Source organism: Zingiber officinale, chromosome 11B (assembly GCF_018446385.1).
Source record: "Zingiber officinale cultivar Zhangliang chromosome 11B, Zo_v1.1, whole genome shotgun sequence".
NCBI classification, from domain to species: domain Eukaryota; kingdom Viridiplantae; phylum Streptophyta; class Magnoliopsida; order Zingiberales; family Zingiberaceae; genus Zingiber; species Zingiber officinale.
The window spans coordinates 6,694,531-6,838,709 of NC_056007.1; the positions used below are offsets into that span (position 1 = coordinate 6,694,531).

At 38.3% G+C, this 144,179-nt stretch overlaps 1 protein-coding gene across 3 annotated transcripts; it reads left to right on the forward strand.

Annotated features, from left to right (window-relative positions):
• The first annotated feature begins 35,907 nt into the window (after window positions 1-35,907).
• On the forward strand, window positions 35,908-38,437 carry LOC122033453. Of its 3 annotated transcripts, none has more exons than XM_042592470.1 (4): window positions 35,908-36,139; window positions 36,233-36,873; window positions 36,953-37,068; window positions 38,201-38,437. In XM_042592470.1, exons 1-3 carry the CDS (start codon window positions 36,049-36,051, stop codon window positions 37,040-37,042), a joined length of 822 nt encoding a protein of 273 aa, XP_042448404.1. In that variant the 5' UTR covers window positions 35,908-36,048; the 3' UTR covers window positions 37,043-37,068; window positions 38,201-38,437. The 3 variants fall into 3 exon arrangements, with proteins under 3 accessions (XP_042448404.1, XP_042448406.1, XP_042448407.1); XM_042592472.1 differs by having other exon boundaries at window positions 36,953-37,048; XM_042592473.1 differs by lacking the exon at window positions 38,201-38,437 and adding an exon at window positions 37,793-38,029 and having other exon boundaries at window positions 36,953-37,048.
• The last annotated feature ends 105,742 nt before the right edge of the window (window positions 38,438-144,179 follow it).

The following is a 144,179-nucleotide window of genomic DNA, read 5'->3' on the forward strand; positions in this document are numbered from 1 at the left end:
AATTATTTAAAAATTAATTTCAAAATTATTTAAAAATTAATTTCAAAATTATTTAAAAATCTTTTCAAAATTAATTTCAAAATTATTTAAAAATTATTTTCAAAATTATTTAAAAAACTTTTCAAAATTATTTAAAAATCTTTTCAAAATCAATTTCAAAATTATTTAATTATCTTTTCAAAATCAATTTCAAAATTATTTAAAAATCTTTTCAAATTCACTTTCAAAATTATTTAATTATCTTTTCAAAATCAATTTCAAAATTATTTAAAAGTCTTTTCAAATTCACTTTCAAAATTATTTAAAAATCTTTTCAAATTCACTTTCAAAATTATTTAAAAATCTTTTCAAAATTATTTTCAAAATTATTTAAAAATCTTTTCAAAATCAATTTCAAAATCATTTAAAAATCTTTTCAAAATCAGTTTCAAAATTATTTAAAAATCTTTTCAAAAATTAATTTCAAAATAATTTCAAAATCTTTTCAAAATTAATTTCGAAATCTTTTCACAAATTAATTTCAAAATTATTTCAAAATCTTTACAAAACTAAATTTCAAAATCTTTTCAAAATTTCAAAATTATTTCAAAATCTTTTCAAAAACTTAATCCTCTGAAAAAATACTTGAAAAACTTATTCAAAATCTTTTGAAAAATACTTGAAAAACTTTTTCAAAATCCTTTGAAAAAAATTTGAAAAACTAGTTTCAAAATCCTTTGAAAAATACTTGAAAAACTTTTTCAAAATCCTTTGAAAAATATTTGAAAAACTAGTTTCAAAATCCTTTGAAAAATAGTTGAAAAACTTTTTCAAAATTTTTTGAAAAATATTTGAAAAACTAGTTTCAAAATCCTTTTAAAAATACTTGAAAAACTAGTTTCAAAATCCTTTGAAAAATACTTGAAAAACTTTTTCAAAATCCTTTGAAAAATATTTGAAAAACTAGTTTCAAAATCTTTTGAAAAATACTTGAAAAACTTTTTCAAAATCCTTTGAAAAATATTTGAAAAACTAGTTTCAAAATCCTTTGAAAAATACTTAAAAAACTTTTTCAAAATCCTTTGAAAAATATTTGAAAAACTAGTTTCAAAATCCTTAGAAAAATACTTGAAAAACTAATTTCAAAATCCTTTGAAAAAATACTTGGAAACTTATTTCAAAATCCTTTGAAAAATACTTGAAAACTTATTTCAAAATCCTTTGAAAAATATTTGAAAAAACTTATTTCAAAATCCTTTGAAAAATATTTGAAAAACTTATTTCAAAATCCTTTGAAAAATATTTGGAAAACTAATTTCAAAATCCTTTGCTCCCCTAAATTTACTAGACTTACAAAAACATGGAATTAGCCCTGAAGGAAATGGAAATTTGAAGTTTGAGCATGCTCATACTTTAGGGCTCTGATACCTTAACAAAACAATCTGGATAACTTAAAATCTATTTAACCTCATGCTTGGACTTAAAGACCAGCTAAAATAAATAACCTAAATTAAACATTTAGTCACTCCCTCTTTGTCCAAAAAAAAAAGAGAAAGAAAAAATAACAAATTCTTACTCCTATCTTTTCAAACATTTAAACTGAACCTACATTCTCAAAATTCATTGTTTGCAAAAGGCTTAGCTAAAGTGACTCATATCGCAACCTTCAAACTTTCTCAAACTTAGCCACCTTATAAATTTTAACTCTAAATGCTAAAATACTTTTCTAAGTTAAAAAGTATTAAAAAGCATATTTCTTTACTTGCAAAATTTAACTCATGGCTTTCAAAAGACTTTTGCTAAGTAAATTGAGACTTCAAATTTCTTTACAAACAATTTGGCTCCAAAATTTAAAAAAAAAAAATCTAGCTAAGTTTTTCTAACTTTAGTTAGGTATGTCTTTCTAAAAACAACCAAGTCTCAAAAGTGGCTAAAGGCATCATTCGAAATCATCCATATATTAGCCTTTTAAACTTAGGTGAAAAATATTTCGTTTAACTAAGTTTCACAAGCCTTCTTCTACCTTCTCTCAAAAAAGATTGTTTTCTTAAAATCTTAAAACTTGCTTTCAACTGATTTTTGATATATGGTAAAGGGGGAGAGTAGAAGAAAATTCAAAGAATTAAAGAATTCAAAGAATTAAAGAAAATTAAAAGAAATTCAAATTTTAAAAAGTGAGCTTTTATTAAGGGGGAGTCTTTATATAAAGGGGGAGCTCTGCACTTAATTTAGCTCTGCACTTAACGATAATTATGCTTATATTTTCATGCTTATCTTTTAATGGCATTATTTTCTTAACTTTGAATTTTTGTTGCCATAATCAAAAAGGGGGAGATTGTTGGTGCAGGAAGCATCCGACGATCGAACCTAAATTTTGATAATGGCAAAGGGATTCAAAGTTAAGATTCTCTGTTATCTAACATGTTGAATGAGTATTTCAGGAAAGTCCTAACTGCGGTTAGGCAGGTGAAAACCCTAGGGGTTGGTAACCCTAGGTCCTAGGGGGTGGTAACCCTAGGTGGAGAAAAGTCCTAGTTGCGGTTAGGCAAAGGGAAAACCCTAGGGGGTGGTAACCCTAGGTCATAGGGGATGGTAACCCTATGCGGAAAGTCTTGGCATGTCGATGGCTTCAGGCAAAAGTCCTAGGGGGTGGTAACCCTAGGTGGAAAGTCCTGGTGTCGCAAACCAGGTGAAAGACTGGACTAGCCGGGGAAGCGGATGTCCAGCAGAAAGTCCGGAAGCATCGAGTGCTGAGCAAAAGTCCAGTCGATCTGGAGGATCGACTGGCAACAGGTAAATCTCCTGAGTGGAGTAGGTGAGGACGTGTTCCCCGTAGAGGGAACAGTAGGCGTCGGGTCGACCTAGGATTTCCGGTCGGAAACCCGAAGTCAGACTCGGACAGTCCGGAGACTGTCTATACTTCATTTATCATGTTTATTGTGCTAACTTTGTGTTGCAGGATATTGTTTGGGACTAACGTATCTTGCAGGTGCAAAGGAGCAACCTAAAAGCCTCTGATGAACAGTGTCCGAGGCGCCTCCATGGAGCTTGGAGGTGCCTCGGGTGCAAAAGCTGAGCTGGCTGCGAAAGTTCATCGAAGGCGCCTTGAAGGGAGTATAAGGCGCCTTGGAAGGCGCCTTGAGCAGGGTATAAGGCGCCTCCAAGGGATGAAGTTCGACCAGTTCAGATCTGATCCACACGGAAGACTAGGCAGCATGGAGGCGCCTTGAACAACCTTCAAGGCGCCTTGAACACCCTTTATAAGGGGGTTTCGACCAGCATCTCAATGGATCAAGTTCTGAGCTTTCCTTCTTCAACGTGCTGCTAACAAAGTCATTCCGAAGTGCTGTTGCAACATTCCGACGACCCGGAGCTTCGTTTTTCTCTTCTTTAAGTTGTCGGTACAAAGTTATTCTAATTGCTGTTACATTTTGTAATCTGTAATTCTTATCGAGCTTATAGTTGTTGCCCACCGGAAGCGATCAAGGATCGCGGGCCTTCAAGTAGGAGTCGCCTTAGGCTCCGAACGAAGTAAATTCCTTTGTGTCTTTGTGTTTATTTTATTCCGCTGCATTTTAATTACTCCGATAGTTTTCCGATAATCGAACAAATAGCCACGAGCGCTATTCACCCCCCCCCCCCTCTAGCACGTCTCGATCCAACAGGATTAACACCCGATCAGTTGAAATGTCTGCCCAAGTTATAAGACGACCAGGCATCCACGAAGGGGCCAAACACTTAACAGGTTACTTAATCATATAGGGTGAAATGTCTAAGGGTCCTGGACGGGACCAATAGACCTTTAAGCACCACATTGCACGCTGATAACATGTTCATTTACACAACAGTTACACAACATCTTAAAGAAATTTCAAATTCAAAGTCACGGAGAGATTTAAAACCTTACATCATCATTCAAAATGGAGGAAGATAGTTACAAGGGGACACAGACTATTTAAAAGTAGGGAAGGCTTTGTCAGGGAGCTCGTTGAGGAGACGGGTCTGGTCCAAGAAGTTTTTAGGAGGAGTCGACCAGAGCAAACCTTTCTCTTGCAGCTACAATAAAGCCCCTGCGCCACCATAACAAAGCATCTGGCCGATGAGGTGACCTATCTTAGCTCCAAAATCTTTGGAATCTAGGAAGGAGGTCTTGTGAGATACTAAACGAGAGTCCTCACCCGCCTGGCAATCCTTCAGCTCTTCCCTGGCCTTATCTGTGTCAGCCCGTGCCTTAGCCAACTCTTGGCGAACAACCACTATCTCTTCCTTGGCCACTGAGAGCTCCTCCTGCACATACTTGAGGGTAGCCTGAGCTGCATCCAATTTCTTGTGAAGGGCGGCCTCCCGATTGATGTTGATAACCAGATCTGCCATTTTAGCCTCTAGGTCTATCCGTAGGGAGGCATTTGCCTTTTGGAGATCCTGTAGTTGGAAGGAGAGGTTGGTATCCTCTATGTCCCTTGCCTCCCAGTCGGCCAGGATTTAAACTCGCCTCATACCCTCAGATATAAGCTTGGACTCACTGGTCTCCACGGCAGTCTCCAGGGACTTTACCTTATCATACTCGACACAAGCTAGGCCCTGGGCAGTTCGAGTCCTCAGATGTGGTCAGGTCAAAAGCATGACCCACGGTCAAAGGGGATGCCATCTCCTGAATTCAAGTCCTCAAAGACTCATTCTCCCGATGAAGACCAGCTACGTACTGGGAGAGGCTCAGCCCTATGACGTAGGTCTGTAAAGAGTACAGGTAGGATTAGCAGTATTCCAAGGACATGAAGGGGAAGCAGATAAAACTTACCAACACTAGTCGTTGGGAGAACTGGTTGGCCAAGTCTAGTTGGGGTATTCCAAAATTTGGTCGGTAGTACTCTTCTATGAATCAGCCAGGGCACCATGAAGTTGCACCTGATCGTAGTTGGGAGAAGTGCTGGAGGAAGGGATTGGACCCAACACTTGGAGGGATGGCAATTGAAATGAACAAGTGAAGGCATTCCATCCTTTGAGACGCTCCTTGGGGCGAGAAGAGGGAGCAGGAGCCGAAGGTGGTTGCTGGCTCAAGGATGGAGGAGCAGAGGGCATAGAAGTCTTGGTCTGGCCTTCTTATCGGGAGGTTGTCTACTCCTAGACTGGGATAGGGATAGGAGAGGAGACAACAACCTCCAACGTAGTTGGAGTGCTTACCCGAGGGGAGTTTTGGCCTTAGAGGATGCTCGCGACATAGGAGGCCACTAGGGAGAAGATTGGACTGCTGGAGTAATACGTCGTCTCTTGCGTTGAAGGTGCAAGCACTGCTTGGGAGCCAAAGAGGAATCCTTCTCATTGGCAGTTGCCTTGATAGGAAGCGATTAATCTTCGGGGGCCTCAGGGTCACCCGACTGTTGAGAGGAGGCCCCTGTTGAGGCGCTGGCCTGGGGAACCTCCTGGGCAGACATAATCTTTCTGCCTCGCTTCCACAGGATTTCTCTAGGCATCGTGGAGGAGTTGAGGGTAAAGGCTCAGAACATGACGACTTCTGCATGCAAAAGAAAGTACCTCAGTTAGTGAAGATATGAAAGGAGAGTTGGGTAATCTTACCAAAAGGTGCACTCAAAGGCGTCTGGATGGGGCTCAGCCGAAAGTGCACAACACACTCTCCTGTAGCAAAGAAGAGAGTCAAAGTTATACTCCATCCAATTTCTCAGAAGCCCTGAAATAGTCGGGCCGGTGCTGATAGCCACTCGACTCAAAAGGAGAGGGAAGATTGGGACGTTATTCAACAGGCCAAGTCACAAACTTAGGCAACTAGACATAGAAAAAATGGGACTTCCAGCCTTTATTGGAAGAAGGCATACCCTCAAAAAATTTATACTCGGTCCTAGATTACACCATGAAGATACCCGGATCCGATCGTTTAAGGGAATAGAAATGGTGGAAAAGTTGAGGAGTCAAACAAATCTCATACAAGCGACACAGAATTTGTTAGAGTGTATACTAAAAGCCTAGCTTTTGTAAATATTAATTTTGAAATAAAGAATCACTTTTGGTCAAGAATATCTACATTTATGTTAAGTGTAGTTGTTCAATTCATTTATATCATAGATAACATGATGTGTGGTGTCACACACAGAAGATCATGTTATCAGTTCTTTATAAATTATAAACAGTTGCTCACGACTAAGATGGAAAGGAACAAACCGTTCGAATAGTCGTAGTGTGACTAGGTATTAGTTTATCTTGACTAATAAATTACACTAGTACACTCTAAGTGTATTGAGTAGAACCATTGAAGGTAAGTTCTTTTTATACTGACTTAATAAAAGAACGAGACCTTAGTTATTATGGAAGTGTGTGCTCTTAATCCTAATATAATAACAAGTACATATATTTAGTATTTATTTTTTTGACTTATCAAAGTGTGAGATTTAGCTCGATAAATCAATAGGCCCGATAAGTTGGGAAATGATATTACTTATAGTGTGTGTTGTTGATTATAGAAGGAAACTGTGTCCTAGTTATCTAGGTTGAGAATGTCCCCAAGAGGAGCTCATAAGGATTGTCATGTTATACCCTGCAAGTGGACTTAGTCCGACATGACAATGAAGTTGAGTGGTACTACTCTCGGAGCTAGATGTTAATTAAATGAGTTGTCAATAACTCATTAAATTAATGGACATTCGATATCTTAAACACAGGGAGACTAACACACTCATGATAAGAAGGAGCCCATAATGTAATTTGGGATTGGTGCGGTAGTACAATAATAACTCTCTAGTGGAATGAGTTATTATTGATGAATTTAAGTTGTGTGTTTAGGGCGAACACGGGATACTTGAGCTCATCGGAAGGCCAAAATCAATTTCTCCTCTAGGTCTCTGTCGTAGCCTCATTAATGCCTCATATCCACCTATGAAAAGCTCATCTTGGTGTCCAAGAAGGGGGTCGGCCCAAGGCTTGGTGACCAAGCCAAGGGGCCAGCCACCATCTTCTCTAAAGGGGTCGGCCACAAGTTTAATAAAGGGGGTCGGCCACATAATTCAAAATAGGAGGGGTGTTTTGAATTTTTAAAATCTTCTTTTTGTAGATATCTACAAGTTTTAAAAGAGATATTTTAAAATTATAAAATTTTCCTTATTTGAATTAGGTCACATGTTTTAAAAGAAAGTTTAAAAGTTTTAAAACTTTCCTTTTTAAACCATCCTCATGGTTTTAGAAAAAAAGGAAGGGAGTTTTAAATTTGAAACTTTCTATTTTTGTAATCATGTTAAAAAAAAAAATTAAAAAAAAGTTTTAAATTTTAAAACTTGGTTTTAATTTTTAAAACTTTCTTTTTTTAATATCCACATTAGGAAATTAAAAGAGAACTTGTAAAATTTTATAAGAGCATTCCTTCTTTGCTTATAAATTTTTACAAAATTATTTTTCCTTCCTCTTAGAGCTGGCCACCCTTGCTTGGTGCCCAAGTAAGGGGTCGGCCAATCAATTAAACCAATCAAAGATTGATGATTGAATCAATCAAGAGGAAAGAAAAGGAAAAATAAAAGGGGAAAAGGAAAAACAAGAGGAAGATTTAAATTTTTGTAAAAGTCTTTCCTTATTTGCCTTGGGCAAGTAATATAAAAGAAGGGGAGGGGAGGCCTCATGAGACATCAATTCTTATTCTCATGTTGGAGCTCTTCATTGTGGTCGGCCCCTCTCTTCTTTCTTTTCCCCTTGCTCTCTTTTGTTCCTTGGTGGTGGTGGTGGCCGAATACTAGAGAAGGAGGAGGAGCTTTGGGTGGTGTTCATCTTGGAGGATCGTCGCCCACACGACGTCCAAGAGGAGGCGAGGAATACGGCAAAAGATCTCGAGGTTATTAACATACAAAGAAGAGGTATAACTAGTAATTATTTTCCGCATCATACTAGTTCTTCTTTGTTAGAATTCCAAACACAAGAGGCATATGATTCTAGAGTTTCGGATTTGTTTCGAAGTTGTGTTTTTTTTGTTTTTCGAATTTGTGATTCGATTGTTCTTTTTGGTTAAACCTAATGTTATTATAGGAAATTAAATATTTAATTTCGTTAAGAGGTTTTGTCGAGGCAGTGGTGGATGCTCCCATACCCAAGAAGGTCTTGTGCCTCGCCATGTTTGTCCTGGGAACCGATTTCCAAAATAGATATTTAATTGAATTTGTAACATAGGTTGATTTAGATCAATAGTGTTAAGTTCTGATTGCGATCCAAGTCTAAACCATTAAGAACAGATAAGTTAAATTTGGAATCAATAATGTTAAGTTCCGTTTGCGATTCCTAATTTAATTTCTAAAGAATACAATAGGTTGTTTAGGAAAGGTTTGACACTTGTACAAAATTTTTGTACAATGGAACTGGTACAATCTTCCTAGGACCAACCAATAGAATTATCATTCCACACATGGCATCGAAGGCATTAGGTGCGAACTAGGATAAGGGGATACCAAAATACTGACTCAAAGAGGAAAAGAAGGAAGGGATAGAAAAGTAGAGACTACCAAGAAGCTGGTCTTTGAAGAAGGTCATGAAGCCAATGGGAGGAGGACAAGGATGGTCGTCGGGTCCCAAAAGGCGAAGCTTGTATGCTTTAGAAAGCTTCAAGCTAGATTGTACCGACCTAATGTCATTCCTATCAAAATCAAAATGAAAATACGCATACCACGATACTACCATTTCTCCGGCCACCATCGAATCTAAAAACGAAGGAGCAGAAGATGAGGGAGGAGAAGCACTTACAAAGAAGATGCACGAAGGGGAAAGTGAGCAGAAACAAGTAGAGAAGGAAAGGTTGAAGGAAGACAAAACGCCGATGAGCAACTGTGGGAGGATTTTAGGGTTTTTAAACTAAACCCCTTAAGGAACATGGGGATTTGAGCTGGACAATCAAAACAGCGAGGCACACGATTGTAGTCAGATCAAGGGAGAGAAGTGTCATCGGGTCGTGTGTAGAAAGTGTGCGTCAGACATCATATCAAGGGAATTTCGTGGGGCACATGCCAGCTTCCTATGAAGTGGCATTTTATGATGGAAAGGACAAGGAAATCAAAGAGTCGATATGGGAACAGTGGCACCATGCCTCAGTGGTACCATGCCTCGAGGACTGAAAATTCGATGCGACTAGCTCAAAAAATAAAGTAGGAGGCAACAAGAAGTGTTGATCAAAATTTGGCACCTTATCCCAACCTCAGAATCATAGTAAGATTTAAATTTAACTAATGTCTTATGTAATACGCTTCATGGTCATAGGTGGATTGGGCTAAGTCCACGGGCGCATTTCCTTCAATCCCCAATGACCTCTCAGTCGAGATTTCAAACTCTCGCCCCAGTGTGAGTTATAAGTGAACATGTTCTCACGCTCAACGACCTCTCAGTCATGATTCAAGACTCTCGCCCCAGCATGAGTTATAAGTGAGCATGCTCTCACGACAAACGACCTCTCAGTCAAGATTCCAAACTCTCGCCCTAGCTGAGTTATAAGTGAGCATGTTCTCACCACCAACAACCTCTCTGTCAGGAGTTCAGACTCTCGCCCCAACATGAGTTGTAAGTGAGTATGCTCTCACAACCAACAGCCTCTCGGTCGGTATTTCAGACTCTCACCCCAAGGCGAGTTATAAGTGAGCATGCTCTCATGACCAACGACCTCTCGGTCAGGATTCTAGACTCTCGCCCCAGCGTAAGTTATAAGTGAGCATGCTCTCATGACCAACGGCCTCTCGGTTCGTATTCCAGACTCTCGCTCCAGCGCAAGTTATAAATTAGCATGCTCTCACGCCCAACGACCTCTCGGTCGGGATTCCATACTCTCGCCCTAGCGCGAGTTATAAGTGAGTATTCTCTCACAACCAGCGACCTCTCAATCGAGATTCCAGACTCTTGCCCCAGCGAGAGTTATAAGTGAGCATGCTCTCATAACCATTGACCTCTTGGTCGGGATTCTAGAGTCTCGCCCCAGCGTGAGTTATAAGTGAGCATGCTCTCATGACCAACAGCCTCTCAGTTGGTATTCCAAACTCTCACCCCGGCGTAAGTTATAAGTGAGCATGCTCTCATAACCAATGACCTCTCGGTTAAGATTCCAGACACTCGCCCCAGTACGAGTTATAAGTGAGCATACTCTCACACTCAACGGCCTCTCGGTCGTGATTCTAGACTCTCGCCCTAGCATGTGTTATAGGTGAGTATGCTCTCATGACCAACGACCTCTCAATCGGGATTCCAGACTCTCGCCCCAGCGTGAGTTATAAGTAAGCATGCTCTCACGACCAACAACTTCTCTGTCGCTCTGTCGGGATTCCAGACTCTCACCCCAGCATGAGTTATAAGTAAGCATGCTTTCACGACCAATGACCTCCCGGTCGATATTCCAGACTCTCGCCCCAGCACAAATTATAAGTGAGCATACTCTCACAACCAACGACCTCTAGATCAGGATTCCAGACTCTTGTCTCAGTGCGAGTTATAAGTGAGCATGCTCTCACGACCAAAGGCCTCTCGGTCGGTATTCCAGACTCTCACCCCAGCGTGAGTTATAAATAAGCATGCTCTCATGCCTAACGACCTCTCGATCGGGTTTCCAGACTCTCGCACCAGCGCGAGTTATAAGTAGCATGCTCTCACAACCAACGACCTCTCGTTCGGGATTCCAGACTCTCATCCCAGCGCAAGTTATAAGTGATCATGCTCTCACAACCAACGACCTCTCGATCGGGATTCTAGACTCTCGTCCCAACGTGATTTATAAGTGAGCATGCTCTCATGACCAACGGCCTCTCGGTCGGGATTCCAAACTCTCGCCCCAGCACGAGTTATAAGTGATCATGCTCTCACGCTCAATGGCCTCTCGGTTGGGATTCTAGACTCTCGCCCCAGCATGAGTTATAAGTGAGTATGCTCTCACGACCAACGGCCTCTTAGTCAGTATTCCAGACTCTCGCCCCAGCGCGAGTTATAAGTGAACATGCTCTCACTCCCAACAACCTCTCGGTCGGGATTTCAGACTCTCACCTCAGCACGAGTTATAAGTAAGCATACTCTCACGACTAATGACCTCCCGGACGGCCTTCCGAATTATCGCCTCAATTCAAGCGCCAATGGCACCTGGTCAATAGATGTACGGGAGTCGCCATGCAGAAGGAGTTACCGTCTTCGTACTCGCGGAGGATTGAGCCTTTGTTGAGATAATCAACTATACCCTAGTCCCCTATTTACCGAAGGAAGCAACAAAGAGACTAGGATCTAGTCAGTCGGGCTTGGACCTCCTTCAATTAGACTTGGAGGGGAGGCTTGTGATACGGCATATAAGGGCCTCGAAGGGACGTGGCAGTCGGAAGTCAAAAGGATGTGGTAGTCAGAAGTCAAGGGGATGTGGCAATTAATAGTCAAGAGGGCGTGGCAGTCAAAAGTCAAGGAAAGAGGGTGGTTAGACCGCCCCGCCTCACCTGCTACATAACTCTCAGTCTGTCACTAGCAGGTTGGGTACCAGATCTGAGACATAAGATCAAGTAGTTCCTGGCCTATCTCTGACCGATCAGTTCTTACCAGCCTAGGCTTTTTATGGTTCAGCTCACATAGTTCAGCTCATCTTCCTCATCAAATTCCCCAGCACAATAGCTCGGTAGTCTCCCGAGCGGTCCATAACTACACATGAGCAGTTACAGACAGCGCTAGATGACAACAGTGTCAGAGAATCGCAACCGCCTATCAGAGAATAACTGTCATCAGCCAGGTAATATTCCAGTGGTCGACCATTCCCTGAGAATAGAACCTCCTTTCAACCAATGAGAGGGCACCACGTGTCCTCCATCACCCGATAGGCCCTGACATCCGACATTCTCTAACATCGATCAAGCTCGAGAGGTACGCATTGTGATATAAAAAAGGAGATCCTTTCACTTGAGCAGGTACGCACACATTTACACTCGTCTTCTACAATTCTTTTTTCCTTCGTACTCTGTTCTAGGAAAAAAGTATCTGACTTGAGCGTCGAAAGGCCTACATCGGGGACTTTTTCCTTGGTTTCTATCCTCTAACGTTCCATGTGCTTATTTGAGTGTGCACAGAGCCTAAATACTTCCGATGTTGTCACCACTGTCCTTGAGTTCCACGTGGGGGTCCATTTTCCGGTGCACATACGCTAGGTGTGTCCAAGTCGTTTCTCCTTCAACATCGATGTCATCTTAGCCGACCTTCATCTGACTCAGATTCTAGACAAGATCAATCGTAAATAATTTTCTTAAACCTATTGATTCAGAAAAATATTAGGAAAGAAATTAAGAAAGAAAAATCTAACAACAACTAAATAATTGTTTATATAGAATTCAAGCCCTAAAATGAAAAGGAAAAAAATGAAAAAAAATCGTATCAGAATTTTTAAACGGACTTAAAATCTAAAATATAAAAGTGAAAAATAACTCTAAGAAAATTACAATCTTTGGATACTAAAATTTTAAGGATAAATCATCAAATTCTCCTGCATTCTGGTAAAGTAGCTCATACACTATACACTGGGTGAAGGTACTTGAACCCAGATATCCAAGGGCATCCGGTTAGCACAATTGCTCAAGCTCAATATAGATGTACAAACTACGTACTGCGATATTTATACATACATAGAGAAGAAACTTAACATTAATATTTATTGTCGATCGAACAGACGACGATACATGGTAGGGCAAAACATTCCATCACAAAATAAAAATAACAAATACGTACGATACACTAATTTTCGGCCTTTAATATTTTACAATAGCCATTATTAATATAATACTGTATAAGATGGACAATCATCAATGACAACTTGCCCTGATCTCTCTAAGGACAATTATCAACGACAGGATGAAGACGTAATCCACGTTCGGATTCACTGTCACCTCCAGTTTGTCCCTTGCAAAACATGCATTTTTGGGATGCATCTACAACATCGATTAATTATATATGAAACAAAGAAAATTAAATAGGGAAAGAAGTGAAAATTAAATCTCTAATTTATGTATTTTTGTACATGCTCACTTGTGCTATGATTTCATCGGATTCGCCAATGCAAATGGTGAGAACTGTTGTGTTGTCCAGTCTTGTTAAATAAATACGATCCTCAGGCCTGGAATAAGAAGTTAAGTCAACGTGTATTTTAAAAATAAAAAGGAGAAAATCAATGGCGGTTCGTCTTATTTTATTGTTCGTGTACTGCATTAAGACAGCCGGAGTTGATTGCAGCTTCTCGGAAACTTCTGGCTGCATAATGGTGGAGATAGATTAAAGAGAAGACGGATAATTTTAAATATTTTTGCAGATTAATGTAAACTTTTTTGTTATTTGTTTCAAATTCGGCATAAAAAAAACTTTCCTTCTCTTCCCCAACTACCGAATTAGTTGACCTTTTGTTGCCGGCGAGTTTGTGCCCTGATGATCCGATCTGACATCAACCGATGAGTTGACCAAGGGCAGTCAATGGTCATTGGTGGGGACTTTGATTGACTTCTGCTGACTCAGCTTTCGCCTCCCGGTGAGGTCAGGTCGGCTTTTGATGAAGTCGGCTGCTAGTGAGATTGACCTTCAAAGAGATCGGCCTTCGGCGAGGCCTGCTTATGGGGAGAATTGATTGATTTTAAGTCCTTTTGTGGATTAATTTATAGCTTTTTCTAGTTGTTTCAATTTGGGCATAAACAAATTTTCCTGATCTCCTCCGACCCTACTGAATTAGATACCTTTTGTTGCTCTCACGAATATAACCGAGTTAATATTTAGATAATAAAATTATTTTATTGGACAAGAGTCAATGTTTATGGGATTTATTCTTCCAAGGATTATACATTCTCCCATCTAAAAGATTGTTTGGTACCATAATTTATTTTTCATCATCTCGCTATAGGACACTTAGGGGAGCTAAATCAATTTTTTTATTATTATTATTCATTAGATGACTTTTGCTACGACTAAATCGTAGCCAACGGCTTCAACTACAAGTCTTACTGTCCACGACTTTACGCGAGCACAAATGGGCTCAGCCGCCTGGGCACTTATACTCTTTATATTGTTAAAGATATTATAAGTGTATGAAGGGGAGCATTGGCGTAACGATAAAATTATTGCTTTATGATCAAAAGGTTATGGGTTCGAATCTTGGAACAGCCTCTTGTAAAAAATAGAATAAGACTGCATACAATGGGATCCTTCCTCGGGACCCCCGCATAACGGGAGCTTCGTGCACCGAGCTACCACGGATGCCCACTCTTAAAGCAGTTGAAGAATAGATTGACTAAGTTTTAATGTACGAGAGCTCTATCATTAGTGCTTGCTTCCAGGGTTATGATACAATGGAAAGATGTTAAATTATCATCTAGATATCCGTTGTTTGATCTAGACATGCTCTATTAACTTAGTGACCTTTGAAATATTTATTTCTGTTAGGATTTTGAACTTTGATCCTCTTATTCACTCCTCTAAAGAATTTACAACTGTAATATACCCTATGCTAATAAGATTTTAAAATATGATATACCCTTCAAATATTTGATAAAATTTATCGTGCCCTTTGTTAGTGTAAGTCCTAAAAAGTCAATCAAGAATTGATTGACTTAGGACATATTATATCATATTTAATTAATAAAAGACAAAGGTTATGATTATTATATTTACTTCATATTTGTGTCAGATGAATAAGTATAATAATGTTATAAGATAGTAGACTCTAGTCTATAACATATCAATTTGTTGAATTAATAGTGAAAGGTTGTAGCTATATATAGAACACTACTCTAAATTATTCCTAGTCAGACACTAAAATACAAGGATAATATTAATGCGTTGAGACTAACACATAGATCAATTGATGACTTAATCTCACAAGTCATAGATATAAGATATCAAATTACACATGGATATATATTAGAGAATATGTATTGAATTTACGACTCGCCATAAGAATGTCTCATGGATTCTTATATAAGTATCATAAACATTCTCATAGTGACTATTGATATGAATAGTCTTTAGACTTGAAGTCACTACGGTTCCTAAGGAGTTGTGTACTTTGGTATTGGTAAATATCACATGTAACAAGGTAGATTATAAAGTCGATTACTGGATATACAATAATTTATACAGAAGGATGTGAGTGATTAGATGTGATATATCCCTTCCATATGATAAAAGTGATATCTGTGGGTTCATTGATTAAGTAAGACTACTAAAATATATGCTCATGCTCAAATGAATTAATATGAGATTTTGAGCTCATTTGGTTGAGTATATTTGGAGATCAAGAAACACAAAGATTGATAAGAGAATGATACAGTCTATGTCTCACTGATTAATCTAGATATCGAGGATAAAAAAAATCAAGTCATATAATATAATAGACACAGAAAGGTTAGGTCAGATCTCAATATTCTCGTCACTTGAGTAGCAATGATACATTGCTAAATGTCACTCATTTTTTATATGTCTAAAATGTTGTTATAGATATATCGCCAACATTATGAGAACATATTGGGTCACACACAAAGAATATGTTTATTTGAAAATAAGTTTTTTTTAGTTTGACTAAAATATGATGAACTATTGGGTTATTATTGAATTAAGTCTAATCCGGAATTAGACTTATTGGGTTAGACTTAAATAAATCCAACTATTAGATTGAGTTTAATTCGAATTAGATTCATTGAGTTAGATCAATTGAATTCACTCATTAAAGAAGAATAACGATGATTAATTTGCAGATCAAAAGACAAAAAAACCTTTGGTATTCTTTGAATGAGTACAAAATTAAAGGATTTTTTTTATGACTTTTGAGGATTCATTCTAGTTTTCTTCTTCTTACCTGGGCCGAAACTTCCTTGAGTTGTTGCTAGCATAACAAAGGTTGTTTCTTCTCCAAGTAGTGAGTTCGTGAGACGAACAGAAAACGTATTCGTGTAGATATCGAAGAGGCGTGAATATTCTGATTGTACTGATATCTGCATCCAAATCAAAGTTATTACCGAAAGTTTTGTTCAAATAACAAAGATAACCCAACTATATGATTCGCATGAATTTTTTGCTATGTTATATATTATTTGATGCATAACATCCCTGCACCCTTAACCTGTGGTAAAACAAGTTATATAATATCAACTTATATTAAAATTACAATTTACAGATCTGATTAATTATCTGTGTAGTTAACGAAATCCAGCCAATAAAATACATGCAAATAGATTTTAAACGTGTGCACCTAAGAGGGCATGCCCATGCGGTATGCCCATGCGGAAATGTTGACCGCTAACTGCCAATGGGCGCCATCCAAGTGCGCTCGCGGGCGTGCAGCAGATCAGTCCCCTTCCTTTTGTTTTTGTGTAATTAAGTTAATCCATGAACCATCTTCCTTGATTCCTCCCTCTGCATCTTCAGTTGCATGTAGAAGTTCCCAATGAATGCTTCACTCTTGGCAAACAATTCTTCCTTGCTCAGCTCTTCCTTTGAGTGGCACCGCTTCAATCTCCGCGGTCTTGGTGCAACTTTCATAATCTCCTCCTCACAAGTCTGTTTAGGAATGCCAATCACTTCCTTAGCTATAAGCTCACTAGTCGGAGTATGCTCCGCGATGTTCAATGTTTTCATGCTGTCATGAGGCCTAGAGATGGCCTCAAGGAAGCCAGCCTCCATGCCGAGGGCAACGATAAGGATGTTGAGGAGCAAGTAGAGATAGAAGGATCTGAAAGACGACGATATGAAAGGGATGAACATGAATAGGAGGAGGAAAACAAGTCCCTTTGCTACTTGAGACTTGGGCAACTTCTCCATTAATGCGTAGTGGTAATGTAACATGGATCAAAGTGGCACGTATTTATAGAGTAAGGGGCTAGAAATGATCCATAAACAATTGCTTATTAATTGTTAAAGAAGACAAAGATCAATAAAGGTCGTCAAGGAACCCCGGGACTTGAGTACAATGGTAAGCGGTGGGATGAGTCGCTTAAGTATCAATAATTTAAATCTTATCCAAGACACATTACCTTGGATGAATTCAAATTATTTATGACATTGGGGCTATCAATCAGAATCCATCTAATATTTTTTAATTTATTCTAACGGCCGTTAAAAAATTTCTGTACAATCGGATTGATCATTTTCAAGATTAATTAGATCACAAAAGTTGGATAATTGTATTAAAAAATAATAATTATAAAGCTCGTTGAGGATCTTTCACTATTGTTTTTAAGGGATACATCAAAGACAACACAACATGCATTGTTGGGCACAGTGGAAACATTAATGTTTTGGAATCTTATACTTTGCTCACCACTTCTTGTCATGGGATAAGATCTCTTCTTCTTTACTATGATCTTAACTCCATTTCTCATAGAATATTGAACCCTTTACTCTAATGGTAAAAGTATGACTTCTTGTGAAGAATTAAGGCATTTTTTCAAGCACAAAATTAAAAGTATACTTTCAATTATCTATATTACCAAAAGAGTATTTTTTTTTTCGCAGCAATGGTGTAGCGATAGGATAACTTCTTAATTTTTCAAACATCTAAGGATTGAATCTAAATTTTGATGAATTAACAATTTCGATGAATTAATGAATGAATTTATTTTAATGACAGTTGACCTAATAATTCTAACTGATACTTTCCGATTTATCTATAGTATTCCTCTTTTAAATATTATTAAAATTACATTGCATTAGTTGATGTCCGAAATGACTCTTTATGCTCCACTTTAGAGTAGTTTAGTCAAACTGCTCCAAGATGATATCGTTTTTGACAAAATTAATGATCCAAGGTAAAGTAATTTTAGTCAAAACTATTCTAAAATGATGCATTTTTTATATCAAAATTACTTTAAGGTGGTTCAATTTTAGTTACTAAAAGTGGTACAATTTTGATCAAATTAATAGTTCTCTTGTCGAGTAAATTTGAATCATAACTTATAAACACTTAAAGACCGACCTTCAAAATATTCATTTATATTGAAATTCAAATTATGATCTTCTTATGTGCTCTCTCAAGCATTTTACCACTACACTATACTCGTAGAGTTGGTCAAGGTTGCTTTTATAATAGATCATTAAGAGGTACGAGTGCCCCCACGAGTTGACACAAATGATCCCTTAATAGGTATTTGCTCTCATGGATCTTAGGATCAATTCCAACAGATGTACAATACACCATTGGGTATGACCTCCCTCATGACAATGACTGTTGTGTTCAAGTTAAAATACCCCTCATGATTTATCTGTCTGTATCTTTTTATAAGATTGATGGCCATTTGAGATGAACTATATCACGTTATTAATTACTCCACAAAGATGTACAAGTGAATATTATTTTGATAATTTTTTAAAGAAAAGTGCCGTTTTAACTAAATAAATAATTAGGTTAGGGTTCGCTTTTAATTTCCTGCCATATATATTTTTTCTCCTACCAGCAAAGTGCAGCTGAAACGAATATTTTAAAAGGATAAGAGATAAGGTATATTGTATATCTTCATGGATTGATCTACCTTTCCACATGCATGTGCATTAAGAGGCTGTCAAGAACGCAAGACGAATCCATGGGGAAAGGAAAGAAAGCTCAAGATTGCCAGAAAGAGAGGTGCTTGATAGTGAAACAAAAGTGGAAGACCTTTACCGTCTCCAGCTGCTTCTATTTACTAAGATAAGCTTTAGTCAATGCGGGGTAAGGAGAAATATCCGATCACATTTTACAAGAGACTATTTTCAATATTCAAAAAGTGTGTTCCTAAAAACATTGACTTAAACTAAGAACTCAGGGAGTTAAGTTGCAGAACAGATTCGTTCTCTCTCTATTGAGGCAGGTTGTTCATTGCGAATTGAACAATGTCTCCGAACATTATCACTAGATAGAGGCAAAGAATTGTTTATAAGTTGCGCTCGCACACAAGTCAATTAAGTTTAAAACAATTCAAGCCTTAGTTTTGTAGCCCCCTTGCAAGAGCAAGGGCAAGCACTAGAGAGAATCTCTCGTCCAATCATATCTACAATGTTTTTAAATTGTGATTCAATATAAATCAACATTATTACTATAAAACTTTTGATGTTAGCTAGTCATTCATATTGGAGCTAATGTTATTCATTTTTCATTTACTTTTCTAGCAATTTGAAAAGATTATAGAACATCACGACGAATCCTCATGTAGTAGTAATGCAAGTGAAGACAATACTCCATCCACACTTTCCTCCCATGCCTTAGCTTTGATATTGAAGAAATCGGTTTTTTGTGATGATGAAGTTGAGCAACATGCAGTCTAAGGTATTTTACACGAAAAATGCTTAAGGGTGACGGATTTCACCTTTGTAGTATTTTACACGAAGAAAAAGAGTCAATGTACAATTTCAAATACTAATGAAGGAAAATTCAAGAAAGAGGACGAATTCGAAACGTCAAAAAGGAAAGCCTTTCAAATGTCTTTTGAATTTCTTAATTATTCATTCGATGATCACACAAATGATCGATCGAACAAGAAGACGAACGTGATGAAAATGAACATTACAAATAGAGAAAAAGCATCATCTTCAAAATTCTTCAATTTTTTGTGTTAATACAAGTATCCAAGCCTTTACAACCCAACAATTCCACCTTGCACAGTCACTCCATCAATTAATAACCTTGTTGCATGCCCTAGCAGCCTAGCTAGGTATTAAATCGGCATGCTATGTGAATTCATCAAATATCTTACTGCTATACATAGAACCGTTAATTTGAGTTGGACTGTCTCGTCAAATAATTAAGCTAATTGAGTTGAAATTTTATCAACCCATTTAAAAATGGGTCTAGGTGAGTTGGCCTACCTAGGTTCATAACCCATGTGGGTCGGCCTGCAACAGGCTGGCCCATGGATTGACGAAAAAAAATCTCTAAACTTAAAACTAAAATGGAATGTTTTTTGGCATACTAGAGTAGTCACTAGATTTAACTCTTGTACATGCATTATCATCATATTTTGTTGTATTATGTCCTTTTTGTTGGGGTTTAAGGGTTTGTGGTTTTGTTGTGTGGTCACCACCAATTTTTGCTTGTGCTTTGCTATGTGATCATCACCTATTCTTAGTATACCAGAGTTGTCTATGTGTCATTGGCCCTTCTTTTTGTTGACTAGTGATCGCTCGTCTATTTTCTCACACAACTCAACCTCATTCAAATCCTAATCTTCGACAAATACTGGTGTTTTTGTAAGTCTTGGTTATGCCAAGGTTGATTTTGCAAGGAGATACATGGACACATTACAAATTGGAGGTTATTTTTGTTAGGACCAAAAGTACTCATGGTTTTATTTTTGGACTCTACTCAAAAAGTCTCATACTAATAGAGATATATTTCCCTTATAAGTCCATGATCCCTTGCATGTGTTTTCAATGTGTGACTTGGTTTGAAATTGATACGGTGATAAAAGGAACCCCTACCAATGGGTCAAAGTAGAAGAAAAGCAGTGGACGTGGAGGTCAAGGCTAGAGCAATCAAAGGCCCCCGCCCAGGAAACAGACAAATTGAGCTGAGCGATGCGTTGTTTGTCCAGCGGGGTGTGACCACTCGGTCAACCCCAGCCATGTACGAATGGTCGTTCTAAGAAAGCTCGCGAGTAAGGCTGATAGCCAAGTAGCAACTCCCCCGAACCACCACTCCGAGCGGGAAGCATGTCCGATCATACAAAGGGTAGCCCTTCAACAACAGTATAGCTGAACGGAAGACAGGACAATAGTTCTATGTGTTATGGCCAGATGACGACTACTAGGCCGAAAAGCGGTCGATCGACTACATGTGGACCTACGGACTATCTCATCATATCCTTTTGGGAGTTTGTACCGCTGACGACAGAGCATATCCAGTGGGTAAATTGTACTTTAGAAGCTTTCAGGTTGTCACATCAGAAAGTTGCATTGCTGCTTAAGAAATGGTGTCAGGGACACTTTTTAACATGTCTTTTCCTAGGATGCCTAGGGAAATATGCCTACGCTTTGAGATGCGTGCTCGAACACTACAGTGACACTAGAAAAGAAGATTCCCATCTACAGGTGAAGATATGCGGAACTTAGTTTTCTACACGCTCTTGCTATAGTTCTTCATTTTGCTACTCACCGAAAACTGACTTAGCATCGAAGGGTCATCGCTGGGAACCCCTTCCCGGCTCGGCACTAATGATTTTGCATCGCAGGCTTACGTGTTCACTTCGTCAACTTTCCAGCCACATCCCCAATTTGCCATCATCTTCATTTTCAGACAAGATCAGAAACCATTGCAAGTCCGATGAAATAAAAGAAAAGAGACTTCAGCTCGAAGAAAAATTAAATAATCTGAGTAGAAGTAAAAAAAAGATGTTGGAGGTCGGCCATATACACGAAGTATAATTTTTGAGCTGGCTGGCTAATGTGGTGCTAGTTTCCAATCCAGGTAATAAATGGCGGGTCTACATTGACTTTTGAAACTTGAACAAGGCTTGCCCGAAGGACTAATACCTGCTGTCGTGAATTGATCAGGTGGTGGACTCGACGGCGGGCTGCGAACTGATTTGCATGTTAGATGCATATCAGGGCTACCACCAGGTCCTACTCGCCAGAGAAGATCAGGAGAAGGTCAGTTTTATCACGGCCGAGGGGACCTTCTACTATAATGTGACGCCGTTTGGATTGAAGAACACAGGAGCTACCTATCATAGGCTAATGAATAAGGTATTCCAAGGGCAGATCTGCTGGAACATGGAGGTATATATCGATGATATTCTGATAAAATCCCTCCGAGCTACTGATCTCTATACAGATATCGAGGAGACATATCATACGCTAAGGAGGTATGGAATCAAGCTCAATCCAAACAAATGCTTGTTCAGGGCAAGGAGTGGACACTTCCTCGGTTACATTGTGATCGAGCGGGGAATCGAGATGAATCCAAGCTAAGTGAAGACGCTCCAAGACATGCCCCCTCCTCGCAACCTCAAGGAGGCTTAGTGGCTAACTAGGAAGATCATAGCATTATCAAGGTTCATCTTCAAATCATCCGACCGGAGCCACCGGTTCTTTAAGGTTATGCATCGAGCTATAAAATTTCAATAGGACGCTGAGTGCGATAAAATGCTGGAGGAGCTTAAGAGTTATCAAGCCTCCTTACATGTATTGGCAAAGCTCATCGCTAGCGAACCTCTCTGGATGTACCTATCGTCCATAGAGAAGGCGGTTGGCTCAATGTTGGTACGATAGAACAACACTAAACAACAGTTGATGTACTTTTTTAGTCATATATTAAAAGATGTCAAATGTCGCTACACTTGTCTCGAAAAGTTGGTGTACAAGCTAGTTCTCACCGCTCAGAGGTTACGTCAATACTTTTTGTCGCATCCTATAATTGTACTAACCAACAGTGCTCTAGGGCGGGTTCTTCTCAACCCTAAAGCGTCCGGTCGGCTCATCAAGTGGACCACGGAGCTAAGTAAATTTGACATACAGTACCAGCACCGATCAGCAATCAAGGCACAAGCCTTGGCCGATTTTGTGACGAAGGTACAGAATGTCAAGCAGGAGGCAACCTAGAAAATATATGTGGATGGATCGTCCACCATCCAGGGCAGCAAGTGGGCATAGTTATGATATCATCAAGTGCAGATCGAATGTAGCTATCCTTTCAACTGGACTATCGGGCCACGAACAACGAGGCAGAGTACGAAGCGTTGATGTCGGGATACAAGTGGCTTGACACGTAGGAGCCACTCGAGTCCTTATCCACTCTGACTCTCAATTGGCGGCACAGTAGTTGTCGGGGACTTTAAAAATAAACAATGTCAGGCTAAGGTTATACGTTGAGGCATTTGAAAAGTTGAAGGTCGGATTCTAATAGGTAATTATCCAAAAAAAAAAAATCCCCTGAGTGGAGAATCAGTACGCAGACGAGCTGGCAAAATTAGCAAGTTCCTTAACCCCTGTAGGGTTGGATCGACCAATTGAGCAGGTATTGTTGGTGGCTCATATCGAGAGACCGGTTGAAGGAGGGACTTCAAATGACTGGAGGACGTCTTTGATCGAGTTCCTTCGATCAAGCAATACGCCAGCCGACCCAGAGCAGGTTCAATTATTCAAGAAGACAGTCGGGCGATTCACACTAAATGGAGATCACCTCTACAAAAGGGTCTTCTTGAGGCCACTACTCAAGTGTGTCAGAACAAAAGACATCTAGTATATTTTACAAGAAGTTTACCAAAACTCTTGCGGCGGTCATCCGGGTGGTCGTTCGTTGGCGAGAAAAATTCTACTGGCAGAGTACTTCTGGCCTACCTTACAGGCAGATGTTGCTCGAATAGTGTCCACCTGCCTCTCTTGTCAAAAGTACCAGAACATACCACACCGAACAACTGAAGAACCGAAGGCATCCATCGTGTCATGTTCGTTCGACCAATAGGGCATAGACATTGTGGGACCTTTCCCCATGGCGACCGACTAGAGAAAATTTCTACTTGTGGAGGTGGACTATTTTTCCAAATGGGTAGAATTTGAACCTCTCACCAAGATAACCGAGCAGATCGTTATCAAATTTTTGTGGCATAATATTGTGTGTTGGTTCGATGTCCCTCATAAACTAGTCTATGACAATGGAAGATAATTTCAAGGACGGAGGCTTAGAGAGTGGTGTGCCAACTATGGTATTACACATGCCTTCACATCAGTGCCTTACCCCCAAAGCAATGGACAAGCGAAAGTCACTAACAAAGAAATTCTCCTAGGGCTCCGGGTTTAGTGCTCGGCTAGACCATATGGAAGGAAGCTGAATGGACGAGCTGCCAAGTGTGTTATGGTCTTATCGCATGACTCCTCGAGAAGCCACTAGCATTACTCCATTCCACTTGGTGTACTGAGGAGAAGTAGTGGTGCTAGTCGAGGTTGGCATAGAGTCTGATCAGCGACAACTGTACGACAAAGATAATCCCGATCGGCGACTTATGGAGTTAGATCTGATAGACAAAATAAGAGATAAAACTATTGTCTAGCTGATGGCGAATCGACAGAGGATGAAGTAAAATTACAACAGGCAAGTTATCTCCAGATCATTCCAGGTTAAAACCATTTATTCTATGAATGCAGGAAGGTTCAAACAAAGATTTCCTAAGTGTCAAAGACTCACGAGCCATTCGGTCGTGTTATAAGTGAGCATAGCTCTCATGCCAAGTATTAAAGACTCTCGATCTGATCAGGCAAGTTATAAACGAGCATGCTCTCGCACCTCAAGAATATTTGCCATAGGGTTCAAAACGAGCGTGTCAGACTCATAAGTTGTTTAGTCACGTTATAAGCGAGCGTGGCTTTCACGTTAAGTGTCAAAGACTCTTGATTTGCTCTTGCAGCTCAGTCGTGCCCTCAACATGATCTGGGCTGCAAGAAATGACAAGAAATTAGTTAGATTCAAGGACGGCAGGAAGAAAAAGGGCGTACCTAAGGGAGGGGCAGCCGCATCCGAATAGGACTTAACCTAAACACATACATGACCCCCTCTAATAACAGCCGGTGTATGTGATATTTCTGACCAACCAAGCTTGCGGCTGCTTAGAGGTAGTCCAAACGGACTCAATATCGGTCGACCGGAGGAGACTTCACCAGCTATATCTACCAGTCGGTTGGGAATTCGGGCCGAACGGGGAGGCATACGTAGAAGTAATGCTCCTTCTAGTGCTTATTGGAGGAAGACATTTTATCGAAGTAGACTGTGCCCACTCAGGCTTGAAACAGAAAGGTGCCCAACTCGAATAGTTTGTGGTAGTAGAAATAATGAAACACACAGGGTATCAAAAGAATGTCGTGCAGGCAGAATAGTATGACTACCCCGCACAACAGTCTAAAGGAGTTGGGCATTAATTGATATAAAGAAATATAAAAATATTTACAAACTTTGGAGAAAAAAGGGTGAATGAGAAATCACAGGCTGGCTAGAAACTGATCCTTAAAAAAGGGCAAAAAACTATCGAGAGGTGTATGAGGATGGGCGTAGGCAGGCGGGATGACAATCTGATAACCCTCGGGGAAACGATATGTTAGCTGCATCTGGTCGACCTCGTCGCTGTTGAACTTAGATTCGATGAAGGTATACCAGAGGCTGGGGACGACTGGGGGAGGATGAGGAGATTCAGCCATAGAGCAAAGAAAGGGAAGGAAAGCAAGGATTCAATGAGAAGAGAGGGCTTACTGCAAAAGAAAATCGCCGGTGGAGAAGAAGAGAAGATGACGGTGAGTGTGAGGAAGACAATAGGGCAAAAAGAAATGGATGAGAGCTTAAAAACCTGGAGAGCGGCTAGTCTGAGCCGTTCGGGCTTTAGAAAATGGTCATTCATCACAATCGTTAAATTCAAAAAGGTAGTCATCACATCAAGCACAAACAACCATCTATCACATCACACAGGCGGTGGTATACAGAGGTGACGCGTGGCATTTTGTTACAAGTGGCATTAATGATAAGGCAGAAAGCATGATTATAGGGTATGGCCAAGTGTGTTTGCCATTAATGGGAGAAGATTTGAATGACTCTTGAGAAATTATAGTGACATCAACAGTAATTAAAAGGGATTATAGTCAAAGCAGAGATCAACACCAAGTTTAAAAATTGGCTAAGTGTTGATAGAGCCGAATGACGGCTATAAAACCGTTGGAGATCGTCATCAGTAGCGAACATCGGCTATAAAACCGTTGGAGGTCATCATCAACAACCGAATGACGGCTATAAAATTGTTGGAGGTTATCATTAGCAGCCGAATGATGACTATACAACCATTGGAGATCGTCATTAGCAGCCGAACGATGACTATAAAATAATTGGAGGTCATCATTAGCAGTCGAACAACGACTATAAAATCATTGGAGGTCATCATCAGCAGTTGAGTGGTGACTATAAAATCATTAGAAGTCATCATCAGTAGTCAAACGACGGCTATAAAACCGTTGGAGTCATCATCAGCAGCCGAATGACTATAAAATGGTTGGAAGTTGTCATCAGTAGCTGAACATCGGCTATAAACCCTTGAGTCAAAAAAATATCGAAAGTCGAACGGTAGCTATAAACCCTAGAACACCCGGACAAGGAGAAAAGAGTTCCTGAATATACTAATCGTTCAGTCAGTCAGACTTGTAGCCTCCTTCGACTAAATTTGAGGAAAAAGCTTATGATACGGTGATAAATGGGGGCCCTACCAGCGGGTCAAAATAGAAGAAAAGCAACGGATGTGGAGGTAAAGGCCAGAATAGTTAAAGTCCCCAGCTCAGGAAACAGACAAATTGAGCTGAGCGACGCGTCTTTTGTCTGGTCGGGCGTGACCACTAAGTCGGTCCAAACTGTGTCTGAATGGGCGCTCTAGGAAATCTCGCGAGTAAAGCTGATAGTCAAGTAGCAACTCCCCTGGACCGCCACCTCGAACAAGAGGCATGTCCGGTCTGACAAAGGGCAGCCTTCCGACAATAGTACAGCCGAACGAAAGACAGGACAATAGTTCTATTCATTACGATCAGAAGGGGACTACTCGGCTGAACAGTGACCCGTCGGCTACATGTAAACCTATGGAATATCTCATCATATCCTTTTAGAAGTTTGTGCCGCTGACAGTGGAGCATGTCTAGCAAACAAATCGTACTTTAGAAACTTCTAGGTGTAACATCAGAAAGTTGCATAACTACTTAAGGAATGATGTTGTAAACACTTTTTGACGTGTCTTTTCCTAGGATGCCTAGGGAAATATTCTTATGCTTTGAGATGCTTACACGAACATTATAGTGACACTATAAAAGGAGGTTCTCATCTACAAGCGAAGGTATGCACAATTTCATTTTCTACACGCTCTTGCTAAAGTTCTCCATTTTTCTACTCATCGGAGACTGACTTGAGCGTCAGAGAGTCATCGTCGGGAACCCCTTTTCGACCTGGTACTAACGACTTTGCGTTTCAGGCTTGCATGGAGTCTTCGCTTCGTAAACTTTCTAACCACATCCCCAGTTTACCATCATCTCAGTTTTCGAACAAGATCATAAACCATTGCATGTCAACAATCCCCCCTCAAACAAAGGATTGCCCCTCAAGCTTATTCGCTTGATGTCATCTAATTCTTGACCCACCAGGACTTTACTGTCCCTCGGTCCAACTGGCCTATTAGAATTTCCTTGACCCTCAGTCCAACCAACTTACTAGGTCTTCCTTGCCCAGCTGCAACTAGGACTTTTCTGCTTAATGTCTGGTCATCTTGATCCAAACATGGAAGCCCCCACTTTCTTCGTTAAAGGTCAATATTCCACCCACATGGCTCAAATGGACTATGACTCTTGTGCACGATCGCCAATTAGTTCTTCTAATAGTCTGATCTTTGATACCATGATATAATATTATCCACTTTAGGTCTAAATCCTCATGATTTTATTTTTGGGCTATATCTATAATCATTTGTATATATTTTCAATATGAGACTTTATTTACAACCATTACAACTCAATAATTTTTTACAATAAAAACTAATCGATCAAATACTATTTTGATCTATCTAATTGTCCCATCAATTCACCTAAACAAAGGAATATGTGGAATATTTAGATGATCCACCGTCTCATTGATACAATGATACATTTGTCTACTTAAGTCAAGCAAAAGATTGTTAAAGTTGGAAGCTAATAACACAACGATACAATGATACATTTATTTTGTAGAAGCAGTAATATTGTTAAAATTTTTAGCAAACACTTTAGGAACTCAAATTTCAGTAATAAATTTCAAAATTCAAGAACCGGTGTGAGTTTTTATCACTCAAAGTAAAAGCATTTATACACTGATGATAAACTTTGTTCCTATCATCATTGTGCTCTTTGATTTTTTGAGGATAATTTTTAATTTTTGATATATAGCTTTATATATATATATATAGTCCGTCTGAAAGAGTGTCAAGGGCACTCAAGGGGTGAAAAATCCAGATTAGACATTTAATTTTACTTAATTGAAAATGTTAAAGATTAGTATAAAATTATCACGAGTAGAATTAGTTTCATATCCTACTTTCGCCCTTGTAGTTTTACATTTTCTACTTTGATCCTTCAAATGCTAATCTCATACCGTAAAGTCTGAATATAAAAAAGGGTGGGTGCTATCCACACCCCAACATTTACAAAACACACCCTAATTTTTCTGTAAAATGCGACACCTAAATATAATCTTAAAGAAATTTTTAGAAATTTTTAGAAATCTTCTGAGAATTTTTCGAAACTCGTATGATGAGTTTAAGGGGAGCAATTATTGAGTCACGAAAAAACCTATTTAAACTACCCATTTAAACGAGGAAAAGTTTTATTTTTTCTGTTTCCTTTTCCTTTTCTTTTTCTTCCCCCATCGCCGAACCCCTCACCCAGCCGCCCCTTTTCTTCCTTCCCCGATCTCTTCGGCTTCCCCATCAACGGCACAACTTCGCGTCGTTTTCTCTTCTCCACAAACAAAAGCCAGAGGACAAGGGGAATCCGGACACTTCAGTGTTTTCCCCTTCCTCTCGACTCTGCCCCGACTCTTCTCTCCCGATGGCACCACACAATTTCAGGCCACCTATGCTCTCGGCCCCCCATCGTGTTGATCAGCGGACACTGGGCATTGACGCTGACGGATCTTCCCTCGCACTACTGCCCCTTCTCCTTCCTTAGTGACCATCTCTGTGGCTACGTCGTGCCCTAGATTTGATCCACTGCAAGGGTTGCGCCGATCATCACTGGAGCAACCGAGTTTCCGCTATTGGTTGGTCCTAGGAAGATCGTACCGGTTCCATTGTACAAAAATTTTGTACAAGTGTCGAATCTTTCATAAACAACCTATTGTGTTCTTTAGAAGTTAAATTAGGAATCGCAAACGTAATTTAACATTATTGGTTCCAAATTTAACTTATCTATTCTTAATAGTTTAGATTTGGATCGCAAACGGAACTTAACACTATTGATCCAAATCAACCTATGTTATAAATTCAATTAAATATTAATTTCTAAAATTGGCTTCCAATACTACATGGCGAGGCACATGGCCTTCTTGGGTATGGGAGCATCCACCATCGCCTAGACAAAGCCTTTTAAGGAAAGCTAATATTTAATTTCCTTATATAACTCTAGGTTTAATCAAAAAGAACAATCGAATCACAAATTCGAAAAAATAAAAAGAAAACACAAACTCGAATTATAATTCGAAAAACTAAAATCTAATGTCTCTTGTGTTTGAAATTCTAATAAAGAAAAATAATTAGCATGATGCGGAAGAAAATTACTAGTTATACCTTTTTTTTGTATGCTAATAACCTCGAGATCTTCTGCCGTATTCCTCGCCTGGCCTTGGACGTTGTGTGGGCAACGATCCTCCAAGATGAACATCACCCAAAGAACTTCTCCTCCTTCTCTAAGTTTCGGCCATCACCACCACCAAGAAGCAAAAGAGAGTAAAGGGAAAAGAGAGAGAGAGAGGGCCGACCACAAGAGGATCACCAACAAGAGAATAAGAATTGTTATCTCATGAGGCCTCCTCTCCCCTTCTTTTATATTACTTGCTCAAGGCAAATAAGGAAAAACTTTTTACAAAAAATAAAATTTTCCTCTTGTTTTTCCTTTTCCCCTCTTATTTTTCATTTTTTTTCCTCTTGATTGAATCAATCATCAAACATTGATTGGATGATGATTTAATTTTGCCCGACCCCTTGCTTGGGCACCAAGCAAGGGTGGCCGGCCACATCATCAAGGAGAGAAATTATTTTTATAAAATTTTACAAAAGAAGAAATTCTCTTATAAAATTTTACAAGCTCTCTTTCCTATTGTGGATGTTAAAAAAAGAAAGTTTTAAAAGTTAAAACTAAGTTTTAAAAGTTAAAACTAAGTTTTAAAAGTTAAAACTAAGTTTTAAAAGTTAAAACTAAGTTTTAAAATTTAAAACTTCTCTTCTAAAATTTTCTTTTTTAACATGATTACAAAAATAGAAAATTTTAATTTTAAAACTTCTCTTCCTTTTTTCTAAAAACCATGAGGATGGTTAAAAAAGGAAAGTTTTAAAACTTTTAAACTTTCTATTAAACCATGTGGCCTAATTCAAATAAGGAAAGTTTTATATTTTAAAAACTTTCTTTTAAAACTTGTAGTTTTCTACAAAGAGAATATTTTAAAAATTCAAAACACCCCTCCTTATTTGACATATTATGGTCGACCCCTCTTTGCTTGGACACCAAGCAAAGGGCTAGCCCCTTTGTGAAGGAGATTGGCTGACCCCTTTGGGTTGGTCACCAAGCCATGGGCCAGCCTCTTCTTGGACACCAAGAAGGCCTTTATATGAGTGTACTTGAGGCTTTAATGAGACTACGACAGGGACCTAGAGGAGAAATTAGTTTTGGCCTTCCGATGAGCTTGAGTATCCCGTGTTCGCCCCAAACACACAACTCAAGTTCATCACTAATAGCTCATTCCACTAGAGAGTTATTATTGTACTACCGCACTAATCCCAAATTACATTATAGGCTCCTTCTTATCATGAGTGTGTTAGTCTCCCTGTGTTTAAGATAACGAATGCCCACTAATTAAGTAAGTTACTGACAACTCACTTAATTAATATCTAGCTCCAAGAGTAGTACCACTCAACCTCATTGTCATGTCGGACTAAGTCCACCTGCAGGGTTTAACATGACAATCCTTATGAGCTCCTCTTGGGGACATTCTCAACCTAGATTACTAGGGCACAGTTTCCTTTTATAATCAACGACACACACTATAAGTAATATCATTTCCCAACTTATCGGACCTATTGATTTATCAAGTTAAATTTCACCCTTTGATAAGTTAAAGAAATAAATACTAAATATATATGCTTGTTATTATATTAGGATTAAGAGCACACACTTTCATAATAACTAAGGTTTAGTTCTTTTATTAAGTCAGTATAAAAAGAACTTACCTAAAATGGTCCTACTCAATACACTTAGAGTATACTAGTGTAATTTATTAGTCAAGATAAACTAATACCAAATTACACTACGACTATTCCAATGGTTTGTTCCTTTTCATCTTAGTCGTGAGCAACTGTTTATAATTTATAGAGAACTGATAACATGATCTTTTGCGTGTGATACCACACACTATATTATCTACAATATAAATTAATTGAACAACTACACTTAACAAATAAAATGTAGACATTTGACCAATGTGATTCTTTTATTTCAAAAATAAATGTTTACAAAAGCTAGGCTTTTAGTATACACTCTAACATCCGCCTCCTCTGCCATAGTTTTGATTCGCCGATCCTCCCTTCTCTCCATGCTGCCATCAACCACCATGTCGACGCCTGATCACCGTTGAGCACCATCTGACAGACAACTTGTCGGCACTCGTTCCTGATCCAGTCGACTGTTGTCGATCTACAGATGCTAGCATTTTCAAGCACGAGCAAAGGAGGATGTGTACTCTATCCAATTTTTGTGAGGAGGATCACTATCAGAGCATTGTTTCCTTTGTGGAATCAAAGAGGAGAACACAAACTCCTCATAGCTACAGATATATTTCGGGGTAAGGTTGCTAAATTTAATTTTTCCTTTAGAGTACAAGGCAGTTTCTGTTGTGGATCATATTGGAGTGTAGGAACCATACTAAATGTTGATTTGGGGAATGACTAATGCAGAAGGCAGCGACTTCACTTGGTCTCGACCACCATCACCGGCAGTGGGTTGCTCCGACCGTTGAGTAGAGCAATGGAATTGGGTAAGTTTTGGTGTTGAGGTAAGAAGTAGAGGAATTGTTTCATTGTTGTAGAGTATACAGATTTGAAGCTAGGAAAGGTTAGGGATGAACTGTACTCGAATTTATGTAAGCTTAGGTTGATTATGTATAGATTTTGATCAAATTGAATAGTGGAAGGGTTAGGGTTAATGGAGCTAACCCTAATTAACTTGTGAGTTATATTTAGTTAGGGATTAAGTAATGGATTTAATCTAAGCTTCAGATTAGACTTGATTATGTAGCTAGCCGAGATATAATGAAAGAATTAGGGTTCCTGGTAAATAAGCATTTGGTTTAACTGATTTTGATATATATATGTGGGAGTAGCTAAATTAAATGTGTTGTTACAGGACTCTGATTTGCGACGAGCTGCTTTACATGGGGTTTCTTTTGGCACTCGCTATTTTTGAGGCGGGTACCTTGACTTATCTTTTAGATATTGTCATTTGATATGCATAGTAAATTTTAATGAGTAGTAATAATTATGCTATATCTGCATCGGTATGTCATTGTTTGATTCCTTCAGCATGCTTATTTATTACCTGTTTTGCATCCATGACCCTCTTGATTATTTATGCTCATAGAGATAGTGACATACCATGCCTTATGATATACCAGACTAGACATTTACCATATCTGATACGTGTACCTAGATCTTCTTATTTGAGCCATTTATTTTTAGTACATGTTTTATGGAGGTAGATATGGTCAAGATTTTCATACTTAGTGTCATGCACCAACTCGCATGATTGCATGCTGAGCGATTGTCGGCTCTATTATTGTTGAGCACATCGCCAGTTACATGGATCTACAGACACAACCACTCATGGGTTAGTGATTTTTATTCAGGAAGGGTGTGTTGCAGCAGGTTGCTCTGTCAGTGCTCCGCTGGTCCACTCATGGGTAGCGTGACGCAGTGTGGTAGCAAGACAGGGATCCCTCCTCTGGACTATCTCAGGGAGATGAGAGTATTGAGCTCCCCCACTTATGATTTGGGATAGGAGGATATATGTACTTCGACAGCATCCTTTCCACTCGGTTACTCAGTAGCAGTGATGGCAAGTGCATAGTTGTCACAGCCCTACCCACTCGGTCTCACCATCATGTGTGAGATGCTGACTGGCGTCAGGGGTGACCAGGACATATCATTTGCATCATATGCATGATTGCATTTATTGCTTGTGTTTGCTGCACTTTGTTTGCTGCATATTTGGTGAATGCATATGATTAACATGCATACAGGAGATATGACATTTTCGATTTGACGACTTTATTATTCTGATAGGAGGTCCTGGTGAGTACAGCTTCTCCCATTTCCTCCAGTTTTGTATTTTTCCATTATTATTTCAAGAGATTGTACGCATAATTATTACTATTGATTATTTCCTACTATGCATGCCATCTTGGTATCCGCTGAGTGTTGGACTTACCTCGTTAATATATTTTCTATTTCAGGTTGAAGCTGTCAGAAGGTTCCAGTCGCTAGTCTCCACTAGGTGTCGAGGAGGTTTTATATTATCGGACTTGTGTTTCCTTGTTAGTGAACTACATATTTGTGATGCATGTGTTTTGCACTTTGGATTGTATATCGCGCTTCGGGTATGATGTCCATGTTTCCGCTGCGAAGGTTTTCCGTTGTATTGTGTCTTCCTCGTTGTAGTGGAGTAGGTTTTTACCATTATAACTGTGTGGTTGTGTCAGCCGGAGGCTGAATTATATAAACTGCATGGAATGCTTATCTTATTTCATTATATATGTTCCGACCGTGTTGGTCGAGGTTTGTGAGCCCTGAGGGCCTTGTAGTGAGTTTCATATTGTCACTCGTACAGGGGAGATGCTGCCGAAATTTCCTCTGGCAGGGCTCCCCAGGGCATGACATTTTCTCTCTCAAAAATGCCCTTAAATAAAGTCTAAAATGCCCTTTTTATAAAAAGCAGTAGAAATTATTAAGCAGCAACAATAGAAATTACCCCCATTCCCCCATCACGACGGATGGCAATGAGCTTGTTTAGGTTGTGCGACCCGACGACTAGCCCCAGACTTGTCTCCTTGCGTCAGCAGGAGATATTACTTCAAATCATGGGATAGAAGCAAAGAAAGACAGCAACTTTATTCAAATCAAGGCGACTGTGACATCATTAGAGCACCATGGACTCACATCCCTATGCGCCCCCTGTTTCTCCTTCCTCCGCCCATCTCTTTTCTCTCTTTCTTTCTTTCTATCTAAACCCTAACAACCTAATATCTCCCAAAACTTTAGTTTTGTAACAAATCAAAGTTGATGGACCATGAAGATCCAATTCCCATTAGCAAATCTGTCGGTGTTCAGCTACTGGAGGCCAACGTTTAGTGTTTCGTTCAACGGTCATTGATCGAACATATTGTGTTGTATTCAGTAGACCAAACATATCTTGGTGCGTTCTATAGATTGTAGCTGAACAAGCAGCAATGTATTCGAAAAACCAGGGAAGAACGATACATGATTGAAATTCGAGATATTTTCATGAACGTTTGAAACCTAGACACAAAATCTAATAAAAATAATATAATGATTTGAACAAGCACTAACATTATCTGATGTTGCTAGAAACTGAGTTGCCCAAGTGGAGAAATGAGAAGGAGAGACGAAGGGTCCTCTCATTTCTTCGATCCTCGAATCCCAACGAATGCAAAAAATGGCACAGGTAGGAGCAGCTAAGAAAGATGGCGTTGAGGGTTTTGTTTGACTTTTAGGGTTTTTAGAAAGGATAAAATAAGAATTTTATAGGGTGTATTTAGAAATAATTGTGATAAAATATTTTTTTGATGGTCGTATTTAGAAAATGGGGTTTGTTTAGTAATCGATGAGGTGTGAATAGCTCCACCCATAAAAAATAGAAGAAAGAAATAATGACTTGTACCATTTAATTTCACATATTTAATATCAAAAGGAGTAAATTAAAGATTTATCTAGTTTAATTTGTAATACAATAGCACATTTCTTAATTTTGAAGACTAGGCGACGTTTGGTTCTCTCTTAGGAATCGAAATGGAAATGAGTATCATAGTATTATGGAATGGGAATGAGTATGAGCTTGGGTATCATTCTTAAAATTAATATTTGGTTAGTTGAATATTTCAATCGGAATGAACCTAAATTTTCTTTTTTACCCTTAGAGAAAAATAAGAGAAAAAATTAGATGGAAGATAAAGTTGAATTTGAGAGAAACATATGATGAGAGAATGATGAGAGAGAAAGTGTGATGGGAAAAATGAAGAGAAGAAAAGTGTGATGAGAGAAAATGAGGAGAGAGAGCGTGATAGGAGAGATTGAGAAGAGAAAAAGTATGATGAGAGAGAAAGTTGTTGAGAGAGAAAGAGTGATGAGAAAAATGAAGAGAGAGAAAGTGTGATGAGAGAAAATGAGAGATTGAGGAAAGAAAGTATGATGAGAGAGAAAGTTAATGGGAAAAAAAGAAGAGAGGGAAAGTGTAATGAGAGAAAATAAGGAGAGAGAGTGTGATGGAAAAGAATGAAGAGAGAGAACATGTGATGAGAGAAAATATGGTAAAAGAGATTAAGGAGAGAAAGTATGATGAGAAAGAAAGTATGATGAAAATGAGGAGAGAATGAAGAGAGAGAAACTAATGAGAGAGAATGTGTGATGAGAGAGAATATAAAGAGAAAATAGTAGAGAATATGTGATGACAGAGAATGAAGAGAGAGAAAGTATGGTGAAAGAGAAAATATGATGATAGAATGAGGAGAGAGAAAGTATGATGAGAGAGAACAAGAAGAGAGTGGAATGAAAGAAAAATTGAACAAATATACTAAGGGTATTTTCATCAAAAATTTAATTCTTATTTCCATTCCATCAAAACCCAAGGGAGGGGATGAATTTCATCCATAGCCAAGTTTTTGGGTTTTATTCCAAAATCTTGATTCCATTTTTATCAACCAAACATAAGATTTGGAAATGAATCCATTCGCTCATTCTCAAACGTTTAAACCAAACGCTACCTAAAATATCTTCTTTTTCCTTTTTTTAGGGTAACATAAACAAGTAAATAGGGCCTAAACCCAAGTAGTTCTCTTGTCATTGATAGTCTCATTTTAGTACCTGGAATTTATTTATATGCAGCATTTAGCTTCAAATATGAAGTGCGGCCTGCCTAGAGTACGAAGTTAATTAAAGGCATTAAATTGAAGTTGTCGTAACCTCAACTTTTGTCGTCTTCCTCGATTATGAGCAGAACGGTGGCACCCGGGACGAGTAGGATCGCTCCTCATCCTCTCAATCTCTCTCCCGCGGTTTCACTCCTCTCCCGCCCATTTCTCTCTGTTGCATCTCGATTGCTTGATCCATAGCCATGCCGTCGGGGCCGAGGAAGCGAAGAGCCGCCAGGCGCAAAAAGGGGATGGAGAATTCGGCGACCCTCCTCCCTTCCGATCCTTCTAAAGGTACCTTTTTTTTTTTTTTTTTGTTTTCCTCCGGTTGAGTTTCTTTTCCCTCTTTTTTCTTCGTTTTGTGGTTTTCGACCACAATTTCTTCAGATGGCGAGCAGCACGCGGATCTGATGCTGCACGAGAGCAGAGAGAGCGAAAGAGAGTCCCCTCTATATTCCTCTGCCCCATCATCGCCATTTGTCGAGAGCCGACCCACTCGATCCTTGACCCATTGGTTTGGATCTGAAGCTGTCGATTGTGCGGCGGAGAGTTCGCAGAATGACCTAAAAGCAGCGGACTTGGTCCAGCAAGATGAGCAGGATGTTGCTTTCGCAGTAACGGAAGTTGCTTTACTGCCCACAGATGCATCGGATGCTAAATCAGAATTATTTGCCCAATCTGAGAAGGAATATAGGAAATCTTTCGAGGAATCAACTATTTCTATTGAAAAGATTGTTTCTTTGTCCGAGGAGAGGAGCCAAGGTAAATCAGATGAATTTGTCGAATCTGATAAGGAAGATAAGAAACCCTCTGAGAAATCGGCTATTTCTGTCAAAGACATTACTGCTTTGCCCGAGGAGAGTAGCCAAATCAGTGAGGTAGCTGCTAATGTTCTTGAGAAGGTTTCAGGTGATCAGAGATTAAAAGGAGCACAACCCCATGATGCTAATGGGATCGTCAAACAAGATGGTGAGACTAGTGAAGCTTGTCAAGTTGCTAGAGGAGAGAAGACATTGCCGGCAGCCGAGGTGCTAAAATTAGACTCTTGTAGCACTCCTCTTATTGACTTGAATGAATGTACTGATTAGGCAATATCGATTTATGCAGGCCTTACACCATGCTCCTCTGGTCATTCACCATACGAAGTGGTGGAATTGTTGTGGGCTGCTTAATTTGATCAGGGGCCGTGATATATAATTTTAGGTATCCTATTAACCTCAGAAGTAAGTTTTGGTTAATTTCTGCCTCTTGCCTTGGTTAACTATTTCAGAAAAATCTAAGATTGAACAAAAACTTAATAGAGGCTTTACTTTTGTTTTGCTTAGAAAATTGAAGCTAAAATCTAGAAAATGGTCAGGATATTATAGTTTTGTTGGAATTCTGTGAGATCATGATCTACTCATTTATTACTTTCCATGACTACAAAAATGAGAGTTATCTTGATAGACAAACTCCATTTTAATTAAAAAAAAAATCTCATATACCTCTGAGCATCTGAAAAGTTTGTATATTCTTTAATCAAGAATTGAGGCTTCATTTTTGTTAACTTCAAAGTATGCCTTTCTTTTACTATGTATTCAATGTCCATTAAATGATGATTTATATAGAGTTTATAGTGCACTGGTTAAATCTTTGATGAGGATATCAATAAATATTAGTGGTTTTTGATAATTTTTAGCATTTTGATATTCTCCTGGAAATAATATAGAGAGCTTTAGTTATTCGGATGCGATGCCTGCACCCCTATGCCCTTCTTTTATCAACATTCAGATTTGTTCTGGTTTCTTATGAGTCAATGTTTGTACCACTGAGGTTCCATTTTATATTAAATTTACTGTGTCTCGTTTCTCCACCCAATTTTGCAAAATTCTTACTTTCGAAAATCTCAATTTTGTAACCAGACTTCAAAGATCCTTTAAGTTTGTGCCTCTTGTTAAATTACAATAGGTAGGATCAGTTTCAAATGGTGTCCACAACCATGTTGTCAGCAGATTGAAGATGGGGTTAAATCAAAATAAAAAAGGAGCTGAGACAAATTGTTTGCATTATAACATTTGATCATAGTTGACATAATTGACTATATCAAAAAGTTCAAATTGAACACAAGATTAAAAGTTTGAAGAGAGCAAAGCACCAGGTTGTAATAAGAACAGAGCTTAATAAGTAAATTTCTCTTGAGAACTATTTGTTTCTTGTACTTCATTGATTTGGTTTATTCGTGTGCATTAAATCCTTATTGATATTTTAATGCATGTCTTCACAATTCATCTTTTTTACTATTCTATATATTATGGCTTATTTGAGTTTCCTTTCTTTCTCTTGTACGTCTCTCATGTTTTGGTAATGCTGGTGCAGACACCGTTTGTCTTTCATGATGATTACCCTAATAAAGCTTCTCAAAATATCATTGTCGTCATCGTCCTCCGCTTGAGTATCTTAACTATGAAAGTCCAGGAGTAATAATTTTGCTGCTTCATTATAAAGCAGAGTAGTAGCATTGTTCAATCTTGGTTCCTAGCAAATCTCTTTGTTCTCCTTTTGGCTTTAGCCATCAATCTACTAGACTTGATTTTATAAAGAATAGTTTGCATTATTTGGCTTCTTCACCATAAACTGCAGTAATGGCATCTATTCTGATAGTGCAGTAGCTTCAGTAATGTTATCTTTGCTGATGCCTTCAGTAGCTTGGTCAGTTTTGTTTGTGTGGCGTTCAGTTGTAGCTGCAGTGAGAATTGCACACGATGTGAAAGGAGTCCAAGTGAACTTGGATAGTTATGTTGGTATCTCTAGGCATTTTTGAACTTTAAGGTTCAGCTGAGAAGTAGGACATGATCATACTACCTCATGGCTGTTGGATCGGGTCTCACATGAGAGGAGGATGAATCACGTGGTTTTGAAAATTTATTTCTTTTTGAAATTTAAGTACGCAGTGGAAAATTGAGAAGAAAAAGAACACAAGAAAACACGATTAATTTTACTTAGTTTGGAGCTTTCGGCGACTCCTACTCTATGACCCAAGTCATGTGGATCTATCGATGGGTAATCTACTAAAATGTCTCTTCCGGTACCTCTGGAAGAGGTAATCGAGTAAAAAGAAAGTTAGAACAAGTGCAACACCCTGCACTTATTCTTTTTTAATAATTAATTAAAAAAATAACTTCCGTTATCGACACGTATGAATTGAAGTGAGAGCGCTTGAGTGTCAGTGTTGATGTGATAGTCGCGATCAAAAGTCCTCGGAGTAGTAGTCGGAAGCAGTACCTTCGCAGCAGAGTCGCAATAGGATGTTGGAGCAGTCAGAACCTCAAATGGACGCGTAGTAACTCATATCTTAGTTGTTTTTTGAAGCTTGATCGAGACTGCCTTAAATAAGGCATAGAAGGTGTCTTTCATAGGTGTTGAAGGCGCCTCTAATGAGAGAAACTGTATCCCATTTTTGCTGTACCTTATCTGCACCAAGATCTAAATTTTATCCCTTGGAAGGCACCTTCAAGCCATTGAAGGCACCTTCCATGAACAGTGCGAAGACGTCTTTCAATGCTTGAAAGCGCCTTAGGGTACTATTCATCCGAAGGCCTTTTGCTCCTTTTTACCTTACAAATTGTGTTAGTTCAAAACTAAAGCATTTAACCTACAAAACAAAGTTAGCACAGTGAAAATAAGTAGTAATTAGCTGCTGCCCTCCCAGGACCAAGAAGTACTTAAGGTCTCAGATTAGAGATCCAAAATGGACTTAACCTGGGCTGACGCCTACTGCCCCTCAACCGGGACGCGCCCTCACAAAGTCATCCTCCTCCAATGACTTACCTTTACTTACCATCTTTCAGTTGGTTGACTAGTCTTCTGACCCACAAAATTTTCATGCCAGTTGTTTAGTCTGCAGACCCAACTAGACTTCTTTTGGTTACGTTGTCCGGTCCCGCGGACCCAACCGGACTTCTTGCCAGATATCCGATCGACCCGTTGACCTATTGGACTTTGTACTAGCTATCTGGTCCCACGAACCTAGCTAGGTTTCAGCCTGGTGCCCAGTCCTTTGGACTCGTCAATTCCTGCATACTTAGTAAAATAATTAGATAACAAAATACCTAACTTAACTCACTTGTCATTCACCAAAACCTAAGTTAGATCGTTAGTGCAAAACTACACCAACAATCTCTCTCTTTTTGATGCAATGACAACCTAGGTTAAGTTAGGAAAAAAAATATATAATAAATACACATAAAATTATTCTAAGAGAAGCGACACAAAAAAAAAAGAGATAGTGGGTTTCGTTCTCTTTATCATTTTTGGAGTTAAGTTATTCTGATTTGCGTTTGTTTTCTAACTTAACCCTCTCCCTTTGACATTCATAAAAATAAACATGAGTAGATAAATAAGTCAACAGAAAACTATGTGATAAGTAAAGTAATCAGTGAGAATAATAAATTTTCTTAACACAATAAAAACTTTTAGGATTATTAGGGAAAGGAGTTAAAGAGTTTTATAAACCTTAAATAAACTTTCATCAAAACACTTATTTTTTTAAAAAAATATCAGAATTTTGTGCACATAAAGCTTAGAAGTTTTATGTTAGGTTTTGAAGATAACTTTCACAAATTTCAAAGTTTAAAGTTTAAATAGCTTTGAAGAAATTTTTAATGTAATTTTCAAAAATAGCATAATAGTGGTTTGAAAAGTAATTTTGTATTTTGAAATGGGTTTTGAAGAATTTGTGCATAAGGAATTTCAAAGAATCTTAAACAAGAATTTGAGAATATTTTCATAATTCTTTATTAAGAATTTTGAACTTGAAAATATTTGAAGATAAATTGTATTATCTTTTTCAACCTACTTGCAAAATGTAGTCAACATGATTTGGAAGCGTAACTTTTCAAAAAGAATTTTTGAAAAGTTGAGTATGTTTTCAAAAATATTTTTCAAAAGTATATTTAAAGACATTTGAAATTATTTTGGAAATTTATTTTAAATATCCTCTCTCTGGATCTGATATTTAAATTTCAAGAAAATATCCTTCCATGTCTAGCCAGTAGTTACTAACTAACTATCAGAAGATAACAGTGTTCACTTGGTTAGTTAAGTTAAGTAAGTGTATCCAGTTAGTATTTAACTAAGATGGATTATTTAACCTGATCACTGTAATTTGGTATTTCTCGTCCATACTTATGTTGATACATAAATATAAACATCTTTAAGTCTAAGCAATCTACTTATACATCTCACACCGTTCTAAGTTGGTGAATACATAATCAAGATAAGTCTAGTGTGTTTGTGAGATGCTCAAGTCCTAGATCTATAGGAACATGCTTTCTATGGATCTTATCTAGACTAAGACTAAAATCAATTTTAAAATTCTAAATATATGAGAAATTTTAGAAAGTAAGAAATTTTTCCTAGAATTTATAAATTATTTGGAAAATGTTTTGAAAACAGCAAACCTAGTCTATGAAGCATATTCCTAATTGTTAGCATAAATTACTAAATTCACTTTTAGGGAGGGGTTTGATAAATATGTCAGCTAAGTTTGACTTGGACTCAATGTAATTGAATTCAATGTCATCCTTAGTTACATAATTCCTGATAAAGTGATGGTTAATTTTGATATGTTTAGTTAATTGAACTAATATTGTCAATTAGAGCTTTTGTTTTTTAAGGTTTAGATTGAAGTCTTTTAGGATATGTATCATCCATAATAGTTATGCAACACATTCTCCTATTGCTATATATTCTATCTTAGTGGTAGATAAAGTGACATAGTGTTGCTTTCTACTAAATTAGCTGACAATTAATGGGCCAAGTAGTTGACAACCACCACTTGTACTTTTTTTTGTCTAATTTACAGCCAACATAATATGAGTAGAGAACCCTATGAGTTCAAAGTTGGTCATTCTAGGGTACCACATACCTACGTTGGATGTTCTTTTTAAGTATCTAAAAATTCTTTTAACATGGGCCAAGTATGATTCCTTGGCACATGTTTGGTAATGTGTACACATACTAACTGCAAATAGAATGTCAGGTCGACTGACAGTTAGGTATAGTAGGTTTTCTATGGCACTTCTGTAATATTTGAGGTCTATAGATTTTCCATTTAGGTCACTATCTAGGGTTATATTGGTGGCCATTGGAGTTTTAATTTCCTTTGAGTGATCCATACCAAATTTCTTAAGTAATTCAAGTGTATATTTTTGTTGATAAATGTAATTTCCTTTATTTGTTTGTTTGATTTGTAGACCTAGGAAAAATGTTAGTTGTGTTACTAGATTCATTTCGAATTCTTGTTCCATCAATGTTATGAATTCTTGTAAGAGTTTTGAATTAGTTGACCCAAATATTATATCATCTACGTAGATTTGGACTATAAAGAAATCTTGATTTACTGTTTTGACAAGTAGAGTTGGGTCTACTTGATCTTGTTTGAAGTTTTTTGAGATTTAGTATGTGGTTAATCTTTAATACCAAGATCTAGGTGTTTGTTTTAGGCCATAAAGGGCTTTCTTTAGTTTAAAGACATAGTTAGGGTGTTCTAGGTTTTCAAACCCTCGGGGTTGACTTACATATACCTCTTAATTAGTCTATTTAGAAAGGCTGACTTAACGTCCATTTGATATAATTTGAATCTCTTATGAGCCATATAACTTAATAACATTCTAATTGATTCAAGTATGGCGACAGGGATATATGTTTCATCGTAGTCAAGTCCCTCAACCCAACTAAAGCCTTTTGTTACTAATTTGGATTTGTTTCTAACAACTTCCCCATTTTCATTTAATTTGTTTTTAAAAATCCATTTTGTTTCGATTAGTTTTTTATGTTCTGGTATTGGAACTAGATCTCATACTTTATTTCTTTCAAATTGGGTCAGTTTCTCTTGTATAGCTAAGATCCAATCTGGATCACTTAATGAATTGTCTACTGTTTTGGGTTCGATGTTAGAGATTAAAGTTATTTGGCTTAGGTTTCTAAAAGCTGATCTGGTTTGGATTTTTAGTTCTGGGTCACCAATTATTTAATCAAGTGGATGGTTTGGGTTCACCCTTATTGTTCTAGTTGGTTTATTTTCTTGTGGTTGATGTTCTTCTTCATATTCTTGACTTAGATTTTCACTTGCTCCCCCTTGACTAGTGTTGCCTCTTATAACCTTAATTGGTTGATTCTGAGTTTGTTCTAAGTTAAGAGTAAATTCTTTAAACTTTACATTTATGGTTTATTTAATTCTTAGTGTATTTTTGTTATATACTCTGTAACTTCTACTGTTTAATGAGTATCCTACAAAGATTTCATTTTCTACTTTTGAGTTAAATTTTTCTAAGTATTCACTTGTGTTTGGTATATAAACTGGGCATCCAAACATTTTAAAGTATTTAATATTGGGGGTTTTTAAATTATAATAGAGTTCAGATGGGGTTTTGTTATAATTTTTATTTATTGTGATTCTGTTTTGTACATAGTAGGCAGTGCTAACTGTTTCTGCCCAAAAATATTTTGGAAGTTGATATTCATTTAGCATTGTCCTGGAGGCTTTAAGTAAGTTCTATTCTTTCTTTCTACTACTCTATTTTGTTGGGGTGTTTTAGGACATGAAAACTCGTGATGATAACTATTTCAAGGCAAAAAAGATTAAAGTTGTTGTTCTTAAATTCACCTCCATTATCATTTCTAATTCATTTAATTTTTTGATCTTTTTCATTTTCAGTTTGTTTGCAAAAATTACTGAATACTTCAAATATTTCATCTTTATTTTTTAAGAATTTTACCTAGGTAAATCTCAAGTAATCATATATTATTACTAGGCTATAGAGACTCCCACTTATGGATTTGATTCCATGAGAGTCAAATAGGTATGTGCAATAATTCTAGTATTAATTAGTTTGAATTTGATTAGTTGATTTGTGGGTTGATTTGGTTTGCTTTCCTTGTTGACAAGCATTACAGATTACTGAACCTAAGTTAGATAATTTTGATAAGCCTTTAACAAGACATTTAATTTTATTAAGTTTCTAAAGTTTGTGTGAGATATTCTTCTATGTCATAACTAGGTTTCTTCTTTTTGCGTCAGGTGACAGTTAACTGAAAAGATGGTTAGATTAATTGCATAGATAATATCCTTCTTAACCCCTTTTAGGTTTATGCTAGGGTTATCTATATTCTTAATTAGTCATTTAGAAGATAAGAACCTAACCTTATATCTTGAATCATAATTGGCTAATGCTAAGCAAATTATATTTAAATTTATCAACAAGTAATACTTTTTTAACAATAAAGTCAGTTTTGAGTTCGATATTACTTTTTTAAGTTTGTCATTATTTCCAAAGACAACCGTTTCTAAGCTTTTGTACGTGAGTTGAGTGAATTTGGCATGATCCCTAGTCAATATGTCTAGAACAACCATTGTCCAATATCCACTTAGTTTCCTATAAAAGTGGGATGTTATTATCAATTCAATTTATTAATTGTAATTTACTCTAAGTTTTAAATTGAATTTTAAGTCTAAGTTTAATTTTTCATTTAAGTTTGATTTTTAAGTTTTAAATTTATTTTAATTTAGTTTTATTTTAATTTAGTTTTATTTTATTTGATTTTGAATTAAATCTTAGTTATCTCACCCGATCTATATTTTCAATCAGCGGATCCTATAATGTTGTGAGATGAATTAGTTTGAATTTTAGGGTTGAGTTTAACTTTGTGTTAGATTCAACTTGTGAGCTATGATGAGTCACCTAGACATTATTAGAGTAACCATATATTTGAAATTTTCTAAATAGTCCTATCCACTGAATTTAATAACAAAACTTTGGTCTAACCAATTAGGATTCGTAAGGGGTAGTTTCAGTTAGTTCCACTAAGCCAAATGCACCAGGTCGAAGTGATATCTTCCTAGACATGCATAGATAGAGTTTTCCTAACCTATTATCATCTAAAACTTCATCAGTATCGTTGATCAAGTTAAACTTTTATTCCTTTTTGACTAATCCTAAATACCCAGTCGGATAAACTATTATTTTGGAGGTGCTAGCTAATTTGGACGCTCCCTCTAAATTATTGATTTTTTTAGGTTTTGAGTTTATATCGATTACTTTTATAATTATAGTGGACTTGATGATAATTTAAGTTCTTTGATTTGAATTTATTTTGTCTGTTTGAGTTTGACTTTATTTTACCTTTTAGATTTAGGTTTGATTTATTTAATTTTATTTTAGAATTTAGCTTTTTATTTTGGTTTGGTTTTGAATTATTTTTTAGGTTCAATTTGAATTTATAGTTTTAGTTGGATTTGGTTTTAGATAGTGGATTTCATTTTTAGGTACATAAAATTGATTGAATCCTACTTGCGTAGTTAGACACGCTTTCAAAACCCAGACTTTAGTTAGTTTCTTATTTTGAGGTATAGATGATATAAAGGTTTTGTTAATCGAACTAAATTCGTATCCGAGATCAAACTTGTTGTATACAGCTCTTTGTGATCCAAGTATCATGTCAATATATTTGGATCTAATTATAAATTTTAATAGTAGTTCTTTTAGTTCAAGTATTTCGCCTTTCAATTTGGAATTATCATCCTCTAGTTTTGCAACTTGAGTCGGGGTTTCAGGTTGAATTGGCTTAACTGTTGAGTTTGACTTCAACTGATCATTAAGTAATTTATTTTGTAGAGTTGGTTCATTTATTTTATTTTCAGACATAGTTAATTTTTTATTTGAACATGCTATTATTTTAAAAAACTTTTTGCTTAAAGTAAATTGTACCTCATCAGAACCTTCGGAAACGAGTGTGGACTCGTGGTACGATTCGGGTTCGAGCCCGTCTTCTGAGTCACTTTCTAATTCTGGTCCGTAAGCCATCAGCGTAAGGTAGTTGGTGTGTTTCGGTTCATCGCCATCTGATTCCTCCATAGATGATTCATCCCAAGTCACCTTGAGGGCTTTCTTTTTCTTCAGATTCTGGCAGTCGTTCTTGCAGTGTCCCTTTCTGTTACATCCAAAGCATGTGATGTTCGTCTTGTTGTTGCTGGAGTTTGAGGTTGAGTTGATCTTTTGCAGGTCTCTTTTTGTAAAATTCTTCTTTCTCCTAGTGAATATTTTCTTTACCAACTTCACTAGGTATTCTTCATCGTCTGAGTTTTGGTCATACTCGACTTCAGGTTCCGGTCTTTTCTTTTGATGTTCTTGCAATAAAAGTAATACCTTTCTCGGATTTGGCGTTAGCTTATTCGTGTAGCTCCAATTTACAAAAAAAATCATCTAACTTTAACTTGGATAAGTTCCTCGAAATCTTATAGGCATCTATGATGGATGCTCACAGTGCATTTCGAGGAAATGCGTTTAGCGCATATCTTATAAGATCCTAGTTCTCCATCTAGTGGCTGATTGTGTGAAGTCCGTTGAGGATATCTTTTATCCTCGCGTGCAGCTGACTAGCAGTTTTACCTTCCTATATTTTTATATTAAATAATTTATTTAAATATAGATTTTTTTTCGTTACCATTGCATCGTTGGTTCTCTCGTGTAGTTTGATGAGCTTGTCCTATAGCTCCTTGGCGTTTTCGTGTGGGCCGACGCGGTTCAGTTCCTCCTTTGTTAACCCACACTGGATTGTGTTGAAGGCCTTGAAATCAATCTAGCCTTTCTTTTTCATTTCCGGATTACAATTTTCTGGGTCTATTGGAATTCTGGCGTTGTCGATTGGCGCCTTGAACCCTTTGGTGACGTTAAACCATTGGTCGAAGTTAGTTTTCAAGTACACCTCTATTCGCTTCTTCCAGTATGGGAAATCATCCTCATTGAAGAGTGGGGGGCGAACGGTGTTGTACCCTTCGTTTTAGGCCATTTTAGAGATGTAGATGAAAAACTGAAGAAAGGTACTAAGACTAGGTCTTGGATTAGCAGAGTTTGAGAAGAAGAATAAGAAATTTCGAAGGACTTGAGTGGTGTTGCACCAACTTCGACTTAAAAACAGAATGAGAAATCGTTATTTGCAAAGGTAAGTTCTATCAATTCAGATTGAATACGAAAAACTAAAATTTGAAAAGAAAATAAAAGAATTCCCCTAGCTTAATTGGTGGTTACACCAATTCAGAGTAGAACCTGACTCTGATACCAGTTGTTGGATCGGGTCGCACGTGAGAGGGGAGGGGAGGGGGGGTGTGAATCACGTGGTTTTGAAAACTTACTTCTTTTTGAAATTTAAGTGCGCAGCGGAAAATTGAGAAGAAAAAGAACTTAAAAAAACACGGTCGATTTTACTTGGTCTGGAGCTTTCGGCAACTCCTACTCCAAGACTCTGGTCCTGTCGACTTATCGATGGGTAATACACTAAAATACCTCTTACGGTACCTCCGGAAGAGGTGATCGAGTAGAAAGAAAGTTAGAACAAGCGCAACACCCTGCACTTGTTCTTTTACAATAATTAATTACAAAAAAACAACTTCCGTTGCCGACACGTATGAATTGAAGTGAGAGCGCTTGAGTATCGGTGTCGATGTTTCGGTCGCAATCTAAAGTCCTCAGAGTAGTAGTCGGGCACAACACCTTCGTAGCAGAGTCGCAGCAGGATGCCGGAGCAGTCGGAACTTCAAATGGACGCGTAGTAGCTCGTATCTTAGTTGTTTTTTGAAGCTGGGTCGAGACTGCCTTAAATAGGGCATGGAAGGTGTCTTCCATAAGTGTTGAAGGCACCTCCAATGAGAGAAACTTTATCCTATTTTTGCTGTACCTTATCTACGCCGAGATCCAAATTTTATCCCTTGGAAGGCGTCTTCAAGCCATTGAAGGCGCCTTCCATGAACAATATGAAGGTGCCTTCCAATGCTTCAAGGTGCCTTGGGGTACTGTTCATCCGAAGGCTTTTTGCCCTGCAAGTTATGTTAGTCCAAAATTTAAAAATCTAATCTGCAAAAAAAGTTAGCACAGTTAAAATAAGAAGTAATAATTAGTTCCTGTCCTCCCAGGACCAGGAAGTAGTTAAGATCTCAGATTAGATAGCCAAAATGGGCCTAACTTAGAGCGACGCCTACTGTCTCTCAACCGGAACGTGTCTTCACAAAGTCACTCTCCTCCAGTGACTTACCTTTATTTAGCATCTTGCAGTTGGTTGACTAGTCTTCTGACCTACCAGGTCTTCATGCCAGTTGTCCGGTCCACAGACCTAACTAGAATTTTGCCTGTTGTCCAGTCCCGTGGACCCAACCGTACTTCTTGCTAGATATTCGGTCGGCCTATTGACTTATCTGGACTTCGTACCAGCTATCTGGTCCGGCGGACTTAGTTGGATTTCGACATGATGTCCGGTCCTTTAGACTCATCAATTTCTGCACACTCGGTAAAATAATTAGATCATAAAATATCTAACTTGATCCACTTATCATTTATTAAAATTTGAATTAGACCGTTAGTATAAAACTGTACCAACAGTGGCTTTATGAACTTATAGAGGTTTTGTATTTTAGAGACACTAGCTCAATGAGTTTGAGTCTATAAGTGTGTTGTTTATGTGATGCATTCTACTAACTACTATTAGAATGATTTTTGATCCTTAAACGCTCGGCAAAAATCCAAAATGGAAGTTTGTGTTTCATTAGCAAGTCCGTCCATGGTGCCTTTCTTACCTTAGCTTCCTCTCTTTGGGAAAGGAAATAAAAGAGTAGTCCGAGTCCATAACGGCCTGTTAGTGCGGATTTTAGAAAAGGTTGAACCATATTAAATCAATTGTATATAGGGGTGATCATGGATTGGGTTGGTTCGGTTATTGGGATAAAAAACTATCCGGCCCTACTAGATCGGATAATGTAATATATGACCCTACATCCGACCCTATATCCGGCGGTTATTATGTATTAAATATCTGACGGGTTGTCAGTTATTTGGATATCCGACCCTATATCCAATGAAATATAAAATATAAATATAAAATAATAAAAAATAAAATATTTTAAAATGATAATAGACATTACTCATTACACGTTGTAGTAGCTAATCGTCAATAGTTGTTATAACGTGTAACAACTTATCGGCAGTAGCTACTACAACGTGTAGCAGCTTATCCGCAGTAGCTACTATAACGTATAACAACTTATCGACACTAGTTGCTACAAGTAGGGGTGATCGCGGATCGGGTTGGTTCGGTTATTGGGATAAAAAACTATCCGGCCCTACTAGATCGGATAATGTAATATCATGACCCTACATCCGGCCCTATATCCGGCGGATTTTATTTTTTCGGTTCAGTTCGGATCGATATAAGCGGGTTGGTTGGTTTGACGTATTGACTGCTCACCCCTAATTGTATATCATCTTACCTTACAACTTTTATAAAAGGAAATGATATTCTCCCGTAAAAAAAAAAAAAAAAAAAAAATGAAATATCATCTTATCTTACATTTTTATAAAAGGAAATGATATTCTCCCGTAAAAAGGAAAGAAAAAGATGAAAAAGGAAGAAAAGGAAAGAAAGGAAGAAAATGAGCAAGTTTCATGGTGCGAGCAACGACGAGGTGGCTGCAAGGTCATTGGCAGTCGCTGTGGACAAGGCTATTTGTAGTGGTAGCGATTGAGCTCACGACAGCCACAAGCGACCTCATCCATCAATATTTTTAAACATTTTCACATCAAAATTTTCAATTCATACGGAGGGGAGTGTTAATGTAATGTTAAAGTTGCTGGTGTAATATGAAAGATTCTAAGTTTTAAAAATAACTTCTTGCAAGATAATATAATATTGTATATAATAGATGTTTTCTCATGATGCAACGGTAAAATTAATATGTGAGACTAGAAAGATTTAAGTTTCGAAAATAATTTTTTATAAAGTAAGATAAGATGGTGTATAATAAATCTTCTTTTATAGTGCAATGGTAAATTAATATCCTGTGATTTGATAGATTTGAATCTTAAAAATAATCTTTTAGAAAGTATATAAGACTACGTATAATAAAATTTATTATTGGGAGTTTTTGGACCGAGATTTTTTTTCTAGAGGCCGTAGTTAGGGATGTAAACAAGCTGAACCGAGCCGAACAGTATTAGGCTCGAGCTCGGCTCGTTTAAATTATATTCGGGCTCGAGCACGACTCGTTTTAGAATTATCAAGCTCGCGAACAGTTCGAGCACGGCTCGTTATTAGCTCGATTATCAAAGTTAACGAGCCTAACTCGTTAAGCGAGCTCGGGCTTATTTTCGGGCTCGTTTAGAGCTCGTTTTTGGCTCGTTTTAGAGCTCGTTTTTTGGCTCATTTTAAAGCTCATTTTAAGGCTCGTTTTAGAGCTCATTTTTTTGGCTCGTTTTAGAGCTCGTTTTTTTGGCTCAATTTAAGGCTCGTTTTTTTGGCTCGCGGGCCTATAAACGAACATGTTCGCAAGCTCACGAGCCAAATATCCTTAAGCTCGAGCTCGGCTCGATAAAACTGTCGAGCTCGAGCTCGGCTCGATAAGATAAACGAACGAACTCGAACGAGCTTTTTACCGAATCGAGCTCCGAATACTCGAGAACCGTTTGGTTCATTTACATCCCTAACCGCAGCCGCTATCCTCAACCTGTGTCCCAGACCATGCTCTAAAAAGCAAATAGTTCATAAACAATGACTACAAAATATTTAACTAATAATTAACATCGTTTTCTCATCAGTTTCGAGAGAATGATTCTTGACAATTGGATTCCAGAAAAGGATCTATTGTAGTTAGGTATAGACATGTAGTTTTATCTTGCTTTGTCATTTTCAAGACTCGAACCTACGATTTTTAAGTCACATGATAATAATTTTAACATTGCGCTAAGACTGTCTTCCAATTAGAAATATTAATGAAGGTGTTGAAAATATAAATGGTGGCAAAAGACGAATACGCTCGCTCTCAGTGCCCCCGCCAATCCGTCCCAAGGCCAACACAGAATGTTGAAAATATAAATAAAAATACATGAGATGGATGGAAATAGATTCCCATTTGCTTGGGAGTATTTTAGTTTCATATTGAGGGATGATCGACTTTATTGTTGGTTTATATTGGATCACAACATTTACATTTTGTGAACATATATATGAGAAGAGATTCTCTCTCATGTGCGCAAGGGCGGAGGCACATACTAACCCTCTGTTTGAATGGAGTGAGGGAAGGTTCATTAACGGAAGGGGAAGGAAGGGGAAGTGAGGGGAAGTAAAGTATTTAACTTCTCCTTATTTGGGAGGGATGGAAGGTTCATTAACGTAACATGTATTATTTTGTTTGAGAGGAAAGGAAGGGGAATGAAGGTTAAATAGATAAAGTTACAAAAATACCCTTATTTTTTAAATTAGAAAATTTTCATAATATTAATATTTATTTTATAAATATAAATTAGATATTTTTAATAATAAAATTAATTTTTTATATTATCATTTAAATTAACTAATTTTTTAATAAAAATTAATATTTTATACTATTCATAACAAAATAATGAATTACCGATAATCAAGTAATTAAATGAGAAATAATGAAAATAATGATTTTAGAAATCTTAAATAAAAAAATTTGAAAGATAACGCTGATAACGAGAATTTCTATTCTTTAAAAACTTATTAAATTTTGATGGAAAAATTAAAAAATAGTATATATCCTCTTAAATTTTGACGACAAAAATAGTTTCTCCCTTCAATTCAGTTAGAAGACGTGTCGGATCCCCTCCTATAATAATTTGGTAGCAAGCGAGTTGTGAAGAAGGCGAGGAAATTGAACTTCGATGACATAGTAAAATTAGAAATTGAAATATTTCTTAAACTATTAAGAACAGGGATAGAATTGGAATAAAAAATATTTTGTTTTCCCTTCCCCTTCCTTACACCCCAATTCGGGGTGTAAGAAAATCTCTCTTTCCATGGGTAACGAAGGTTAAAGCTTACCCTTCTTTACCTTTCCTTCCCTTTCCTCACTTCTTCCCAAATGAGGTTCAAAGTTTCCCTTCCCCTTATTTCCCCTTCCTTCCCCTTCCCTCACCTCCTCCCAAACAGACCATAAGGGACCCGGGTTGTATCCCGGGTCCCAATTTATTATCTAATTATATATATATATATATATAGAGTTTTGATCTCCTGCGCGACGCGAACAGTGCGCGACTGTGCGCGTCGCGCAGGAGATCAAGATTTGTTTTTTAAATTTTTAAATTTTTTAATATTTTAAATTAAAAAAATCAATTAAAAAAATTAACATTTCCTTATATAAATTTCTAATACATTAATATATCCCCTCAACATATTACAATACTCAATAAATACTTAAATTAATTTTATTTTAAAACCAAATACTATAATCTAATTGGGAAACCTAAACCCCATAGGTAAAATATAAAAAACAAAATAGCTTTGATACTATAACCCAAAGCCTGAACCCTAGAGGTAAAATCTAAAAAACATAGTTTTGATATTATAACCCAAAGCCTGAACCCTAAATAGCTTTGATACTATAACCCAAAGCCTGAACCCTAAATAGCTTTGATATTATAACCCAAAGCCTGAACCCTAGAGATAAAATAAAAAAAAAATAACTTCGATACTATAACCCAAAGTCTGAACCCTAAAAATTAAACTTTTAAAAAATATTTTAATTATTTTTTTAATTAAAATTTTTTTAAAAAAATTAAAAGGATATCAGCGCTATATATATATATATATATAATTTAAGTTTTACTTTTCTCTTATTTTGTGTATCATTGAATTTTTAGCCCGGTAGCCCATGCCCAACCCAGCCCATGTCCTGTTTAATTTCTAACCTAATTCTTTTACCCTCTTGATTCTATCATTGGGCGGACAAAACAAGATTTTTCCATGACATTTTATTTTTTAACAAATTTAAAATGAAACTTAAAAAAGTTTATTTCCATGACATTTTATTTTTTAACAAATTTAAAAGGAAACTTTAAAAAAAAATAAATTGTAATTAATATCCCTAATTCCTTTTTACTCTTTGTCTATTTTTTTTCCTCCCGGTGTGTTTCTTGCCGCCGACTCATTACTCCTAAGATTCTCACGATTGCTCCTCTGTGACTCGAATTTCTTTAGAGTTCCGTGATTGCTAGTTTGCTTCGTGATTCTTATTGCTCTCTCTCTCTCTTGATTGTTGCACGCCTGCACAAATACGACGTTGCAATTGCTCCACCGATCCTTACCCCTCCTTTTCTCTTCAGCTGTTGCTTCGTGATTACTACTGCTCTACAATTTTTGTAAGTATAAATAATTGTTATCTCTGTTTTAATCTTCAATTAAAATGTTTTTTATCTTGCTTTGATAGTTGATCCCAATTCCCAAGTTTTTTTTATCATAACTAATTGAAATGCATGCCTAATCAATAACCTAATTATAAGATTAAAATGCATTCCTAAATTCATCATAGTTAAATATTTAACCGAATCAAACAACTAGTTTGAAATGTTACAACAAATGCAAAATGGTTTGCTTTTATTTGTTTGCTTAGTTTCACTTTTTAACTTTTATTCTATTAATTATTTATTATCTACTATGGCAAGAAATACTAGTAATGAAATGCATAAATATGCATGATTAAATGCTTAATCAAAGTTTTTTAATACAATGTTGAAATTAATTAAATATTCTTTTACTAGACATACGGCCAAGCTTTAATTTTTAATATGTGGTTACGCTTAAGAAAGGGACAACATATTTCTATTTCTTTTTATTAATCTTGTTCTTATATAGAATTAAACCAGTTGATTTCTTAATTATTTTTTACTTTAAATAATATTGAATTTTTAGCTATTGCAGTTGATATTGAATCTATTTAAGAGAAAGTGAGAATTATATTAGAAATCATTATTTAAAATTCATAAAATTTTATCATGTCAAAATGTGTTTATCCTAGGTTATTTTAATGTCAAATCAAGAGAGAAAAGGGGAAAATAATATTCTATCATTCTTTAAGCCAAGAATTGATAATCCTTCATCCTCCGAGAGGACCGAGACTAATACATCCATTCCTAACGAAGAGTTCGAACCTCCTTTTAAATCTCAAAGAGTTGAGTTTGATGAAACTTCACTTGAACGAGATCCTGGATTGTGTATTCCCATGTGGAGACATCCTGTTAATCATCGTGATGAAATTAGACGAGCTTATATCAAAATGAGGCCATATCAACCCAAATTGCAGGAGTACCCACGGTCTGAATCAGGAAAGCAACATCGTCGATTTCAATATACATGGTTTAAAAAATTTCCATGGTTAGAGTACTCTCCTTCACAGGATGCATCATTTTATTTTCCATGCTATCTTTTTGAATTAAGTGAAGCACAACAATCTGCATTTACAATAGAAGGGTTTAAAAGTTGGAAACACGTTAATGATGGAGCCAAGTGTGCCTTTTTTGTCGCATATGGGAAGTTATAACTCAGTGCATAATAAATTTGCAAAATCTGTTGTTGATGTTATGAATGTAACTCGACATATAGATAAAGTTATAAATCGAGAATTTTCTGAACAGATTCAAAAGAATCGATTAAGACTTGCGACAACAATTGAGAGTGTCCGTTGGCTTAGTTTGCAAGCATGTGGATTAAGAGGTCATGATGAATCTTCAGCTTCTCAAAATTGTGGTAATTTCATTGAGATGCTAAAACTTTTGGAAAAATGGAATGCTAGTATTGGCGATGTAATCTTAGAGAAAGCACCGAGAAATGCAAAATATACCTCACCAGAAGTTCAAAATGAAATCTTGCATATTATTGGTAATAGAGTCAAAAACAAAATTCGTGCTGAAATTGGAGATTCTAAGTTTTGTATTTTGGTGGATGAAGCGAAGGATATATCTAACAAAGAATAGATGGCCATAATTTTGAGATTTGTTGATGCTTATGGTTTTTTACGGGAGTATTTTTTTCCAAATTGTGCATGTTCATGACACCACAGTTGTAACACTTAAGAAAGAAATATGTGATGTCCTCACCAGATATAATCTAGAAATACACAATATTCGGGGTCAAGGGTATGATGGTGCTAGCAACATATGTGGTGCTTTTAATGGATTGCAAGCTTTATTTCTTAAACATTGCCCCTATGCATATTATGTACATTGTTTTGCCCATCGACTCCAACTAGCGTTAGTTGCAGCTGCTGAAAATGAGATCTCTATATGACTTTTCTTTTCGAATTTGACGACTATTGTTAATCTTGTTACATCTTCGTCCAAACGCAATGCAGAGTTACAATCTGCTTAAGTTAATGAAATTGCACGTTCTGTTGTTGCTGGTCAACGCGAGACTGGACGAGGAGCTAATCAGATTGGTACTTTGCATCGAGTAGGAACCACTCGTTGGTGTTAGGATCGATGATCGCGGCTAGAGAGGGGGGGTGTGAATAGCCGCCCCAAATCGTTCGTTTCTTTCTACAAATCAAGGTTAGCGCAGCGGAAATAAACAATAGAAACGACAACGGAGAATAGCAAACCTCAACTCGTCGATGTAACGAGGTTCGGAGATGAAACTCCTACTCCTCGGCGTGTCCGTAAGGTGGACGAAGCCTATCAATCCGTCGGTGGATGAGTCCCCGGAAAATCGGCTAATAAGAACTCCTTCTGGGTGGAGAAACCTCACCACAAACTCTTGCAACAGCAAGATCAGAGTACAAGTACAAGAAACACAGCAAGATACAAATATAAAGATGAATGTAACAACTCTTGCTTGCCTTCTCGTCGTCGACTGAAATCTGTAGATGAAGCACCAACTTCACAGAATCACAGCAGTAGCTGAAACCAGTCGAAGAAGTCGAGGAAGCTCACGCGAAGCTTCGGAGCTCAGCAAAGCTCAAGAGCACAACTTTCAGAAGAACAGCAGCTCAGTTCCGAGGAGGAAGAAGAAGGAAGAAGAAGCGAGGAAGCCCTCGATCTCCTTTTATAACCTGCACTCAACCTGCACTGCACTTGCGAAGAACAGAAGACAGAAGACTAGCCGTTGTGAGCCAACGGCTAGGGCCAGACCGATCAGGCATCACCCTGATCGGTCGTGGGGACCGATCAGGCTCTATGCTGATCGGTCCCCAAACCGATCAGAAAGCTTTCACAGAGAGTTGCCCAACTCTCTGTGCGTACCCTGATCGGTCCCGGGGACCGATCAGGCTTCCTGCTGATCGGTCCCCAGACCGATCAGTAAGCTCACAGAGGCACACTGATCGCTTTCTGATCGGTCTCCAGACCGATCCAGGTCTTGGTTTTTGCCCAAACCAATATCCGGTCAACCTTGACCTCTTGGTACATCATGCTTAGCATCCGGTCACTCCCTTGACCTGCTAAGACTCCCCACCAAGTGTCCGGTCAATCCCTTTGACCTACTTGGACTTTTCTCTTCGTGTCAAGTATCCGGTCACTCCCTTGACCTACTTGACCTTCTCAACACCAGATGTCCGATCAGCCTTGATCCATCTGGATTTTTCCTTGCCCGGCTTCACTCACCAGGACTTCCCAACTGCCTGGCTTCACTCACCAGGACTTTCCCTTGCCTGGCTTCACTCACCAGGACTTTCACCAACTGCCTGGCTTCACTCACCAGGACTTTCACTTTCACCTAGCTTCACTCACTAGGGTTTTCACCTGGCTTCACTCACCAGGATTTCCAACTGCCTGGCTTCACTCACCAGGACTTTCCCACTGCCTGACTTCACTCACCAGGACTTATCCGTCTGCCTGGCTTCACTCACCAGGATTTTCCACATCCGGTCCAGAGAACGAGCTACCGAGCCCTCTCTGACCACAGTTCGGAGAACGAGCTACCGAGCCCTCTCCGACTTCCATCCGGTCCAGAGAACGAGCTCCCGAGCCCTCTCTGACCACAGTCCGGAGAACGAGCTACCGAGCCCTCTCCGACTTCCCATGTGCCAAGCTTCCATACTTGGACTTCTCCGTGCCAAGTCTCCATACTTGGACTTTTCCCCCATGCCAAACTCCCTGCTTGGACTTTTCCCATGCCAAGCTCCCTGCTTGGACTTTTCCCGTGCCAAGCTCCCTGCTTGGACTTTTCCGAGTCAGGTCAACTCACCTCGGGTCAACCAGGTCAACCTTGACCACGGGTTGCACCCACAATCTCCCAAGCTTGTATCCTTGTAAACCATCAAGATACAACTTTTCTGTTTACGTCAAACATTGTCAAACATAACTCGTCAAACATCAAAACACAACTCGAGTCAAGTCAACTTGAGTCTGGTCAACCAGGTCAACCTTGACCTAAGGTTGCACCAACAGTTGGACCTCCCATTTTGATTCTATTTGCGACTTAATAGATAAGTATAATGCAACTATTAATGTGCTTGAAAATATTATCACAGATAGTTCCTCTACTTCGATGCGTGGGGAAGCTGGTGGTTCCTTAATAGTGATGAAATCTTTTGATTTTATTTTTATTTTGCATTTGATGCATAAAATTATGGCGATCATAGATTTACTTTGTCGTGTCTTGCAACAAAAATCTCTTGATATCGTAAATGCAATGGATTTGGTCTCTACAACTAAAGCACTTCTTCTGACATTGAGAAATGATGATTTTGATATTCTTCTTTCATATGTCAAATCATTTTGCACAAGATTGGATGTTGATATACCAGAGATGAGCGATCGTTATAAGCATTCTAGTCGTTCATGCCAGCAAAAGGATGCCATCACAGTTGAGCATCACTTTCATTATGATATATTTAATGCTGCAATAGATTTTCAATTGGAAGAGTTAAACTCTAGATTCAGTGATGAGACAGTAGAACTTCTTATGCTTAGCTCTGCTTTGGATCCAAAAGATAATTTTAATCGTTTCAACATTGATAAGATTTATAATCTCGCTGAGTAGTATTATCCCGAGGACTTCACTGAACAGAAAATCCATAATTTGAGATGTCAGCTACAACATTATGAGCTCGATGCGATTTGTCATGAAAATTTTCAAAAAATGTCCACTATCTCATAATTGTGTCAAGGGTTATTTGAAACAAAAAAATTACAGTACTATAATTTGATCGACAAGTTGACTCGTCTAATTTTAACTTTGCCCGTTTCTACGGCCACTACAGAGCGTGTATTTTTAGCTATGAAGCATGTTAAAACAACTCTTCGTAATAGAATGGGAGAGGATTTTCTAACAGATTCTATGATTATCTACATTAAAAGAGAGTTTGCTTCAAGTATTGATTCAGATTCTATCATTGATGAATATTATACTTTGAAGAATCGTAGAGTACAACTTCGGTAATGTGTATCTATATATGGATCAAAAAATAATTTTTTTTACTTTGTGAGTTATCTGTGCTAATTAATTTTTTTCTATTTTTATTTAAGAAGTTGATGGTGTGAAAGTTCTTCAACTGAAAACTACAGCTGGAGCGCAATTCAAGTGGTTGGTTGATTAGATACATTTTCATTTTTGTCCCATTACTTGCTATATATTTCATTGGTCACTCAACTTTCAAAACTTTTTATTTGTTTGTGTTTGTTACACCTAATATTTTGGATTAATGAGGTGAGATTAGTTTTCCTTTTTATGTTATTGAACTTTATACCGCTAACATTTTATACTTGTCCTCTCGTGTTTTGCAGGATTCGACCTACAAATACTTTGAGGTCATTACTGTTTATGCAGCTCATAGTGTCATTATCCGCAATGACCCAAGGATTAACTCCAGAGTTACCAACTTGCTTTTATAGTTACCTTTTGTCTAGAATTTGATGTGATTTCAACTCAGAATTTTAGTTACCTATTTGATGTGCTTGTCTAGTCCATAAGTTTTATGATTCTACTCAAATTTAGACTTCTATAAATCTTTTAATAATTTATATTTTGTTATATTTTTAGTATCTATCATTTTCCTATCTAGTTGATGAATGAGACAATGAGTGTTTGTATAGATTTGGGTAAAAGTAATAGATACCAATTATAGTTGTTCTATTTGTCTTGTAAAAATTAATTTCTAAAATATTTCCGTGGGATAATATTATATTTTTTTCTTAATATTTTTTTAAAAAAATATTAAGAAATTTAATGACAGATATTAAATTTCATCGCTAAACAACGGATATTAAATTTTACAGCTAAATTTAATGATGAAATCAAATTTTCTTTACAAAATATATTAGCGATCAAAATTTTTATGACATATTAGTTTTTAATAATTATTTGTTCATGTCTAATGCATATGTATAAGTTTATTTTTCGTTAAAATTTTTTAGCCCGGATAGATTATAATTCCTAGCTCCGTCATTCCATGTGCGGACCTACAGAGGATGTAAATTTAAGGGTTAGATTGTACTGAACTTAGCTGACTGTGTGCGAGCCTTGCTTGCGCACTTCGAATTAATGTTGAACTAGTCGAGCGATCAAATGTTAATGGCAAATCTATAATCACCTCGACAGAAAAAACGACCGACCACTGATGGCCTGTTGCTGTCATTATGCAGTACTCGACTTTTCGACTCGTGCTCGCGCAACACTTGACTTCCCTATTCAGCTGACTCACTGATTCGAGTGGCCCATTCATGCTCAGTCAGCGCTTGGGTGGAAGTCTTCCCATTTGGACTCAGGCTGCTCGGACACGATCCCCACTTGGACTCGGTCTTACCTATAGCGATGTCAAGGCCATCTTAACATAGATAAATCTGAATTTTTGTATTCGGTAATTTTAATTTCGTAAAATTGTAATATCTCCGACAATATCTCTAACAGTATGAAATCAAATGCCAAATTTATTATAGATTTCTGAAGAAAAAAAAATTAACAGTGCAGAAGAAAATTATGAGAGCGGGCGGAGGAGGCACTCCAATGAAGTCTAGAAGTCCACGTTGAATTCGCTAGCGAACTCATTCCATCCATTTCATATTCACAAAAAAAATATCTAAATGATAACTTTTGTTCATTATTTTATAATAGATGCAATTTATCCTTTCTCTCATTGGCACTTCCACATTTTAACTAGAGATAAAGAGAGGCTATTCGTGAACGATAGTGCATAGGCCGTGCCTTCAAAATTGTCACTTCGTTATCGTTAAAGTTTCATGTCAGAGTTAACCTAACACTGGAGTTGTTTGCTCCAATTAAGCTCTATCAAGATGACTGCTTAACAACTAAAGCTTATTTAACTTTCCAGGACCATATATATTGATACCACAACAATCATGCCAATCCTTGTCTCAATTTCTCATTCATGAATCCACTTAGTTTTCCTTTGTCTACTTAACTTTGTTTGTAAATGTATCTATCTGTATTGATCCAGTATGAGATCGAGGGATAGCTCAACTGCCATTGGATAGTCCTTTGTTGACTTTTATTGAGTCAACAACTATTGGATCGGTCTCTTCAATTGGGTTAGCTTCTATTGTATCTAGGGATAGATCAACTTTGTTTCTCTTTCTCTTCCATTTTTTTCTTTCTCCTGCAGTAAATCCCTCTGAACGCTATTGAGCTCCTGGCTACGACCCGGGTAGCCTTGAATGGATAACAATGAACACAATCTCTGAGTAACAATAATGCACTTGGAACTGAGTGTTCAGTTTAAAAAAGCTCAACTCTGCCTTTTACTTTTTTAGTGTGTTGGTACATCCTAAAAAAGTGACTTGATGTTGGTTCATTTGCGTCCACTACATCATCTATCAATAGTTATCAAAGTTGACCCCGTAGGTCATCCGAGATGACATGGGACAGAAGTTGCTACAATGAGGTCACCGGGTCAAAACTCAGTGGCAACGGGGGAATAAATTGTTGGTGCAACCTTAGGTCAAGGTTGACCTGGTTGACCAGACTCGAGTTGACTTGACTCGAGTTGTGTTTTGATGTTTGACGAGTTATGTTTGACAATATTTGTACCTTGATGTTTTACAAGGATACAAGCTTGGGAGATTGTGGGTGCAACCCGTGGTCAAGGTTGACCTGGTTAACCCGAGGTGAGTTGACCTGACTCGGAAAAGTCCAAGCAGGGAGCTTGGCACGGGAAAAGTCCAAGCAGGGAGCTTGGCACGGGAAAAGTCCAAGTATGGAGACTTGGCACGGGAAAGGTCCAAGTATGGAGACTTGGCACGGAGAAGTCCAAGTATGGAGACTTGGCACATGGGAAGTCGGAGAGGGCTCGGTAGCTCGTTCTCCGGACTGTGGTCAGAGAGGGCTCGGGAGCTCATTCTCTGGACCACATGGAAGTCGGAGAGGGCTCGGTAGCTCGTTCTCCGGACTGTGGTCAGAGAGGGCTCGGTAACTCGTTCTCTGGACCGGATGTGGAAAGTCCTGGTGAGTGAAACCAGGCAGACGGAAAGTCCTGGTGAGTGAAGCCAGGCAGTGGGAAAGTCCTGGTGAGTGAAGCCAGGCAGTTGTGAAAGTCCTGGTGAGTGAAGCCAGACAGTTGGAAAGTCCTGGTGAGTGAAGCCAGACAGTTGGAAAGTCCTGGTGAGTGAAGCCGGGCAGATTGGAAATCCTGGTGAGTGAAGCCAGGTGAAAACCCTAGTGAGTGAAGCTAGGTGAAAGTCCTGGTGAGTGAAGCCAGGCAGTGGGAAAGGCCTGGTGAGTGAAGCCAGGCAGTTGGAAAGTCCTGGTGAGTGAAGCCGGGCAGATTGGAAATCCTGGTGAGTGAAGCCAGGTGAAAACCCTAGTGAGTGAAGCTAGGTGAAAGTCCTGGTGAGTGAAGCCGGGCAAGGAAAAATCCAGATGGATCAAGGGTGATCGGACATCTGGTGTTGAGAAGGTCAAGTAGGTCAAGGGAGTGACCGGATACTTGACACGAAGAGAAAAGTCCAAGTGGGTCAAAGGGATTGACCGGACACTTGGTGGGGAGTCTTAGCAGGTCAAGGGAGTGACCGGATGCTAAGCATGATGTACCAACAGGTCAAGGTTGACCGGATGTTGGTTTGGAAGGTTTGGGACTTGGTTTGGGCAAAAACCAAGCTCTGGATCGATCAGTGGATCGATCCAGTGATACACTGGGTATCTGGATCGGTCTGGTGACCGATCAGTAACCAAACAGTAGCCTACTGAGTGTTATCTGATCGGTCTGCAGACCGATCAGGAAACAACGATCAGAAGGCAAGAAGTTCGGGAGAAAAGCATGCTGATCGGTCCCTGGACCGATCAGAGGAAGCTCTGATCGGTCCCCATGACCGATCAGCAGCACTCTGGACCGATCAGGGTGGAGCCTGATCGGTCCAACCCTAGCCGTTGTGACTCAACGGCTAGGTTATTTCGGGCTTCTGTGTTCTGTTCTTTTTGCTTGCAGGTTCGCAGGTTGGCTCAGAATATCAGAGGTTATAAGAAGAGATCGAGGGCTGCTGACTACAACACTTCTTCTTCCTCCTCGAGCTGCTGTTCTTCTGAAAGTTGTGCTTGAGCTTTGCTGAGCTCCGAAGCTTCGGGGGAGCTTCTTTGACTGAGTTGCTTGTTGGCATTCGTCCGTGAAGTTGGTGCTTCATCTGGGACTTCAGTCGACGAGAAGGCAAGCGAGTATTTGTACATTTATTGTGTATTTTGTTCTTGCTCTTCTTTGTACTCCTTATTGCTGTTGCAAAGTTCTTGTGGCGAGGTTTCTCCACCCATAAGGAGTTTATATTAGCTGGTTTTCCGGGGACTCATCCACCGACGGATTGATAGGCTTCGTCCACCTTACGGACACGCCGAGGAGTAGGAGTTTCATCTCCGAACCTCGTTACATCGACGAGTTTGAGGTTTGCTATTCTCCATTGTCGTTTCTATTGTTTATTTCCGCTGCGCTAACCTTGATTTGTAGAAAGAAACGAACGATTTGGGGCGGCTATTCACACCCCCTTCTCTAGCCGAGGACCATCGATCCAAACATAAATCTCCTATCCCTGTATCCCACCCGGTCCGTCCCATGTTAGCTCGGGTACTGCGATTTACCTCCCTCACAATGACCGTGGGTCCGGTCGGTGGGGGCCCTGGGGGTGAGGGTTTCGCCTTTTTGCTGCAATAGTTATTAAAGTTGCCATAATGAGGTAGCGAATGAGGTGTTGTCATAATGAGGTCTAGGGTTCGAATCTCGACAAAATCGAGGTAAATACCTCCCTTATGTACTAGTCACTATTCCAAAGGCTAGTAGCCCCCCGTGATTTATCTCCTCCGTGTTGGTCCTTGGACGGGTTGGCGGGGGCACTGGGGGCGAGCGTATTCGCCTTTTGCCACAATAGTTATCAAAGTTATGTCCCTTCGGATGGGTCTAGTAGTTAGCGCATAAGGTGTTGTCACAATGAGGTCTGAGATTCGAATCTCGGCAAAGGCGAGGTAAATGCCTCCCTTATGTGCTAGTCACTATTCCAAATGCTACTAGCCATCCGTGATTTACCTCCTCCGTGTTCGCCCTGGGACGGGTTGGCGGGATGCTGGGGGCGAGCGTATTCACCTTTTGCCATAATAGTTATCAAAGTTATCAAAGTACGTGTTGGCCCTGTGACGGGTTGACGGGGGTGCTGGGGGAGAGCGTATTCGCCTTTTTGTCACAATAGTTATCAAAGTTCGGGTTGACGGGGGCACTGGAGGCGAGCGTATTCGCCTTTTTGCCATAATAGTTATCAAAGTTCGGGTTGACGGGGGCATTGGAGGCGAGCGTATTCACCTTTTGTCATAATAGTTATCAAAGTTATTCCAATAAGTGAAGCGTCAAATTTCAAGATTGGTAGAGCATAAATTCTTGTACTGGTATAATTTACCCTCTTATTCATCTTACATCTCAAGTCATCATGATTTATCTCTCTGGTGATTATCTTGGGTGGAGTGATGTGGTGTCAAAGATGAGCATAATTATCTTTTGCCCAGTGATCGTCAAAGTTATGCACCTACAAATGGGCACGATTAGTATTTACGTATGGTGTTACTGTAATAGATCATGATGTCAATTCCTAATCCGTGTGAAATTTATTGTGAGTCACCTGATTTCTCACTGTGCTGGATGAAGTCTCTCGTAATTTATCTCCCTTTTAAATTCCATCGAACAGTCCTGAGAAACCTAAGTGTGGATTATCACTTTTGTTACCATTAAGTCCATAGGCATTTTAATAAATTTGAAGAGACTTATAAAAGGAAGGCAAAGAGAATCACACGATATATTTTATTTTTGTCCTATTTTTTAGTTAAAGATTAGTCAAGATCACAAGCTGCAGGTGAGTGCTGCCTTTAGAGGTAGGCAAAGAAACAAGACCCTCATTTGGAGTTTCTCACGCAAAAGACGAACTGATCCTTCTCAGTCCCTGTCCTTATTTTCATGCCAATTTTAACTCCATTAATTGCTGATATTTCTTGACTCTCTGGCCATCGTCTTCTTGTCCCATGGCTACAGGAAAGGGCATGTTGCTGCTGTACATCTTCCTCGTGGTATCGGGCACTCGAGCTCTCGGTATTCTCTCTTTTTATATCTTCATGTATCAATTTGAATTTATTTTGATCAATTTAAATTTAAATGGTTCGAGAGCAGCAAACAGCGACAAGATGAGCACGAATAGCATTGGCAAATTAGACAAGAGGGATCCATACTTGCCGCCGTCCCCGCATCCAAATCAGTCTCGACATCCACAGCCTCAGCCTCGTTCTACTCCTCATGCTCCTCCTCATCTCCCTCCTCCTCCTCTTCCACCTTCTCCTCCTTCCTAATGTCATATGTGAGGCTTCATATTGTAAAGACATTGGAAAAGTACGTATGTTGTAATTAGAATTGGAATGGTATTACTGAATATTAAAATTAGTTACAAATTTTTTTTTGGATAATTACATGTTATTTTGTCGACCTATTGCTATTTCCGGTGCCTAAAACGCCAATTTTGAAACTGCATTTTGAACCAAAATCTTCAGGCGATACATTTTATAACAATTGATGATGAAAAAGAACTCAGGACAGAGGCATCCTGGCCAAACTGATCAGTTGGCCAAGCCACCCTTGTTTGACCCAACTTGCAGTCCAAGCCGAGAGACATGCCCTAAATCTCACTAAGCTATACTAAGCACGAGCTAGCTCGGGCTTAGTGGAATTCGATATGACAGCCTTGCATGTGTCGACTGTAAGTGCGTTGACGACAAGATTGGGCGCTCGAGAAATCTTGTAGTTGAAGACAACCTTGCACGCGATAGTCATACGGCTAATGCCCGAATAATCTTACAATTGCAACCTAGAACCAACTAGCCACACGATTAGATGGTCTTACAATTTTGTACTCGTCGGTCATATGGCCGAGTAGAAATATCACATAGGTCTTAAGTCATAAGCTCACTTTTGGAAGCATCCCCTTCGGGGACATTCTCAAAAAGAGCACATAGGACTTCAATCACATACTCACTTTGGGAACATCTCTTTTGGGAATAACCATGAAAAGATCACACATGACTTCAGTCATACACTCACTTTGAGAACACCCCCCTTTGTGAATATTTCCGGAAATATCACATGAGACGCCAATCATGTACTCATTTTGCGAATATCTTCTTTGGAAACATCTCCAAAAAGATCATAAGACTTCAACCGTGTACACACTTTAGAAACATCCTCGAAAAGAAGGCTTTGCCATAATCGGGGACCTTGCTTGTATTCTCAACTAGGAACTCCTGAAAATAATATAGATACATTGAAACAAAATCATATGATGTATTTAAAGATCTAGCTATCATCATCTATAAGACTAAAATTGAAAACCGAATACAACGACAAGTGAAGAGCTGACCTAAATCCATTGCATAAGCCATTGAACCTTAATTGTAAAATACCAAAAATGGGCGAAAAATGATAAGGGAAATTTTCAGAATTTTTAGAAATTTTTCGGAAATTTTTCGGAGCTTGTATGAACGAGTTACGGGGATAAAAATAGGCTCCGGGAAAGCCGGTTTGAGCTACCCTATTTTAAGCGAGGAAATGTTGATTTTCTCTTTATTTTATTTTCTTTTTCTTTTATTTTCTTTTTCTTTTATTTTCTTTTTTCTTCGTTTCTTTTCTCTCCCTTGCGTGCCCGATTCCCTCCTTCCCCTCTCACGCGCCCGACGCCGTGCCCTAATCGCACGCGGCAATTTCTCTCCTCCTCTTCCTCTGCAGGCACAAAACCACACGCGGAGCATCTCAACGCCGTCGACTTCTGCCCGAGCCCTAGGTCCTCGACACCGATCCCTTTCCTCTGCCTGTCGACGCCATCCTCACCGACCGACGAGAGCCAAGGAAAGCCGTTCTCTTCCTCACGCGATTTTGCTCTGCCCTAGCACCGACCGCGATTTCCTCTGCCCGACACCGACCCTCATCTCCTCTGCTCGGTGTCGCCGGTGCAGATCTGGTCTCTTTCATTCCGCCGACGCAGATCTTGCCTTCTTCCACTGTCGTCCATCGGAACTGAGAGAGGGGAGCCCTAGTCCTTCCTCTGCGTGCCACTGTCGATCGCGAGCTTGTTTCTTCCCTCTGTTTTCGACAGTCTCCTCTGTGTCGGCCGCCAAACCTGCCACTGCCTCTGTGCCACTCTTCCCTTCACGGGCTGATTTGTGGCCAAGCGAAAAAGTCGCCAATCTAGCTTCAAGACCAGCGCTGGATCTCAACCTCGGTCTGGCGTGAAGTTGCCGACAGTTAGTATGGTGATCAGACCACAAGGTGAGCCTTAATTTGGTCTTGCGTGGTTGAGGATGTACTCACTGTGAATTAGACATTTGGTTTGTTCTAGGTGCTGATTTGGAAGGGTTGACCTATTAGGCAACGGCTCCACCTCGCTCCGGTTAGGATTATTGGCAGCAACTTTGCCTAGGACTAACTACTATGCTCCAACAGCGGATCTTCTCCGGCTGTGATTTGAGGTAAAAATGTAGGACCTTGATACATTTTGTAGGAATTGGGATATGTATTGTAGTTAGATGATCATGTTGAATTAGGGCTAAATTGGGTAAGATGCTATGATTGATTTTGCTTATTGCAAGTCCTAATTCGACTGGATTAGTTAGAATCGATTGAGAAGTTAGATGATCCAATTAGGGTTTATAATTGGATCTGGATTTATGTTAGTTTCTCGAGGATTTGATTTAGCTAATTTATTTATATGTAATTAGCTAAATCTGGATACCATGTACTACAGGACTTTAACGCGAGATGAGCATCTCGACGTCGGATTTGGACAGGATTGGACCTTCCTATTGGAGGCGGGTACCTTGACTTATCTTTGATAATGTCATGTTGATATGTTTAGTAGGTTATAACCTTTAGTAATGATTATGTTTGTCTTTGCATCGGTTGGTCACTACCCGATACCTGTTACATGCTTATTTTGTTTACTTATTATGCACTTCATGTTAGTACCTACCTGATTATACATGCTTATAGGGGTAGTGACACAACCATGTGTTTATTATGTTCAGGATCTAGGTTTTTATATCTTGTCTGATCTGTGTACCTTTGATTTGGTTCATTGTCATATGGTACACATTTTATATATATAAGGATATTGCTATGCTGTTCAGGATTTTTACCATGCTTAGTGTCATGCATCATCTCACATGATTGCATGTTGTGCGATAGTCTGCTCCATTATTGTCGAGCATATCGCCAGTTACATGGATATGTTGGTTAGTCGTAGGAAAACGTACCGGTTCCACTGTACAAATTTTTTTTGTACAAGTGTCGAAACTTTCCTTAAATAACCTATTGTGTTCTTTAGAAGTTAAATTAGGAATCGCAGACAGAACTTAACATCATTGATTCCAAATTTAACTTATATGTTTTAATGGTTTAGATTTGAATCGTAAGCGGAACTTAACACTATTGATCCAAATCCACCTATGTTATTAATTTCATTAAATATTAATTTTCAAAATTGGCTTCCAGGACTGCATGGCAAGGCACATGACCTTCTTGGATATGGGAGCAACCACCACCGCCTAGACAAAACCTTTTAAGGAAAGCTAATATTTAATTTCCTTAAATAACTCTAGGTTAACCAAAAAGAACAATCAAATCACAAATTCGAAAAAGAAGAAAACACAAACTCGAAAAACTAATTCGAAAAATTAGATCTAATGCCTCTTGTGTTTGGAATTCTTACAAAAAGAAATAACTAGCATGATGCGGAAAATAATTACTAATTATACCTTCTTTTTGTATGCTAATGACCTCTAGATCTTCTGTCGTATTCCTCGCCTCGCCTTGGACGTCGTGTGGGCGACGATCCTCCAAGATGAACATCACCCAAAAGTTTTCTTCCTCTTCCTCTAAAATCCGGCCACCACCACCACCAAGGAGAAGAGAGCAAAGGGAAAGGGAGAAGAGAGAGGGTCGACCACCACCAAGAGAGACTCCTCCAAGAGAATAAGAATTGTCTCTCATGAAGCCTCCGCATCCCTTCTTTTATAATACTTGCCCAAGGCAAATAAGGGAAGAATTTTTACAAAAATTAAAATCTTCCTCTAGTTTTTCCTTTTCCCTTTTTATTTTTCTTTTCTTTCCTCTTGATTGAATCAATCACAAAAAATTAATTTGATGATTTGATTTTTTTATAATATGGCCGGCCACCTTGCTTGGGCACCAAGCAAGGGTGGTCGTCCCCCATAAGAGGAAAGGAATATTATTATTATTTTTATATAAAATTTTACAAGAAGAAAAACTCTTATAAAATTTTACAAGCTCTCTTTCCTAAAGTAGAAGTTAAAAAAGGAAAGTTCTAAAAATTAAAACCATGTTTTAAAATTTAAAACTTCTCTTATAAAATTTTCTTTTTTAACATGGTGATAGAAAATTTAAATTTTAAAACTTCTCTTCCTTTTTTTTTACAAACCATGGGGATGGTTAAAAAAGGAAAGTTTTAAAACTTTTAAACTTTCTTTTAAAACATGTGGCCTAATTCAAATAAGAAAAGTTTTTAAATTTTAAATCTCTCTTTTAAAACTTGTAGTTTTCTAAAAAGAGAAGATTTTAAAAATTTAAAACACCCCTTCCTATTTGAAATATTGTGGCCGGCCCTTCCTATGCTTGGACACCAAGCATAGGGCCGACCCTCTTGAGAGGAGATGTGGCCGGCCATTGCTTGGTCACCAAGCAATTGACCGACCCCCTTCTTGGACATCAAGATGGGCCTTTCTTTAGATGGACTTGAGGGTTTAATGAGGCTACGACAGGGACCTAGAGGAGAAATTGGTTTTGGCCTTCTGATGAGCTTGAGTATCTCGTGTTCGCCCCGAACACACAACTCAAGTTCATCGATAATATCTCATTCCACTAGAGAGTTATTATCGCACTACCGCACCAATCCCAAATTATATTATGAGCTCCTTTTTATCATGAGTGTGTTAGTCTCCCTGTGTTTAAGATAATAAATGTCCACTAATTAAGTAAGTTACTGACAACTCACTTAATTAATATCTAGCTCCAAGAGTAGTACCACTCAACTTCATTGTCATGTCAGACTAAGTCCACCTGCAGGGTTTAACATGACAATCCTTATGAGCTCCTCTTGGGGACATTCTCAACCTAGATTACTAGGACACAGTTTCCTTCTATAATCAACAACACACACTATAAGTAATATCATTTCCCAACTTATCGGGCATATTGATTTATCGAGCTAAACCTCACCCTTTGATAAATCAAAGAAATAAATATTAAATATATGTGCTTGTTATTATATTAGGATTAAGAGCACACACTTTCATAATAACTAAGGTCTAGTTCTTTTACTAAGTCAGTACAAAAAGAACTTACCTAAATGGTCCTACTCAATACACTTAGAGTGTACTAGTGTAATTTATTAATCAAGATAAACTAATACTTAATTACACTACGACTATTCCGATGATTTGTTCCTTTCCATCTTAGTCGTGCGCAATTGTTTATAATTTATAAAGAACCGTCAACATGATCTTCTGTGTGTAACATCACACACCATGTTGTCTACTATATAAATTAATTGAACAATTACATTTAATAAATAAATGTAGATATTGACCAATGTGATTCTTTTATTTCAAAAATAAATGTTTACAAAAGCTAGACTTTTAGTATACACTCCAACAATCTCCCACTTATACTAAAAGACTAAGCTGCCATAAATGCTACCATACATCTGATTCCTAACCCTTCAACATGCCCATCAAAAGCTCTTTCCTTAAGGGCCTTAGTGAAAGGATCTACAGGTGATCACCTGATGCAATCTAGACGGCAACAACTTCTCCTCGTTTATACGATTTCTCGTATTGGGTGGTACTTGCGCTCTATTATGTTTACTTACCTTATGGACTTATGGTTTCTTCGAGTTTGCTACTGCACCACTATTATTACAATAAATTGTAATAATTTTTGGGCAAATCAGAAAATATGTCTAAGTCCATCATGAAGTATCTGAGTCATACAGCTTCTATGACTGCCTCAGAGGCTGCCACTTACTCAGCTTTTATGGTGGAGTCCGAAAAAACACTTTTGCTTATCACTTTTCCATAGTTATGACTTCACCTCCTAAAGTAAACACAAAACTCCGAGGTTGACTTACTATTGTCCCTATCCGATTGGAAGTCAAAATCCGTGCAACCCACAGGGACCAAATTATCTGCCTTGTAAGCTAGCATATAATCTCAAGTGCCTCTAAGGTACTTCAATATATGCTTTACCGCAGTCCAATGTCCTTGTCCAGGGTTACTTTGATATCTGCTAACTATGCCCTCGGCAAAACAGATTTCTAATCTCGTGCATAGCATACATTAGGCTTCCAACAGCCAAAGCATAAGGAACTGCCTTCATTTCCTCTATCTCCTTTGATGTCTTCGGAGACATCTCTTTAGATAAAGATACTCCATGCTGAAAAGGTAAGAAACCTTTCTTGGAGTTTTGTATGCTTAAAACGAGCAAGGATTGTTTCGATATATGAAGCTTGGGATAAGTAAAATATTCTTTTCTTGTGATTCCTTATTACTTTGATCCTAAGAATATATGCATTCTCCCAAGTCCTTCATATCGAATTGTGAACAACTATACCCTTACTTCTGACAACACTTTGATATTGTTTCCAACTACCAAAAATGTTATCTATGTATAGTACAAGAAATACCACCGCGCTTCCATCGCACTTCTTGTATACACAAGACTCATTCGGTTATTAAATAAATCCATAGGTCTGGATTACTTCATTAAACCAGATGTCCAAGACCTTGAAGCTTTGCTTCAGTTCATAGACTGATTTAGCTTTCACACAAGATGCTCTTTGCCCTTTGCAATGAACCATTCTGGTTGCTTTATATGGATGTTTTCTTCAAGACTTCTATTAAGGAAAGCTGTCTTGACATCCACTTGCTAAATCTCATAGTCCATATGAGAAGTAATAGATAAAAGAATCTGGATAGACTTAAGCATGACTACTGATGAAAAAGTTTCCTTTTTCAACAAGCCTTGCTTTGAAAGTTTTTACCATCCTGTCTATCCCTCTTTTCCTATTGTAGACTTATTTTCACCCAATGACTTTTATACCATTTGGTGATTTTATAAGCTCCCAGACTTTACATATATTCTAATTCTATATTCATTGCTCTTTGCAAAGATGCTGCATCTTTATCTTGGAGTGCTTCGTCATATGTCCGGGGATCAGGTTCATGCCCACCAGGGATCAAGTCCAAAGACTCTCCCAAAACATGAATCTTTTAGGTTGCCTAACAACCCTGCCACTACGACGAGGTACTTTCTGTAATTGTGTATCATTTGTGATACTTGTTGTAGTTTCTTGTGATATTTCATCTTGTACAATTGGTACTAGATTAGACGTGTCCTTTAATTTCCTTAAGAACAATTTTTACTGATGGGCTTGTGGTTCATAGTATAGTCTTTTTTGTAAAATCGGGCATTGGCGCCAACAATGACCTTCCGATTTTAAGGACTATAAATCTCTTTTCATTTTTCTAGGATAACTCACAAACAAGTGAACTCATGTCCAACTTATCAGTGTCTCTCATGTGCTAGACCACCCATATCTGAATATGCTTCAGACTAGGCTTACACCTATTCTGCAATTCTATGGGAGCAGAGAGTTCTGACTTAGAAGGTATTATGTTCACTTCCATTTCCAGTGTATATCCTTAAAACGAATTTGGTAATTTTCTGAATAACTCATCATCGATCTAATTATTCCATAAGAGCATTATACCTTCTTTCTACTACACCATCTTGTTGGGGTGTACCAGGTGCAGTTAGTTGAGATTAAATCCCGACTTCTGATAAGTGACTCCTAAACTCTCCTAAGAGGTACTCGTTACTACGATTTCACCGTAGTGTCTTGATACTTTTACTTTGACGTTACTCCATATCAACCTAGTACTCTTTGAATTAATCAAAGCACTTAGACTTGTGGCGTGTCAAGTAAATGTATCCTTATCTCGAATAGTCGTCTATAAAAGAGACGAAATATTCGAAACAACCTCTTGCCTGGATAGTCAAAGGTCTACACAAATAAGAATGAACCAATTCCAACATATCTTTGGCTCCATACCCCTTAGACTTAAAAGCTTCTTGGTTAATTTTCCTTCCAAGTAAGACTCGCAAGTTGGAAAATTTTCCACTACCAATGAACCCAAGAGTTCATTGGTTATTATCCTTTGAATCCTACTCAAGTTAATATAACCTAGCCTTAGATGCCAAAAATATGATTGATTCATTTCCGAAGGTTGCTTTCTTTTAAAGTTAGAAGATGTGTTATTAATTTCCATTTATTGCATCGTGGGAGTTATTGGATTTATAAATTGTCAACCAACGTACCAGAACAGATATCTTTCCTATTTTCTTGATAACAACTTTGTTATCACAATATCTATTCTTTAATAGTTTAGAAACTGAAATCAGGTTCTTTCTAAACTTAGTACGTAAAGACAATTTCTGAAAATCCATATTTTATTCCTATCAGAGGATAAACATCTCCCACTGCAACAACTGCTACTTTTACAGTAGTGCCCATGTGGACGGTGATTTATATAGGTGTCGGGTTTCCTAGAACCCCTGCAATGAATTGCAAACATGATCAGTGGTTCATGTATCTATACACCAGATACCGGTAGATAATGTTGGAGCAATCCCAATGGTTCGTGGGACCATGTATTTTGGTGTTTGGGCAAAGGGTTTAAGTTAGGTTTACCCTTGTTATTTGATATGTGTACTTGAGTTGTGCAGGACTGCAGGTGACACATGTGACTCAGGTTGACGGCTTCGGGTCCGGTGAAGGATGGAGCATCCGAGGGACCGTGGACAAGGCAGCAAGGACAATGGCCGAGAGAAGCGACTTCGAGGCATACGCGAAGGATGGCATTGGAGACAAGCCGCGGGCTTGGATGCATCCGAGGGACGAGAGCCAAAGGAAGTAGGCTTGAAGGCAAGAGGTCAAGGATGCAAAGAAGAGTCAAATGAGTCGTGAGGGTACGAGTGCATGAGAGATTGTACCCGGAGTAAAATCCTAGTTTTAGGGTTTTTACTGCAGCGGCACTGCAGCAGTTACTGTAGCGCACTGTAGCAGTCGACTGGTGTATGGACCAGTCGACTGATGCACTGTAGCATATAGCCGTTGAGAGAGCCGTTGGACTGACATCAGTCGACTGGTGCAAGGACCAGTCGACTGGTAACGGGCAAATCAGGTTCTGATTTGTTCCAAGCTCTATAAGAAGGAGCTTGGTATGGTCGGCCAAGGCGACGAAATTAGACTTGGTTAAAGCCTAATTAGTAATCACCAAAGTGCTCAAGGTTCCCTTGTGTCCAAGTGTTGTTGGTGAGTGTTGTGGTGAGGTTTCTCCACCCACAAGGAGGTTGAGCTAGCCGGAGTTTGCCGGGGACTAATCCACCGACGGATTGAGGGATCGTCCACCTTACGGACACGCCGTGGAGTAGGAGCAAGTTATCTCCGAACCACGTAAACGAACGTGTTAGCGGTTTGCATTTCCATTCTTGTATTTAGTGTTTAGCTTTCTATTTGTGTTTATTTGTATTCCGCTGCGCTAACATCATAGGAAGCAACGATTTGGGGGTGCCGTCTATCCAACCCCCTTCAAGCCGGACACCGATCCTCCAACAGATAACACCACTAAATATGTTTCAACAACTAATAAAATACACCGTTATTGTTCTAAGTTCTGTGAGGACAGTCTACCTTTATGTCCAAGTTTTCCAATCATTACAATTGGGACTACTAAGTCTATTCCATAGTATAACAACTAGGGGATTGATTAACATTTGAAATCCTAAGAATCATAAAATTATTTGGTCAAGACCAACATCTCAAAATCCCCGTGAATTTTGTATGCCACGATAGTGTGGACGTATACAAATTCTAAAAAAAAAGATTTTATTCATTAATTTTATTATCTTGTCAACTTATGACAAATAAAATTAATAGTTGGTCTGTCTTTAATCAAATATTTGGTCAAGACTCTAAATTTAAAATAATATTGATTCCTCTAACAATACTATTTAAATTTACCAACACCTCAAAATACCGTGAATTTTGCATGCCACGTTAGTGTGGACGTATACAAAATCAACATTTGTAAGAGGAGAGTTTTACCCATTAACTATCTTGTCAACGTAACTTTATGACAAATAAAATTATCTCAAACACCGTTAATTTTGTATGTCACGTTAGTGTGGACGTATACAAAATCAATCATTTGTAAGAGGGGTTTTAACCCATTAATTTTATTATCTTGTCAATCTAGTTTTATGACAAATTAATAATTGGTTTCCTTTTTGGTCACACAAGTAATAGCAGTGACTCTGTTGGGGAGGATACTATTAGATACATCTAAGTGTATACCATTACTTTGATACTAAGTCCATTAAATAGAATTATGCCCTTTCAGTTGGAGAAGATCACACACATCCTAAATAATTTCCTATAACCATCCATTAAGGAAGTTTGATCTAGTGATCCGCAAACAAACTCATCCGTTGTGGAGGGAAGCACTCAGAGCCAACACACAAGCTTGTTGCATCACTTACAAACCAGTAATGGAGACCGTGAGATTTATATACTAATTCTTCTCTCACTTAGTTATTTAAAATGAGGAATTTTAACCTATACTAGCATATAACACATGCACACACACAGTAAATAAAAGCAATAAATTTGGAAATTAATTTTCCAACTATTATGGTATTTTCATCACTGTCCTCCGTGTGCTCCAACCCTAGCTACTGCCATCTTTAGCCACCGCTATCGGGTCGAGTTATCGCATCTATCTTGCTTCTTATTCCGTTGCGTCTCTGGTCCCCCGATAGCACCACGCCTCGCAAGGATACGATCCGTGACAAATATAGAATTTTACATACATCGATCATATATTCCATAAAGGAATGTACATATATTCTAGATCGAACAAAAATGTAAAATCCTAATAACTAATACAGCTCCTGCTGTATTTAATATCACAATCACGCACACACAATAAAATGCCCTTGACATGTCCAAGGGTCCAATCACACACAATATCTATATGCCATAATAGTTGGAGTCTGCAACCACAAAGTTAGCACATCCTACTATTATCCTGCCTAAATTATATATGACATGTGCATAATCTATTTGAAAACTAAACACACAGAGATAAACCCAAGCTCTGATACCAATTGTTGGTTAGTCCTAAGAAAACGTACCGATTCCACTGTACAAAATTTTTTTGTACAAGTGTCGAAATTTTCCTTAAATAACCTATTGTGCTATTTAGAAGTTAAATTAGGAATCGCAGACGGAACTTAACATCATTCATTCCAAATTTAACTTATCTATTCTTAATGATTTAGATTTGAATCGTAAGCGGAACTTAACACTATTGATCCAAATCCACCTATGTTATTAATTTCATTAAATATTAATTTCCAAAATTGGCTTACAGGACTACATGGCGAGGCACATGACCTTCTTGTATATGGGAGCAACCACCACCGCCTAGACAAAGGCTTTTAAGGAAAGCTAATATTTAATTTCCTTAAATAACTCTAGGTTAACCAAAAAGAACAATCAAATCACAAATTCAAAAAAGAAGAAAACACAAACTCGAAAAACTAATTCGAAAAACTAGATCTAATGCCTTTTGTGTTTGGAATTCTTACAAAAAGAAATAACTAGCATGATGTGGAAAATAATTGCTAATTATACCTTCTTTTTGTATGCTAATGACCTCGAGATCTTCTGCCGTATTCCTCGCCTCACTTTGGACATCGTGTGGGCGACGATCCTCCAAGATGAACACCACCCAAAAGTTTTCTTCCTCTTCCTCTAAAATCCGGCCACCACCACTACCAAGGAGAAAAGAGCAAAGGGAAAGGGAGAAGAGAGAGGGTCGGCCACTACCAAGAGAGACTCCTCCAAGAGAATAAGAATTGTCTCTCATGAAGCCTCCTCACCCCTTCTTTTATAATACTTGCCCAAGGCAAATAAGGGAAGAATTTTTACAAAAATTAAAATCTTCCTCTAGTTTTTCCTTTTCCCTTTTTATTTTCCTTTTCTTTCCTCTTGATTGAATTAATCACAAAAAATTAATTTGATGATTTTATTTTTTTATAATATGGCCGGCCACCTTGCTTGGGCACCAAGCAAGGGTGGTCGTCCCCCATAAGAGGAAAGGATTATTATTATTATTTTTATATAAAATTTTACAAGAAGAAAAACTCTTATAAAATTTTACAAGCTCTCTTTCCTAAAGTAGGAGTTAAAAAAGGAAAGTTCTAACAATTAAAACTATGTTTTAAAATTTAAAACTTCTCTTATAAAATTTTCTTTTTTAACATGGTGATAGAAAATTTAAATTTTAAAACTTCTCTTCCTTTTTTTTACAAACCATGGGGATGGTTAAAAAAGGAAAGTTTTAAAACTTTTAAACTTTCTTTTAAAACATGTGGCCTAATTCAAATAAGGAAAGTTTTTAAATTTTAAACCTCTCTTTTAAAACTTGTAGTTTTCTAAAAGAGAAGATTTTAAAAATTCAAAACACTCCTTCCTATTTGAAATATTGTGGTCGGCCCTCTTGAGAGGAGATGTGGCCGGCCATTGCTTGGTCACCAAGCAATGGACCGGCCCCCTTCTTGGATACCAAGATGGGTCTTTCTTTGGATGGACTTGAGGGTTTAATGAGGCTACGACAGGGACCTAGAGGAGAAATTGGTTTTGGCCTTCCGATGAGCTTGAGTATCCCGTGTTCGCCCCGAACACACAACTCAAGTTCATCGATAATAACTCATTTCACTAGAGAGTTATTATCGCACTACCGCACCAATCCCAAATTACATTATGAGCTTATTTTTATCATTAGTGTGTTAGTCTCCTTGTGTTTAAGATAATAAATGTCCACTAATTAAGTAAGTTACTGACAACTCATTTAATTAATATCTAGCTCCAAGAGTAGTACCACTCAACTTCATTGTCATGTCAGACTAAGTCCACCTGCAAGGTTTAACATGACAATCCTTATGAGCTCCTCTTGGGGACATTCTCAACCTAGATTACTAGGACACAGTTTCCTTCTATAATCAACAACACACACTATAAGTAATATCATTTCCCAACTTATCGAGCATATTGATTTATCGAGCTAAACCTCACCCTTTGATAAATCAAATAAATAAATATTAAATATATGTGCTTGTTATTATATTATGATTAAGAGCACACACTTTCATAATAACTAAGGTCTAATTCTTTTACTAAGTCAGTACAAAAAGAACTTACCTAAATGATCCTACTCAATACACTTAGAGTGTACGAGTGTAATTTATTAATCAAGATAAACTAATACTTAATTATACTACGACTATTCCGATGGTTTGTTCCTTTCCATCTTAGTCGTGCGCAACTGTTTATAATTTATAAAGAACCTTCAACATGATCTTCTGTGTGTGACATCACACATAGACCCGACCCCGGGCCGGGTCTGGCCCGGACCCGGCCCGGGCCCGTAACCGGGTCAACGGGCCGGTTGCCCGTTGACCCGGTTCGCCGGGTCGAACCGGAACCGGCCCGGCAAGTTGCCGGGCCGGTTCCGGTTCATTGGATGTAAAACCGGCGGGTTGAACCGGCGGTTCAACCGCAGAATTTTTTTTTTTTTTTTTTTTTTAAACGGCTTGAACCGCCGGTTAACCGGCGGTTCGTAGCCGTTGGGAGGGTTTTTTAGGTATTTTTTTTTCAATGGTTAGGATCATTTGACCGTTTTTTGATCAATGGCTATGATTTAGTGTCCGTTACTATCAAAACTCTATAAATAGAGAGCTTATTTCATCATTTTTCACACACATCTTCTCTACTCTTAATCTCATTTTCGTATTCTCTAATCTCTACACGCTTTCGTTTTCAATTACAATGGAAGGAGGCCGCGGAGGTGCATCTCTAGCTCGAAGGCGCATAATGAATCAATGGAGGAGGACCCCAACATTCAATCCACCGATGATGAGATCGAGCATCTTCCGAATCCGACACCCGAAACACAAGGAAGTACCGATGCAATTACTTCTAAGGTTCGGGAACTTCCTCCTCTAAAGTCTTCTATTTTTACTAAACATTTTGAGAAGGTGACTCTTCCGTCGGGAGAAATACGTGCAAAATGTAAGCACTGCAATGCTTCCTACAAATTCCAAGCCGGCGGTGGCTATGGGTCGTTGAAACGACATGTAGAAACGAAGCACCCGACGGAATATGGACTCGACCGTTCTCAAACACAATTATCAAGATTTTCTTCAACTAGCGGTAGTACCGATTCCGGTTTATTTTTATATTCGGATAATAAATTAAGAGAATCATTAGCTAAATTTGTTTCCGTAGAACATCTTTCTTTTAGTTTTGGATCTAAATGCACATTTGAAGATTTTTGTAAAGAATCTCTTAATCCATGTGCTAAACGTGTTCCTAGGACTACACTTACTCGTACAATTAAAAAATTAGTAAAACAAGGAAAAAAGAATTTAATTGATGAATTTAGTAAATTAGATAATAAAGTTTCTTTATGTTCCGATATTTGGAGTGATCATTGGCAAACACATTCGTATATGGGTGTGACTTGCCATTGGATCGATAACTCTTGGAATCTCCAAAAAAGATTATTAGCTTATAGAGTTTTGATGAATCACATAATGCTCATAATATCGCACAATTATTATGTTTAATTTTAGAAGAATATGGTTTAACTCATAAAATATTTTCAATATCATTAGATAATGCTAGTTCTAATACCACTTGTATAGATGATCTAAAATTTGTTTGTCAACCTATTATTGGAGGTTTATTTTTTCATATTCGTTGTGTATGCCATGTTTTAAATTTATGTGTTCAAGATGGTTTAAAAATTTTAGAAAGTTATATTAAACCAATTAGAATTGCAATTTCTTATTTATGGTCTCATCCATCTATAATGAAACAATGGGGTAGATTTTGTAAAATTAATGGAATGAGACCTAAAAATTTCACGTGATGTACCAACACGTTGGAATTCAACATACCAATTATTACAAGATTCATTTCAATATAAAGAATTATTATGTTCATTTTTGCACAAAACACTAATGCTAATATATATTTATTTTCACAACAATGGAATATTTGTAGTAGTATTTGTGAAATTTTAAAAGTATTTAATGATGCAACCGAACAACTTTCCGGTGTTTATTATCCCTTGCTCAATTAGTTTTAGAAAATTTTTCTAATATAGTATTAGTTTTAAATGAACATATTAATAATGAATCTTTATCTCCTTGCATCTTAGCTATGAAAACTAAATGGGAAAAATATTTTTATTTAATTCCTGAAATTTATTTAATTGCATTTGCTTTAGATCCTAGATTTAAATTAGAAGTTTTACAAGAAATGTTAACTTTATATTATGACGCTTTAATTCCAATTAAAGATTCTTCTTCCCCTGATCCAGTTAATATTATATATAATGTTAGAATTTATTTATATGATATTTATAATCAATATTATGCAAAATATGGAACACAAATTAATATTTCTGAAATTCAACAAACTACTAGTAGTAATTTAAAACTTACAAAAGCACAACTCTTATTAAAAGAATGGACAAAACGTCCACGAGGATCCTCAAGTTCCACACAGGAACTTGAGAATTATTTTACGACTTCTTTTGATTTTAATGAAGCAGATAGCGAAAATTTTGATATCTTAAAGTGGTGGTCACAGAAGGCTCAAAGCTTTCCTGTCCTCTCCGTGATCGCTAAAGAAATTTTAACTTGTCCAGTGTCAACTGTTGCTGTGGAGCAGACGTTCAGTGCCGGCGGCAACATATTATATGAACGACGTTCAACTTTGTCTCCCGACTCATTGGAAGTCCAAGTATTACTAGATGATTGGACCAGAGTGGAGAAAAGAATCCAAGGAATGCAACTTTCAGATGACGAAGTTGAATATTTTGATACTGAAGGAACGAATACGACAGGAATAGAAAATGGAAGTGAGTGAAAATGTAAAAGGATAAAAATGTAAAAGAACTACGTGGGCTTTGATTCCCCTAAAGGGATACGTAGGCAACTTAAATAAGTGCAAGCCCTTTTTTTAATAAATTTTAATTTCTAATTTTTAATGTTTAATGTTTAATTTTTAATTTTTAATTTTTTTAACATAATAATCTTGAACCGTGAACCGACGGTTCCGAACCGTAAACCATAACCGTCTTGGGTGGTTAAGGTTAAGGGTCGACCTGTCTGGAACCGTTAAACTGGCGGTTCCGAACCGTCGAACCGTCGGTTCCGAACCGTGGTCAGGTCTAATCACACACCATATTGTCTACTATATAAATTAATTGAACAATTACATTTAATAAATAAATGTAGATATTGACAAATGTGATTCTTTTATTTCAAAAATAAATGTTTATAAAAGCTAGGCTTTTAGTATACACTTCAACAGGATCTGCACACACCACCACTCATGGGTTAGTGGTATGTCAGGCAAGTGTGTGACAGTTCTACTGTTAGGCTCCGTTGGTCCGGTGACTCAGCGTGGTAGCTGGCAGACAGTTCTGCTCTGTTAGGCTCCACTGGTTTAGTGTAGCAGCGTGGTAGCCGGCAGACGGTTGGACTTTGTTAGACTCCGTTGGTCCGCTCATGGGTAGTGCGACGCAGCGTGGTAGCCGGCAGAGATTCCTCCCCGTCATCGTGTACCGGGAGATGAGAGCATTGTGCTCCCCCACTTATGATTTGGGGTAGGAGGATAGGTGTACTCTGACAGCATCCCGTCCACTCGGTCACTCATCAGGAGCAGTGACGACAGAGTGCACGGTTGTCACAGCCCTACCCACTCGGTCTCACCATCGTGTGTGAGATGGCTGACTGGCGTCAGGGGTGACCATGTCATTGGCATCATATGCATTAATGCATTTACTGATTGTGTTTGTTGCACTTATATGCTGCATTTGGATGGATGCATATGTTTGACATGCATACAGGATTTATGACACTCTCGGTCTGATGACCTGACTATTCTGATAGGAGGCCCTGGTGAGTACAGTTCTCTTTAGACTTTTCTATTGTGCATTTCCAGCTTTTGTCCAGAGACTGTACTCCATAGTTATTACTATTTGTTATAGTTTGTTATACATGTCAACTAGGTATTTGCTGAGTTGTTGAACTCACCCTCGTGGACACTATCTTTTTCAGGTACCAGGTTGTTTATGGAGTCGCTTGGAGTATCCTGCCTGCCGGTTCTCACGTCACATCAGAAGACTTGTCTCCCCTTTAGTTTATTTTTATTTTGGTATATGAAATTTGTGTATTTCTTTTTGTGTTCCAGTTTTGTTTTTGGAGTGATGTTTTGTTATGTGGTGTAAGCCTAGCTGGCTAGTAGTCTTCATTTTTAGTTTGTATGTGTTGTCCATTGTATTTCGACTGTGTTTGGTTTTGGTACAGCCGAGTGGGCTGTTAGCTTTACATATAACTGCGTGGTTGTGTATTTTATTGTATCAGCCGAGTAGGCTGCGTATAAACTGCGTGGTTGTGTGTATATTCCAGCCGTCTATGGCTGAGGTATATTGTGTCTGTAAAAATGATTTAGATTGTCACCCGTACAGGGGAGATGCAGTCGAAATTTCTTCGAACAAGGACTCTCCCGGGGCGTGACAATTTATTTTGAATCCTGGTAGCCAAGTGAGTGGCGCTCACTTGGCTACCAGGATTCATAAACTCTAGTACTTAGCCTGGAGGTCTAGAGTTCGAATCCTGGAGAAGGCAAAAATGCACTGGCCAGGGGTGGGAAGTCCTAGTGAGTAACGACACGGCTGATGATCGTCAATCGACGACCGACGACATAAGGAGTCGCCAGTTAAGCCGTCCAAGGGACCACCAAAAGACCGCTAGTTGGACCGCCTAAGGAGCCAAGGGACCAAATCGTTACATTAATTGTCATCGTACGAATACCTGCATGCGCAACAGATGACGTTTTATCGGGATCTGGCAACAACCGGATTTCTTCTCAATGGGGAGAGAGAAGGAAGGAGGAGAAATCAAAAGTCAAGATATCTAAATGAAATTTGACCTCCTTCTTATATACCTAAGCCCATCCTATAAAGACCATCTATCTTAAAACCCATAACCCATTAGCCGTCTATCACTATTAATGGAATGAGTTATTGAATTTGTACATTAAATCTACACCCAATATCTTAAACCTCTTTCATGTATAAATCATTAGATCATTTAATTGAAGTTTAATTTATTTAATGACAATTAATTATGTGTTAATCAAATTAAGACCACCTTATGAAGATTAAATCTATCATGTGAACTTAATCGAATTAAGCTCACCCATATTAACTTCATCCTTCAACTCCATATCATTCTCCTTATGGAGGAGCAGTTCCAGGCAGGCACGTCATCCTCGTGCCTCACCTGGCCAAACTTTCTCAAGCTATCGCTCAGATAAAGGAGTTCAACTAATTACTGAGCTACTTTCTTGACAATTGCAGTCATCGTAGCTTTCTGTCCAAACTCGCCTCTGACAGGGTAGTTTGTCAACTCTTTTTCGTCGACTCAGTCGATTCTCAACTTGCATGGCAACATACGTGGACTCCCTTCCCCACTGATATAAAAGGATAGATAAGGGTGGGCAGAGGTAAGCTTTCTCTTGATCTCTTCTCTCTGCCACGAGCTATTACATTCTCAACTATTATCATCGTTCACTCATAGCTCCAGCTCTTGCCCAGTGCTGATTTAACCGTGCTGGCTACGCCGATGCCCGTTGACGAATGTTGACACGCAAGATCATAGGTTCGACCGGGAGGCAGTAGGAGTGGGAAGGAAGGAAAGGGAGGAGAGGTCTGTGCGTGGAGGACTATCCATACTTATCTTATTAAAACTTTTAATGACTTACTTTCTTAGAATATCCATAATAAAATCCAATATTTCTCTCACATATTTATGATCTCCACGTCTATATCATCAATTAAATATCTCACTTATCAAATATTTCAAATTTCATAATTAAATATCTCACAAACTAAATATTTATGAAACTCACTTATTAAATATCTCACTCCCAAATATTCTAAATTCCATCATTAAATATCTATTTTATTTTTTTGGTAAAAAAATAAAAAGAGAGGAATTATGGGCATAACTCTATGCCCGATGATTTTAATTCTCCTCTTCAATATCTTTTTCTAATGAGGATATTTGAAAGTAAGGAACATTTGAAAAAATATCATTCCCAAATATCCTTGGTGTATGTTAGGATTTTAATCAATAATCTTACTACAGTTTCATGGATTTGTCATAAAATTTTGAGAATTTTGAATAGATTCACAAAATATAAATGTCAGAAGTTCATATTGAATTAACCAATTACTTTTTTTTCAGTAAAAAAATATTATTATTCTTTCGTAAAATCAGTTGGGTTTTTTTTTTTTTTCACATCACCTATTGATCCCCTATCGTTTTTTTTAATATAATCCGTTGCATTATGAAATCGCTAGAGTAGAAGAGTGTCAAGTTATCACTTAGATATTCATAGTTTGATCCCTAACTACGACGTATTTATAGAAATTTCCTCTAAATGAGACGCGCAATCATGAGATGCTGAACTTCTAAACCATCCGTCGGGAGTATTTTCTGATTTATCATGACAGTCGGTAAGAAACTTCTATGAGACCAGATCGATCGTCCCAGGTTTGATGGTACTTGATTTATCAATTTTTTTCTCAGTTTTTTTAATTTTTTTTTTTTTGCAGGCTTTCAACCTATAGTACATCTTTAGATAAATTCCTCCCTAGTTTTTGTGCAACTCACCCCACCTGCCACATGCTCGCTCAGGATGTTATGATTTACCTCCCTCATGATGACCTTGGGTCGGGTGCGATAGGAGCGCTGGGGGCGAGCGATTTCGTCTTTTGCTACATCTTTAGATAAATTCCATGGAATCAAATAGATCACTTCAGACTAGCTAGGTTTATCGATTGTTTTCCTTTAGGCAAAGAAAAAGACCTGCAGGTGTGTAGTCTTTGACCATCTCTTTCCTTGTTTCCATATAAATTTCTAACTCCATTGCTGGTATTCCTGGAGTCTCTGCCTATCGTCTTCTCATCCCACGATGGCTTCTGTCAAGGGCATTCTGCTGCTGCTCGTCTTCCTCGTGCTATCTAGCACGCAAGCTCTTGGTAATCTCTCTTTTTATATCGATCTCTTTGGGGTAATTATAAAATAGAATTAAGTAAATCAGAGATAGATTTGAATTTGTTTAATGTCTGGAATGAGTGCAGGAAGAAGGGAGAAGATGAACATGAATAGCCTCGGTAAAATAGTCAGCAACCATCGACGATTCTCACCGCCACCTTCGCCACACAGAAATCCGTCTAGAAGTCTTCCTATTCCTCCTCCTCCTCCTCCTCCTCCTGTTTATTGCTGTATTTGAGGCTTCATGTTTACCAGACTGAGTGCCGACCTCTCTCTCTCTCTGCCATCTCACCCTTCTCATTGGCAATTTGATGATTGTATTAGAAAACAAATGCATTTCAGAGTATATTAATGAGGAAAATCTTCTCTGGTAGATTTGTTGTCATTAATTAAGAAAAAAAAAATCCATGATTATTTCATGGTTCATGTTCACAATCCATATATCGATCCCCGGTCCCTGTGCAACTCATCCCACCTGTCATATGCTCGCTCAGGATGCTATGATTTATCTCCCTCGTGATGACTTTGGGTCGGATGCGACGGGGGCGCTGGGAAAGCGAGCGATTTCACCTTTTACCACATGTTCACAATCCATATACAAATAATAATATTAGAGGTAGGTTTCTAAGTATACATGATTATAAATTTATCTGATATCATTATCAATCCTTGTGTGCATATATAATAGAGATTATTGTTGACCTGACATATCATCCCCCAACTAATCTGATTTTTCATACCGTTTATCTTAAAACTGCATGATTTTTTTTTTTTTTTAAAACAAAGTTCAACCGGTATAATCAAAATTTTCACGGAATACATTTGATTGAAATTGATGGAGAAGAAGAGAGAGTTTTGGGCGAAGTCTACCTTCTCTGCCACCTAGGGATGTAAATAAGTTAAGTTGAGCTGAAATTTAGAGCGTTAAAAGTTTAATCAAATCAAGTTGAGTCAAACTTAAAATAAATCAATCTTTTAAAATAATTATTCAAGTTTAATTTGATTTATTTTTATGAACTTGAGTTTGATTCATTTATGACGCGGTGATAAAAAGGGGCCCACCCGACACGGGTCAACTGTCGAGGTGGAGGTCAAAGTCAAGGTGGTCAACGTCAAAGTGTCAAAAGGCTCGCCTATGGTGGCCGAGTGGTGGCCGGCTACAATGTCGGGTCGGGGTAATCAGTGTTCGATTGACAGGAGACTATAAAGGCAGGTCGGGCAATGAGTGTCCGGGCAGGCTAACCGTCTAGCTAGCTCGAATAATACTTCAGTGTGGAGCAGCAAGACGCTAAGGAGACCAGAGAGCTTGTCCGAACGGGAGAGGCATGCTACTACATAGTCACCATAGGGAAGAGCAATTGAGGTCGACAGAGTGGAGGAATCTCCGCCGAGCGGCTACCCCGCTCGGCCAAGCAGCGGGACCTGGTCATCAACGGAGTGGAGGAGTCTCGGCCGAGCGGCTACCCTGCTCGACCAAATAGTGGGACCATTGTCGTATCTCTCGATATCCTTTTAGGAGATAGTGCCGCTGACACGAGGCATGGTCGACAGGCAGATCGTACGGCGAAAGTTTCTACTGTCTTGTCAGGATATGCATGCCTTGTTATGATATAGTGTCAAAGGTACTTTCCTGACAAGTCCTTTTATAGGACATATTGGAGAACATGCTCATGTCTCGAGGAGCGTGCACATCATCTACCAGAGCTCTATATAAAGGGGTCCATCACCGGCGGAGGTACGCGTTATTACTGTTTGGCTTGCATTACTGTTGCTCTGCTTCCTTCTACACTTCCGGTGATTGACTTGAGCATCGGAGGACCAACGTCGGGACCCCTTCTTTGGCTCGGTACTGACGTTACTTGTTTTGTAGAGCGGAGCGCGTTCTACAGGTAGTTAGCGTAGCAACCACATCCCCAGCTTTCCACCCTTCCATTTTCGAACAAGATCAGTTTAGATGTAATCGAACTCGCAATTCAAATTTGACTTGAATTTAGTTCGTTTAGATGTTATTAAACTCTCAATTCAAACTTGTGATTATTTGAAACTTTTGCTTATTTGATTAGTTATTGAGATTGAAAATTCAAATTTGTATGTTCATTTTAATTTTTTTTTTTATTTATTTAGCATATAGATAAAAATTTTATTAATGAACATGGTTTAAGAATGTTGTTCACAAACATTGTTCACGAACATTAATGAACTGAGCACATACGTGTTCAAATTTGTTTGTTTAATTTAATGAGTTATTTAAACTTATTTATTTAATTGATCTTGTATTAAACGAACATAAATAAATTCTTATCAAGTTAAACATCAAACTTACTCATAAACATTCGATTTATTTACCGTCCTAGTGTCACTTTCTTTGTCGCAGTTCTCGGGGCTTTGCCCTTTTGCAAGAAAGCCCGAACAAATCAAATGTCTAAAGTTTAGCTAAAAGATAAACTCTGGCATACCACACGAGTTAGGCATCAAAATACTACAAGACTGGCCGACCTTGGCCAAGATTACTATTATCATAAATTAGTTTCCAGTGCCATAGTAAAAGATGGAACTGATAGATAATAAAGGTTCAAATATTACCTAAAGTACAAGTTTGAAAAATTTACGATGCTTGGTCATCAATTAAGATTAGTTTATACTTCTTGATTTGTGTAAGATCGGTTGATTATCTTTAAGATTAATCGGATTATAAAAATTAAATACTTAATTACCAAAAACAATATTATTATAAATTAATTTATGTAACTAAATTGGTTTATGAAGTAGTTAGCAGATGAGAATTGCAAGAAAAAATATATTAAAATAAATACATGGATATACCAAGAAGAAGATAGATAGGATAAAAAAATAAAAATAATATTTTAAAAATGAGATAATGTCTATCTATTAAGAAAAAATATTTTTTTAACGCAATTAAAATGATATAAATATCTTCATTTAAATGATAAATAGAAAGATTTAAAACAAAATAATTAACAATGATAATTAAAATAGGTTGAATCAGGCCGATTTAGTTGTAGCTAGGTGGGTCGAGTCAATTTTTTTTAAATAAAAATAATTTAAAAAAAAATAAAAGCCATAAAAATTATATTTATGATTTTTATTCAAATTTGTAAATACTTTTTAATTCATATAAAAATTCTAATTTCTTAAAAAATTATTTAATTTCAACAAAACTCAGGGCTAAGATGTCCTTAGTTCAGCTCAGTTCATCTATCAGCCAAGCTATCTTTGTCTGACCCAACTCGCAGTTTAAGTTGAGTTTGATGTGATACGACCTAAATCTTACTAAGCTATACTAAACACGAGCTAGCTTATTCCAACTCAAGCGAGGTCATAAATGATCTGACTCGATTCATCGATTGACATATTTAGTTCTTGAGTTATCAACTATTTATAAGTTGTTACAAGTTCGACTTGAGTATTGTTATAGTACTTGATCTTATAAAAACCATAATTTAACTTCTTATATTAGAATTTTAGTCAATAATTCAGTAATTAATTTTTCTTTTCTCAATAAAAATATTATTATCCTCTTATAGAAATAGAATCATTTTGATTTTTTTTTAAAATTTGCTGGCTTTCAACCTATACCCATGATTTTTTTTTTTTTTAAAAAACCGCCATCACCATCATCTTGTCTGGACCTTTGTCTATCACCGTCGATTGTGAATATATGTTCACTTGTGCATTGTCAATGAATTTGGCTAAGCTTCTGCCAATGGAGGTAGGCAAAGAAATTAGGGTCAACCTAATAGGACTTTTTAAATTTCAAAGGGTCATATAATTTTTTATTCAAGAATCAAAATCAGGTTCTATCTACGCCCATTAGTACAAAATTTAGATATCTACACTTATCAACGAGTTTCTCTTTGTTTTATTCAATCTCTCTTATTATCTTCTTCTCAAATCTTCTTTCTCATTAGCTCGGAAGATAATCGTTATCCTACAGATAACCCGGTGTCATTAGGAGTTTTTCTCCATCTCTCTCATTGTTTCCACATAAATTTCAACTCTATTGCTGATATTTTTTCGAGTGTCTTCCCGTCGTCTTCTACTCGCCCCTTGATGGCTTCCTCTAAGGGAATTCTGCTGCTATTCGTCTTCCTCGTGCTATTTGGCACACAACAAGCTCTTGGTATTCTCTCTTTCTATCTTGTCTCTCTTCGTGGTCGTAAAATAGAATTAAGTAAATTTTAGAACAATTTAATTTGAATTTATTTCAATTAGTTTAGAATGAGTGCAGGAAGCAGAGAGAAGATGGAGATGAATAGCCATGGGAAATTAGTCAGCAGCGATCGAGTATTCTATCCGCCACCCTCGCCGCAAGGAAATCCATCTCGAAGTCCTAAACCTCATCGTGATCCTTCGAAGCCTTGTCCTCCTTCTTAATGTGGTATTAATTTGAGGCTTCATGTTACCCGATTGAGTGGAGGCCTATAGATCTCTCTGCAATATTCTCACTCTTCTCTTTGAGAATTTGATTATAGTATTTGAAAACAAGTGCATTTCAGAATATATTAAAGAGGAAAATCTTCTCTGGTAGATTTGGTGCTCATTGCTCATGTTTGTTGGTGTTAAGAAAGTGAAAGGGTGCCACTTCCCCTTCACCTTCCAACCCTTTATATTCCTTCATTAATAATATTCCTCCATTAATGGAGGTGGGGAAAAAAATGAGATGAACACAAGAGAGAAAGGAAGAGGGGACTTGCTATGTTCGAGTTTTTGGGCAAAGTCAAAGAGAATGGATTTGTCCCATATGAAAGGTCTCTGTGCAAGGTTCGTCCATATGCACAAGATTGAAAGAGGCATAAAGAGCATTCAAGATTAGTTTGTTCAATCTCGCAAGAGGGATTTGGTTTGTGAACCATAAAGAGCTTTCCGATTCTGTGATCGTTCTTCCATCAGCAAGTCTTACCGACGCCGATTGCAGATCTGCGGGAGATCGCTGTAAGTGTTTACATTTTTCGTGTTTGCTATTTTTCATGCTTAGAACTATCATCAATGGTATCAGAGCAATGCCTAAGCATGAATCACTTCTCTTCGTCGAAATGAAAATCTCTCTGCCGCAGTCGCTAGGCAAGATCGCGATTGGGTTACGATCTGTAAAATACCGAAAAAATGGCGAATAATAAAGTGGAATTTTTCGGAATTTTTGGAGATTTTTCGGGAATTTTTGGTAGCTCGTACGGATGAGTTAACGGGGATAAAAAAAATGGGGCCCAGGAAAGCCTTTTTAGTTTACCCATTTAAGAGAGGAAAAAATTTTATTTTTCTTTCTCTTTTATTATTCTTTTCCCTTTTGTTTTTTTTTTCTTCTCTCCCGCGTGCTTCCCTCTTTCTCCCCTGCCGAACATGACGCCTTGCCCTAACCCATGCGACACCGACGGTTCTTCCTTCCCTTCCTCTCCGATCGACGCCGGCCCATGTTTCAGTTTCCCTGTCTCTTTCCCTTTTCCGGCCGAGCAGCACCGACTCCTTTCTTCCCGGCACCTTCTCCCCCTCGCGACCATTCTTCCTTAACCGGCGGTTCCCTCTCCCTTTCAGCGACGCCGACTGGACCGCCGACACCACCCGATTGCTGGCCGCCGACTCCCCTCTGCCCTAGCGTCGACGTCCCACTCCTGACGCCACAGCGTCGCGGCCGATCGCTAGCCACCCGAGCTCTCGTCGCCGACTAATTCCCTATGCCCTAGCCGCCAGCCACCGCGAGCCCTATGATTTTCGCCACTGTGCCCTAGTTGCGACCCTCCTCAGCCGCTGCCCCTCTGACCCGATGCCCTAGTGCCATTGATGTTCTCTGCCGGTTCACCACCATAGTAGCAAGTGGAGTTCGCCTGAGAGAAGGCTGCTAACCTGGATTTGGAGTGAAGCTTGCAAGGTATTGGATTTGCAGGATTTGATTTCATGATTTGTACTGGAATTGTAAACTATATGATGGATATTTGACCTATACAGCAGGATTTGGGAATTTTAGTGTTGGATTTGGAGGTTAGCGACTCCACCTAGCTCCGGGCATCATTCTGGCAGCAACTTCTCCGGCTGTGATTCAATAGAGGAGGACAAATTAGGTAAGTTTTAGAAGTGATTTCGATTGTACATTGGAGTTTGTTTGTTATTTGATGATGGTGTTATGTTTGGTGGTGGAAAATAATTTCTAAATATAAGTGTGGATTGGAGGAAATGGTTGTGTTGATTTGAGGTGCTAGATTTACTAAGAAACAGATTTAATAGAGGGATAAATCAGATTTAATTGATGATTAATTGTGTTGGTTTATAGGAGGAATTTATCCTTGCTGTAGTTACACATAAAATGAAAATTTGGAATAGTTATGGTTTTTGGTAAATAAGGATTTAATTTAGGAAGGTTGAAGTTTATGGTTTAGGGTTTTTCCCTAAATTGTTCTTAAGGATTTTTATTTAGCTATTTGTTTAAATTTGTAGCTAAATAAAAATGTATGTTTGATATCACAGGACTTTGACGCGAGACGAATATCTCGGAGTCATATTTGGACCATTTTATCAGAGGCGGGTACTTTTGACTTATGTCATTTGATATACATAGTAGTGAATTTAACAAGTTGCATTAATTATGTCCTTTATTTGTTTCGGTTAGTCACTACCCAATATCTGATACATGATTGATTGATTGCTTGATTTGCACCCCATGTATACTTTATTTGTTTATACATGCTTATAGGGGGTAGTGATATGCCATGCTTCACCATGTTCAGGACCTAGGTTTTTATACCTTCTGTGTACCCTTGATTCGATAGGATTCGTTGACCTAGGGTACACTTTTCTATATATATGGATTAGGTCAGGATGTTTTTATGGTTATTGCCATGCACCATTTGCATGATTGCATGTTGTGCGATAGTCCGCTCCATTATTGTTGAGCACATCGCCAGTTACATGGATCTGCACACACCACCACTCATGGGTTAGTGGTCGATTCAGGCAGAGTGTGTTGCAGCAGGGACTCTGTTAGGCACCGTTGGTCCGCTCATGGGTAGTGTGACACAACGTGTTATCCGGCAGGGATTCCTCCCCGTCATCGTGTATCGGGAGTTGAGAGCATTGCGCTCCCCCTTTTATGATTTGGGGTAGGAGGATAGGTGTACTCCGACAGCATCCCGTCCACTCGGTCACTCATCAGGAGTAGTGACGACAGAGTGCACGGTTGTCACAGCCCTACCCACTCGGCCTCACTATTGTGTGAGATGATCGACTGGCGTCAGTGGTGACCAAGACGCATCATTGACATCATATACATGATGCATTTATTGCTTGTGTTTGTGTTTGCTGCATTTATATGCTGCATATTGTTTGGATACCTATGTTTGACATGCATACAGGATTTCCCTATCCCTCGGACTGTTTGACCTTATACTCAGGTCCTGGTTAGTACAGTCTCTCCTGTTTACTCAGATGCATTTTTATCTTTCTTATATCAGGAGACTGTACGCATGATTAGTGCTAGGTGTTATTTTCCTATTTTGTATATCAGTTGTACCTGCTGAGTGTTGGACTCACCCCGCCTCCATTGTTGTTATATTTCAGGATGATGCTGTCAGGAGAGAGTTCCTGTTGCTAGTCCCTTGCAGACCACCAGCTGTAGTTGTATTTTGGTTTTGTTTTGTTTCTTATTTGACTATGTTTGGACTTAGTCTTGTGTTGGTTTTACTTATGGATTTTGTATGGATCCTTATCGTCGATGGTTTTGGTATGATTTGGTTTTATTTTACTACATGCCTGCCTAAACGGCAGAAGAGGTGAGTTCGTCGGATTTGAGCATTTCGAGTGTAGTGGAGTAGGGTGGATTTGAGTCAGAGTACTATTGTTTTTGTTTACTATTATTAACTGCATGGTTGTGACAGCCAGAGGCTGATTAAATTATATTAACTGCGTGGTGTTTGCTTTTATTTATTGTTATGATTCCAGCCACCTGTGGCTGAGGTATATGTGTTATGTAGAAGTTTCAGATTGTCCGCCGTACAGGGGAGATGCTGCCGAAATTTCTTCGGACAGGGACTCCTCCGGGGCGTGACACGATCTGCCGTAGTTGTTGAGCCCCGAAAAGTTGCTGGCTATTGACTTCCGTAGCCGGAGAGTGTCGGCAATCACGTTGGGAGGCTGATAATCGAAGGTAACGATAATCACGTTCGTCGCGGTAGAAGAAGAGAGTGTCGTGATCGCGACAGAGATGAGAAGAAATAGTGCAAACGATTAAACTAACGAAGCACAGTGAATCTGTGTAATCGATTGGAGTAATCAATTCAAATAGTTTTTTTAATCGATTGAGATAATCGATTAAACGAAGATGAACAATATTAATTACTATTCATCCGTCAACACTGTTTGAAAACGATTGTTTTAATCGATTAAGATTTCATGCATGAATAGTATATTATGCTAATCATGCGTGAACCGATTGCTCATTATTTAATCAATTGAAATTGATTAATCAAAGTTTGATTAATTAACAATTGAACTAGACCAACTTGTCCAATCAAACCCAGGTCTATTTTTAAATCATTAGTTGATTTAAGCAGACCCATTTGATTCAATGATACTTAGATCTGGTTCAAATTATTTGTTGGTTTAACCAGTTTGGTTTATTATTAAATTAATTGGGATGATTTTGAATACATAAGTTGGTTTAACCAAAATGATTAGATTTGTTCTAATGGGTCAGATTTAATCCAATAAGCATTGGATTAATCAAATGGACCTGAGTTTGATCAATAAGTATGAGATTAACTTAAATGTGCTTAGATTAATAGAACATAGGTAAGAAATCCTAGTCCAGTTAGATTAGTTCTAATGAGGACATTGGACAGAGCTCAGGATCTGGATTCCCAATCAACTGATCAAATGGATCAGTCGATTTAGACTCCTGAAAATCAAGAAGATTTGTTTTTTCTTGATTAATAATGTTGGTTTCATGCCTATATAAATTAAATAAAGTCGGTTTTGTACTGGTTAGTTGATTTTGTACTAACTTATTTAATTTCAATTTAAAGTTGGTACGGATGATTACTAATCCTGGAAACTCGAACAAGAAGAGTTTCCAATCCGGGATAAATACAAGATCTGGGCGTTGATTCCTTCATTGCCGAAGAATCCTAAGGTGGTAGCACACCAGATATGGAGGCTCTCCGAAGGGAGAACCTTATATGCATAGTGGTATGTGGAGCTACTTCACCATGAGTTCCTAGAGGAAGATCCTGAAGAATTTGAGAAGGATCTAGAGGAGGATCCTGAAGAATCTAAAGAGGATTCTGAAGAAATTTCAATGATAGATCAAATTGAAAATCTTGAAATTGTTCTATCTGAGATTGCCTCAAATGAGTCCAGATTAAAGGGGATTATGTTGACCACTGTACTAGTGTCTGCCTATCTCGTTTGTAAGAGTTCTTTTATTGTTACTGTCATTATGTATGAACAGTATTAGTCCATTTAGTTCATGTCCGTTCATTCATATGTTGATTACTTCATGATACATGAAAATTGATTAGTTCATTTTATTAAATAATTAGTTAATTTTATTAAATGATTAGTTCATTTTATTAAAGAAATCATGATAGAACGATGATTAGTTCATTTGTTGGGATGTATGTAATAGTATTGATCAATGCTGATTTGATTGGATCATACAAATGATGAGTGGAAACATAGTTATCACTTGATTTTGTAAATCAATTCAAATTAATATTGAGTCAATCATATATTGCATGCATGTGAATTGCACTGAATACTAAATAATATGTTTATTTATGTAAGATAATGACAAATAAGAACATCATAACTTATATCAGGATAACTACAAAATCTGGCAACTGAAGATATAATATGTTCTTGAGGAAAAGAAGTTCTTGAGGCTATAAAACAGGTTATGAAAGACCTGTAGATCTCACTACATAGAACAGACGAGATCTCAATACCTATAGGGCGATGGAAAAGGAAGGACTCCATTACTAAGGGAATATTGATTAGTTCAATGATGGATGACCTAGTATTTGAGTATGAGCCATTACCATCGGCTCATGTTGTTTGGGTAGCCCTTAGAGAAAAGTACAGTGGAGGAAGTCTGAGCAAGCTTCGAAAGCTAACGATTAAGTTTAACAGTTACATTAAGCGTCCGAATCTTTCAATGGTTCAACACCTCAGGGAGATGTCGAACATGATTCAGGAGCTTAAAACTGCTGGTCATGAGTTGACCGATGAACAACAAGTTCAAGCAATTATTCGTTCTCTTCCAGATTCTTGAGAGACCATGAAGCAACCCCTAACTCACAGTGAGAGTATTAAGACTTTCATTGACATCTCACACCATGTAGAATTGGAGGCGGAGAGAGTTGAATCCGCAAGGATTTTTGGTCTAGCCTATGTGGCTATTGGTTCTATTGGATCATTTGGATCCAAGAAAAAGAAATGGCTCAAGAAGGGGAAGGGAAAGAATAAAGAAGTTGCTATTGTGGGACAAGACCCAATCAAGAAGAAAGGAAAGAAGACCAGATTGAAATAATGCAAGTGTGTCTTCTTTTCTTTAGCATTTTGTTGCTAATCCAGTGTTGTTAGCTGATTCTTATCCTTTATGAATTATAGATTCAGAAGTAACCAACTATGTAGCTCAGGAGTGAGTTACATTTATGGAGTATCGTCGGGTACCAGCTAGCAACAAATGGATATATGTAGGAAATAATGCAAGAATTGAAGTCAAAGGAATTGACACTTGTAAGCTTAACCTACGTGGTGGGCGTACCCTGTTTCTACATGATGTCCTGTATGCTCCTGAGATTTGATAAAATCTAGTTCCGTCATTTATCTTCTTGATTTAGGTTATTGTGTAAATTTTTATAGCCGTTGTGTGGAACTTCGAATTAACTATGTGTTAATTGGGCATGATTATGCAACAAATGGTGTTATGGTTCTTGATGTCAAACCAAATAATAATGATAGTTGTTTTTCAAACATTACTCTTACTAGGAATGCTGATATTAATGATAAACTTTGGCATGCTAGACTAGGACATATAAGACAAGAATGAATGAATAAATTAGCTGAGGGCTTTTTAGGCACTTATGCTAAGATAAACTTGTCTATATGTGAGCATTATATTATCTTGCTGGAAAGGTAACTAGGAAACCATTTGGTAAGGCTATTTAGGCTGAATCACCATTGCAATTAATTAATTCAAATATTTGTGGTCCAATGAATATGAAGGCTAGAAATGAGAGTTCTTATTTCATTACATTTATTGATGACTTCACACTTTTTGGTCATGTGTATTTGATTTCTCACAAATCCGAAGCATTAGATTGTTTTATTCGTTACTTGAACGAAGTTGAGAATCAAATGGAAAGTAAGGTTAAAACCTTGCGCACAGACAGTGTAGGTGAATATTTGTCTGATCAGTTCAAGATAATATGTAATGAGAAAGGGATTATTAGACAACTAACTATCCGTTGAACTCCACAGCAAAATGGGATTGCTGAAAGAAGAAATAAGACTCTTCTTGAAATGGTTGGGTCTATAATGGCGCAGGCTAATTTGCCAATCTCCTATTGGAGAGATGCATTATTAGTTGCGACCTATATATACTTAACAAAGTGACTTCAAAGTCAGTTCCATCTACCCCACATGAACGCAGGACAGGCAGAAAGCCGGATTTGAGTAATCTGAGACCTTGGAGGTCAGCTGCCTACATTCATGATAAGACTCACGAACATGAAAAATTAGGACCCAGAGGTAAGAAGTGTATCTTTATAAGGTATTCTGAGACTTCCAAGGGTTATGTTTTTATTGGTAAGCGACAAGATGGAATCATCTCTGAAATAGAGTCAAGAGATGCTACTTTTCTTGAAACTGAGTTCCCAACATGAGATGAAGTTGATAAGACAATTCCTCTATATGAGATAGAGGAGGAGGATAATGTTCCTTTATCAACAGATGAGGAGATGCCTGAATCTAGTAAACTGAGTGGGAGTAATTTACCACTGAATGAGTCAGTTTCTCAACAGTCTAACCTTCGAAGAAGTAGTCGTCAGATTATTCCTCGGAGAATGTTTGATATTGAGAATGAGGCATTGATGATTCTCCCAGTTGATGATGAGGAACCTCGAATAGTTGAGGAAGTTTTGAGAAGCTCAGTAAGAGAAAAATGGAAAATTACAATGGATGAGGAAATGGAGTCAATGAGAAAGAATCAAGTTTGGGATTTAGTCGATCTTCCTCCGGACCGAAGGGCTATTGGGAATAAGTGGATTCTCAAAATAAAGAGGAAAGAAGATGGATTGATTAATCGATACAAAGCTCAATTAGTTGCAAAAGGATATACCCAAATGGAGGGTATTGACTTTGAAGAGACATTCTCCCCAATTGTGAAGTTTGTGTCAATACGTGTCATCCTAGCTATAGTAGCACAATTTGACATGAAATTACATCAGATGGATGTAAAAACAACTTTCCTTATTGGTAATCTTGACGAAGAAATATATATGGTACAACCAGAAGGTTATGTTGCTGAAGGCCAAGAGAAAAGAGTATGTAGACTTGAGAAGTCTATATATGGGTTAAAGCAAGCGTCAAGACAATGGAACATAAGATTTAATGAAGTCATTTTATCTTATAGTTTCGAAATGATCAATGAGGATCATTGTGTTTACCTAAGAAAGGAAAAAGGAAAGTTTATCATTTTATCATTATATGTTGATGATATGCTAATAGCTGGAAGTGATATATAGCGTGTGATAGAAGTCAACTCCTGGATTTCATCACAATTTGACATAATAGACATGGGAGAAGAAGAGTACATCTTAGGAGTGAAGATCATTAGAGATCGTTCAAAAAGGCTTTTGGATTTGTCTCAAGAAGTCTATATCACTAAGATGCTATAACACTTCAATATGTCAGGTTGCAATATCGAACAGATGTCTATAGCGAGAGGTACTATTTTGAGCAAAATTATGTATCCCAAGACTCTTGAGGAAATAGCCAAAATGAAGAAAAACCATATGCCAGTGCTATTGGTAGTTTAATGTACACTATATTGTGTACTCGTCCTGATATAAGCTATGACGTTGGCTTAGTTAGTCGTTTCCAGTTAAACCCAGGATCGAGACACTGGAAATCGATGAAGAGGATAATTAAATACCTCAAAAGGATAACAGATTATGTATATATTTTTCAAGGATCTAAGATGAGCTTGAGTGGCTACACAAATGCAAATTGGGAAGGAGACATTGATGACAGAAAATCCACATCATGCTATACCTTCTTGGTAAATGGTGGCGCCATCTCATGGAATAGCAAGAAGTAGGCTTATGTAGCCTTGTCGACATTGAAAGCTGTGTGGCTTGCACATTAGTTGTGCAACAATCTGTCTAGTTGAAAAAGTTTCCTAAAGCATTTGAAGATTGCTGAGGACAGTGGGAGTTCTGTTACAGTGTACTGTAACGGTCAAGCTGAGGATCCCAAATATCACAGCAAAGGTAAGCATATAGAATTAAGTATAATTTTGTAAGGGATATTGTGGACAAGAAAATGATAATTCTTGAGTATATCCCTACACGTACTATGCTTGCAGGTCCTTATACTAAGCTATTGATTAAAGAGTCATTTCAAAGAATGGGAAGTCTTTGTACCTTCATAAAATGTAACACGTTGTAAAATGTCATAATCTATTCAGTGTATAAGTTGTTACATTTTGGATTAAAGTCTCGATGAGCATGTTGGCAGGTTGAGATTGGTCCACTCACATGAACAATCATCTTTATTTATTGAGTATAAATAGAGGTAAGATCGTTACTTATGGGACAACTGATGTAGCTATGAATAGAGACATACCTATAAGTTAAGGTCGCCTTGATAATTGTGTCAAGATGAGATCATTTATGTAATGATCAAAGTAAATGAACCCACCATTTACTAAACCTGTTGAAAGCCAGATTGGAATTCATATGTTGAATTCAGGATTAGACATTAGGTATGTCTAGATCGAAATCTGTAAGATGTTAAAATTTAAGAACAACATGCGCTCTTTTTAGTAAAGAGAATAACATTGTAGCATGTGATTCATACTACATGTGCTATGGCGACGAGAAGGGTAGTAGGAGAATGGATCCCTGTTTCTCTACTATGTGAGACCTTTAAGATTATAAGTTAATCTCAGATTTTACCCTTAGTGACTATTTAGCTATTTACTTGAAGTTTTAATCAATGTTTGCTACTTTAGCATATATCCTATGACTATGGATGATTCGATCTATGTAACAGAACTAGGAAAGCGACTGATTGAAATGAACAGATTCTATCTAAAAAGGAAGATTAAATAGATTTACATCTTTTGATGTTATTCAATGGTCGACCCATTTCTGTTATGCATGGAAATGAATGCGAATATTGAATATGGAACATGCTCTTGACAAATGGTCATTATAAGGGATTAGAGATATTCATATTGATGTAAATGAAGATTATTTAATTTGGGTAAAAAGCAAGACATGGAAATCTCCAAGATAATGGCTACGTGCCACGGGAAGATTGGATGTTTTCTGGATAACAGATATGTTCCGCCAGAAGAGAGGCTATGTGCCATTACGAGAGTGTCTCTAATTCATTTGGAAGAGCGGCTAAGTAAAGTGTAGCAACTTTGTTAGCAGTGATCACTCAGAGAGCAGCTATGTAAGGTGTAACAATCTTCTTAGCAATAAATGCTCAGTGTGCTTGCTGTCGCACTAACCATTTTCCCTGAAGTATGAATTGAATGTTCTTATTTAGTCTTTGTGACTAATTAGTATTTTTCTCTAGCCTTCATATAGTCTATGTGACTTATTTGGTCTTTGTGACCAATTAATGTTTGGCTTTGGCCCTGTGACATGATCATCTTGTAGTCTATGTGACTTGTTGGTGCAATCGACCTCCAAGGTTTTAATGTCAGACAAATATGTTTAAGTATGCTTAAGTTGTTTAAGTATGAAGCTTGATCAAGAGAAGTCCTAGTTTTAGGCTAGGCAAGGAGAGGGAAATCTCGGTATATCGTGGAAGCCAGGTGGATAGGTCTGGAGGACTTGATCCTTGGGTAGCCGAATACTGAGTTTTAGTTGTAGGCTAGGTAAGGGAAATCTCGGTATGTCGTGGAAGCCAGGTGGATAGGTCTGGAGGACTTAATCCCTGGGTAGCCGAATACTGAGTCTTGGTGAGTGAAGCCAAGTGGAGAAAACCCTAGGGGGTGGTAACCTTAGGTAACGAGAAGTCTTGGAGGAGTGAACTCCAAGCAAGGTTGTTCGAACGGTCAATCGGACCAGCGGATCTCGGTAAATCTAGGTTTAGGTTTACCATTGTTTTCTGTATTATTATTGCTATTTGCTAATATAATATTGCAGGAAAAGTCTTAGTGGATCAGGCGATCAGACACTGAGCAGGCAAAAGTCCAAACATGTCTGGAGGACCATGTTTGGCAGGTAAGTTGAGGTAAGCAACTGGAGGAGCGACAGTGAGGTCGAGTTCCTGAAGGGAACAACCTAAGGTCGCTAATCCAACTGAAGAAACCTGGTAGGTTTCTAAGTTAAGATCAAGACAATTTTACTGTCTTATATTATTACTCATGCATTTTATATTACTGTGCTAATCTCTGTTTTGCAGGATTATTATCTAACACTGTTTTGCAGGTTCGACCTGATCGGTTAACCGAACAGGAGGATCGGTCGACCGAACTAGGTCAACTTAAAGCAGGTATCAGTTCAGACCAAAACAGAGTAAAGTCCGGTCAAATCTTGATCGGTCGATCGAACAAGAGGATCGGTCGACTGAACCATGGTGACTCAGCACAGAACAGATCATCAGCATCGATCAGCAGAAAAAGGAAAAAGGATGATCGGTCGACCGAACCAGATGATCGGTCGACTGATCCAATCAGCATTTATTCAGCATTAAATGATGATCTCGGCAAAATCACGACGAACAGGGAACGAAGCTGTTCGGTCGACCGAAAGGCATGATCGGTCGACCGAACCATTAAAGACCAGTAAATGCAAAAGATCGAGCCAGCTTTAAAATTCAGCCAGGAAGGAAGGGAGCGGGTTCGGTCGACCGAACCTCCAGTACATCTATAAAAGCAGGCTCGAAGACAGAGGCTTAATAGAACTTTCTGATCAATTCTTGTGCTCCTTTGTAAGCTGCTCACGCTACTCATCTTTGTCAAGCTCAGTAAGCAACATCATCCGGAGTACCGACCTAAGCCTCATCTGCAATTCACTTGTCGGTATAATCTAGTTTAAGCTTGCATTGTAATTTTATTTAAGCAAGATAGTAGGCTGTTATTATCTTGCTCCATTGTACGATTCACTTCTTTCCAAGGATTTCGGAAAGAAGGATTATAGTGCTTTGCTAATTAATTACTAATCTAGCATGCATCACATACATACACACAAGAAATTATTAAATTTTGAGATTAGTCATGACCCTACTACGATCTTCTCAAGCCAATGAGAAGATCGGATGGTCAACCTAGGGTCAACAACTTCCTCAAGCTCCTCCCTTTGACCGTCATGTGTTGCTCGCACCCTCCTCGTAACTCCTCCTCGAGTGGACCTTCCACCGCCTCATTTTGTACATTACAAAAAGGTGAAACTCGAGTTACATTTGAGTCTAAAACTATTTTACATTAGGAATATAAATAGAAGGGCACGACGCATAGGTCGCGAATCAAGTACAACACGCACATCACACAAAATGACACACAGGCCATATTATGAATTACAACACATATTTCCAATCAAATTGGGTTCTTTGGGCTATGACCATCACAAAATGATACATAATTCTAAATTACGTAATTTCCATAAATTTCTGTAATTTTTCCAATATTTTTATGATTTTATGAGTCACAACTTCTCGGCGGTCCCGATTAACGATTTTCGGGCGCAATCGTGGAACAAAGCCCCTTGCGGGGTTAGGGGCAGCACCCCTACTTGCAATATAACCATCACGAGTGTTCCTAAGCAATCCTACAGCACCTTAAGTCGCTGTCCCAAAATATTTTGGGTGTGACGTTGCCGATTTGGAAGCTGTTTCTCGGTAGTCGAAGCCAACAAGTGTTCTAACACTTGTTGCTTCGCTTCTACGAGAAAAATAACCATAAAATACATAAAAAATCATAAAATCACAGAAACTTACAGATCTATAATTTTTCATAAAAATTAAAATAAAACACGTACACGCTTCGCATGTGGCTCTGATACCACTGTTGGATTTTTCGGGCCGCAAAAACCGCTTTTGCGTTGCGGAAACCCCGAATCCCATGCCACCGGATCCGTGCGAAGTTATAAAATTTCGTAAAAACTTCGTGTACATGTTTTCTAGCCTAGATCTACACTAGATCTACAAGGAAGAGACTTATACCTCTGTAGCGAAGCCCTTCGCGTATCCCGCTCGTTCAAGGTTCGTCGGATCTCAAGGTTGTCAAGTGTACAACCCTCTATGTGTATCCACACGAACAAATCGATGGAGTAAACCAAACAAAAGGTGTGCTAGCACCTTTGATGGTCACGGCAAGGAGGAAGAGAGGGAGAAGAAGATGAGAGGAGAAAGAAGATTGGAGTTACCAAAACAAAATGAAACTCACACAAGAACTAAAAGTAGCCGGCCACTTCCAAGAAAGGCTTTTAAACCTCCATGGGATATCAAGAGTCACAACTCTTGATTTCCCTCATGAGGTGCCACACACATGTGCTAGCCTTGATGAGGTGGCACATCATAATTAGCCGACTTAATGCCAACTCACAAATGAGGTGGCAAATGGTCAGGTCAAACTTGACCCTTCATCTTTCTCTCAAGTCAAGTCAAACTTGACTTAAATTCTCCCATTGGTTGATCAAATCTAATCATTAATTCAAGCCAATTTAATATAATGAATATCTATTCATTGATTAAATTGATTCAATGAAACATAATCTAAATTAGATCCATTGAACACATGAATCAAATCGAGTCCAACTCAATTAGTTTAATTTGGATTACTCTTAATCCAATTTGGTTCATCATATAAACCTAATCCTCTTGGTTCATCAAATGAACCTAATCTCCATCTAATTTCCCTTTGTGTGTGACCCTATAGGTTCTTGTAATGTTGGCAATGCTCCTAAACCCATTTAGAAGCATAAGTAATGAGCGGTATCTAGCAACACATCATTACTACCCAAGTTACAAGAATGTTAAGATCCAACATCACCTTGTGACTACTAATTGTGACGCCTCACAATATATGACAAGTGTCCTTCTATCCTTGACATCTAGATTGATCAATTTGAGGCATAGACCATGTCATCCTCTAATCAATCTAAATCTTGAATCCCAAGTAGACTCACTCAATCAAATGAGCTCAACATCTCATATTGACTCATTTGGGCATGACCATGCACTTAGTGGTCTCACTCTATCAAGAATATCGATGTCTCTCCCGTCATATAGGAGGGATAGATCCCATTTACATCACTCACACCCCTCAGCATAATTTGTTACATACCTAGTAATCACCTTTATAGTCCACCCAGTTATAAGTGACGTTTGACAAAGTCAAAGTATGCAACCCCTTATGTAGGGAACCATGGTGACTTCAGGTCCAAGGACTAATAGTCATACTAATAGCCACATGAGAAAGTATATGTCACTCATATAATGATCCATGATACTTTCTCATGGTGGGTCATTCAGTATACATTCTCCAATGCATACCCATGTGTCAACTTGATATCTCTATATCCATGACTTGTGAGATCAAGTCATCGAGTTGACCTACATGCTAGTCTCGTCACATTAACATTGTCCTTGAATGTTAATACTTTACTAGGAATGATTAAGAGTAGTGTTCCCTATATCATCTCACTATCGATTCAACCAATCGATTGATATAGGTTAGAACCTTCTACTCAAGGACGCTATTAACGAGTCCATACAACAATCATCAAATGATTGGCTCTAGGGCTCTAACTAACAACCATGACTTGGAAATTAGGGTTGGAGACTTCATGTATGTTTGCTAAGAGTCTCACTTGTTATGCCATGTATCATGTGATATTAATTTGATGTTTCATGCTTCAAGGTGCTTAAAAGAAAACCCTAGATTCATGCTAATATGTTTCGGCCATGACTTAGAAATTAGGGTTGGAGACTTCATGTATGTTTGCTAAGAGTCTCACTTGTTATGCCATGTATCATGTGATATTAATTAATGTTTCATGCTTAAAGTTGCTTAAAAGAACCCTAGAACCATGCTCTTAGGGTTTCGGTCAAGAAGGAATAAAAAAAATGACTTGAGAAAGTTTTAAAACATAAACTATGCTTGCTTATGATTCCTTATGGTATGTGATCCACTATATGATGTTAGTTAAGGTTTTCATGTTTTAAAGTTGCTTGAAATTTAAGAACATGTCCATGCAAGTTTCGGCCAAGATGTGAATTAGGATTTGTGGAAAGTTCATAACCCTAACTATGCATGATAATGACTCTCTATGTTATGCTATGTGACATGTGAACTTTATGTCACCATGTTATGCTTATGAAAAGATTATGTATGATGAAATGCCTAAGAGATGCTTCCCTTTAATTTGGGACTAAGAACACTCTTCATGATATGACAAGAACATGATATACTTCATGATATGACAAGAACATGATATGCTTCATGATATGACAAGAACATGCTATGTTTCATGATATGACAAGAACGTGATATGCTATTTTACTTTTGTATTGGCTTGTACCAGACCCTAAGAATGGTCCATGGGATGGGCTCCTAAGTTGCCCCTAGGTCGATGGTCAAGGAAACGGGACTAGTTCCTAGTAGGTTCGAGATTAGCTACCTCAGATTTATTTAGGATGCGCGCAATTCATGTATGTGGTACAATGCCGGGCCCTCATGTTGAGATTTATTTTTAAGTACCTATATGATATATGTTTTCAAAAAAACATCTTGCATATACTTGTTTCATGCTATATGATTTTGATATATGTTTTCAAAAGAACATCTTGCATATACTTGTTTCATGCTATATGATTTTGATATACGTTTTTGATTTTGATATATGTTTTCAAAAGAACATCTTGCATATATATGTGATTTCATGTTATGTGAATGTTATGCTTTAAGGAAGGTGCTCTCTTGAGATATGTCTATGATACCTAGAAGAACATGCTACTACATTATGCTTATGCTTTCTTATACTATGTTATGATTTGCCTAATGAATATGACACTACCTCATGCTAACATGAAATGTTAAATCTAGATGCTGGTTAAATGAATATATCACTACTCTATGTTAATTCATGATTTATGGCTTTTGTGAGTAGGAAAGGATTTTACTAAGCCTATGTGCTTATAGTTTTATTTCCCTTGTACTGCAGAAAAGGGGAAAGCATGGTTAAACTAAAGGGAGCAGCAGGAAGGGCAAAGATGTGTGTGGCAGTGGCATGGTGGAAGAGATCTATTTTGTGTTTAAGGACTTATGCATATTCTAAGTTTTGCATGTTAACTTATTTTCCTATTAGATACTTTTTGATGGTTGCTACTTGATATTATCTTGAACTTATTGGATAGTTGAATGCTTAATGTGAACTTATATCCTCTTATGTTCCATGAAACCTTGAAATGTTAAGTACTTGTTTAATTAGAGAATTGTTAGTTATCATGAACTCTAGAGAACAGAATACATATTTAGTTCCTTCTTAGTGTAGTACGCTTTATGATCTAGTTAACAAGCATGTATCATGTTCCAAGTAATAGATAGTAAGAAATCGAATTCTATATGCCTAAATGCTAGCATGTTCACATGTTTTGGTTATATGATTAAGTTTTAAAGAATAAAAAGAATTCTTCGACTGCAATGATTTCATATGCATGTATGTATGTTCGCATACCGCCACCTTGACCATCAGTAGGGGAAAGGCGGGCGTTACATAGGACTAGGCAACTGTAGGACATCTCTAAGATATAGGAAATGAAGTTATATTTCTGGTGATTATCTTATCTTTTGTGTTGACTATCATTTATACGTCATGGATAGACACTCTCCAATTTAGTTGGATTGTGTATCTATTTCTATACCTGTCTAGTAGGTATTCATCAACTTGGTGTAGCATGATTATACTTAGTGAATCGACTCTATTTTCAATTATGGACAGGGTTGACTATAGAAGTGACTAGTTGACACATTGAAGACTCAACCTTGATGAAGAGAATGTTGATTCTCTAGTAGCACCGACTGATATCGAGTTGGAAAGTGAGGGTCGAATCTATCAACAACCTAGTGGAGATTAGAGATGATAGTCTTAGGGAATTAATCCTACCCTACCACCAATGGTACCAACTCTTGCTACTACCATCTAGGTGAAAGATAGAGTTGTATACAATTATTGGCTTGGTTAGTAAAGGATCAATTGATTCATGTTGTCTCGATCAATAGAGGACCAATTTAGCCTTTTTCATGGAGTTTTTGACCTTTGAGTAGCTTGTGACAAGTTAGATAACCTAGAAGGAACACTTGAGTACATAACTTGTACAGACATAGAAAGGGCTGAATTATATATATACCATTGTTAGCTTGACTAGTCAATAGAGGATCGAGGTATCTAATTCCATGAGGACTTTTACGATGGACTATATATACATGGTTTGGATAACTTAGTAGATATATTCAGGTAGATGACCCCCAATGATATGGAAAAGTGTAGAGGTAGTTGCTTAATACTTATGTGATACAATTGTCACACCTCGAGAGAAAGGTAGTCCAACAAAAATCGGACAGCACATCTCCTGTAACAATGACAATCTGAAGTATATATGTAACACCCACGAATTGTTTAAGCTATACATATGGGTATTCTAGTTTAGAATAAAAGGGAAATGGAAATAGAACAAAAAAGGAAATAAAAAGAAAGAGAAGTTAAGGTTTGAACCTTGAACTTCTCACAATAGATTAAGCTAAATTGGGGTATGATAACCAATAGAATTATGAATGATATATGAATAACAAGGAATGAAAATTGTAGTTAAAGGTAAGAGTATGATTAAGTAAGGGAGCAAGAGAAAACCAAGTAGCTTTCCTCCTCTTCCTCTTGGTTAAGAGAAGAAGCAAGCAAAAGGACAAATTATCTTTTTCTTCTTCCTCTTACCATTTTCGTGGGAATGAAGAGAGTGAGGGAATAGAGGATTCAAGGGGATGAATCGAGACATTCTCCTTCCTTTTTACCTCTTCATTAAGAATAAATAGGAATAAGAGAAGAGAAGGGAAAGAAATGTTGGCTACTTCTTCCTCCTCCTTTCTCCTTGTTCCTCCACCGAGACCTAGAGCTCCTCCCTCTCCCATTTTTGAATCCAAGATAAGTTTTCTCCCTAAGAAAACTAATTCACAAGAAGGAGACCTCAAGATCTACTCCTTACAAGCAAGAGAAGAAAAAGGGAGAACTAGCAAGAGAAGCTTCTTCTTCCTCTTCACAAGAGTACTTTCTCTTAACTAAGCAACAAGTTGTGAGTATCCCCTCACCTGTAGTACAAGTTGTTCATATGTCTTCCATGAGTTTAGATTGTGTAAAATAAAAAAAACCTAAAGTTCTTCTTGAAACTTTCGGCCATGGTGAGATTTAAGGCTTAGGAAAGCTTAAAACTAAATCTAATATGCTCATGGTTTTCTTTATGATATGATATGAAGTTCTTATGCTTATATGTTGTTAAAAACCTAAACACCTCCACTTAGGGTTTCGGCCATGGTGAGATTAAAGGCTTAGGAAAGCTCAAAACTAAATCTAATATGCTCATGGTTTTTCTTTATGATATGATATGTAGTTCTTATGCTTATATGTTGTTAAAACCTAGATAATATTCTCATGGTTTTCTTTATGATATGATATGAAGTTCTTACGCTTATATGTTGTTAAAACCTAGATAATATGCTCATGGTTTTCTTTATGAGATGATATGAAGTTCTTATGTTTATAGGTTGTTAAAACCTAGATAATATGCTCATGGTTTTTCTTTATAATTTGATATGAAGTTCTTATACTTACATGTTGCTTAAAACCTAGATGCCCTTCACTTAGGGTTTCGGCCATGATAGAATTTAAGGGTCTAAGAAAGCTTGAAACCAAATCTAACATGTTTATGCTTTTCCTTATGATATGATAAGAAGTTTGTTGGTGTCCTTATGCTTGTAGGTTACTTAGACTTAATTTCATGCTCCTTAAAGTTTCGGCCACAATCAATTAAAGGACCTAGGAAGTTTAGAACCTAAACTAAATATGCTCATGATGTTCCTTATGGTATATGATATGAAATTGGTTTAGGGTTTACATGCTTATATGTTGCTTATAACCTAGATCCATGCTTGGCAAGTTTCGGCCATGATAGGATTAAAAGACCAAGGAAGCTTAGAACCTAAACTAAACATGCTTATGATGTTCTTATGATAAGTGTTATGAAGTTGGTTTAGGGTTATATGCTTTTATGTTGCTTGTAACCTAGGGAAATCCCTTGCATGTTTCGGCCACTATATGGAATTAGGGTTAGGGACCCAATTATGATTCACTATATGTCCACATGCTATGATATGAATTAAGAGATGCTAGTTAATGTTTTCCATGCATGATTATGTTTCCCTATGATATGTTTCATGCTTACTTATTTATGCTTATGAATAATGTATGATGATGACTTTTATGATGGGCTATATGCTCAAGTATGCATGCTTTATGATATGACAAGTAAAGGCCTAAGAGATGCTTCCCTTTTTTGGGACTAAGAGCACTCTTTATGATATGACAAGTAAAGGCCTAAGAGATGCTTCCCTTTTTGGGACTAAGAGCACTCTTCATGATATGATAAGTAAAGACCTAAGAGTTGCTTCCCTATTAAAAGGGACTAAGAGCACTCTTCATGAAATGATAAGTACTATGACATGCTATTTTACTTTGTATGGCTTGTACGAAGGGTGGGCTCCATAAGCGCCCCTAGGCCGACGGTCTATGAACGGGTCTAGTAAAAGGGATGGGCTCCTACGTGCCCCTAGGTCGATGGTCTATGAAACGAGCCTAGTTCCTAGTAGGTTCAAGATTTACTATCTTGGATCTATTTAGGATGCGCGCATTTATGTATGTATGTGGTACAAGCTGGGCCCTCATGTTGAGATTATATTTAAGTACTATATGATATGTTTTCTTAAAAGACATCTTGCACATGACATGATGCATGTTTTTGAAAGACATCTTGCATACACTTATATGATATGATATGTGATGATATGATATGTTATGAGATGATATAGCATGATGTTTCTTTATGACATGATATGATATGATGCTCTTTTATTTTATGAATGATATCGCATGATGTTTCTTTATGATATGATATGATATGATGCTCCTTTATTCTATGAGATGATATAGCATGATGCTTCTTTATGACATGATATGATATGATTCTATTTCACTTTATGATATGATATGTTTCGATGCTCTTTTACATGATATGATGTTTAGATGATTATGTTTCCATGCTATATGCTTATGTGATTATGCTATGATACACGGTTTTTGTGAGTAGGAAAGGATCTCACTAAGCCTATGTGCTTATAGTTACTTTCCTTGTACCGCAGATAAAGGCAAAGGATGGGTGAACTAAGGGAGCAGCAGGAGAGGCAAGAGATGTGTGTGATAGTGGCTCAGCTAAGGAAAAGACCTGCTTTTATTAATTTTATGCATGATATGAACCATGTTTATCTTATGTTAATGATGTGCATGATTACTTGACACTCGTTCATGTTTATGATAGAAAATTTATTTCCATGATCTCATTCACGTAGAGGTATACAAGAATATATAAATAAGTACTTCCGCTGTTTTAGAAAAGAAATTTTAATATGCACGTATGTTCCCGTATAGTAGGTAACCCCACCCTACTAGCAGGAAGGGCGGGCGTTACAATATATACATACATCCACAAGCATACTCATCAGCTATATACTTTAGCCCACACGACTGGATATAAACACACCAGCAGTTTATAAGTAGCCCACACGACTTGAAATAATCACGATCAATGCAGTTAATAGTCAGCCCACAAGGCTGAAACATAGCATAGTGGAAATCACAAAATAACAAACATGAAACGAAAAAAACAACTAATTACGAGCCGGCTCGGCTGGACACATCATCACCAAACCAAATACATGATTCCACAAAATAAAACTCCATATAAAAGAATACACAAATACAAGAACAAGTGCAAAACCAATAATGCGAATGGAAGCACTAACGGTAGGAGAAGCTCGATGTGACATGGGACTGACGGACAAGATCTCCAGGCGACTCCATAAATTCCTTATCTGCTACCTGGCGAAATAAACCAGTTTATTGGGTAGTGAGTGTTGGGACTCAGCGGGTAATAGACAGATAGTGCATAAACATAATAAAGAACTAGAGATACAAGGTATACAGTCTCGTAGGGAAAATAGTCGATACTACAGTGATATCACAATATGTGTCCATAATTGAAACTATATCCTAGGCAAGTAATAGAAATTCAGGAGTTGCAAAGACCTGCTACAGTACTACTCATAACTACATGGGTAACATGTGAGGTATATACATATTAACAATAAGTAAGCCAGTGTTTAAACACATACCATAGGTATATATCTAAACCTATGTAAGCATATTAGCATAAGTAAGCAACAACATTAGCAGGTATAATAATAACAACGTATGCACGGATGGTCACTCCTGCCAATCCCTCTGCACCATAACCCCTGTATGGTCGAGAGGTCAGGCCAGTGATAGACTATACACCACTCCAGCTACCACTACTCTCGATTGGCCGAGGGGACAGTTGCATAGTATCTAACTCGCTACGCTTGCTACGGGGGTCCCTGCTGCTCGCAACTCTAGCTATCACTACCCATGAGTAAGCGAGTGCGAGCACGACAGGACAAGCGACATGCTCCATCTACCACTACCCATGAGTGGCCGAGCGTGTGGCCCTAGCCAACGACCCTCTCAACCACAAGGGAGAAATGTTTGCCGCCATGCGTGCAATGGCATGATGCATAAAATATAGTAGTCATCATATATATATAAATAGAAATCAGGTATGCTACATGAAGCCTGTATGCTTAGTAATGTGTGTAAATAAACAACATTCAAGTAAGTAAGCATGGTATCTAGTATCTGCTAACTATCATAGATGACAAGAGAGACTGTACAGATATAGAAACGAGTAGATCAAAATCGGGTGGATAAGCATCAAGCACAAGAAAAATACAAGTGGAGTCAGGATAAATACAGTAACTATCTGAATATTTAGCTCATGCACTAAGAGCAATGTACTAATGAGATAAACCAAGAAGTACCTGCCTTTATATGTCGATCATGGTAAAAAATCTCACGTCGATACACTTATCTCGAATCAACGTCTTGCAAATAATATGATATATGGTTTATCTAATCACATATACAACAACTAGCTAAACCCCAAAACTCAATCCTAATTCAATTAGGTAACTATGTTTCCATTCCATTTGGTAATCCAATACTTCTTCGCAGATAAAAACTTGGTGAATTAATTCAACTAGAGAAACCAACTTATAAATGAAGCTCTAATTTCATAACTAAATAGATTAAGCAACCCTAACCATTTAACCTCCAATAAGAGTATACTAGAAGCATAATCAATCTAAAACTCAGTTACTTCATTATCAATCGATCAACCAATCCACAAAGAATCACAACTACACTGGATTAAGCTAACTTGAATCAACTATTAAGCAAAATAAACCCAACCAACATAGTCCATCCACATGATTAGTTTAGGTTTAATCATATCATCCAACAAATCCAATAATCCTCAATCAACACAATCATTTTCTCCTCCAATTCACATTCATATTTAGTAATCCATATACAACCAAACTTAACAACATCATCAATTAACAAATCAAATCAAAGCAGAATTGAAATTCAACTCTAAAACTCACCAAAATTGATTTCTCCTCTGTCAACTCATGGCTGGAGGAGTTTCGTGTTAGTAATTAGCCCTAAGAGCCAATCATGAGATGATTAGGCATTTTGGTTACTAATTGAGTTAGACTCAAATGAACCCACTCATTGGATTGAGTCTAATCCGAATTAGACACATTGGATTAATGGGTTAGACTCAATGGGTTAGACTTATTGGGTTATTGGATTAATGATTAATCTAATATAATAAATCCAACCCATTAAGAGGAATACAAAGAGACAAAAAACCCTTGGTATTCATTAGATGAATATAAATAGGGTTTTGGATTTTATTTTTCATTAGATGAAAAAAAGGTGACTCTTTAGATTCCATCTTCTTCCTCCTCCTTCCATGGCCTATTCTTGATGTTTGGACGAACCATGCTTCTTGCTATCACAGGAAGATGGTTCTTCTTCGAAGGCTTCATTCATGCGACGAACGAAGGATATGTTCCTGTGGATACCGAAGAGGCGCAGACGCTTGAACACGCTGAGTTCTGGATCTCAAGAAAACGTTGCTGTCGGGATTGCGAAGGGCACGCAACAAAGGTATAATCCTATCATGTTGCTTAGCATATATTATTTCCATGAAAATTGTTTCTTCCCATCGCATGGATCCGCTGGATAAGAGGATTTAGCATTTTTCCGCTCATGATAGAAATGGATCACTAATATGCTTATGGTAATTTTTAAAAAAAATTAAATGATAATATGAAATTTTCTTTCAAGTGTTTTTGTTGGCATAATAATTTTCATGACCATTTAGGTAACTTAAAAATATTATAATTATCAATCTATTTTTATACAAAATAAACATTTCTTTACATACTTTAAATAACTTCCTACGTTGAAAGTATAAAATCTTAAGTTATCCTTATCACATAAAAGTAACATATGTTTCTAACCATATATATAGTAGATCCAAGTGGACATATTATTCAATTAAATTTAAAAGCTAATCAAGTTTGTGTTTCACATCCATCTTAATATTAGAGACATGATAATGGACACAAGGAAAATTAGCTTAGCTATCCTCTTTATGTTATCCATTTTTATTATTCCGACAACATCTAGAGAGCTTGCTCCTACACCATCTTCGACAGGAATTGATTTTTTTGAATTACTATGTAAGTTATTAATATTATTTTCATACATTGTTTGAAAGCATAAATCTCAAGGCATTGGAGTGAAAGATGCTATGAAACTAAGTGACATTACATATTTAAATAATCACCTTATCTTTATTGTTCCTAAATTTAAATCTCAAAGTTTTTGTACAAAATATTTATTTTTGTGTGTATGATTATCAAATTACAAATAGTAAGAGTTCTCATTTCTATTTACTAATATGCAGTTAACCAACTTGCTGAAATTGCGGAAAAAGGACAAGGCATATTTTTCCCAAGGAATCAATTAATTGGAAATCGTAACATGCAATGTTGGCTTTGCTTGGATCCCCCTAGACAGTATGATTAGTCATATCTATAAGAAATAAATATATCTTAAATAAACTACTTTTAAAAATATCTAATTGAGGTATGTGCATGAATCATATTTAAGTGATATGAGATAATATACTTCAAATTATTTTTTAAAAAATTAATAGAAATATTGAGCCTATGAAAAATGAATATACATTCTATAAAAGCATTTAAATTAAAAATAAATTTATCATTTGAAAAATTATTGAAATTTTTATTAGTAAACCTTAGAATATACCAAACTATATTATAGTTTATATTAATATTAACTAAAATAAAGCTATAATAAATGATGCAATGAACAACTAAAAATGAAGCTATTCAATTAACATATTATAACAATGCTTATAAGTGTCAAGATTTGGTAACTATAGTCCCCACGAGGTTCCCATTTGGCTAAAGGGGGGCAGACTTGGTAGGGGGCAAAGGACCAATTCTCTGAGGGTGCATATCCTTTTAAGAAAAAAAACCCCTTCCATCCCCTAACCACTTGGCGGCAGGCTATAAATTAAACCCGTGATTTACCTCCCTTTATATAATTTAGGGACCGGTTGTAAGGGGCTTATAGGGTGAGCGCAATCACCTTTGATTATAAAAATATTTGTTTCATATAGTTTTGTTTAAAAATATCATCATTTTTTTTACTAAAATTATTAATTTTAATATAAAATATGCTTTAAATTTTAATTATTCAACTTTTTGACTATAAAAATCCTAAAATTTAGTTGATAATTTAAATAATTAGATATATTGAAAAAAAAATATTGATGATAATAAATAAAAAAATTATCAATACTATGAAATATTTAAATGAAAACATAAGTTTTTTTTACAAAATTACAATTGATAAAAAAATGTTTTTATTATTATCCATATATATTTAAGTGAAAACATAAGTTTAATCCTATGTTGCTTGAAAAAAATATACAAATCACTAAAAATTTTAAATTTTCAAAGAAAGGTTTTCTTGAAAAATCACAAAGTTACATGAACATCATCAAAATTTTCAAATATGATACAAAGTTGAAAGATGACTATAAGTTTCATTAAATTCAACATTAAATGCCTTAGTTTTGAATCAATACAAGAAAAAACTTTACTTTTAAATACAAACTAAAAGAAAATTTTAAAATTTGATATTTGATATAAATATAACCTATCAATACATTGAATTTCTCCTAAGCTAATCAATGATTACTATTTTGATACTTTTGATTGAATAAAAAAATAATAAATTCTAGTTTATTAGCTTACCATCTCACTTGAAATTTAAGAGTCTCAATACAAATATTAATTTCAACCCTGTGTTTTGGGTGAGACATAAATAATGTATCAAAACTTTGTTATATGATGATGCAAATCTAACCTTGCAAAGCAAAGCAACAACCACAATATAAAGATATTGGTTGAAATTCAACATGTTCTGCTTCTCTAAAATACTATATGGAAGAGTTAATTATTTGGGGGAAATATTTAAATTTGACTTGAATAGATTCACCATTTACTCCATACGAACCCATATCCTAAAAATAAACTTTTATTTCATAACATCTATTAAATACTCAAAGATAGGACTTTTGTTTCTTAGATTCCTTTTAAACAATCCATTTTTTTATAGAAATTAACCCTTTATCTCTCAAAATCATGTTCCACATGGATTTCTAGTCCTTGATCCCAATTTTTGATTGTTTGATACTGGTTTCAGAGCCACAGGTTTATGAGGTCTATTATACATGTTTCTGATTTTATGGTTTGTTTTTTTTCGATGTGACTTTTGAGTTCTAGGATTAGGAAACTGTAGGACATCTCCAAGATATAGGAAATGAAGTTATATTTCTGGTGATTATCTTATCTTTTGTGTTGACTACCTTTTATACATCATGGATAGACACACTCCAATTTAGTTGGATTGTGTATCTATTTCTATACCTGTCTAGTAGGTATTCATTAACTTGGTGTAGCATGATTATACTTAGTCAATCAGCTCTATTTTCAATTATGGTCAGGGTTGACTATGGAAGTGACTAGTTGACACGTTGAAGACTCGACCTTGATGAAGAGAATGTTGATTCTCTAGTAGCACCGACTGATATCGAGTTGGAAAGTGAGGGTCGAATCTATCAACAACCTAGTGGAGATTAGAGATTATAGTCTCAGGGAATTAATACTACACTACCACCGTTGGTACCAACTCTTGCTACTACCATCTAGGTGAAAGATAGAGTTGTATAAAATTATTGGCTTGGTTAGTAAAGGATCTATTGATTCATGTTGTCTCGATCAATAGAGGACCAATTTAGCCTATTTCATGGAGTTTCTGACCTTTGAGTAGCTTGTGACTAGTTAGATAACCTAGAAGGAACACTTGAGTACATAACTTGTACACACGTAGAAAGGACTGATTTATATTTATACCATTGTTAGCTTGACTAGTCAATAGAGGATCGAGGTATCTAATTCCATGAGGACTTTTACGATGGACTGTATATACATGGTTTGGATAACTTAGTAGATATATTCAGGTAGATGACCCCCAATGATATGGAAAAGTGTAGAGGTAGTTGCTTAATACTTATGTGATACAACTGTCTCACCTCGAGGGAAAGGTATTCCAACGAAAATCGGACAGCACATCCCCTGTAACAATGACAATCTGAAGTATATATACATACATCCACAATCATACTCATCAGCTGTAAAATACCGGAAAAATGACAAATATAAATAAGGGAATTTTTCGGAATTTTTGGGAATTTTTCGGGAATTTTTCGGAGCTCGTAAGGATGAGTTAACGGGAACAAGAACGGGGTCCGGAAAAGCCTGTTTAGGCTACCCGATTTAAGCGAGGAAAAGATTATATTTATATATATATCCTTTTTCCTTTTTATTTCTTATTTCTCTTCTCGCCGAAACCGAGCGCCCGAGCCCATTTCTCCCCGACGCCGTCGCGTCCTCTCCGAGCCCTAACCGCCGGCCGTGGCGGTTCTCCTCCACCCTTCTTCTCTCCTTCTCCTCCTTCCCGAGCCGCACCAGGAGCCGCCAGCCACCGAGACATCCTTCTTCCTCTTTCGAGCGCCGGAGCCGATCCCTAGCCGCGTCGCAGCCACTCTGACCCGACGCCACTATCGCCGGCGACGCACGGAGCAGTGCCTCACCTCTGGTGCCCAGCATCGACCACCACAGTGCCGCTGCTGTCTCTTGATTCAAACCAGTGTCGCTATTGCCTATGCCCTAGCGCCGGCGGCCGGATTTTATTCGTGCCCTAGTTCCGAGCCTTGCCTCCTCCTCAAATCTGTGGTGATCGGCTTTTCTGGACCAGAGGCTCTCCCTCCCGCGGCTTAGCTTCCACTGCCGGTCTGTCGTTCTTCTTTCTCCGCTCACAGGTGAGTGAGGTGAGCAACGGATCCTTGTTGTTCCTCCTTGTATGTAGTACTCTTTTGATCTGTGTTGGATTTCAGATCCAAGCAGTGACACCAGAACCTGTTGAGTCTTGGCCAGCAAGTGTGGATTTTGGGGCTCAGATTACAGAGGTATGAGTTGGGTTCTGGGTTAGATATATGGGATTGTTGATTAGGGTTTGTGCCCTAATCTAGTGTAGGAGATTTTTATTTAGTTATTTAATTAAGGTAGGTTGAAATTATGATTTGGTTTAGTTAATGAAGGCATGATAGAATTAACTAAATTAAATATGGTGACACAGGACTTTGACGCGAGACGAGTATCTCGGAGTCAGGATTTGGACCATTTTATCGGAGGCGGGTACTTTTGACTTATGTCATTTGATATGCTTAGTAATTAAATTAACATATTGCATTAATTGTGTTTCTTATCTGTTTTCGGTTAATCACTACCCAAATCTTACATGCTTGATTGATTGATTGGTTTTGCATCTCAGGTATATTTTTACCTGTTTATACATGCTTATAGGGGTAGTGATATGCCATGCTTGACCATGTTCAGGACCTAGGTTTTTATACCTTCAGTGTACCTTTGATTATACCATGCTTCACCATGTACAGGACCTAGGTTGTATACCTTATCTGATCTGTGTACCGTTGTTTTGATTCATTGACTTATGGTGCACTTTCTATATATAACATGGTTTAGCTCAGGATATATTGTGGTTAGTGCCATGCACCATTTGCATGATTGCATGCTGTGCGATAGTCCGCTCCATTATTGTTGAGCACATCGCCAGTTTCATGGATCTGCACACACCACCGCTCATGGGTTAGTGGTCGATTCAGGCTGAGTGTGTTGCAGCAGGGACTCTGTTAGGCACCGTTGGTCCGCTCATGGGTAGTGTGACACAACGTGTTATCCGGCAGGGATTCCTCCCCGTCTTTGAGTACCGGGAGTTGAGAGCATTGCGCTCCCCCATCTATGATTTGGGGTAGGAGGATAGGTGTACTCCGACAGCATCCCGTCCACTCGGTCACTCATCAGGAGTAGTGACGACAGAGTGCACGGTTGTCACAGCCCTACCCACTCGGCCTCACTTTTGTATGAGATGATCGACTGGCGTCAGGGGTGACCAGGACGCATCATTGGCATCATATGCATGATGCATTTATTGCTTGTGTTTGTGGTTGCTGCATTTATATGCTGCATATTGTTTGGATACCTATGTTTGACATGCATACAGGATTCCTATACCACTCGGACTGTTTGACCTTATACTCAGGACCTGGTTAGTACAGCATTCTCCTGTTTACTTCAGATGCATATTTATATCTTTCTTATATCAGGAGACTGTACGCATGATTAGTGTTAGGTGTTATTTCTTTACTTTGCATATCAATTGTACCTGCTGAGTGTTGGACTCACCCCGCCTCCATTGTTGATATTTTCAGGTTGATGCTGTCAGGAGGGAGTTCCAGTCGCTAGTCCTCACTGCACGTAGTGCTGGTCCTGCAGACCTCCAGGATATGTTTGGTTTTCTTTGGTTTCTTTCTATTCTAGACTGTTTGAACTCTTATGTTCTGGATTTATTTTTTTATGGACGTGATATGGGTTTTATTATATCGATGGATTTGGATTTGGTTTTTATCCTACTACATGCCTGCCTGGTTGGCAGAAGAGGTGAGTTCGTCGGTTTTGAGCTTTACGAGTGTAGTTGAGTAGGGTGGTTTTTGAGTCAGAGTATTATTACTGCGTGGTTGTGTCAGCCAGAGGCTGAATATATATATAAACTGCGTGGTGATTGATTTTTATTATTGTTATGATTCCAGCCGCATGTGGCTGAGTATTTAGTGCTTGTAGAAATTTTTGATTGTCCGCCGTACAGGGGAGATGCTGCCGAAATTTTCTCGGACAGGGACTCCTCTGGGGCGTGACAATTTAGTGGTATCAGAGCACGGTTTTACGATCTTTTGTTTCGTATTTTGGATTTTCGGAATTTATCTGATACCAATTTATTTGGTATCAGAGCGGGTTATGATACCTGCTTTTGGTGTTCTGGAGATTATCGGATACCGGTTGTTGGTATTCTGGATATTTTGGTTAGCCAGGTTTGCGAGTCAAACTGGGCATTATCGGATTTTCGATATGGTTATGTTTCGGATTTCCGTTTCGGATTTATTTGGATTTCCGGCGATATATACGTTCGGAATTTTGAGGTCAAATTGGGGACTGGACAGCGACGGAACATCTCCAGACGGCAAATAGGTATGTTGTTATTTTATGTTGGTTATATTGGTATTGATATCTGTAATTTAATTTAACAGATATGAGACGATCTACTCGTATTGCTGCGAGACGTGGTGCTGGTCGACCACGTGCGAGGACCACGGGATCTCTGGATATGCCAGAGATGCCCACTGTTAGTGAGCCTGTCAGTCAGGGACAGACTCAGGATGCAGCGGGAGCATCGGGCTCTCAAATCCCGATAGCTCCTGTAGAGATACCTATTTTGGCCACACCGACGGTATCCACGCCTACCCTGTTTACAGTACCATCAGGAGTACCATTGGTGTACCCGACGTCTGCTCCAGCGCAGCCTACGGTGTATTCAGGACCACCGCCACTTGGACCTACAGTGTACCCGACACCAGTGGCACCTGTACCCCCAGTGCCTACAGTAGCAGCAGCTGCTCCACATCCGGTACCTTTTCCTACCGTACCTCCAGTTGCCACCACTTTTGTTCCCCAGGCAGTACCACCGACGGCTTATGCTCCGGTATATACAGCAGCACCGGGAGTTCCTCCTCCGGTTTATTCCGCGGTACCACCTGTAGTATCAGCTCCAGTGTTTCCGCCAGTTCCTGCAGCCGTCCCGACACAGATCACTGATATTGTCGCTGCACGAGCTAGGATTCCAGCACTGGCCGAGTCGATGAAGACTCGTTTCACTCTTTTCCGCGGGGATCTCGATCCGAGTATGGCTTTGTCGTGGATAGAGACTATGGAGCAGACTTTCTTCTATATGGCTTGCTCCGAGTGGGAGAAAGCAGAGCTGGCTGCTTACCATTTACGGGATGAAGCAAATGCCTGGTGGGTTACTCAGCGTTCTATTATTGGTGAGCGCAACGTCACATGGACCAGGTTCAGAGAGGCTTTTGAGAGCCGTTTCTTTCCACTGTCCTATCAGATGTCTCGCCGACAGGATTTTATGAGTCTGAGGCAGAATAATCGCTCTGTGACCGAGTATAATACTGAATTCCTCCGATTGGCTCAGTTTTGTCCAGAGTTAGTTGCGGAGGACAGGATTCGCATGATGCAGTTTATACAGGGATTGGATGGTTATCTGCATGTACAGCTTGCCGGATTAGGGATTACATCTTACTCTGATGCATTGAATCGAGCTTTGATGATAGAGTTAGCTCGGCAGACAGCATATCCGGACAGGAAAAGAAAGCATACGGGTCAGACATCAGAGCAGGTCCAGCAGACTCAGGCGACAGGACAGCCACAGAGTAGTCGCAGACGGTCAGGTCAGGGTATTTCTGGGGCGTCTCATAGGCCTCAGAAATCAGGGCGGTCTTCTTCAGGACGTTCCCGGTTTTCTCAGCAGAACCGGCAACCACCTTCCGGTGATACTCATTGTTTCAGATGTGGATCCAGAGATCACCTCACTCCAGCTTGCTCTCTGGGACAGTCATTTTGCTTTTATTGCAAACTGCCGGGGCACCAGAGCCGAGATTGTCGGTGAAGGCTCAGCACACGGGAGTCAGTCGAGAGTCTCAAGTGATACCGTATAGGAGGAAGCCCAATCTTCACAGCGTCGTAGGGAGCTCCGCAGCAGCATTTGGCATGCTTGGGCAGAGTACTCGGTGTACATAGCACCCAGTTTTGCTCGAGGACCTTATTATCCACTCGGGCGATATCGGACTCGATTCGGCCAGTGCATGTGATCACCATCCTCTCGGTCTTATCGCACATAGTCCGGCGCCTCGATGGCGAGGCCCGACCAGCGTGGCGATGTTACCACCTCCTCCTCCATGGTCGTGTTCATGCTATTACCAGAGAGGATGCTCAGCGGGCCGACGGATCCGTTTTCCGCGGTACGATTTCTATTTATGCATTTACTGCTGATATTTTGATTGATACTGGTAGTTCGCATTCTTTTATATCCCGTACCTTTATGCGGGAGATTGGTAGATTACCTACTGTTAGGTTGCGGCGATTGACTGTCTCCCTACCGTCCGGTGATACTTTAGACGTCACCCAGGAGATCAGAGGTTGCCCGTTAGACTTTGGCAACATGATACTTACGGTAGATCTTTTAGTATTGGAGATGGTCGAGTTTGATATCATTCTTGGCATGGATTGGCTGTCAATATATCATGCTACCGTTGATTGCCAGACGAGGGTGGTCACCTTCCGGCCTCCGAACCAACCCTCGTGGAGTTTCACTGGCATCAGAGACGACGGCATCTCGATTATTTCGGCGATTCAGGCGCAGAAGCTGCTGTCTCACGGCTGTTATGGTTTTCTGTTATCGTTGATCAGTACTGAGGACAGCAGTAGTTCGCAGCTCTCCGACGTTCCTGTAGTCCGTGAGTACCCAGATGTATTTCCAGAGGAGCTACCAGGTTTGCCTCCCAGAAGGCCAGTGGAGTTCGCTATTGAGCTGATTCCGGGAACCGCGCCGACATCGAAAGCTCCGTATCGTATGGCACCAAAAGAGTTGAACGAGCTGAAGGTTCAACTCCAGGAGCTTTTAGACAGAGGATTTATTCGCCCTAGTGTTTCACCATGGGGTTCTCCAGTTCTATTTGTCAAGAAGAAAGACGGTACCATGAGGTTATGTATTGACTATAGGCAGCTGAATGCAGTGACCGTCAGAAATAAGTATCCATTACCACGGATTGAGGATTTGTTTGATCAGCTCAGAGGTACATCAGTGTATTCTAAGATTGATCTGCGATCCGGATATCATCAGCTGAGAGTCAGAGACTCAGATATTCAGAAGACAGCTTTCCGTACAAGATACGGTCATTATGAGTTTTTGGTAATGCCATTTGGGCTTACCAATGCTCCAGCGGTGTTTATGGACTTGATGAACCGCATTTTTCTGGAGTATCTGGATCAGTTTGTTATCGTTTTCATTGATGACATATTGGTCTACTCTCGTTCCGAGGAGGAGCATGCACAGCATCTTCGCACAGTCTTGGAGATTCTTCGACGACATCAGCTGTACGCGAAGTTCAGCAAGTGTGCATTTTGGCTATCTTCAGTCGGTTTTCTGGGACACGTGGTTTCTAGCAGAGGTATTTCAGTTGATCCTCAGAAGATCGAGGCTGTCACCGGTTGGGAGCAGCCGAAGTCAGTTCAGGAGATCCGCAGTTTTCTGGGATTGGCTGGATATTACCGACGTTTTGTCGAGGGCTTCTCGCGTATTGCTATGCCGCTGACACGTCTTACCAGGAAAGGCGTGAAGTTCATATGGTCTGAGGATTGCGAGACCAGCTTTCAGGAGCTGAAGCGGAGATTAGTGTCGGCTCCAGTTTTGGTTTTACCTTCTGGAGAGGATGGATTTGTACTTTACACCGACGCATCTCTTCAGGGTTTGGGCGCTGTTTTGATGCAGCACGGCAGAGTAGTCTCTTATGCTTCTCGTCAGTTGAAGGAGCATGAGAAGAACTACCCAGTTCATGACTTGGAGTTAGCTGCCATCATCTTTGCTCTGAAGCTTTGGCGTCATCATTTGTACGGTATCACATTTGAGATTCTCACTGATCATAAGAGTCTCAAATATATTTTCACTCAGAAGGAGCTTAATCTTGACGGAGGAGATGGATGGAGTTCTGAAGGACTACGATTGTACCATTAGCTACCACGGGAAAGCTAATGTGGTTGCAGATGCACTCACGTGAAGTCAGAGGACTTTGGCTTGCCGGACTTGATCACGGACTTGATTCGAGCTTTCTCGAGTTAGATCTTGAGGCGAGGGGACCAAGCGAGCGGTATTCGGTTACCATGGTTGCTCGATCGTCGATCGGACGAGGATCCGAGAGGCCTAGGCTGGAGTTCATCAGCAGTCAGGTAGCTTCTGGGCAGCAGACCGAGTTCACACGAGACGAGGAGGGTGTTATATACTTCCGAGGCAGATTATGCGTACCTCAGTCTCATCCGGTCTTACAGGAGCTATTACAGGAGGCACACCGTTCTCGATTTGCGATTCATCCAGGCGGTACCCGTATGTATCGAGACTTGAGGCGTTCCTATTGGTGGAACGGCATGAAGAAAGACATCGCGGATTTTGTAGCTAGATGTCTTGTCTGTCAGCAGGTGAAGGCTGAACACCAGAGACCTGCAGGGTTACTTCAGCGGATTCCTATTCCTGAGTGGAAGTGGGATCACATTACCATGGACTTTGTGGTAGGGTTGCCGAGGACACGACGAGGCCATGACGCGATTTGGGTAATCGTTGATCGATTAACCAAATCCGCGCACTTTTTAGCGATTCGGAGGACTGATGCCCTGGATCGATTAGCAGATTTGTATTGTCGAGAGATTATCAGACTACATGGTGTTCCGTTGAGTATTATTTCGGATAGAGATCCACGGTTTACGTCTCGTTTCTGGCAGAGTCTGCAGCAGGCCTTGGGCACACAGCTCCGTTTCAGTACAGCTTTCCATCCGCAGACAGATGGACAGTCAGAGCGGACTATTCAGACTCTTGAGGATCTGCTGAGGTCATGTGTTATGGATTTTGGAGGCAGTTGGGAGGACCATCTGCCGTTGGTCGAGTTTGCCTACAACAATAGCTTTCATTCGGCTATTCAGATGGCACCGTTTGAGGCGTTGTATGGTAGACCTTGTCGGACACCCACCCTCTAGGATGAGGTTGGGGAGGCCCAGTTGTTGGGACCTCATAGAGCTCAGCATGAGGTAGAGTTGGTCCGTACTATCAAATGGAGGATGTCAAAGGCGCGAGACCGCGAGAAGAGTTATGCTGATCGGATACGAAGACCCCTGGAGTTCTCTATTGGCGACCATGTATTTCTACGAGTTTCACCCACGAAAGGGGTGAAGAGATTTGGCCTCAGAGGTAAGCTAGCTCCGTGGTACATTGGCCCTTTCTAGATCCTGGAGAGGATTGGAGCAGTAGCTAATCGTCTGGCACTACCACCGTCCCTGGCTGGCGTTCACGACGTATTCCACGTATTTATGCTGAGGAGATACGTACCCGACCCGACGCATGTACTGGCTGATATTCCAGTTCCAGTTCAGCCTGACATTACCTATGAGGAGGTTCCGGTACGGATTCTCGACCGGAAGGAGCGTCAGTTGCGGAACAAGACTATCCGGCTGGATAAAGTCGGATGGCAGCATCATTCAGACGAGGAGGCTACTTGGGAGCTTGAGGATACGATCCGAGCTAGATATCCCCATCTTTTCACTTGAGGTATGTGATTTATTTACCGTTCAGCATTTATACTCTATGTATGTTGTTTGTACTTGCTGATGGTAGATATTGAAATTTGGGGACCAAATTTTTATTAGTGGGGGAGAATGTAAAATACCGGAAAAATGACAAATATAAATAAGGGAATTTTCCGGAATTTTTGGGAATTTTTCGGGAATTTTTCGGAGCTCGTAAGGATGAGTTAACGGGAACAAGAACGGGGTCCGGAAAAGCCTGTTTAGGCTACCCGATTTAAGCGAGGAAAAGATTATATTTATATATATATCCTTTTTCCTTTTTATTTCTTATTTCTCTTCTCGCCGAAACCGAGCGCCCGAGCCCATTTCTCCCCGACGCCGTCGCGTCCTCTCCGAGCCCTAACCGCCGGCCGTGGCGGTTCTCCTCCACCCTTCTTCTCTCCTTCTCCTCCTTCCCGAGCCGCACCAGGAGCCGCCAGCCACCGAGACATATCCGATCCCTAGCCGCGTCGCGATGAGCCGAGAGCCAAGGTAGCGGCAGCGGGATTTCACTGTGCGGCCACGACCACCTTGCATGCCTCGATTCAAACCAGCGTCGCTATTGCCTATGCCCTAGCGCCGGCGGCCGGATTTTATTCGTGCCCTAGTTCCGAGCCTTGCCTCCTCCTCAAATCTGTGGTGATCGGCTTTTCTGGACCAGAGGCTCTCCCTCCCGCGGCTTAGCTTCCACTGCCGATCTGTCGTTCTTCTTTCTCCGCTCACAGGTGAGTGAGGTGAGCAACGGATCCTTGTTGTTCCTCCTTGTATGTAGTACTCTTTTGATCTGTGTTGGATTTCAGATCCAAGCAGTGACACCAGAACCTGTTGAGTCTTGGCCAGCAAGTGTGGATTTTGGGGCTCAGATTACAGAGGTATGAGTTGGGTTCTGGGTTAGATATATGGGATTGTTGATTAGGGTTTGTGCCCTAATCTAGTGTAGGAGATTTTTATTTAGTTATTTAATTAAGGTAGGTTGAAATTATGATTTGGTTTAGTTAATGAAGGCATGATAGAATTAACTAAATTAAATATGGTGACACAGGACTTTGACGCGAGACGAGTATCTCGGAGTCAGGATTTGGACCATTTTATCGGAGGCGGGTACTTTTGACTTATGTCATTTGATATGCTTAGTAATTAAATTAACATATTGCATTAATTGTGTTTCTTATCTGTTTTCGGTTAATCACTACCCAAATCTTACATGCTTGATTGATTGATTGGTTTTGCATCTCAGGTATATTTTTACCTGTTTATACATGCTTATAGGGGTAGTGATATGCCATGCTTGACCATGTTCAGGACTTAGGTTTTTATACCTTCAGTGTACCTTTGATTATATCATGCTTCACCATGTACAGGACCTAGGTTGTATACCTTATCTGATCTGTGTACCGTTGTTTTGATTCATTGACTTATGGTGCACTTTCTATATATAACATGGTTTAGCTCAGGATATATTGTGGTTAGTGCCATGCACCATTTGCATGATTGCATGCTGTGCGATAGTCCGCTCCATTATTGTTGAGCACATCGCCAGTTACATGGATCTGCACACACCACCACTCATGGGTTAGTGGTCGATTCAGGCCGAGTGTGTTGCAGCAGGGACTCTGTTAGGCACCGTTGGTCCGCTCATGGGTAGTGTGACACAACGTGTTATCCGGCAGGGATTCCTCCCCGTCTTTGAGTACCGGGAGTTGAGAGCATTGCGCTCACCCATCTATGATTTGGGGTAGGAGGATAGGTGTACTCCGACAGCATCCCGTCCACTCGGTCACTCATCAGGAGTAGTGACGACAGAGTGCACGGTTGTCACAGCCCTACCCACTCGGCCTCACTTTTGTATGAGATGATCGACTGGCGTCAGGGGTGACCAGGACGCATCATTGGCATCATATGCATGATGCATTTATTGCTTGTGTTTGTGGTTGCTGCATTTATATGCTGCATATTGTTTGGATACCTATGTTTGACATGCATACAGGATTCCTATACCACTCGGACTGTTTGACCTTATACTCAGGACCTGGTTAGTACAGCATTCTCCTGTTTACTTCAGATGCATATTTATATCTTTCTTATATCAGGAGACTGTACGCATGATTAGTGTTAGGTGTTATTTCTTTACTTTGCATATCAATTGTACCTGCTGAGTGTTGGACTCACCCCGCCTCCATTGTTGTTATTTTCAGGTTGATGCTGTCAGGAGGGAGTTCCAGTCGCTAGTCCTCACTGCACGTAGTGCTGGTCCTGCAGACCTCCAGGATATGTTTGGTTTTCTTTGGTTTCTTTCTATTCTAGACTGTTTGAACTCTTATGTTCTGGATTTATTTGTTTATGGACGTGATATGGGTTTTATTATATCGATGGATTTGGATTTGGTTTTTATCCTACTACATGCCTGCCTGGTTGGCAGAAGAGGTGAGTTCGTCGGTTTTGAGCTTTACGAGTGTAGTTGAGTAGGGTGGTTTTTGAGTCAGAGTATTATTACTGCGTGGTTGTGTCAGCCAGAGGCTGAATATATATATAAACTGCGTGGTGATTGATTTTTATTATTGTTATGATTCCAGCCGCATGTGGCTGAGTATTTAGTGCTTGTAGAAATTTTTGATTGTCCGCCGTACAGGGGAGATGCTGCCGAAATTTTCTCGGACAGGGACTCCTCTGGGGCGTGACATCAGCTATATACTTTAGCCCACACGGATGGATATAAACACTCCAGCAGTTTATAAGTAGCCCACACGACTTGAAATAATCACAACCAATGCAGTTAATTGTCAGCACACATGGCTGAAACATAGCACAGCAGAAATCACAAAATAACGAACATGAAATGAACAAAATAACTAACTGCGAGCCGGCTCGGCTAGACACATCATCACCAAACCAAATACAGGATTCCACAAAATAAAACTCCATATAAAAGAATACACAAATACAAGAACAAGTGCAAAACCAATAATGCGAATGGAAGCACTAATGGTAGGAGAAGCTCGATGTGACGTGGGACTGGCGGAAAAGATCTTCAGGTGACTCCATAAGTCCTTTATCTACTACCTGGTGAAATAAACCAGTTTATTGGGTAGTGAGTGTTGGGATTCAGCGGGTCATAGACAGATAGTGCATGAACATAATAAAGAACTAGAGATACAAGGTATACAGTCTCGTAGGTAAAATAGTCGATACTACAGTGATATCTTAATATGTGTCTATAACTGAAACCATATCCTAGGCAAGTAATAGAAATTCAGGAGTTGCAAATACCTACTACAGTACTGCTCATAACTACATGGGTAATATGTGAGGTATATAAATATTAACAATAAGTAAGCCAGTGCATAAACACATACCATAGGTATATATCTAAACCTATGTAATCATATCAGTATAAGTAAGCAACAACATTAGCAGGTATAATAATAACAGCGTATGCACGGATGGTCACTTCCGCCCACCCCTCTGCACCATGACCCTTGTATGGTCGAGAGGTTAGGTCAGTGATAGACTATACACCACTCCAGCTACCACTACTCTCGATTGGCCGATGGAACAGTTGCATAGTATCTAACTAGCTACGCCTGCGACGGGGGTCCCTGCTGCACGCAACTCCAGCTATCACTACCCACGAGTAAGCGAGTGGGAGTACGATGTTAGTTAGAGCCCTAGAGCCAATCATATGATGATTGTTGTATAGACTCATTGTATCATATTCCTATGTATATAAAGGCATTTATTTTTAGTTATTATACTTACTTTTATTGCTACCAAATAACTAAGTATAATAGCGTCCTTGAGTAAAAGGTTCTTATCTATATCAATCGATTGGTTGAATCGATAGTGAGATGATATCGAGAACACTACTCTTAATCATTCCTAGTCAAGTATTAACATTCAGGGATAATGTTAATGCGACAAGACTAGCATGTAGGTCAACTCGATGACTTGATCTCACAAGTCATGGATATATAGATATCAAGTTGACACATGGGTATGCATTGTAGAATGTATACTGAATGACCCCCCATGAGAAAGTATCATGGATCGTTATATGAGTGTCATATACTTTCTCATGTGACTATTAGTATGACTATTAGTCCTTGGACCTGAAGTCTCCATGGTTTCCTACATAAGGAGTTGTATACTTTGGCTTCGTCAAATGTCACCCATAACTGGGTGGACTATAAAGGCGATTACTGGGTATGTAACAAATTATGTGGAGGGATGTGAGTGATGTAGATGGGATCTATCCCTCCTATATAATGGGAGTGACATCGTTATTCTTGATAGAGTGAGACCACTAAGTGCATGACCATGCCCAAATGAGTCAATATGAGATATTGAGCTCATTTGATTATAGTGAGTCTACTTGGAGTTTAAGATTTAGATTGATCAGAGGATGACATATTCTATGCCTCAAATTGATCAATCTAGATGTCAAGAATAGAAGGACATTGTCATATATTATGAAGAGTCACAATTAGTAGTCACAAGGTGATGTTGGATCTCAACATTCTTGTAACTTGGGTAGTAATGATGTGTTGCTAGATACCGCTCATTACTTATGCTTCTAAATGGGTTTAGGAGCATTGCCAATGTTACAAGAACCTATAGGGTCACACACAAAGGATAATTAGATGGAGATTAGGTTCATATGATGAACCAAGAGGGTTAGGTTCATGTGATGAACCAAATTGGATTAAGAGTTATCCTAATTAAGCTAATTGAGTTGGACTCAATTTGGTTCATGTGTTAAATGAGTCTAATTAGATTTGGATTCATTGAGTCAATTTAATTCAATGGATATAGATTTATTAAATTAAATTGGTTTGAATCAAATGGTTAGATTTGATCAACCATGGGAGAGAAGAGGTCAAGTTTGACTTGACTTGAGAAGGGAAGATGAAAGGTCAAATTTGACTTGACCAATGCCACCTCATTTGTGAGTTGGCATAGAGTGGGCCAATGATGATGTTCCACATCATCAAGGATAGTACATGTGTGTGCTACCTCATGTGGGAGATCAAGAGTTGTGACTCTTGGTATTCCATGGAGTTTAAAACTCCTCATGAAGTGGTCGGCCACATAATTGTGTGGGTTACAATTTTTGTGATTCATTCACTCCTTCTTCTTCCTCCTCTCATCTTCTTCTCTCCCTCTCCTCCACCTTGGCCGAAACCTCCTTGAGTGCTAGCACACTTAAGAGGTTTTTCTCCACCTAATTGTTCGTGTGGATACACATAGAGGGGTGTTCACTTGACACCCTTGAGATCCGACATCTTCTTTGACTAGCGGGATAAGTGAAGGGCTTCACATCAAAGGTATAAATCTCTACCATGTAGATCTAGAGTAGATCTAGGTTAGAAAAAATGTACACAAAAATTTTATCTTCGCACGGATCTGGTGGCATGGGACTTCGGGGTTTTCGCAACGCAAAAAGCGGTTTTTGCGGCTCGAAAGTTCCAACAGTAGTATCAGAGCCATGTGCGAAGCGTGTACGTGTTTATTTTGATTTTTATGAAAAACTATAGATCTGTAAGTTTCTATATATTTATTCTTTTTATGTATTTTATGGGTATTTTTCTCGTAGAAGCGAAGCAACAAGTGTTTGGTCACTTGTAGGCTTCGACTACCGAGAAACACCTTCCGAAACGGCAAGATCTCACCCAAAATGTTTTGGGACAGCGGCTTAGGGCGCTGTAAGATCATTGTGGGACACTCGTGAGACTCATTTCACGAGAAGGGGTGCTGCCCCTAACCCCGCAAGGGGCATTGTCCCGTGATCGCACCCGAAAACTGCTAAACGGGACCGCCAGGAAGTTGTAACTATAGAAATTTATGGAAATTACAGAAATTTATGGAAATTACATAATTTAGAATTATGTATAATTTTTATGTTGGTCATGGCCCAAATACCCAATAAGATTGGACAATATGTGTTGTAATTCATATTATGGCATGCACACCATTTTGTGTGATGTGCGTGTTGTATTTGCTATGCGACCTGCGCGTCGTGCCTTTCTCTATTTTAATATTCCTGTTGTAAAATAGTTTAGACTCGAATGTAACTCGAGTTTCAAATTTGTAATGTACAAAGTTGGAGCGGTGGAAGGTCCTCTCGAGGAGGAGTTATGAGGAGGGTGCGAGCAACACATGGCGGTCAAAGGGAGAAGCTTGGAGAAGCTGTTGACCTTAGGTTGCCCGTCCGATCTTCTCATTGGCTTGAGAAGATCGTAGTAGGGCCATGACCTAATCACAGTTTAATTAATTGCTTGTGTGTGTGTGTATGTGATGCATGCTAGAGTAGAGTAATTAATTAGTGCCTTAATGATTAGATTATATCTAAATCGCGTATATGATGCACAATGATTAGATTAGATCTAAATCGCGTATATGATACACATCAACGATTAGATTAGATCTTAATCACGTCAACTCAAAATGCCTACCATGCTGTGATACCCATCACTACCTCGATCTCATGTTGTTGTTGAATATGCCAAAGCAGAGCAACGCATATTATCTTGGTAGGGTGCGGAGGGACAATCTTGGTCTCACCTATCAACGCCTGGGTGAGTACAAACTCAATCAGATTGAGTAAAACTCGTTAACCTCAATTAGATCGGGTTTAACTATAGGTATTTTCCAATGGTTGGTAGATAGGTCAAAATCACATTTATATTAACTCTTGGGCAATTTAGCCAAAGCTAACTCAAGTTTTAATATACATGCGGATCTTGATCCTATAAACAAGAGTTGCATAGAGATGTAATTGGTAATTAGTTACCTACCGATCATACTAAGTCTTGGGTGATTTAGCCAAAGCTAACTCAAGACGTAGTATGATGTGGATCTTGTCCCGCAAGAATTATAGCTAGTTGGTTAGAATCTAGTAGGTGTGGGTTGACCACATCCATGACTTGATTCTACAAAAGTTCTATAATTCAGTGGGAGCATCATTTAGTTAAAGGCCTAATTAAATGATTAGTGGAATATGATATTTATTTTCTACATTTTCTGTTGTAGATTACCATGTCGTCAAACACGAACACCTTCTCCCTGCGTTCTGTCCTTGATAAGGACAAGCTCAATGGAGCTAACTTCCTGTACTGGTACAGGAACCTGAGAATTATTCTCACTCAGGAAAGGAAACTGTACGTCCTGGAGATGCCCATTCCCGAGGCACCTCCTGCCACTGCCATGCGAGCTGACCGTGATGCTTATAAGAAGCATCAAGATGATGCATTAGATGTATCCTGTCTCATGCTCGCGACCATGAACTCTGAGCTTCAGAAGCAACACGAGTTGATGGGTGCTTATGATATGGTTGAACATCTTCGTCAACTATATCAAGGTCAAGCTAGGCACGAGAGATTCGAGATCTCTAAGGCACTGTTTCAGTGCAAGATGCAAGACGGGACTCCCGTATGTCCATATGTACTCAAGATGATTAGGTACATAGAAAACCTACAGAGGTTGCGATTCCCACTTGGCCAAGAGCTAGCCACTGACTTGATCTTGCAATCCTTGCCAGATAGTTACAATCAATTTGTTCTAAATTATAACATGAACGAAATTGATAAACCCCTGCCCGAGTTGCTAAGCATGTTAAGAACTGCTGAGCTCAACCTTAAGAAGGTTAAGCCCAACTCCATTTTGTTGGTGCAAAGGCACAAAGGCAAGGGCAAGCCTAAAGGCAAGGGAAAGTCCCAACCCAAGGGCAAAGGCAAGGCACTGAAACCCAAAGGAGGGGTTGCCAAGGATGCTACCTGCTTCCACTGCGGTCAGACCGGGCACTGGAAGAGGAACTGCAAAGTGTACTTGGAAGATCTTAAAAAGAAGAGAAGTGAGACTTCTACTTCAGGTATATATGTTATAGAAGTTAATCTCTCTATTTCTTCATCATGGGTATTAGATACCGGATGTGCTTCTCACATTTGTACTAATGTGCAGGCGTTGAGAAATAGCAGGGCATTGACGAAGGGCGAGGTGGATCTACGAGTAGGCAATGGAGCATGGGTTGTTGCTGTTGCTGTATGTACTTACTATCTATCTCTGCCCTCTGGGCTTGTACTAGAACTAGATGAATGTTGTTATGTGCCTGCTCTTACTAAGAACATAATTTCAGTTTCTTGTTTGGACAAGAAAGGTTTTTCATTTATAATAAAGAATAAATATTGTTCACTTTATTTAAATGATATGTTCTATTGTAGTGCACCTCTGATGAACGGACTCTACATTCTAGACTTAGAGAACCCCATCTATAACATAAATACCAAGAGGTTCAAATGAAATGAAATGAACCAAACCTATCTCTGGCACTATCGCTTAGGTCATATAAGTGACAAATGCTTATCCCAGCTCCATAAAGATGGTTTGCTGGACTCATTTGATTTTGAATCATATGAGACATGCGAGTCATGCCTACTAGGCAAGATAACCAAGACTCCCTTTAGTGGACACAGTGAAAGAGCGACTGACTTGTTAGGACTTATACATAGTGATGTATGTGGCCCTTTCAATGTTGCTGCCAGAGGTGGTTATAGGTACTTTATCACATTTACTGATAACTTCAGTAGATATGGTTATGTGTATTTGATGATACATAAGTCAGAATCCTTTGAAAGTTCAAAACATTCAAGAATGAAGTACAAAACTAGCTTGGCAAGAGTATTAAGATACTTCGATCAGATCGAGGTGGAGAATACGTTAGCCATGAGTTTCGTGACTATCTAGCTGAGTGTGGGATTCTATCCCAACTTACTCCTCCTGGAATGCCACAGTGGAATGGTGTATCCGAAAGTAGGAATCGTACCCTATTAGATATGGTACGGTCTATGATGAGTCACACAGATCTTCCTATATCTCTTTGGGGCTATGCTCTGGACACAGCAGCCTTTATACTCGACCGTGTTCCATCCAAGGCTGTGATAAAGATACCATATAGGATATGGACTAGGAGAGATACCCAGGTATCTTTTATGTGGATTTGGGATTGTGAGGCTTACGTTCGACGTCAAGTCTCGGACAAACTGGGACCCAAATCCGATAAGTGCTATTTTATAGGATATCCCAAGGAAACGAAAGGATATTACTTCTACATTCCCACTCAACACAAAGTAGTTGTGGTTAAGACTAGGGTATTTCTAGAAAGAGACTTTGTTTCTAGAAAAACTAGTGGGAGTACGTTCAATCTTGAAGAAGTTCAGGATATGGAACATAGCACTGAAACCTTGATGGAAGTTGAACTGGAACCACAAAGTGTTGTGGATGATGAGATTGTTCCACAAGGAGTTGAGGAACAACAACCAGTTCAAGTAGACATACCTCTTCGCAGGTCTGATAGGGTTCGTTGTCAGCCTGAGAGATACTCATTTCTCTTGTCTGACCATGATGATGCTATGCTCATTGAGAATGAGCCTACCTCTTATCAGGAAACTGTGATGAGACCAGATTCTGAGAAATGGCTAGAGGCCATGAGATCCGAAATAGAATCCATGTACACCAACCAAGTATGAACTTTGGTTGATCCACCTGAAGGGGTCAAACCCATTGGGTGTAAGTGGGTCTTTAAAAGAAAGACTGACATGGATGGACTTATATATAAGGGTCGTCTGGTAGCTAAAGGTTTCAAGAAAATTCATGGTATTGACTATGATAAAACTTTTTCTCTAGTAGCGATGTTTAAGTCCATTCAGATCATGCTTGTTATTGCAGCATACCATGATTATGAGATCTGGCAGATGGATGCCAAAATTGCATTTCTGAATGGAAACTTGCTCGAGGATGTGTACATGACATAACCTGAGGGTTTTATAGATCCACAGCATACTGGCAAAGTATGCAAGCTGCATAAGTCCATTTATGGACTAAAGCAAGCTTCTCGGAGCTGGAATCTTCGATTCGATGATGCGATCAAATAGTTTGGTTTCATCAAGAATGAAGATGAACCCTGTGCCTACAAGAAGGTTGTAGGGAACACAATTGTCTTCCTTGTGTTGTATGTGGATGACATACTACTCATTGGGAACGACATCGCTTTGCTGCAGTCTGTAAAGACTTGGCTAAGAAATTATTTCTCAATGAAGGACATAGGTGAAGCAGCCTGCATCCTAGGCATAAAGATCTATAGAGATAGATCTACGAGATTGCTTGGCGTAAGTCAGAGTACATATATTGACAAAGTATTACTACGGTTTACCATGCAGAACTCCAAGAAGGGATTTCTGCCGATGTCACATGGTGTGAGTCTTTCGAAGACTCAAAGTCCCTCTTCTAGAGAGGAGAGAGACCGCATGGATATGATCCCTTATGCCTCAGCCATAGGATCTATCATGTACGCCATGCTATGTACTCGTCCTGATGTTTCATATGCTTTGAGCATGAAGAGCAGATACCAGTCAGATCGAGGTGAAAGTCACTGGATAGCAGTCAAGAATATTCTTAAGTACTTAAGAAGAACTAAAGAATATTTCTTGATATATGGAGGCGATGATGAGCTAGCTGTAAAGGGTTACAGTGATGCCAGCTTCCAAACTGACCAGGATGATTATAGATCACAGTCTGGGTTCATGTTTTGCTTGAATGGTGGTGCTGTGAGCTGAAAGAGTTTGAAGCAGGATACAGTTGCTGATTCTACAACAGAGGCCGAGTATATTGCTGCATCAGAAGTAGCAAAGGAGGCAGTTTAGATCCGCAAGTTCATTACTGAGCTTGGGGTAGTTCCTAGCATAGCCGATCCGATAGAGCTCTATTGTGACAACAATGGAGCAATTGCACAGGCTAAGGAACCTCGCTCACACCAGCGGACCAAACACATACTACGGCGCTTCCATCTCATTCGAGAGATGATCGATAGAGGAGATGTGAAGATTTGTAGAGTACCCACAGAGGCTAACATCGCTGATCCCTTGACCAAGGCTTTGGCACAGAGAAAGCATGATGGCCACACTAGGTCATTGGACCTTAGAGCCTACACTGATTGGCACTAGTGCTAGTGGGAGATTGTTAGTTAGAGCCCTAGAGCCAATTATATGATGATTATTGTATGGACTCATTGTATCATATTCCTATGTGTATAAAGGCATTTGTTTTTGGTTATTATACTTACTTGTATTGGTGCCAAATAACTAAGTATAATAGCGTCCTTGAGTAAAAGGTTCTTATCTATATCAATCGATTGGTTGAATCGATAGTGAGATGATATAGAGAACACTACTCTTAATCATTCCTAGTCAAGTATTAACATTCAGGGACAATGTTAATGCGACAAGACTAGCATGTAGGTCAACTCGATGACTTGATCTCACAAGTCATGGATATAGAGATATCAAGTGGACACATGGGTATGCATTGGAGAATGTATACTGAATGACTCGCATGAGAAAGTATCATGGATCGTTATATGAGTGTCATATACTTTCTCATGTGGTTATTAGTATGACTATTAGTCCTTGGACTTGTAGTCACCATGGTTTCCTACATAAGGAGTTGCATATTTTGGCTTCGTCAAACGTTACCCGTAACTGGGTGGGCTATAAAGGCGATTACTGGGTATGTAACAAATTATACGGAGGGATGTGAGTGATGTAGATGGGATCTATCCCTCCTATATAACGGGAGTAACATCGTTATTCTTGATAGAGTGAGACCACTAAGTGCATGACCATGCCCAAATGAGTCAATATGAGATATTAAACACATTTGATTATAGTGAGTCTAGTTGGAGTTCAAGATTTAGATTGATCAGAGGATGACACCGTCTATGCATTAAATTGATCAATCTAGATGTCAAGGATAGAAGGACATTGTCATATATTGTGAAGAGTCACAATTAGTAGTCACAAGGTGATGTTGGATCTCAACATTCTTGTAACTTGGGTAGTAATGATGTGTTGCTAGATACCGCTCATTACTTATGCTTCTAAATGGGTTTAGGAGCATTGCCAGCGTTACAAGAACCTATAGGGTCACACACAAAGGGTAATTAGATGGAGATTAGGTTCATATGATGAACCAAGAGGGTTAGGTTCATGTGATGAACCAAATTGGATTAAGAGTAATCCTAATTAAGCTAATTGAGATGGACTCAATTTGGTTCATGTGTTAAATGAGTCTAATTAGATTTGGATTCATTGAGTCAATTTAATTCAATCGATATAGATTCATTAAATTAAATTGGTTTGAATCGAATGGTTAGATTTGATCAACCATGGGAGAGAAGAGGTCAAGTTTGACTTGACTTGAGAAGGGAAGATGAAAGGTCAAATATGACTTGACCAATGCCACCTCATTTGTGAGTTGGCATAGAGTGGGCCAATGATGATGTTCCACATCATCAACGATAGTACATGTGTGTCCCACCTCATGAGGGAGATCAAGAGTTGTGACTCTTGGTATTCCATGGAGTTTAAAACTCCTCATGAAGTGGCTGACCACATAATTGTGTGGGTTACAATTTTTGTGATTCATTCACTCCTTCTTCTTCCTCCTCTCATCTTCTCCTCTCCCTCTCCTCCACCTTGGCTGAAACCTCCTTGAGTGATAGCACACTTAAGAGGTTTTTCTCCACCTAATTGTTCGTGTGGATACACATAAAGATGTGTTCACTTGACACCCTTGAGATCTGGCATCTTCTTGGACAAGCGGGATAAGCGAAGGGCTTCGCATCAAAGGTATAAATATCTACCATGTAGATCTAGAGTAGATCTAGGTTAGAAAACATGTACACGAAAATTTTATCTTCGCACGGATCCGGTGGCATGGGACTTCGGGGTTTCCACAAAGTAAAAAGTGGTTTTTGCGGCTTGAAAGTCCCAACACATGACAGGACAAGCGGCACGCTCCAGCTACCACTACCCATGAGTGGCCGAGCGTGTGGCCCTGGCCAACGACCCTCTTAACCACAAGGGAGAAAAGGTCGCCGCCATGCGTGCAATGACATGATGCGTAAAATGTAGCAGTCATCATATATATAAAAACAGAAATCTGGTATGCTACATTAAGCCAGCATGCTTAGTAATGTGTGTAAATAAACAACATTCAAGAAAGTAAGCACGGTATCTAGTATCTGCTAACTATCATAGATGATAAGAGAGACTGTATAGATATAGAAACGAGTAGCTCAAAGATCGGGTGGATAAGCATCAAGCACAAGAAAAATACGAGTGGAGTCAGGATAAACACAGTAACTATCTTATTATTTAGCTCATGCACTAAGAGCAATGTACTAATGAGGTAAAGCAAGAAGTACCTGCCTTTATATGTCGATCATGGTAAAAAATCTCACGTCGATACACTTATCTCAAATCAACGTCCTGCAAATAATATGATATATGGTTTAGCTAATCACATATACAACAACTAGCTAAACCCCAAAACTCAATCCTAATTTGATTAGGTAACTATGTTTCCATTCCATTTGGTAATCCAATACTTCTTCATAGATAAAATCTTGGTGAATTAATTCAACTAGAGAAACCAACTTATAAATGAAGCTCTAATTTCATAACTAAATAGATTAAGCAACTCTAACCATTTAACCTCCAATTAGAGTATACTAGAAGCATAATCAATCTACAACTTAGTTACTTCATTATCAATCTATCAACCCATCCACAAAGAATCACAACTACACTGGATTAAGCTAACTTGAATCAACTATCAAGCATCATAAACCCAACCTACATAGTCTATCCACATGATTAGTTTAGGTTTAATCATATCATCCAACAAATCCAATAATCCTCAATCAACACAATCATTTTCTCCTCCAATTCACATTCATATTTAGTAATCCATAAACAACCAAACATAACAACATCATCAATTAACAAATCAAATCAAAGCAGAATTGAAATACAACTCTAAAACTCACCCAAATTGGATTTCTCCTCTGTCAACTCATGGCTGGTGGAGTTTCGTGTTAGTAATTAGCCCTAAGAGTCAATCATGAGATGATTAGGCATTTTGGTTACTAATTGAGTTAGACTCAAATGAACCCACTCGTTGGATTGAGTCCAATCCGAATTAGACACATTGGATTAATGGGTTAGACTCAATGGGTTAGACCTATTGGGTTATTTATTAATGGTTAATCCAATAAAATAAATCCAACCCATTAAAGGGAATACAAAGAGACAAAAAACCCTTGGTATTCATTGGATGAATATAAATAGGATTTGGATTTTATTTTTCATTAGATGAAAAAAAGGTGACTCTTGAGATTCCATCATCTTCCTCCTCCTTCCATGGCCGATTCTTGATGTTTGGCCGAACCATGCTTCTTGCTATCACAAGAAGATGGTTCTTCTCCGAAGGCTTCGTTCGTCTGATGAACGAAGGATATGTTCGTGTGGATACCGTAGAGGTGCGGACGCTTGAATGCGCTGAGATATGGATCCAAAGAAAAGGTTGTTGTCGGGATTACGAAGGGGACGCAACAAAAGTATAATCCTATCATGTAGCTTAGCATAGATTATTGCCATGAAAATTGTTTCTTCCCTTCGCATGGATCCGCTGGATAAGAGGATCTAGTATTTTTCCGCTCATGATAGAAATGGATCACTAATATGGTTATGATAATTTTTTAAAAAAATTAAATGATAATGTGAAATTTTCTTACATGTGTTTTTGTTGGCATAATAATTTTCATGACCATTTAGGTAACTTAAAAATATTATAATTATCAATTTATTTTTATACAAAATAAACATTTCTTTACATACTTTTAATAACTTCCTATGTTGAAAGTATAAAATCTTAAGTTATATATCCTTATCACATAAAAGTAACATATGTTTCTAACCATATAAATAGTAGATCCAATTGGACATGTTATTCAATTAAATTTAAAAGATAATCAAGTTTGTGTTTCACATCCATCTTAATATTAGAGACATGATAATGGACACAAGGAAAATTAGCTTAGCTATCCTCTTTATGTTATCCATTTTTATTATTCCGACAACATCTAGAGAGCTTGCTCCTACACCATCTTCGACAGGAATTGATTTTTTTGAATTACTATGTAAGTTATTAATATTATTTTCATACATTGTTTGAAAGCATAAATCTCAAGGCATTGGAGTGAAAGATGGTATGAAACTAAGTGACATTACATATTTAGATAATCACCTTATCTTTATTGTTCCTAAATTTAAATCTCAATGTTTTTATACAAAATATTTATTTTTGTGTGTATGATTATCAAATTACAAATACTAAGAGTACTCATTTCTATTTACTAATATGCAGTTAACCAACTTGCTGAAATTGCGGAAAAAGGACAAGGCATATTTTTCCCAAGGAATCAATTAATTGGAAATCGTAACATGCAATGTTGGCTTTGCTTGGATCCCCCTAGACAGTATGATTAGTCATATCTATAAGAAATAAATATATCTTAAATAAACTACTTTTAAAAATATCTAATTGAGGTATGTGCATGAATCATATTTAAGTGATCTGAGATAATATACTTCAAATTATTTTTTAAAAAATTAATAGAAATATTGAGCCTATCAAAAATGAATATACATTCTATAAAAGGATTTAAATTAAAAATAAATTTATTAGTAAATTAATAATATACTAAACTACATTATAGTTTATATTAATATTAACTAAAATAAAGCTATAATAAAAGATGCAATGTACAAGTAAATATTAAACTATTCAATTAACAAATTATAACACTGCTTATAAGTGTCAAGATTTGGTAACTATAGTCCCCACGAGGTTCCCATTTCACTAAAGGGGGGTAGACTAGGTAGGGGGCAAAGGACCAATTCTCCAAGGGTGCATATCATTTTGAGAAAAAAAACCTCTTCCACCCCCTAACCACTTGGCGGCAGGCTATAAATTAAACCCATGATTTACCTTCCTTTATATAACTTAGGGACCGGTTGTAAGGGGCTCATAGGGTGAGCGCAATCACCTTTGATAATAAAAATATTTGTTACATATAATTTAGTGTAAAAATAACATCACTTTTTTTCTTTACTAAAATTATTAATTTTAATATAAAATATGCTTTAAATTGTAATTATTCAACTTTTTGACTATAAAAATCCTAAAATTTAGTTGATAATTTAAATAATTAGATATAATTAAAAAAATATATCGATGATAATAAATAAAAAAATTATAAATACTATGAAATATTTAAATGAAAACTTAAGTTTTTTTTTAAAAAAATTACAATTGATAAAAAAAGGTTTTTATTATTATCCATATATATTTAAATGAAAACATAAGTTCAACCCTATGTTGCTTGAAAAAAATATACAAATCACTAAAAATTTTAAAGTTTCAAAGAAAGCTAAGGTTTTCTTGAAAAATCACAAAGTTATATGAACATCATCAAAATTTTCAAATATGATACAAAGTTGAAAGATGACTATAAGTTTCATTAAATTCAGCATTAAATGCCTTAGTTTTGAATCAATACAAGAAAAAACTTTACTTTTAAATACAAACTAAAAGAAAATTTTAAATTTTGATATTTGATATAAATATAACCTATCAATACATTGAACTTCTCCTAAGCTAATCAATGATTACTATTTTGATACTTTTGATTCAATAAAAAAATTATAAATTCTAGTTTATCAGCTTACCATCTCACTTGAAATTTAAGAGTCTCAATACAAATATTAAGTTCAACCCTGTGTTTTGAGTGAGACATAAATAATGTATCAAAACTTTGTTATGTGATGATGCAAAACTAACCTTGCAAAGCAAAGCAACAACCATAATATAAAGATATTGGTTGAAATTCAACTTGGTCTGCTTTTCTAAAATACTATATGAAAGAGTTAATTATTTGGGGAAAAAAATTTAAATTTGACCTGAATAGATTCACCATTTACTCCATACGAACCCATATCCTAAAAATAAACTTTTATTTCATAGATTCTATTAAATACTCCAAGATAGGACTTTTGTTTCTTAGATTCCTTGTAAACAATCCATTTTTTATAGAAATTAACCCTTTATCTCTCAAGATTATGTTCCACATGGATTTCTAGTCTTGTTCCCAATTTTTGATTGCTTGATATTGGTTTCAGAGCCACAAGTTTACGAGGTCTATTATACATGTTTATGATTTTATGGTTTATTTTTTTCGATGTGACTTTTGAGTTCTAGGACTAGATAACTGTAGGACATCTCCAAGATATAGGAAATGAAGTTATATTTCTGGTGATTATCTTATCTTTTGTGTTGACTACCTTTTATACGTCATGGATAGACACACTCCAATTTAGTTGGATTGTGTATCTATTTCTATACCTGTCTAGTAGGTATTCATTAACTTGGTGTAGCATGATTATACTTAGTCAATCAGCTCTATTTTCAATTATGGTCAGGGTTGACTATGGAAGTGACTAGTTGACACGTTGAACACTCGACCTTGATGAAGAGAATGTTGATTCTCTAGTAGCACCGACTGATATCGAGTTGGAAAGTGAGGGTCGAATCTATCAACAACCTAGTGGAGATTAGAGATTATAGTCTCAGGGAATTAATCCTACCCTACCACCAGTGGTACCAACTCTTGCTACTACCATCTAGGTGAAAGATAAGAGTTGTATACAATTATTGGCTTGGTTAGTTAAGGATCAATTGATTCATGTTGTCTCGATCAATAGAGGACCAATTTAGCCTATTTCAAGGAGTTTTGACCGTTGAGTAGCTTGTGACTAGTTAGATAACCTAGAAGGAACACTTGAGTACACAACTTGTACACACGTAGAAAGGACTGAGTTATATATATACCATTGTTAGCTTGACAAGTCAATAGAGGATCGAGGTATCTTATTCCATGAGGACTTTTACGATGGACTGTATATACTTGGTTTGGATAACTTAGTAGATATATTCAGGTAGATGACCCCCAATGATATGGAAAAGTGTAGAGGTAGTTGCTTAATACTTATGTGATACAACTGTCACACCTCGAGAGAAAGGTAGTCCAACGAAAATCGGACAGCACATCCCTTGTAACAATGACAATCTGAAGTATATACACATACATCCACAAGCATACTTATTAGCTATATACTTTAGCCCACACAGCTGGATATAAACATACCAGCAGTTTATAAGTAGTCCACATGACTTGAAATAATCACAACCAATGTAGTTAATAGTCAGACCACATGGCTGAAACTTAGCACAGCGAAAATCACAAAATAAAGAACATGAAACGAACAAAACAACTAACTGTGAGCCGGCTCGGCTGGACACATCATCTCCAAACCAGATACAAGATTCCACAAAACAAAACTCCATATGAAAGAATACATAAGTACAAGAACCAGTGCAAAACCAATAATGCGAATGGAACCACTAACGGTAGGAGAAGCTCAATGTGACATGGGACTGGCGGACAAGATCTCATGGCGACTTCAAAAATCCTTTATCTGCTACCTGGCGAAATAAACTAGTTTAATGGGTAGTGAGTGTTGGGACTCAGCGGGTAATAGACAGATAGTGCATGAACATAATAAAGAACTAGAGATACAAGGTATACAGTCTCGTAGGGAAAATAGTCGATACTACAGTGATATCATAATATGTGTCCATAATTGAAACCATATCCTAGGTAAGTAATAGAAATTCAGGAGTTGCAAAGACCTGCTACAGTACTGCTCATAACTACATGGGTAACATGTGAGGTATATATATATTAACAATAAGTAAGCCAGTGCCTAAACACATACCATAGGTATATATCAAAACCTATGTAAGCATATCAGCATAAGTAAGCAACAACATTAGCAGGTATAATAATAACAGCGTATGCACGGATGGTCAGTCCCGCCCACCCCTCTGCACCATGACCCCTGTATGGTCGAGAGGTTAGGTCAGTGATAGACTAAACACCACTCCAGCTACCACTACTCTCGATTGGCCGAGGGGACAATTGCATAGTATCTAACTAGCTACGTCTGCAACGGGGGTCCCTGCTGCTCGCAGCTCCAGCTATCACTACCCATGAGTAAGCGAGTGGGAGCACGACAGGACAAGCGGCACGCTCCAGCTATCACTACCCATGAGTGATCGAGCGTGTGAGCCTGGCCAACGACCCTCTCAACGACAAGGGAGAAATGGTCGCCGCCATGCATGCAATGACATGATGCGTAAAATGTAGCAGTCATCATATATATATAAACAGAAATCAGGTATGCTACATGAAGCCAGCAAGCTTAGTAATGTGTGTAAATAAACAATATTCAAGAAAGTAAGCACGATATCTAGTATATGCTAACTATCATAGATGATAAGAGAGACTGTATAGATATAGAAACGAGTAGCTCAAAGATCGGGTGGATAAGCATCAAGCACAAGAAAAATACGAGTGGAGTCAGGATAAACACAGTAACTATCTGATTATTTAGCGCATGCACTAAGAGCAATGTACTAATGAGATAAAGCAAGAAGTACCTGCCTTTATATGTCGATCATGGTAAAAAATCTCACGTCGATACACTTATCTCAAATCAACGTCCTGCAAATAATATGATATATGGTTTAGCTAATCACATATACAACAACTAGCTAAACCCCAAAACTCAATCCTAATTCGATTAGGTAACTATGTTTCCATTCCATTTGGTAATCCAATACTTCTTCATAGATAAAATCTTGGTGAATTAATTCAACTAGAGAAACCAACTTATAAATGAAGATCTAATTTCATAACTAAATAGATTAAGCAACCCTAACCATTTAACCTCCAATTAGAGTATACTAGAAGCATAATCAATCTACAACTTAGTTACTTCATTATCAATCGATCAACCCATCCACAAAGAATCACAACAACACTGGATTAAGCTAACCTGAATCAACTATTAAGCATCATAAACCCAACCTACATAGTCTATCCACATGATTAGTTTAGGTTTAATCATATCATCCAACAAATCCAATAATCCTCAATCAACACAATCATTTTCTCCTCCAATTCACATTCATATTTAGTAATCCATATACAACCAAACTTAACAACATCATCAATTAACAAATCAAATCAAAGCAGAATTGAAATTCAACTCTAAAACTCACCCAAATCAATGTACTAATGAGATAAAGCAAGAAGTACCTGCCTTTATATGTCGATCATGGTAAAAAATCTCACGTCGATACACTTATCTCAAATCAACGTCCTGCAAATAATATGATATATGGTTTAGCTAATCACATATACAACAACTAGCTAAACCCCAAAACTCAATCCTAATTCGATTAGGTAACTATGTTTCCATTCCATTTGGTAATCCAATACTTCTTCATAGATAAAATCTTGGTGAATTAATTCAACTAGAGAAACCAACTTATAAATGAAGCTCTAATTTCATAACTAAATAGATTAAGCAACC

Coding starts and splice junctions, on each gene's coding strand:
- LOC122033453 (XM_042592470.1), top strand. CDS start 36,049: ATGCCGTCGGGGCCGAGGAAGCGAAGAGCCGCCAGGCGCAAAAAGGGG. Junction 36,140..36,232: donor CCCTTCCGATCCTTCTAAAG/GTACCTTTTTTT, acceptor CAATTTCTTCAG/ATGGCGAGCAGCACGCGGAT. Junction 36,874..36,952: donor AGACATTGCCGGCAGCCGAG/GTGCTAAAATTA, acceptor CGATTTATGCAG/GCCTTACACCATGCTCCTCT.